General features: G+C 42.7%; 3 protein-coding genes, 1 long non-coding RNA gene and 1 pseudogene across 4 annotated transcripts in view; 4 read left to right on the forward strand and 1 right to left on the reverse strand.

Annotated features, from left to right (window-relative positions):
- Nucleotides 1-2,922, forward strand: part of LOC139561508 (uncharacterized) — a 5,059-nt gene extending 2,137 nt beyond the window's left edge. The window contains exons 4-5 of the mRNA XM_071378687.1: nucleotides 1,276-1,494; nucleotides 1,681-2,922. Coding sequence (XP_071234788.1) covers nucleotides 1,276-1,494; nucleotides 1,681-1,768 — 307 coding nt within the window. The 3' untranslated portion in view covers nucleotides 1,769-2,922. The remainder of the gene's footprint in view (nucleotides 1-1,275; nucleotides 1,495-1,680) is intronic.
- A 12,815-nt stretch (nucleotides 2,923-15,737) lies between these two features.
- Nucleotides 15,738-74,286, forward strand: LOC139561650 (histone H2AX-like). Its single transcript, XM_071378894.1, has 3 exons — nucleotides 15,738-16,120; nucleotides 16,856-16,866; nucleotides 73,892-74,286. Exons 1-3 carry the CDS (start codon nucleotides 15,738-15,740, stop codon nucleotides 74,284-74,286), a joined length of 789 nt encoding a protein of 262 aa, XP_071234995.1.
- Nucleotides 16,482-42,142, forward strand: LOC139560993 (cytosolic phospholipase A2 gamma-like). The gene is made up of 15 exons (XM_071377785.1): nucleotides 16,482-16,595; nucleotides 17,035-17,090; nucleotides 19,085-19,192; nucleotides 19,455-19,597; nucleotides 19,711-19,906; nucleotides 20,147-20,246; nucleotides 20,924-21,064; nucleotides 21,157-21,234; nucleotides 24,654-24,689; nucleotides 28,393-28,770; nucleotides 30,010-30,090; nucleotides 30,990-31,073; nucleotides 31,392-31,546; nucleotides 32,835-33,009; nucleotides 41,499-42,142. Exons 2-15 carry the CDS (start codon nucleotides 17,064-17,066, stop codon nucleotides 41,681-41,683), a joined length of 1,887 nt encoding a protein of 628 aa, XP_071233886.1. The 5' UTR covers nucleotides 16,482-16,595; nucleotides 17,035-17,063; the 3' UTR covers nucleotides 41,684-42,142.
- Nucleotides 74,287-75,241: 955 nt separating the features above from the next.
- Nucleotides 75,242-101,357, forward strand: LOC139561048 (cytosolic phospholipase A2 gamma-like; annotated as a pseudogene).
- On the reverse strand, nucleotides 86,738-88,506 carry LOC139561278 (uncharacterized). The gene is made up of 2 exons (XR_011672098.1): nucleotides 87,988-88,506; nucleotides 86,738-87,591 (listed from the first exon to the last, which is right to left on the reverse strand). It is a non-coding gene; the product is annotated as an uncharacterized lncRNA (long non-coding RNA).
- Nucleotides 101,358-109,673: the final 8,316 nt, after the last annotated feature.

Below are 109,673 nucleotides of genomic sequence, written 5' to 3' on the forward strand. Positions count from 1 at the left end.
GCTCAACAGAAGTTGGGTGAGGCAACAGGACAATGACCCAAAACACAGAAGTAAATCAACAACAGAATGGCTTCAACAGAAGAAAATACACCTTCTGGAGTGGCCCAGTCAGAGTCCTGACCTCAACCCGATTGAGATGCTGTGGCATGACCTCAAGAGAGCAGTTCACACCAGACATCCCAAAAAATATTGCTGAACTGAAACAGTTTTGTAAAGAGCATTGGTCCAAAATTCCTCCTGACCGTTGTGCAGGTCTGGTCTGCAACTACAGAAAAAGTTTAGTTGAGGTTATTGCTGCCAAAGGAGGGTCAACCAGCTATTAAATCCAAGGGTTCACATACTTTTTCCACCCTGTACTGTGAATGTTTACACAGTGTGTTCAATAAAGACATGAAAACATATAATTGTTTGTGTGTTATTAGTGTAAGCAGACTGTGTTTAGATGAAGACCAGATCAAATTTAAGACCAATTTATGCAGAAATCCAAGTATTTCCAAAGGGTTCCTATACTTTTTCTTGCCAATGTATATACTGTAGTACTCTTAGCAGTACTCTTGATGTGGCAAAAGGGGTTTAATCTCAAAGAACATCAGATTAAACCAACATGAGCAAGGATAACAGTTTTGAATTTAGTGGTGACCTTCTCTGTGGAAGTGTGCTTCGAAATATAATTAACCTGTTTGATTCAAACCAATTCGCTGTTTATGGAAATAAAATCATGAATGACAACATCCAATTCTATGAGGTATCATGTTAGCAGATTATTCATCTCAGAAATTAAAATCACATTTTTCTATTGAGATTCTGAGGCGCAAGAAGTAAACCCTGGGGACGGTAAGTCTCCACCCCCCCTAAAGTTTTTGCCGCAATGCCCCTCCCATTCCGCCCAACCCTATGTTTACAACCCGATTTACAGGCAATGAAAACAGAGTTAGCGGAATATGTTTTTGATGCCATCATTCCCGAAGTTGAGCAGTGTGCATTAAATTCCCTATTTGAAAAGAAAATCTAGTTGAGATCCATGCCTCTATTTATAGCACCCTACTCAACTCCTCTCTATTCGTCGATAGAATCTGTGGCTCTGGTCAAATCTGTCTATTTTAATTAAGAGTCTGATTTATTGAGACTAGCAGATTATTAATTACCTCCAACATTTTACATTATAATTAGCACTGATCTTAGCATTAGCCCTGATGTACTGTACATGTAAGTAATTTTTTGTTGTTGTTGAATACATGTAAGTAATTCACATTTCCTTTCTATCTCTGATGACAGTTACTACCTGATGCCCATTGGCTCCAACCCCAATCCTATGGGGCCAATCAGCATGCAGTATTGGCCACAGCTGACTCCAGGACAGACTGGTAGTCCTTGGGGATATTACCACGCCCAGCAACAGAATGGCAGTCCTTGGGGATACCACCAGGCACAGCAACCGTCCCAAGTACCCGCTCAGGGACAGAATGTACCACCTCCCCCTATGGCTTTCCCCGGGTCAGTGTAACTCTGTCATAGTAATGATAGTCATAATACTAGTTTAGATTATTTATTTGACTAGATTACATTTATACAGCGCGTTTCCAGGTGCTGGAAGTGTTTGTTGTGTGAAGGTGTGTGTGTATGGATTGGGGGACAACTCACCACTGACAACTTTTGACACTAGATCTTCTCCTCCCACAGGTATTTCCTGCTTCCCATGGCCTGTGCTGCCTCCCCTCTCCCACAACACAACACCCCCTATGTACTACCCCAGACCCCGACATACTAGTGGTGTGCGGGTCAGCTGTTTGTTCACCCGCTCCACAGCTGCTAATAACCATCTGCAACCGCCCAACTATATGTGATAAAGTTGAAATCTGATGCCCGCACCTGACCGTAACCCGCAAATACAGAAAATGTCTTTTATAGTCAGTCAGAGATGGCTGAAGGATTTTTTGACAGGCCTTTTAAGATAGGCTTATGTTTCTGCTTATAATTTCCAACATTTTGGTAGGCTATTTGTTAGTGAACTTGTCTGCAGCTTCTCTTCTGTTGACATCTGTAAAGTTTGTTTTCTCTTATTCTTTCATCTCTGCCTCTCTCATGCAGCAAAGACGTTTAGGGACCGGGAGAAAATGCAGTAACTAAAAATAAAAAAATAAAAAGGGAAAGATTTTATGTGCAAAATTTCCAAATTACATCAGTTTGACCGATTTTAAGGACATTAAAAGTTGTTAAAACGACCCAACATGCTTTTGATAAAATATCAGTTTGGCTTGGATGTATAGGCTATTTATGTGGTTGAAATACTATCAGCTTTTATGATGCTGATAAAGAGAACACCTTTACAGAAGGTCCCTAACCACGCATTCATTCTCTCAAGATGCTGAAAGAAATATATAATATTTCCACACTCCTGTTCCCAAGTCAAAATGTACATTTGTGTATAGTTTTACTGCAAGAAAAACATAATTCTGCAGGAGTTAAATTATAACAGGCTATGTGAGAGGTTATAGACCTACAGTCAATGTCCAGATTTCAGATACACTTCAAAAAATATATAAATAATGAAAGAAAAACCTCAATGTAGCCTATAGATATGAATTGCACAATAATTAAACATTTATGGATTTTGTATGCATTGCTTTCTCTTTATTCACCCCCTTTCATGTCAGCTCAGGGATTTGAATCAGCGACCTTTCAGTTTATACGGGCAAAACGCTCTTAACCTCCTAGGCTACATGCCGCCTTACTAGTTTTAATTTGGATGAACTTATTCTGCTACTCTCCTGTTCAGCAGTGACAGCTGAGGCTCTATTGTCTGTGTTGGTTACTGTAAACGTGAATACATTTTGTACTCAGAAAAAACCTGACGAAGCAAATGCGAAACGCGTTGTTCATTCCAAATGTGTACACTGCAATGAAATTAAAAACTACATTTTATATCCATGGTCGGTCGTTGTCATTCAAGTGTGTGATTTCTCCTTGTATTTAGGGATACTGAGTTGTTCCTGCTAGAATTAGCACGGACGGAACGCTTCTTTCAACAGCAGCAAAAGTAATTCAGCCACCTCTGTAGCTTGCTAGACAAAATAGACGAACCAATAAAGCTCTTTAGACGCTTTAGTGTATATTAGCCACTGTAATTTAAACCCACTTCTGTCGTCTAGTTAGTTATCCCTTTTAATTTCATAATTTTTATATTTACGGTATTGTTTTCATTCATCTAGCGGGCTGGTTAAGTTAGCATTAGCCTAGCAAGCTAACATCTCCAACCATGAGGTCACTAAGCTACTCTCTTGTTAATGAAGAGGAGGACTGCTGGACGGAGAAAGAAGCTCTGGTGAAAGAGGAGGAGGAAGAGGAGGTAATCACAGTAAAACAAGAATTAGAGGGTGAGGCTGTTACAGTTAAACAAGAATATAAAGACGTTTCAGTGAAAGAAGAGGAAGACGCGTTCAAAGAGGAGGATTTTACAGTAAAAGAAGAGGAGGATGCAGCTTTTGGGGTGAAAGAGGAGGAGGGGGAGATGACTGTCAGATCGAAAAAGGAGGAGGAGGAAACTGGATATCTGGGCCCGGTTTCCCAAACGCATCTTAAGGCATCCAATGGTTCTAAGGATGAACTTAGCCATAAGATGGTTTTGAGAGACCGTTCCCTGATTAACACAAGTAAGTACTGTCTTAAAAACAGAGACACAAACTCTGCAGTTGTTGAACTGATGTTTATTTTTTATTTTTTTCACCTTTATTTAACCAGGTGGCTATGATGTCATAATGATAGTTTAACCAGGTGGCCATGATGTCATAATGATAGTTTAACCAGGTGGCCATGATGTCATAATGATAGTTTAACCAGGTAGGCCATGATGTCATAATGATAGTTTAACCAGGTAGGCCAGTTGAGAACACGTTCTCATTTACAACTGCGACCTGGCCAAGATAAAGCAAAGCAGTGTGACACAGACAACAACACAGAGTTACACATGGAATAACATACAATAAACAAGCCAATAACACAATAAGCAAGTCAATGACAGTAGAAAAAAAGAAAGTCTATATATAGTGTGTGCAAAAGGCATGAGGAGGTAGGCAATAAATGGCCATAGTAGCAAAGAATTACAATTTAGCAGATTAACACTGGAGTGATAAATGAGCAGATGATGATGTGCAAGTAGAGATACTGGTGTGCAAGAGAGCAGAAAAGTAAATAAAAACAGTTTGGGGATGAGGTAGGTAGACGCAGGGTGGCGCAGTGGTCTAGGGCACTGCATCGCGGTGCTAGCTGCGCCACCAGAGTCTCTGGGTTCGTGCCCAGGCTCTGTCGCAGCCGGCCGCAACCGGGAGATCCGTGGGGCGACACACAATTGGCATAGTGTCGCCCGGGTTAGGGAGGGTTTGGCCGGTAGGGATATCCTTGTCTCAGTATGTAAAAAAATGTAATAAAATGTATGCACTCTACTGTAAGTCGCTCTGGATAAGAGCGTCTGCTAAATGACTAAAATGTAAATGTAAAAAATGTAGCACCTTGAAGTTGCACGGCTGTGCATAAAGCTTTGACCTTATTATTTGTATTTTCTATATGTTGCTTTCCTCTGTATTGTAGATGTTCTCGCTAAATTCCCAAATTGGCCTGCATACTACATTCTTAGAAAAAAAGGGTTCTTCATTTGTCCCTGTAGGGGCACTCTGAAGAACCCTTTTGGGATCCATGTCAAACCATTTTGGGTTCCATTTAGAAACCTCTGTGGAAATGGTTCAACATGAAACCCAAAAAGTTCTTCAAAGGGTGCTCCTACCACTGACACCTAGAGCAGCCTGGTCTTATAGACTAGACGTAACAATAAAATAAAATTGTATTAGTCACATACACATGGTTAGCAGATGTTAATCATGACAACTCACCTCTGTCATCATGAAGTGCTTTGAGACACTAGTCAAGGATCATATCACACCTCCACCCTAGACCCACTCCAATTTGCTTACCGCTCCAATAGGTCCACAGATGACGCAATCACACTGCACACTGCCCTAACCCATCTGGACAAGAGGAATACCTATGTAAGAATGCTGTTCATTGATTACAGCTCAGCATTTAACACCATAGTACCCTCCAAACCCTGGGTCTCGACCTCGCCCAGTGCAACTGGGTCCTGGACTTGCTGACTGGCCGCCCCCAGGTGGTGAGGGTAGGAAACAACATCTCCACCCCGCTGATCCTCAACACTGGGGCCCCACAAGGGTGCGTTCACAGCCTTCTCCTGTACTCCATGCTCCCCCATGACTGCGTGGCCATGCACGCCTCCAACTCAATCATCAAGTTTGCAGATGACTCTACAGTGGTAGGCTTGATTACCATCAACGACGAGACGGCCTACAGGGAGGAGGTGAGGGCCCTCGGAGTGTGGTGTCAGGAAAATAACCTCCCACTCAACGTCAACAAAACAAAGGAGATGATTGTGGACTTCAGGAAACAGCAGAGGGAGCACCCCCCTATCCACATCGGTGGGTAGTAGTAGTGGAGAAGGTGGAAAGTTCCTCGGCGTACACATCACAGACAAACTGAAATGGTCCACCCACACAGACAGCGCCTCTTCAACCTCAGGATGCTGGAGACATTTGGCTTGTCACCAAAAACACTCACAAACTTTTACAGATGCACAATCGAGAGCATCCTGTCGGGTCGTATCACCGCCTGGTACAGCAACTGCTCCGCCCACAACCGTAAGGCTATCCAGAGGGTAGTGAGGTCTGCACAACGCATTACTGGGGGCAAACTACCTGCCCTCCAGGACACCTACACCACCTGATGTCACAGGGAGGCCAAAAAGGTCATCAAGGACAACAACCAGAAAGCGAGGTCAGTACAGGTGCATCAAAGCTGGGACCGAGAGACTGAAAAACAGCTTCTATCTCAAGGCCATCAGAATGTTAAACAGCCATCACTAACATTGAGTGGCTGCTGCCTACATACTGACTCAAATCTCTAGCCACTTTAATAATTAAAAATTAGATGTAACAAATGTTTCACTAGTCACTTTAAACTATGCCACTTTATATGTTTACATACCCTACATTATTCATCTCATATGTATATACTGTACTCTATACCATCTACTGCATCTTGCCTATGCCGTTCGGCCATCGCTCATCCATATATTTATATGTACATATTCTTATTAATTCCTTTACGCTTGTGTGTATAAGGTAGTTGTTGTGAAATTGTTAGATTACTTGTTAGATTTTACTGCACAGTCGGAACTAGAAGCACAAGCATTTCGCTACACTCGCATTAACATTTGCTAACCATGTGTATGTGACCAATAAAATTTGATTTGATTTAATGTGACTCGCAAAATACTTGTGCTTCTAGTTCCGACAGTGCAGTAATATCTAACAATTTCCCAACAACTACCTAATACACACAAATCTAAAGGGGTGAATGAGAATATGTACATATAAATGCAATTCCGGGACACTGAAATTAGTATGAAATGTTACGTTTGGTATAGTTACATAAGATGGGTGTTTGGTCGGCGTGGACGGGTGGGCGTATAATGCGAATGTCTAGCAACCCAAAAGGTTGTACGTTTTAGTGTTATCATGGATAACTTTAGCATTGTAGTTAATTAGCAACGTTTTGAAAATGTAGTTCCAGACGTTTCTAGAACTATGCAGCATTTCTAATTGTTTATATCCATCTCATTATTATTATTATTTTTAATGTCTATTAAGGCAGAAATCTACATTTAAAGAGTTTCTTTATTCATTTTACAATCACGTCAACGCCATTACATTTTTATCTAAATAAGCATGCATGGACATAGGTTTCACTCACCAACACACACACAGTCACACACACACACCTTTATCTTGAATTGTATATAATTTCACTGCCATCAGGAAACCCGGAAACAAGGTGTTTCAGAACTATATAGTAGACTGGCGTTTGTACCATGAGGAGGCACAGAGATGGCTTCTGCAAGGGAGGGATACAACACTGGAGTTCATTTTTTAATGTTGTGGCTAGGAAGACAACAGGCCAACTGTTGCTAAAGAGTGTTGAAAACTTAGTAGAATTGCACAAAATGTGCCTACAGAAAGCCACATCTCCTTAGGAGAAGACTCCAGGCAAAGAGAATAGGAGTCAGCTGGACATGAGGGGGGACACATTTTGCATGCCCCCCATGCAAATCGAATTTCTAGTGACTTTTGAGAGAAGGATACAGACAAATCTTAACAAAAAATGTCCTAAAAAGCAGATACCACTTTACATTTCAGCTCGGTAAAAACACGAGTAATAACTTTGTATTTACTAGGTAATTAGCTAGTAATACTATTACCATTAGCAGTTACCATGTTGTTTAGCCCCCAATCCTTTCCTGACATCAATTCAATTCACAGGACCACCCATACTGTAAGTAAAATGTTTGAATGCACGACTGACTGTAAGTTGCCATTCGACATGGTTGGATCTTTTTGTGTCTGTAAAATTAATAATGCAAGAAACGGTGGTGGACACACCTTTATACGCAAATATTGATATAATAAGCATCATATCGAAGTAAACTTGGAGTCAAATCAAAACGAATCAATGTTATTTGTCACATGCGTGGAATAGGTGTAGACCTTACCGTGAATGACTTACTTACAAGCCCTTAACCAACAATGCAGTTCAATAAATATTTACTAAATAAACTAAAGTAAAAAACAAAAACAATAACGAGGCTATATACAAGGGGTACCGGTACCAAGTCAATGTGTGGGGGTACAGGTTAGTCGAGGTAATGTGTACATGTAGGTAGAAGTAAAGTGACTATGCATAGATAATAAACAGCAAGTAGCAGCAGTGTAAAAACAAAGGGGGGTCAATGTAATAGTCTGGGTAGCCATTTGATTAATTGGTCAGCAGTCTTATGGCTTGGGGGTAGAAGCTGTTGAGAAGCCAATTGAACCTAGACTAGGCGCTCCGGTACCGCTTGCCGTGCGGTAGCAGAGAGAACAGTCAATGACTTGGGTGACTGGAGTCTTTGACCATTTTTTGGGCCTTCCTCTGACAACGCCTAGTATATAGGTCCTGGATAGCAGGAAGCTTGTTCCCAGTGATGTACTGGGCCGTACGCAGTACACTCTGTAGCGCCTTATGGTCAGATGCCTAGCAGTTGCCATACCAAGCGGTGATGCAACCGGTCAGGATGATCTCAATGGTGCAGCTGTGAACTTTTTTGAGGATCTGGGGAACCATGCCAAATATTTTCGGTGTCCTGGGGGGGAAAAGGTGTTGTCGTGCCCTGTCTTGGTGTGTTTGTTGGTGATAGTTTGTTGGTGATGTGGGCACCAAGGAACTTAACTCTCGACCCGCTCCACTACAGCCCTGTCGATGTTAATGGGGGCCTGTTCGGCACTCCTTTTCCTATGGTCCATAGTTTCTTGGGTACAGGAACAATGGTGGACATCTTGAAGCAAGTGGGGACAGCACACTGGGATAGGGAGAGATTTAATATATCCGTAAACACTCCAGCCAGCTGGTCTGCGCATGCTTTGAGGACAGGCAAAGGTTTATGGTTGAAGGTGTTTCACAAATGCAGTGAGGTTTCAGACCTCTCCAGCTACTTTAACTATTCAAAGCGTACAGCGACACATTTAACTACTTTTTAAAGCTGCCCCATTAACTTTTGGTTGATTTAGCGAATTCCCTGTTTGAGTGTGTGTGCCCTCTCTCCGAGGCTCCGGGTGGAGGACCATTTTTGATACAGGTGGGAAACTGTTGAGTGTGAAAAACCCGCCAGCATTGTAGTTCTTGACACAAACCGGTGTGCATGGCACCTACTATCATACCCCCGTTCAAAGGCACTTAAATCTTTTGTCTTTCCCATTCACCCTCTGAATGGCACACATACGCAATCCGTGTCTCAATTGTCTCAAAAATTCCTTCTTTAACTTGTCTCCTCCCCTTCATCTACACTGATTGAAGTGGATTTAACAAGTGACATCAATAAGGGATCATAACTTTCACCTGGTTTCACATGGTCAGATTATGTCATGGAAAGAGCAGGTTTCCTTAATGCTTTGAACACTCAGTGTATGTCGCCTTTTGAACATGATCCATCGACCTGCCCAATTGTTGCCCAAGTCCCGCATTTGGGCTTTTTAGATGTGGTCATCCTAGTTGTAAATCCAGCACATATTGAATGTTGAGATTGCTGAAAGATACTGCATGGTTGATTTCTGTACGACGTTTAGGCCTACCAGTGCTGTAGTCAAGTGGAGCTGTTTTGTTAAAAGCTCATTTTGTCCTATGCCTAATCGTCATGATGAAGGAGTGTAGAACACCTCTCATTGAGCTGCTACAGAACTAATGAAATATGGGATCTGATGAGAAGTATTGATTTTGATGTATGTATAAATGCCAAGAATGTCTTTCATGGTGTCTTCCATACAGACATGGATGACAATACTAAAGATCTATGGTGGGCAATAATGTGCAATGTGAACAATAAGAGTTGGAAGACAAGATGTTTGACTATAAAACAACTTTTTGAAGAAAGCTGGACTCCAAAAAACAGTAGTCCTACAAAAACCTCCATGGACACTATTAAATATGAAACCATGTTATGTAGCCTGATAATGAACCCTTTTATTGATGTGAAAGCTGATTTGTATTTATATATGATCTAACCTATTATTATTTTATGCAAGGGGTGGAATGTTAGCTAAAGAGACTGGTACTTAGACTGGAAGGCAGTCGGGAGTAGTCAAGACCAGGTGGGACCAATCTAGTCGATGAGAGGGCCACAGGCACAATGTCACTGAATGTCACTTGTCATATCCATCATTAGTCATATCTTGTGGATATATTTTTTGTCAATAAAGAACTGAACTGGGCTTTGCTTGTCATGTCATATCAATTTAGTGTCACCTACAAGGACGTATGTTACTGTTAGTTATGGGGAAGGGAGGGATATAACGGTATAACAAAAGAGAAACAGGTAATGATGCATTTTCCAGCACTGATTCAGTATTAATACATAGAAACTACCATCTCCGTTTCCAGGTAACACACCATGGGATGTTAGGGATATCAGGAAAGGATTGGGGGTTAACAACATGGTAACTACTGATGGTAACTAGTGGTCATTACTAGCTAATTACCTGATAAATACATAGTTATTACCATCTTATATTACCCGGTTATCACTGAACTGGAAACATAAAAAGTCTAAGCTTTTTGGGTAAAACACTGGGATAAATCCTGTATGGAAATGCCTCCCACAAGAGTAGTAGTGCTGATCTAGGGTCAGGTCCCACCAGTCAATATAATTGTATTCCTCATGATCTAAAAACTGAACCTAGATCAGTTTGATTTGACAAATTGACTGTAGCCCCCCGGCACAGGTCCCACTATTGCAGAATAATTTGCTGGGGACTGAGACATGGGGGTTGGGAGACACTGTGGCCTCGTCCAATGTCACCCCTGGACAGGACCAGCCAGGAAGGAGCTTACCCAACCACTCTAAGGCAGTGGTTGTGTGGCAGGCAAAGGCAGAGGTGTGCTGAGTGGCACAACATTATTTTAATGAGAATTCAGTCCACTTGACAATTTAACAAAAATAAATATTCTTCATGCTGATGATTTGTACAACTTGAGACAGATAGCAATACAATAGAAATTCATTAAAAACATAAGATGGAACGTAACAGAGATACAGACAGTGGTGGGAAAAAGAACCCAATTGTCATACTTGACTAAAAGTAAAGATACCTTCATAGAAAATTACTCAAGTAAAAGTGAAAGTCACCCAGAAAAATACTACTTGAGTAAAAGTCTAAAAGTATTTGGTTTTAAATATAGTTAAGTATCAAAAGTAAATGTAATTGCAAAAAATGTACTTATGTATCAAAAGTAAAAGTATAAATAATAAAAAAAAATTGCTTATAATAAGAGGATCAGACAGCACAATTTTCTTGCTTTTTTATTTATGGACAGCCAGGGGCACACTACAACACGCGGACATAATTTACAAATGAAGCATAGTGAGTCCTCTAGATCAGAGGCAGTAGGGACGACCAGGGATGTTCTCATGATAAGTGTGTGAATTGGACCTCTTTCCTGTCTTGCTAAGCATAAAATATGTAACAAGTACTTTCACGTGTCAGGAAAAATAAATTGAGTATAAAGTACATAATTTTCTTCAGGAAGGTAGTGAAGTAAAAGTAGTCAAAATATAAATACTAAAGTAAAGTACAGATGCCTAAAAAAACGACTTAAGTATTACTTAAAAAAATGTTTGCTTAAACAGCTATATCTCCTGATTGGTAGAATATATCTCTATTCTGATTGCTGACTTGTAGAGAAGAGAAGTAGACTAAGATGTCATACGCTCCAAGTATTAGTCCAAGTTGTTGGGAAAGTGGTCAAAACAGCGGTTGTTTCTAAAAGAGGGTAAGAAACCATGGTCTACTTGTCTACCATTCAAATCTGAAATCAGAACAGAAATATCTACTGTCATTCAAGAGGTATCACTGTTTCAGTAACTGCATCAGCTACTTTCATTAAGCTAATTTCCCACTGTTGAATTAAATGGCATTAAACATTCAGAAATGTCAAATTATAGCACTTCCAGGGGTGAAAGTAAGGCGGTCCGGTCCGGTCTGGCATCCCGACAAAATAAATAGTTGTGGTACACCATACTGGTAAAACATGAGCCTATCACAATAATGAAAACAAAACGTCAACACAACTGTAGGCTGTTACACCATTATAATTGCCGCCAGTCAGACAATTGAGCGAATGGACTTGAAAACCAGTGGTATAGCCTACGCTCCAACATGTGATGTTGTTCTACAAGAACATTTTTCAAGGCAGAGATGAATGGCTGAGATGTGCGTGGACTGCAGTGGACGCATAAATTCTGGCCTAATGACAATCGCCAAATGTCATTAACTTTTTGGTGTTTTGTGTAACAGATATATCTTCCCATTCACCACTGTTTGGAGGCTGGAAATACATGTACTGTATGTTGGTAGTGGATGAACGTGTGTAGGTAGCCTAGTAAAAGAGCCCTTTGAAGTGATTGTTTGACTAGTGCGTGCACACATAGGAGGTCCCATACCGGGAAGTAATTAATTCTACTTTCACCCCTGATCACTTCATAATTAAATGAGACAATTAGTAAACAATGAGACTTTTGACACATGTAAATCAAGTCTTATTTGCATGTGCTCCAATGTCAACATTGTTGTTGGTTGCCCAGTCATTGAGGGTATTCACAAATCACAAAGTAGCATGACAACATGACAAAAAACAGACACAGTATCAAATCAAATCACATTTTATTTGTCACATACACATGGTTAGCAGATGTTAATAATGCGAGTGTAGCGAAATGCTTGTGCTTCTAGTTCCGACAATGCAGTAATAACCAACGAGTAATCTAACCTAACAATTCCACAACTACTACCTTATACACACAAGTGTAAATAAATAATATGTACATAAAGATATATGAATGAGTGATGGTACAGAACGGCATAGGCAAGATGCAGTAAATGGTATAGAGTATAGTATATACATCTGAGATGAGTAATGTAGGGTATATAAACATAAAGTGGCATAGTTTAAAGTGGCTAGTGATACATGTATTACATAAAGATGGCAAGATGCAGTAGATGATACAGAGTACAGTATATACATATACATTATATTAAGTGGCATTGTTTAAAGTGGCTAGTGATACATTTTTTATCAATTTCCATCAATTCCATTATTAAAGTGAGCTGGAGTTGAGTCAGTATGTTGGCAGCAGCCACTCGATGTTAGTGGTGGCTGTTTAACAGTCCGATGGCCTTGAGATAGAAGCTGTTTTTCAGTCTCTCGGTCCCTGCTTTGATGCACCTGTACTGACCTCGCCTTCTGGATGATAGCGGGGTGAACAAGCAGTGGCTCGGGTGGTTGTTGTCCTTGATGATCTTTATGGCCTTCCTGTGACATCGGGTGGTGTAGGTGTCCTGGAGGGCAGGTAGTTTGCCCCCGGTGATGCGTTGTGCAGACCTCACTACCCTCTGGAGAGCCTTACGGTTGTGGGCGGAGCAGTTGCCATACCAGGCGGTGATACAGCCCGACAGGATGCTCTTGATTGTGCATCTGTAGAAGTTTGTGAGTGCTTTTGGTGACAAGCCAAATTTCTTCAGCCTCCTGAGGTTGAAGAGGCGCTGCTGCGCCTTCTTCACAACGCTGTCTGTGTGGGTGGACCAATTCAGTTTGTCCGTGATGTGTAGCCGAGGAACTTAAAACTTACTACCCTCTCCACTACTGTCCCGTCGATGTGGATAGGGGGGTGCTCCCTCTGCTGTTTCCTGAAGTCCACAATCATCTCCTTTGTTTTGTTGACGTTGAGTGTGAGGTTATTTTCCTGACACCACACTCCGAGGGCCCTCACCTCCTGCCTGTAGGCCGTCTCATCGTTGTTGGTAATCAAGCCTACCACTGTAGTGTCGTCCGCAAACTTGATGATTGAGTTGGAGGCATGCATGGCCACGCAGTCGTGGGTGAACAGGGAGTACAGGACAGGGCTGTGAAGTACCCTTGTGGGGCCCCAGTGTTGAGGATCAGCGGGGTGGAGATGTTGTTACCTACCCTCACCACCTGGGGACGGCCCGTCATGAAGTCCAGGACCCAGTTGCACAGGGCGGGGTCGAGACCCAGGGTCTCGAGCTTGATGACGAGTTTGGAGGGTACTATGGTGTTAAATGCTGAGCTGTAATCGATGAACAGCATTCTCACATAGGTATTCCTCTTGTCCAGATGGGTTAGGGCAGTGTGCAGTGTGGTTGTGATTGCGTCGTCTGTGGATCTATTGGGGCGGTAAGCAAATTGGAGTGGGTCTAGGGTGTCAGGTAGGGTGGAGGTGATATGGTCCTTGACTAGTCTCTCAAAGCACTTCATGATGACGGAAGTGAGTGCTACGGGGCGGTAGTCGTTTAGCTCAGTTACCTTAGCTTTCTTAGGAACAGGAACAATGGTGGCCCTCTTGAAGCATGTGGGAACAGCAGACTGGGATAAGGGTTGATTGAATATGTCCGTAAACACACCAGCCAGCTGGTCTGCGCATGCTCTGAGGATGCGGCTGGGGATGCCGTCCGGGCCTGCAGCCTTGCGAGGGTTAACACATTTAAATGTTTTACTCACGTCGGCTGCAGTGAAGGAGAGTCCGCACTGTATTGTCCTCAAAGCGAGCAAATTTAGTCTGTCTGGGAGCAAGACATCCTGGTCCGCAATGGGGCTGGTTTTCTTTTTGTAATCCGTGATTGACTGTAGACCCTGCCATATACCTCTTGTGTCTGAGCCGTTGAATTGCAACTCTACTTTGTCTCTATACTGACGCTTAGCTTGTTTGATTGCCTTGCGGAGGGAATAGCTACACTGTTTTGTATTCGGTCATGTTTCCGGTCACCTTGCCCTGGTTAAAAGCAGTGGTTCGCGCTTTCAGTTTCGCGCGAATGCTGCCATCAATCCACAGTTTCTGGTTTGGGAATGTTTTAATAGTTGTTGTGGGTACGACCTCGCCAATGCACTTTCTAATGAACTCGCTCACCGAATCAGCGTATTCGTCAATGTTGTTGTTGTTGAACATATCCCAATCCACGTGATCGAAGCAGTCTTGAAGCGTGGAATCAGATTGGTCGGACCAGCGTTGAACAGACCTGAGCGAGGGAGCTTCTTGTTTTAGTTTCTGTCTGTAGGCGGGAAGCAACAAAATGGAGTCGTGGTCAGCTTTTCCGAAAGGAGAGCGGGGGAGGGCCTTATATGCGTCGTGGAAGTTAGAATAACAATGATCCAGGGTTTTACCAGCCCTGGTTGAGCAATCGATATGCTGATAGAATTTAGGGAGTCTTGTTTTCAGATAAGCCTTGTTAAAATCCCAAGCTACAATGAATGCAGCCTCAGGATATGTGGTTTCCAGTTTACATAGAGTCAAATGAAATTCGTTCAGGGCCATCGATATGTCTGCTTGAGGGGGAATATATACGGCTGTTATTATAATCGAAGAGAATTCCCTTGGTAGATAATGCGGTCAACATTTGATTGTGAGGAATTCTAAGTTAGGTGAGCAGAAGGACTTGAGTTCCTGTATGTTGTTATGATCACACCACGTCTCGTTAATCATAAGGCATACCCCCCCGCCCCTCTTCTTACCAGAAAGATGTTTTTGTCGGCGCGATGCGTAAAGAAACCAGCTGGCTGCACCGACTCCGATAGCGTCTCTCGAGTGAGCCATGTTTCCGTGAAACAAAGAACGTTACAGTCTCTGATGTCTCTCTGGAAGGCAACCCTTGCTCGGATTTCATCAACCTTGTTGTCAAGAGACTGGACATCGGCGAGTAGTATGCTAGGGAGTGGTGCGCAATGTGCACGTCTCCGGAGCCTGACCAGAAGACCGCTTCGTTTTCCCCTTTTACGGCGACGTTGTTTAGGTTCGCCGGCTGGGATCAGATCCATTGTCCTGGGTCAAAACACTGGATCCGCTTCGGGAAAGTCATATTCCTGGTCGTAATGATGGTGAGTTGACGTTGCTCTTATATTCAGTAGTTCCTCCTGACTGTATGTGATAAAACCTAAGATTACCTGGGGTACCAATGTAAGAAATAACACGTAAAAAAACAAAATACTGCATAGTTTCCTAGGAACGCGAAGCGAGGCGGCCATCTCTGTTGGCGCCGGAAGTAGAATACTTTCTGTGACATACTGAAGCTACCAATATGAGCGGAAGAGGCAAAACCAGAGGCAAGGCCAGGGCGAAGGCAAAGACACGTTCTTCCCGTGCCGGACTCCAGTTCCCCGTGGGCCGTGTGCACAGGCTGCTGCGCAAAGGCAACTACGGCGAGCGTGTGGGCGCTGGCGCACCAGTGTACCTGGCCGCAGTGCTCGAGTACCTGACTGCTGAGATCCTGGAGTTGGCCGGCAACGCTGCCCGTGACAACAAGAAGACTCGTATCATCCCCCGTCACCTGCAGCTGGCCGTCCGTGACGACGAGGAGCTGAACAAACTGCTTGGCGGCGTGACCATCGCTCAGAGTGGTGTGCTGCCCAACATCCAGGCAGTGCTGCTCCCCAAGAAGACTGAGAAGGCCGTCAAAGCCAAGTAAAATCGCTACTGCGGCTGCAACTTGACTACACAGTATTTACATAGCAGTCAGGGCAAATACTGTATATACTGTAGCAGCATCTAAGGTACATCAGGAATGCTGAGTGACACTGAGGATTGAGTGACATTAAAAAGAAATTGAGGCAAGTGACATGTCATGTTGGTACTAGCGAACGTGAAATGGGCATAGGTGTAGGTCTACTGGTATTGTTCAGTATAAGCAAATACGCCCCAAACAATCCTACCACTCCTGTTCCCCAAGGATTTGTCACTAATTATGTGTTACTGAGCAACAGTTAAGTGTCTCCTGCGTATTATCCCAGTATCTGTCACTCCCAGTGTGTGTGTGTGTGTGGGTGTGTAACTGGGCCTATATAAGAGGACGGGACTAGAGTGTGGAGATCAAGAGGAGATCAACTGGAGGTGAAGATTAAGACTGGACTAGTCTGCTGTACTACACTATACATCTCTGGTAAGACTTCTCTGTCTATACACTGCATGTAGCGTTTGTGTGTAGTTTTAGTATTTTATTGATTATATATATATATGATATTGTTATAAAACCCTTTGTGACAATCTGTCTTTGTAAAAAGTGCTATATAAATAAATGGGATTGATTGTTGTGTAATAGAATGATGCAGGTGACTTTTATTCAAATCAGTCTAGTCTTTGGCTTCTAGTTTTGAAGTCACATTGATAGATGTGTTTAGGACATGAAAACAATTATATTAGAATGTCTTTGGGTTTCAACTGAGTACTATAAGTCCTTAGACCCAAATGTGATAATTTAGGGTAATTGACAATCACAGTAATATTATTATTAATGTATTTTTACTACGAATAAGATCTTATCAAGAGTTTTCTGACCCTATGACATGGATACAAACAAAGGGATTGGTTTGTGTTTAAAGGATCTGCTTAAGTGGACTCAGTGAGAACAATGTCACAACCAAGAGATACTCCTAAGGTAAGAAACTCATCACAATATAGATTATGACATTTGTCTGAAAGAAACCACACAATATTATAAAATACCTTCTTATTGAAATGCTATGCTACTGCATTGCGGGTATCGCTAAAATATATATTGAATAAAGCCCTTTTTCTGTTGCTGTCAATATGAAGATCTCCAAATTGTATCATAATGAAAGGAAACTTATTTCATTATATTTATGTCCAGTACCAGTCAAAAGTTTGCACACATCTACTCATTCCAGGGTTTTTCTTTATTTTTACTATTTTCTACATTGTAGAATAATAGAGAAGACATCAGAACTATGAAATAACACATATTACATCATGTGGTAACCAAAAAAGTCTTAAACATCAAGCTTCTTCAAAGTAGCCACCCTTTGCCTTGATGACAGCTTTGCACACTCTTGGCATTCTCTCAACCAGCTCCATGAGGTAGTCACCTGGAATGCATTTACATTTCATTTACATTTCTTTCCTTCTTAATTTGTTTGTTTGAGCCAATCAGTTGTGTTGTGACAAAGTAGGGGTGGTATACAGAAGATAGCCCTATTTGGTAAAAGACCAAGTCCATATAATTGCAAGTACAGCTCAAATAAGCAAAGAGAAACGACAGTCCATCATTACTTTAAGACATGAAGGTCAGTCAATCTGGAAAATGTCAAGAACTTTTAACATTTCTTCAAGTGCAGTCGCAAAAACCATCAAGCGCTATGATGAAACTGGCTTTCATGAGGACGGCTACAGGAAAGAAAGACCCAGAGTTACCTCTGCTGTAGACGATAAGTTCATTAGAGTTAACTGCACCTCAGATTGCCCAAATAAATGCTTCACGGAGTTCAAGTAAGAGACACATCTCAACATCAACTGTTCAGAGAAGACTGCGTGATTCTGGGCTTCATGGTCGAATTTCTGCAAAGAAACCATTACTAAAGGACACCAACAAGAAGAAGAGACTTTCTTGGGCCAAGAAACACGAGCAATGGACATTAGACCGGTGGAAATCTGTCCTTTGGTCTGATGAGATTTTTGGTTCCAACCTCCGTGTCTTTGTGAGACGCAGAGTAGGTGAACGGATCCCCGGATGTGTGATTCCCAAAGTAAAGCATGGAGGAGGAGTTGTGATGGTGCTTTCCCGGTGACACTGTCTGTGATGTATTTAGAATTCAAGGCACACTTAACCTTAACCCGCATGGCTACCACAGCATTCTGCAGCGATACTCCATCACATCTGGTTTCCGCTGAGTGGGACTATCATTTGTTTTTCAACAGGACAATGACTCAACACACCTCCAGGCTGTGTAAGGGCTATTTGACCAAGAAGGAGAGTGATGGAGGGCTGCATCAGATGACCTGGCCTCCACAATCAGCCGACCTTAACCCAATTGAGATGGTTTGGGATGAGTTGGATCACAGAGTGAAGAAAAAGCAGCCGATAAGTGCTCAGCATATGTGGGAACTCCTTCAAGACTGCTGGAAAAGCATTCCTGGTGAAGCTGTTTGAGAGAATGCCAAGATTGTGCAAAGCTGTCATCAAACCAAAGGGTGGCTAATTTGAAGAATCTAAAATATCATTTGATTTGTTTAACTATTTTTTGGTTACTACATGATTCCATATGTGTTATTTCATAGCTTTGATGTCTTCACTATTATTCCACAATGTAGAAAATAGTACAAATTAAGAAAAACCCTTGAATGAGTAGGTGTGTCCAAACTTTTGACTGGTACTGTATAGTGTACACACTCATAAGACATTCATCAGATTAAGAGGATGACATTTGTCTGTAACATACCACACCGTACTGTAATACATAGCTATGAATACGCATCCAGAATTAAGGAATAAAATATACTTTCCTGACAGAGTGAGAGTATAAGCTGTCAGAATCAACTAACCTTTCATTGAAATACTATGTTACTTTAGAAGTGTTATGGCTCAGTTAAACCAAATTGCATCATCTTTTTTCTGTCTCTCGTTCATTCTGTCAGACTGTGCGTCTGTCTCACTCCATCAATGATGAGGAGAGAAAATACGTGACGTTGAGGAAGACTCTGATTAAGAAGTGGCTGAAAGGTCAGGGTTTCGACTGTGAACTGGTGGGTAGTCCTGTCTTCTCTATCTTTCAATCACTCTCTCGCACATGTGCTCTTTCTCTAACTCCTCCCTGTCTCCACAGCCAACTACATATGGAGCCCACTCCCATGTCTCCAGCTGCCTGTTGTTAGCCCCCCCCCATCCTAATATAACACACTGTATGATGGGATACTGATGTGAAATCCTTTAGATTTGATCTCTCTCGGTCTCTCTGTCTTTCGTTCTCTCTATATCTCTCTCTTTCTGTCTCTCCCCATCTCTCAGGCAGATGTTCCTAACATAGCGTTGCTGGGGTCAGGTGGAGGAAAGAGGGCAGCAGTGGGCATGCTGGGATCTCTGCATCAGCTGGCACAGGACGACCTGCTGGGCAGCCTCCTCTACATGTGTGGGGGGTCAGGCACCACCTGGTATACACACACACACACACTTACTATTGTTCTTAGCAGGAAAGTTCATTTTGAATATGCTAGTTATCTTGCTCTCTCCTTCTCCCCCCCCCCCCCCCCCCACACACACACAGGTGCATGTCATCCCTGTACAGCGCTCCAGCCTTGTCGTTGAGTGAGTGTTGTGATAAATTGATAAAGAAGCTGAGGGGTCCTAGAGGGGACTTGAGCAAAGCTGTGGACTGGCTGAAATTGAGGAAAGAACTAAACCAGGACTTCAACCTCACCGACTTCTGGGGTGCCATCACTGCATCCTATTTCATGAAAGAGGTCAGTGTATGGTTGTGTGTGTGTTTGCGTGTCTATCTGTCTGTTTGCCAGTGTGTGTGTGTGTATTTGTCTGTCTGCCAGTGTGTGTATTTGTCTCTGTTGGGCTAATTATCCCCCCCATCATCTCTTCACCACCGTTGTTCTCTCTTCCCTCCCCCCATCTTTCCCTGTCTCTCCACACCCCTCCCCCATCTCTCCACTCCCCATCTCTTCCCCCTTGTTCTCTCTCTCCTGTATCAGATGCACACTCGCTGTCTCTCTGAAGATGCTCACATCAACAAACCCTACCCCATCTACAGCGCCATAGAACTGGACTGCTGCAGACAGGATGACACTAAAGGTGACTTATGCAGGGTTCATGCAAACTCGGAAATTCAGAACTTTCTGAGTTTCCTAGTTCCGAGTGCATAGTGAACGCAGCATCAATCAATCAAATGTAATTGCATTGTCACTACTTCCGCCGAAGTCGGCCCTTCTCCTTGTTCGGGTGGTGTTCGGCGGTCGACGTCACCGGCTTTCTAGTCACCATCGATCCATTTTTCAGTTTCGTTTTGTTTTGTCTCTATTAATCACACCTGGTTCCAATTCCCCTATTATGTTCCCTATTTAACCCTCTGGCTTTCATTTCTGTTTTGTCCGTGATTGTTTGTGCGTTAGTGGTTGTGGTTTATACGTTGTGTTTGTGATTATTTCCATTTGTGGAATTTTTGCAATTAATTGTTTCGCTCAACACCTGTGTCCTGCGCTTGACTCCGATAATTCTCCGCACACAACCCTGACATGCATTTCATTTTTTACAAAGACAATTGTCTCACAGTGCAAGAACAATATAAATAATATAAACAACTCATGCAATATGAACTAACACTCATCTGTAGACACCCAAAAAGCAAGCCAAGCATTAGTCTGAGTCCCAGTCAGGCTCTGTTTAGAAGTAGTGCACTATATAGGGAATACAGTGTCATTTCAGACAAAGCCAATGAATGTAAATTTCTGTAATTTACCAATTTTCTGTAGGGGTATGGTTTGAGATGACCCCCCACGAGAGCGGCTTCTCCGGATTGGGCGCTTTCGTCCCCACTTCCTGTCTTGGGAGCAAGTTTGAAGGTGGTACTCTGAGAGAGAAGAGGAAGGAAATGGACATGGTTCTGCTGCAAGGTGGGGAACCCACAGACATACACATGTACAAGCAAACGTGCACACACACCCACACATCAATTTATTGTTGTTTGTTTGTTGTTGCTGGGCAGGTATCTGTGGGAGTGCCTTTGCAGACAAGCAGAAGAACATTGATGAGGTAGTAAAAATGATCTGGATCTTATTTGGAGGTAAGCTATAGTACAGCATGCCAGTTAGCCTGCAACCCAGGAACAGACCCAGTACAGACACACAAAGAAACAACAACAACGAAGAGAATCACCTTCAATCAAAAAGAGACACAAAAAATGTAAAACAAACTCCAAAACAATACTAGACCATAAACTACAGGACAATACTAGACCATAAACTACAGGACACTAATAAACTACAGGACACTACTAGACCATAAAATACAAGACAATACTAGACCATAAACTACAGGACACTAATAAACTACAGGACACTACTAGACCATAAACTACAGGACAATACTAGACCATAAACTACAGGACACTACTAGACCATAAACTACAAGACAATACTAGACCATAAACTACAGGACACTAATAAACTACAGGACACTACTAGACCATAAACTACAAGACAATACCAGACAATAAACTACAGGACACTAATAGACCATAAACTACAGGGTTCTAATAAACTACAGGACACTACTAGACCATAAACTACAGTACAATACTAGACAATAAACTACAAGACATTACTAGACCATAAACTACAGGACACTACTAGACCACAAACTACAGGGTTCTAATAAACTACAGGACACTACTAGACCACAAACTACAGGGTTCTAATAAACTACAGGACACTACTAGACCATAAACTACAGTACAATACTAGACAATAAACTACAGGACACTACTAGACCATAAACTACAGGAAACTACTAGACCATAAACTACAGGACACTACTAGACCATAAACTACAGGACACTACTAGACCATAAACTACAGTACAATACTAGACCATAAACTACAGGACACCACTAGACCATAAACTACGGGACACTACTAGACCATAAACTACAGGACACTACTAGACCATAAACTACAGTACAATACTAGACAATGAACTACAAGACAATACTAGACAATAAACTACAGGACACTACTAGACCAAAAACTACAGGGTTCTAATAAACTACAGGACACTACTAGACCATAAACTACAGGACACTACTAGAACATAAACTACAGGGTTCTAATAAACTACAGGACACTACTAGACCATAAACTACAGTACACTACTAGAAAATAAACTACAGGACACCACTAGACCATAAACTACAGTACAATACTAGACCATAAACTACAGGACACTACTAGACCATAAACTAAAGGGTTCTAATAAACTACAGGACACTACTAGACCATAAACTACAGGGTTCTAATAAACTACAGGAAACTACTAGACCATAAACTACAGGACACTACTAGACCATAAACTACAGGACAATACTAGACCATAAACTACAGGAAAATACTAGATCATAAACTACAGGACACTACTAGACCATAAACTACAGGACACTACTAGACCATAAACTACAGTACAATACTAGACCATAAACTACAGGACACTACTAGACCATAAACTACAGTACAATACTAGACCATAAACTACAGGACACTACTAGACAATAAACTACAGGACACTACTAGACCATAAACTACAGGACACTACTAGACCATAAACTACAGTACAATACTAGACCATAAACTACAGGACACTACTAAACAATAAACTACAGGACACTACTAGACCATAAACTACAGGACACTACTAGACCATAAACTACAGGACACTACTAGACCATAAACTACAGGACACTACTAGACCATAAACTACAGGACACTACTAGACCATAAACTACAGGACACTACTAGACCATAAACTACAGGACACTACTAGACCATAAACTACAGGACACAACTAGACGATAAACTACAGTACAATACTAGACCATAAACTACAGGACACTACTAGACCATAAACTACAGGACACTACTAGACCATAAACTACAGGACACTACTAGACCATAAACTACAGGACACTACTAGACCATAAACTACAGGACACTACTAGACCATAAACTACAGGGTTCTAATAAACTACAGGACAATACTAGACCATAAATTACATGGTTCTAATAAACTACAGGACACTACTAGACCATAAACTACAGGACACTGCTAGACCATAAACTACAGGACACTACTAGACCATAAACTACAGGACACTACTAGACCATAAACTACAGTACAATACCAGACCATAAACTATAGGGTTCTAATAAACTACAGGACAATACTAGACCATAAATTACATGGTTCTAATAAACTACAGGACACTACTAGACCATAAACTACAGGGCACTAATAAACTACAGGACACTACTTGACCATAAACTACAGGACACTACTAGACCATAAACTACAGGACAATACATGAAACAAACTACAGGATAATAGTAGACAATAAACTACAGGCCAAAAGTTAAGTGATAAAGTGAAGCCGGTGTTTGGAGGATATTTTGGCACGGGAGTTGTTAGGCTCGAGACAAAGCCGAGGGTCGGCAAACTGTGCCACTATATCCTCCAAACACCGGCTTTTCAAGGGCTTAATCACTTTTATACAATGGGTTAGCTACATATTCAAATAATGATTGACATATTTTTAATTAAAAATAATAAAAAAAAAAAAAATCATGAATTTATTAATACTATTTCATCCTTCCACAAGATATAGTCGCAACACAAATCTAGGGCTGCTACCCAAGCCGGCTGGTCGGTTAAGTTGTTAGAGACGTGACCCAGTCGTTCAGTCCTTTTGTTCTGTATCTATGGGCGTGACCCAGTCGTTTGTTCTAAATGTTCCTTTGCCATACTGGCTGTGATCAGCTTTAATATTGCAGATAGATTACAGCTTCCATCAATATAATTGTCTTCATCGCTTCCAATCCCCCATATATATTTTAGAAAATATATATACACACATACATATATACAGTACCTTTATAAAATATATACATTTCCTTTATTACCCTACCACCCCTCCCCCAATTGGAGCAAACTAGTGAACATCAACGCTTAGGCCTCTACTTCCAGCTTATACATACTATATACATTTTATGGACACAGTCTATTTTACAATAGTTATATATATATATTCTTTTGTTTTTACTCCTGTCCCTCTACTCTCAACCTCTCCCATCTATTTCTGATGTCCATCCGGTTTGATTTCTAATTGCCATATCTTTCAAACTGTACTTTTTCAAAACAGTTCTTAACCTGTATACGTTTTACGGGCACAGTATGTTTTACATTAGTTATCTTGTTAGTTAGTTAGTTGTTAGTTGTTATTAGTCCCAACCTTCAGCTCCATTTAACCCCTTCCATCTATCTCTTAACACCATCCATATTGGATTTCTATTTGCCATATATTTCTCTACTGTGCTGTGATCTTTCACAAATGTTCTGAACCTTTCTATTCCCATAGTTTTTACAGATTGTAAATTGAAAATAAACAGTTTTGTTAAAAGTATTATTATATTATTGATCAATTGACTGACTTTTCAGATCGCCCAGTAGTGCCATCTGCAGGGGCAGGGGCAGGTAAATATTGCAATTCTTCAACCATTCCTGGACCTGTGACCATATGGACAGTACCAAAACAAATGATCCAATGAATCCTCCTCTTCACAGCAATATCTGCAGTGCTGGGAAGGTTGTATCCCCCATATAAATAATATTCTATTCGTTGCAAGAATTAGTATAATAATTTAAATTGAAAAGTTTTGAATCTGGCGTCATTTTGCGTATCAGTTCAAAAACCATGGGCCATGGTATCGGTACGTCAGAAATCTCTTCCCAACTTTTTCGCAATCTATATGGCACGGCTGTCAATTTTTTGGTCCTTAAATGAAACTGATACTTTTTTATTTATCACAATTTTCTTTAACCAATGATGGGTTCCTGAGTGGCGCAGTGGTCCAAGGCACTGCATCTCAGTGCTAGAGGTGACACATGCTGTATCATAGGGAGGCGCCCAGCGTCGTCCGGGTTTGGACGTCATTGTGAATAAGAATTTGTTCTTAATAAATCCTCTCTGGGATAGCGGGACGCTTGCGTCCCAACAGCCTGTTAAAATGTAGAGCGCCAGATTCAAAAAAAAATCTATAAAATCAAACTTTATTAAATTACACATATAAGATACCAAATTAAAGCTACACTCGTTGTGAATCCAGCCAACATGTCAGATTTCTAAAGGCTTTTCGGCGAAAGCATAAGATGCTATTATCTGATGATAGTACAAAGGCTACACTCTCTTTGTTGACTATTTCAACCATGCCGGCGCTACTCAAAACGCAGAAATAAAATATAAAACATGCATTACCTTTGACGAGATTCTTTTGTTGGCACTCCAATATGTCCCATAAACATCACAAATGGTCCTTTAGTTCGATTAATTCCATCCATATATATCCAAATTGTCCATTTATTTGGCGCCGTTGTACCAGGAAAAACAGCGTTCAATTTGCGCAAAATCACGACAAAATATCTAAAAAATTACCTCTAAACTTTGCCAAAACATTTCAAAGTACTTTTGTAATACAACTTAAGGTATTTGTAAACGTTAATAATCGATCAAATTGAAGACGGGTCAATCTTTTCAATACAGGATATCAACAAACTCACGGTACTTTTCAAGTCTTGCTCAACTCTCAAACATAAACACAAGACGTCACTCCACTTCCGGGTCAATATCTTTCTCAATTTTCTAATGAAAAACCTTAACCTTTTTCCATACAATGGCGACATCCAGTGGAAGCAGTAGGAACTACGTGGATAGTGATTAGAATTCTGGTTTGCCCATAATAACCCATTGAACATACAGGAACTTAAAAATGAAAAAGTTAGTCCTCAGGGTTTTGACTGCTATATAAGTTATGTTATACTTACAGATATGATTCAATCAGTTTTAGAAACTTCAGAGTGTTTTCTATCCAAATCTACTAATAATATGCATATCTTATATTCTGGGGATGAGTAGCACGAAGTTGAAATTGGGCACGCTATTTTTCCCTAAGTGAAAACTCTGCACCCTATCCTCAAGAAACCAACTTGCCTAGTTAAGTACAGTTTTTTTTTAAAGTTCCTTACATTTTCGTGGTAATGCTGCAATTAGTTAGTTGTAATTTTGGGTAGAGTAGACATTTCCATGTTTTTGTTAGCTGCATGTGTGACATAACTCCACCACTCGTATTTATGATATCATCTACCAAGATGATACTTATTTATTTTTAAACAAATGTTTTTTTTATCAATTAGTATATTTGAGTTTAACCACAATATTTGGTGTATTATTTGTTCTGTCTTTTCTGGTGGATTACATTTAAATTGCAAACAACCAAGATTATTGTTTTAATCTCTACCTGGCACAGCCCGAAGGGGACTGGCCACACCTCAGAGCTTGGTTTCTCTCTAGGTTTCTTCCTAGGTTTTTGCCTTTCTAGGGAGTTTTTCCCAGTCACCGTGGATCTACATCTGCATTGCTTGCTGTTTGCGGTTTTAGGCTGGGTTTCTGTATAGCACTCTGTGACATCAGCTGATGTAAAAAGGGCTTTATTAATACATTTGATTGATTGATTGCAAAATAGCAATATTTTCGAATAACTGAAAGTGAGAGGTTAATCTGAATAAAGGGAAAAGGTATTTTTTTGAATATAGGGTGAGACATTCTTACTCATTTGCTAGAGAACCAGTTCGGATTTAAGTATAACTTTTGTATGACTGAAGCCTTTAGTGCGAGGTCTAATGCTTTAATATTTAATAATTTCTGCCCTCCAAATTCCTATTCATTATATAAATAGACCTGTTTAATTTTGTCTGGCTTGCGGTTCCAAATAAAATTCTATATTTTTGTCTCATATAATTTAAAACCTGTTGGCTAGATGTAGGCAAGACCATGAGCAAATAGGTAAACTGGGAAATGACTAAAAAGTTAATCAGGGTAATTTTTCCACAAATAGAAAGGTATTTACCTTTTCATGGTAGCAAGATTTTATCTATTTTTGCTAACTTTCTATTAAAATGATTGGAATGAGATCATTTCTTTCTTTCTGGATATTTATACAGAGTATATCCACATCACCGTCGGACCATTTTATTGGTAAACTACATGGTCATGTAAAAGTAGTATTCTTTAGTGATCCAATACGTAATATTTATCACACACAGTTATCACAATTTGTCTGTAATCCAGAGAGGTTAGAAAAATTATCTAGATCCTCTATGAGACTGTGGAGGGATCCAAGTTTTGGACGTTCTTATCCCTTGCTTGCTAACTAGCCAATTACGGCTAATTACAGTCACGGCAAAAAGCCAGAATAACAGCAATGTACCCGCATTTGCATTTGTTTAATTAAGCTGTTTTCTAGTGACATTATTTGGGTACATCCATAACAGTGGGCTAATGAGGCGCGATTTCGCATGGCATAGACATTTGCTCACGTGTCAAGGCCACTGTTGTTCAGAGGATCTATCCAACAAGACAGCTAACAAAATCACTTCATACTGAAGCTGAAAAGACTGCAAACTAGTTGCACTTTGTTTTGTTTGACCTGTTTTCAATTGATATTTCTTTGTATACTCGTTCATTACTATGGGGCAGCTGGAGATCGAATTGGTATATTGAAACAGATAGACAGCAAGGTTTATACAAACAGATAGACAGCAAGGTTTATACAAATCTCTGCTGTTGAAAACTAAATGTTAGTCTAAATGTGAGATTATGTCTAGATGCTTTTTATAGTAGAGATCAAGTTTATAAATTGCCTGGCTGGGCTGATGAGACAGTGGATTACGTAGTCAGATGGAACAGAGTAAATAGCTATTTTAATGTCATAGATTTAGCCGTGGAATCGACACCGGCTGGAAACTGGTTTTAACCAATCAGCATTCAGGATTAGACCCACCCGTTGTATAATAGACAATAAACTACGGGACAATAGCAGACAAACTACAAGACAATACTAGACATTAAACAACGGGTGGGTCTAATCCTGAATGCTGATTGGTTAAAACCGCATTCCAGCTGGTGTGGGGAGGTATATTGACCAGCGCCGGCTGGTGGGAGAAGCTATAGGAGGTCAGGCTCATTGTAATAGCAGGAATGGAATTGGCCAAGAGGACATCCTCAAGGTCCGAGGGCGGGACTTGAGATTTACATGTCTCAGACAGGGTTACCTCATCATGAGAGGAGGTTGTGTTTCCAAATCACCTCTGCTACACCTGACCAACCTGCTTTGTTCTGCAGGGCACGAGAGCATTATGAGGGAGGAAGAGGAGGTGTGTGAGTGTGTGCCCTCCCGAGTGGTGAGGTGTGTGTCTGAGCTGATCAAGTATGCTGAGGACCCAGATCCACTGAAGACAAGGGAAGTCATCACCACACAAAAATACACACAAAAAGACACACAAAAATACCCCATTATCATGAACTGTGTGATAATGTGCATAATGACTCTAGGTATTGTGAGCAGTAAGGGCGAGATGCTGTGGAACATGGACTCTGAGAGGTGGAAGAGAACCAGCCTGGTGGAGAGAAAGAAGTTCATAGAGACAGTCAGTCTGGAGCTCATCCTCACCTCAGACAGCTGGACAAAAGACTGGAAGGACAAACGCTGCACCTGCAACGGTAACAAAGGCATACTATTACTCCAACACCAGGTTAGCCCATTGAACTACAGCCTGCACTCTCAGAAAAAAAAGAGTTCCTAAAGTATTCTTTGGCTGTCCGTGTGGGAGAACACTAACCTTTATGGGTTCCATGTACTGTCGAACCCCATTAGGTTCCATTTATAACCTTCTGTGGAATAGGCTCTACATGGAACGAAAAAGGGTTCCACATGAAACCCAAACAGGTTATTAAAGGGTTCTCCCACAGAGACAACTGAAGAACCCTTTATAGGTAGGTAGCACTATGTAGTACTTTTATTCTTAGAGGCATTAGACCCTGCACAGGTAACACTAACTTCCACCCTGCCACTTCTTTTACCTGACTGGCTTGATGACTCAATACCATGTTAGTTCACTGAGCTGATGCCTTGGAGCTGAGTTTTTTACAGAAGGTTTGGGGTAAAATGCAGTATGGTTATGTGGTAATATGTTCTTAGTGTAAGAGTATATGGTACTAGGTAGTTATAAACAGTGGACATCTGTATCTAGTAGAGCTCCAATAGGGGAGGCTGGTGGAGGGAGAAATCTGAGGACGGCTTATTGTAATGCTTGGGAATGGCGTGAGGAACGGTATCAAACACATGTCAAACACGTGTGTGGTACGATTTCTCATTCAGTTCCATCCATTACAGTGAACCCATGTTCCGATTGCTCCCACCACCAGCCCCCTGTGGTTCAGCATCATGTCCAGCCACCCAGTCACTTATAGGATACGTGTTCCTGCATGCAACCTGAACGTCAGGAGTTCAAATCAGCGTCGGATCAATTTTGACAAAAGTCCTTTAAGTGTTTTTGCTTTCTAATTCTTGTTGATAATGCACATTTTTGACAGTACTTCCCATTGACAACTTACCCTTATCCAAGCCACTCCAAGTGAATGCCTAATCCTAACCAGTCAATGTTAATGCCTAATCCTAATCCTAAACACTCAAAGTTAACGCCTAATCCTAATCACTCAATGTTAATGCCTAATCCTAATCCTAATCACTCCAAGTTAATGCCTAACCTTAACTAGTGATGTTAGGTTTGATACTGGAGCTCTGAGGCATGTGTCCAAGTCTCTAAGCAGCCGATGCGTGTATTACTTTATCAAAAGTATAACATCAATGACGTCTGAAGCTTCATTTTTATCATGTGCTTTTTCAAACCGTGTGATACATGCCAGACCATGAGGCAATCTTTGTCTTAATCTCTGCAGATTCCAGGATGGACATGGAGTCGATGAGAACATCGGAAAAGCCAGACAAAGTGTCAATAATAAACTCCTGGATCTCCGATGGTAATGTTTTTTTTCATTAAATCAAATCAAACTTTATTTGCCACATGCGCCGAATACAACAAGTGTAGACTTTACCGTGAAATGCTTACTTAAAAGTCCTTAACCAACAATGCAGTTCAAGAAAAAACGTACCTTTACCTTTCTATCCAGTATGTACTTACCTTTCTATTTACTTTCTATCCAGTATGTACTTACCTTTCTATTTACTTTCTATCCAGTATGTACTTACCTTTCTATTTACTTTCTATGCAGTATATACTTAACTTTCTATTTACTTTCTATCCAGTATGTACTTACCTTTCTATTTACTTTCTATCCAGTATGTACTTACCTTTCTATTTACTTTCTATCCAGTATGTACTTACCTTTCTATTTACTTTCTATCCAGTATGTACTTACCTTTCTATTTACTTTCTATCCAGTATGTACTTACCTTTCTATTTACTTTCTATCCAGTATGTACTTACCTTTCTATTTACTTTCTATCCAGTATGTACTTACCTTTCTATTTACTTTCTATCCAGTATGTACTTACCTTTCTATTTACTTTCTATCCAGTATGTACTTACCTTTCTATTTACTTTCTATCCAGTATGTACTTACCTTTCTATTTACTTTCTATCCAGTATGTACTTACCTTTCTATTTACTTTCTATCCAGTATGTACTTACCTTTCTATTTACTTTCTATCCAGTATGTACTTACCTTTCTATTTACTTTCCATTCAGTATGTACTTACCATTCTATTTACTTTCCATTCAGTATGATTACAACGGAAGGTGTGTGTATATTCCAGTAAAGGAAGGATACAGAACAGACTGTATACTCTCTCCATCACTGAGATTATTTTTGACCAATTGATATGAATTATTTGAAATTGGTGCGTGTGTCTCCCCCAGGGTTGTGGATTGTACAGAACATTTTCCCGCTGGTCCAAAAATGGGAATGGGGAACCACGTCCAACTTCCTCTTCAAGATCCAAGGTACAGTAACATCAGACCTCTTCCTAACATGATAGCATAACTAGTATCAGTCATCAGGATCTTATGTTTCCCTCCAAAATAGCAGCTTTCTTGGTTGGTTCTCTCTTTCTCTCTCTACTCTCTCTCCTCTCTCTTCTCGCTCCCCCTATCTCTCTAACCCCCCTCTCTCTCTGTACCCCCCATTTATCTCTCTCCCCCCTCTCTGTACCCCCCCCCCTTTCACTCTACCCCGCCCTCTCACTCTCTCTCTCTACTCTCACTCTCTCTCTCTACCCCCCCTCTCTCTCTCTCCCTCTCCCCCCCTCTCTATCTCCCCAGATACTAACGTCCCGAGCAGCATGGCATCCAAAGAGAAGATTCATCTGGTAGACGCTGGGTTAAAGATCAACTCTCCCTACCCCCCCATCCTGCGCACATCCAGGGAGGTTGACCTCATCATCTCCTTGGACTTCAGCGAGGGAGACCCCTTTGAGGCAAGCACACACACACACACACACACACACACACACACACACACACACACACACACACACACACAATGTTTATTCCTATTCAAGCCTTTCAGAAGAACATGACGTGCCTAGATAGTAGTGACCCTCAATTCAATTCAAGGGGCTTTATTGGCATGGGAAACACACGTTAACATTGCCAAAGCAAGTGAAGTAGATAATATACAAAAGTGAAATAAACAAAAATGAACAGTAAACATTCCACTCACAGAAATTCTAAAAGAATAAAGACATTGCAAATGTCATTATGTCTATATACAGTGTTGTAACAACGTGTAAATGGTTAAAGTACAAAAGGGAAAATAAATAAACATAAATATGGGTTGTATTTACAATGGTGTTTGTTCCTCACTGGTTGCCCTTTTCCTGTGGCAACAGGTCACAAATCTTGCTGCTGTGATGGCACACCGTGGTATTTCACCCAGTAGATATGAGTTTATCATAATCGGGTTTGTTTCAAATTATTTGTGAATCTGTGTAATCTGAGGGAAATATGTGTCTCTAATATGGTCATACGGCAGGAGGTAAGGAAGGTAAGGAAGGAGGTAAGGAAGTGCTGCTCAGTTTCCACCTCATTTTGCGGGCAGTGTGCACATAGCCTGTCTTCTCTTGAGAGCCAGGTCTGCCTACAGCGGCCTTTCTCAATAGCAAGGCTATGCTAATTGAATCTGTACATAGTCAAAGCTTTCCTTAAGTTTGGGTCTGCCACTGTATACTCTCTGTTTAGGGCCAAATAGCATTCTAGTTTGCTCAGATTTTTTGTTAATTCTGTCCAATGTGTCAAGTAATTATATTTTAGTTTTCTCATGATTTGGTTAGGTCTAATTGTGTTTCTGTCTTCTCTCTCCCCTCTCTTGCTCTCTCTCTAGGGTGTAGGGGCTAGGGAGTAGTGACTAGGACGTAGGGCCTAGGGCACGTGTCAAACTCATTCCACGGAGGGCTGAGTGTCTGTGGGTTTTCGCTCCATCATTGTACTTGATTGATAAATTAAGGTACTAATTAGTAAGGAACTCCCCTCACCTGGTTGTGGAGGTTTTAATTGAAAGGAAAAAACTAAAACCTGCAGCCACTCAGCCAGCCATGGAATGAGAGACACCCCTGACCTAGGGACCAGGTGCCGGGTAATAGTGACTAGGAAGTAGGTAATAGTGACTTGGAAATAGGGACTAGGGATTAGTGTCTAGGGAGTAGGGACTAGGGGCTGGTTAGAAGGACATCGACATAACCATACTACTGATCCCGCTCCTCACAGACGGTGTTTAGTGCCAAAAAGTATGCTCTTCAGCAGAAGCTCCCCTTTCCCCCAGTGAAGGAGAGTGTGAGGGTGGAGAAAGACCATCCGCAGGGCTGCTACGTTTTTGAGGGGCGACACCCTGAAGAGCCCACCATCATGCACCTGCCCCTGTTCAACCTGCAGAACTGCCAAGGTCAGTTGTAGACACTGACTACTATGATGACTATCTGCGTCTGACTTTTATCCTTGTCTCTACGACTAAGCACTATTCTGACATCTCTTTTTTTCCCTGTCTCTTTTTTATCTCTGTGTCATGTCTTTTTCTTGTTTATCTGCACCAACTGTCTGCTTTTTATGATGGCATTAGTATTTTTATTTTACCTTCATTTAACTAGGAAAGTCAGTTAAAAACAAATTCTTGTTTACAATGACGGCCTAGGAACAGTGGGTTAACTGCCTGTTCAGGGGCAGAACAACATATGCTTACCTTGTTCAGGGATTCAAACTTGCAACCTTTCGGTTACTAGTCCAACACTCTAACCACTAGGCTACCTCCCGTAATGCACTTTAAGGTGCATTACCACTACCGGACTGGAGTGTAGACCTCAGTTCATCTTTCAATCACCCACGTGGGTATATTCTCCTAAACACCAATGAGGAGATGGGAGAGGCGGAACTTGCAGCGGGCGAGCATTGTGGGTGCAATGATTGGATACTGCACTCGACACGAGCGGTCAGCATGTTAGTCTCTGTCTCAGTCTCTAAGTTGTTCTAAGTGTTGTATCTGTATTAATTCTCTGGACTCTATTTTTAACACCCTCACGCCATGGTAAATCTAAACGTTGGTGGTAGCACTATAGCAGCCATACTCAAGCCCGATCCGGGGTCAATACGGACCGCGGGTCCGGAGTGTAAAAAATTATATATGATTATTGTAATTTTTAACACTCATGTCACGAACCGGCTCGTAGCCCGTAACAAAAAGGGAGACGATGCAGAGATCAAGGAATAACAAAAATATATTTATTAACTAAAGAAAACTATATACAATTAACAATACTGTGTGTAGTCAGTAATCAGTAATGTAAGTGAGTGGTTGCGTACGTAGATGTGATAATGAGGGGTGTCCCTGGCTATGCCCCCCCACCTCCCCCATAAAACCGGGGACCACCAAGGACCCCGGAACATCACACTAACCAAACGTAAACAAACAAAAAACTGCCCTGGTAAACGCTATCACCCTGCCCCAGCCAACCTCATCCTCCCCAGACCTCAGCAACCTTTGCGCACAGGAAGCAACCTTTAAGAGAAAATAAGAAAATGAGGACAGCAGGGAACAGATGACAGGAGCGACAGTACAATGCAAAATAAACTAAATAAACAGTGGCCAGTCACGTGGACGATACGCATACCCTCGGGGACCACGCGTATGAGAACGTGTCCACCGATCAATAGGACCAGACGTGTTCAGGAACAGCGCGCACGAGAGAGCATGTCAGCAACGACATTATCAGTACCCCTGATGTGCCGCACATCGAGATGGAATGATCATGGAACGAGTCACCGCCCATGCAGAGAACACCTCTGGGAAACACTGCGCTCTCATCGGGAATCCCTACAAACGATGGCTTAGCAGAAACCACCAGAGATGAAGACACGACAGGCCATACACGCTCACCAGCGTTATTCCCAAGGATAACGTTGATACCCTCAATAGGCAACGAAGGACGCACCCCTACCACAAACTTGCCTTTCACCAGTTCAGAATCCAACATCAGTTTATTCAATGGAACTGACAGTGTTCAACCCGATTCCCCTAATTAGAACACTATTCCCTGAATCAGTCTCAGCAGAGAAGAGTAACACAGACTAACAAATGACTCAGAGGCACCTGTGTCCCTCAGGATCGTCCCTGTCACTGGGTCGTTACTTCCTAACAGAGAAACAAAACCCTCTGTAATGAAAGTTAAATAATCTGGGTCAAGTGGAGCTTTCACATGCCCCTGGACATGAGATGGACTGAAAAGAGTGAACTGATGGACAGGTACTGCTAATGCCTTAGGCTAAGGTTTAACGTTAGCACGACTACTGCATTTACCCTTAGCCCTGAGAACAGGACATTCGTTTTTCCAATGACCTGTTCCCTGACAGTAGTGACACTTGACTAAAGTCAGCTTTACCATGGGAGCCAGGGTCAACCCTAGACGAATGAAACTCTGACCGTAAACCAAAGTGTCTCAGTGGGCGAGAACCAAATCTCTCCGAATGCCCCCACTCACTCCAAATTACGGGGCTCTGCAAAGCCACTTTGAGTCAAAACATACTCACCTGCCAAAACCGCAGCTTCAGAGACAACCTTCACTTTTGTTTGGTAATGCACGCAGCTACACGATCAGGGATTGTGTCCTTCAATTGCCCTAGCATAATCAGATCACACAGCCCCTGGAAAGTTGTAACCGCAGAGACGGAACACCAGCAATTAAACTGTGAAGATAACTCTCACGCAAACTCAACATGAGTCTGTTTATCAGCCTTTTTTAAAATTCTAAATCTTTGGCGGTAAGCCTCAGGAATCAATTCGTTTTAACCTGACACTGTCGACTACACCAAGAGCTGAATATGCTTCCTGCGCTTTACCAGTCAACACACACTGTAACATTAAAGTGTGATCAGAATCAGGCCAGCGCCTAGTGTCAACAACACGCTCAAACAACAACAAAAAATGTCTCAGGGTCCTTCTCATTATATTTTGGCAACAGCCGTACGTTTTCAACAGTATCAAATGTGTCCGGGGCACGACCGAGAGAGGAACAACCCCAAGGTAAATCAGGGTCACTTTCCCAAAGCAAACTCTCCCCCGGAAGCTTTCCTTCCCTAACTAATTCTAGCCTCTCTTGTTGCAGCTTGATTTTAGCACGCACCAAATCCTGTTTAATTCCAATTCCTTGTCATACTTAACACGATCATGCTCCAGTTTAGCTTGTTCATGCTCTAGCTGTAACAGAAGCAGTTCTTTCTGCTGTTCAAAAGGAAGACTACTAAGGCTAACAGACGGAGAGGCCATTGTAACAAAACAGGGAGACTGCTGGGGAGGTGGTGAGTCCTTGTCAGAGGCTGCCACAGTGGTAATGTTGAGTATACCACTTTCCATCAGATTGGCCTTCAATATCAATTTCAACCTGGTAGTGATTAGTGATCTTCATCAGCTGTTCTTTAGTACATCATTCTAACAGTTCCTCTGATGGAATGTGAATGAACTCGTCTACATTAGATGCCATAGTCACAAGTAACTACAAAAAATAATATTGCTCTTCCCCTCTGCTGAGCACACCAGACCACAACAAGAGAAATGCAAATCACACTGGGCACCACAGGAGAGAGATGAGATGCATAAGGAGCTTCCCCAAATCCTACAATAATTCAATCTTTGTCTTCATGTGGATTTGCGGTGTGTATTTATGCACTGTAGCCCGCTGGCATGGAGAAAAAAACTGCACGGATGTGCCCCGAGACAACTGCTCCGTACACAGACACCACACAAAAATAACAAACAAAATAACCGTGCCCAACGTATTTCAAAGTGGAACATGTCACTAAGCCTAACAAGGGAAAAGAAAGGCTATAGCTCCGGGTAGCAAGTGGCACTAGCCTACCCAAATCTCTCATTGGAGGTACACAGCAGATTGAACTCTACTCGAACCATTATCCCAACAGTGAGAAGAGCAAGAATTCCTAGCCTGTGCAGGGGCCTGGAAACTAAATGTTAGTCTCTCCAACGCAGCACACAACCAATTATCCACCCCAGCGGCAAGTTTAACAAACAAAGGCAACCAACACTGGGCTTACCAAACAGCGCAACTCAAAACAGCTGTACCAAAAGCTGAAAACAAAGCACCTACAGAGTTTATCAAACAAGCAGCTACAGAGTTTATCAAACACTAACTCCACATTTTCTCCCAAACAAAATATACTTACCAGTTAAGTTAACGAGACTAGAATTAGGCCTACTGGCATACTTTTCCATGCAACGCACCATTTGATGACGTCACAGGACGACCAAAATCACTGATACTTCTCTAAGGCACTATACCAAACACTTATAAGACTATGCAGTGAATACCAACCAAAGTGCATCCCAATTAGCATTAATCCCTTATAATGCAACAAAATATTATATGCAGAAATGTCTAGGAACCAACCATATAATCCCAGATTATCCCACCACTTGTCACGAACCGGCTCGTAGCCTGTAACAAAAAGGGAAACAACGCAGAGATCATGGAATAACAAAAATATATTTATTAACTGAGGTAAACTATATACAGTTAACAATGGGGTGTGGTCTTATGTAAGTGAGTGGTTGCGTACATAGATGGTGATAATGAGGGCTGTTGAAAGGTGCCAAAACAAACAACCCACAAAATGCCACAACCAAAAATAACAGTGTGTCTGCGTGGAGTGAGTCTACTCAATGAACGGGGGAAAGGTGAATTTATCCTCGGGACACACCCAAGCCCAGGTGTGTCCCATTTCCCTGACAACCCTCCCGGCTCCACCCACCGACATCCTATTAAGGAAAACAAGAGCAAAGAAAAATAATTCGGCAGACAGAGTGGGAGGTTGTCACACTCGGACCCGCGGTCCGTATAGAACCTGTTATGGGTCTGGATCCGGACCGCATTTGAGTATGGCTGCTATAGTGCTACCGCCAACGCTTAGATTTACCATGGCACTAGGTTTGTTAAAAATAGAGCCAAGAGACTTAGAACACAGATACTTACAAAACTTGTTTTACTCAGTCGGGCTTTGATCCCAGGTATCATAAACACACATAAGACATGGACAAATGTGTAGAAATTAAATTTAAAACTTCAAAATGTTCTCTCTGCCAACAACAGGTGGGGAAACAGTTTGGGGTCGATTTGGTTGCGAGGCGGGGGTTTATTACTGCGCAGATAATTGACGATAACCATCCAGTTATCACCTACAGCAAGGTCAAACAAGTCAATGTTTTGACAGTTTACTAAACTACTTATTTAGAACCATAGAGTTACAGCAAGTCATCACAAAGACAACAGGAGCAGGGTCTATTTTTCTCCACTTCCTGTCTGACTGACGTGCCCAAAGTAAACTGCCTGTTACTCAGGCCCAGAAGCGAGGATATGCATATAATTGGTACCATTGGATAGCAAACACCTTGAAGTTTGTAGAAATGTTAAAATATTGTATGAGACTATAACACAATTGATATGGTAGAAGAAGATCCAAAGAAAAACCAACTGGAATATATTGGAATTGCTCTTCCAATGGAACGTATTGGGTCATATCCAAATCCAGCTCCCAGATTGCAATTCCTATGGCTTCCACTAGATTTGTTCCACTAGATTCTAGGATTCAGGCTTGTTTCTTCCCAAACGAGGAAGAATTCTGAGTTTTAGTGAGTTGGAAATCAGTCTGTGCGCACGCAACGAAGAGGGCACGGACCTGCTAATTTTGCTTTCCTATTGAACATACTTCTTTCCGTATTAAATATTATAGGTTAATTACATTTTAGGGTACCTGAGGATTAAATAGAAACATATTTTGACTTGTTTTAACAAAGTTTAGCGGTAGCTTTTTGGATTCCTTTCTCTGCACGTTGAACGAGTGGATTACTCAAATCGATGGCGCCAACTAAACTGACTTTTGGGATATTGTCACGAGAATTATGTTCTCAATGTTCATAAACCCAATTCAATTAACTACTCAGCCTGAAACCCAGAATTTGTAAGAAATTGGTTGAAATGAATCAGATGGAGGCCCAGCTACGATAGTCAGAAAGTTTATTTACGAGAGCGCACTCCTCTGTTGTACAAGACAATTCATTTTACACTGGCTTCTCGTGCACACACATTCACACAAACATACGCACACACATTCACACTAACATTAGCACACAATGTCCTGCTACCCAGCTGACAAAGATTAGGGGACCCCGTGAGACTTACTCCCCATCCTCCCTCAAGATAGGGAGACCCTGGGAAGTACTCTCAGTGGCCCCCAGCCAAGGTCAGCACCAAATCTTGCTCAGACAGTCTGTTATTCAGATACTATTATAGACATATTGTACAGACTATGGTTATACATAATTCTAATCAATTTCATACGATTATACGGCTTCAGGGTGGAATATTCTAGTCATTCATATAAATTCCATCAACAGATATAAAGAAGTAATTTATCTAACAAAACGACCATGCATGTTGTAGCTGGGACCCTTTGGATTGCAAATCAGAGGAAGATTTTCAAAATAAGTGAATATTTAATCGCTATTTGTGATTTTATGAAGCCTGTGCTTGTTGAAAAATATTTTGATGTGGGGCACCATCCTCAAACAATATCATGGCATGCTTTCGCTGTAAAGCCTATTGTAAATCGGACAATGCAGTTAGACGAACAAGACTTTAAGCTTTTAACCGATATAAGACACTTGTATGTACCAAAATGTTTAATATCCATAATTCTTATGATTATTTATTTGAATTGCCGCCCTCCAATTTCACTGGAAGTTGTCGACAGGTCTCCCGCTGGAGAGACGCCTAGCTCTAAGAAGTTTTAAAGCACCATTTCAACTTAAACATTTAAAGATCATCAAGGCTATATATGCTTAGTTTAATACACTGTAAACAAACTTAAAAATACCCAAAAAATAATTGGCCCTTTTTTTTTATCACCCTACTTGTAGACTAGTTCAACGCCAATGCCATCCTCCTCTCTTTCATTTTGGGAAAACGTATGTGACGACCATGGGTTTATAATCACGGAAATCGACTCTGCCGCTTGAGCATGTTTTTGCGGCACAGTCAATAGCGCACCGGACCTCGGGCTAGGAGGTCGAGGGTTCGATACCTGCTACCTGCTGTTTCATTACAGGTATATGGATCTGACATACAGTACACTTTTATTTTTTGTTGTCATAGGCTAGGAAGTAGTTTCGCTAAGTAGCCTAACTTCATCACATGGGCAACAATGAACCAGCTAAGTTTGCTAGCTAGTTAACGTGAGCTACATATAGGCTACTACATGGGCTACACATTCTGAGACAGTGGGGCAGTGTTTCCCCTGCTCGGATGATTTCTCCAGTGAGACTCAGCCACTTGCAAATATACTTAAACATCATAAAAACACAGAGAGAGATGAAACATAAATTATTTTATAAATATAAAATATAAATGTTTTATTGGTCAAATAGTTGCATCCATGACTACACGCCACTGCTAGGAAATTGTATGACCGGACCTTCTCAAATAGTACTTGAGTACCCCTGCGTTTTAGGTTCGGGGTTGTTTTAGAAATATTTGAGCTATTTTCACAACTAAAAAGTATCAGCGCACTGCTGGTGCAAAAGGACTGGGTTTTCAGAACGTGCTCCACGGCAAAATGTGGTTGCTTCAAATGGTGTATTTAAGGTATTTTATGTCTTGCCCTGAAGTCAACTCCAATTCCAATAAATGGCTTATATAAACAAAATATAAAATATAACCTATCTTTGTTTAACTTATGTCCGTCCCCTCGCCCAGACCCGGGCGCGAACCAGGGACCTTCTGCACACATCAACAACTGACACCCACGAAGCGTCGTTAACCATCGCTCCACAAAAGCCACGGCCCTTGCAGAGCAAGGGGAACCACTACTTCAAGGTCTCAAAGCGAGTGACGTAACCAATTGAAACGCTATTAGCGTGCACCACCGCTAACTAGCTAGCCATTTCACATCCGTTACTTTTGCTAAATAAATTAACTTGAACCCATTTGCAGTCCACATTGTTCAAAGTAATTACATGGTTGGCTTCAATAGCATTCACACTGATATTGGGGCTAGGCTTACTGTAAATTACATTATGGCTGAGCATGGATATGCCAAACATTGTCAATAAGCTAAATGAATTATTGATAAGGCCTAAAAAGAGAACGAATAATTATTATGTTAAATAGGCTATGTCACACTTACAGGTACCATCATTTCTCCCAGTGGGCACATAATATTAAAACAACGCAGACTATGGAGAGTTTTACGCACATCCAAACTTTTCACAGTAGCAGGACAAATATCCAATATAAAGGGAGAATGTCCACTCACCATTATACTGCTCCCAAATAGGTACAGTATGTTTTATGAACAGAATCGGAACCATTTTACAGATCAGATCGCATTCACACATCTCCAGAAGTTGTATTGCATGCGCGGCACAGACGTTGTAACCATAAAACCAGGAAGGTGAATCATTCTAATAAGATTTTGTTTTTCGTTTAATTTTATTACAACCAATCTTTTTATTTTTTAAATACATGTAAAATGTAATCGGCAGGATAAAAAAAAGACACTCATTGCTGTTGAACCATCATTCGTTATAGTAGGTCTAAGGGAGGGCTTGTGTTTTGAACATATGAAACGGAAAACATGCAGGTGTTACAGGTTATAGATAACTTCTAAATATGATTGCAAGGAGCTGATATAAAACAGGTAAATTGCTTAACCTGGTGTTAGGGCAGGAAAATGACAGTGGGTCAGTTTTTACATGACGAAATTGCAAACGTACGTGTATTTGACACTAGCATCACCTTAACACCCCAGCTGTAAATAGAACCCTCTGTGTTCAATATGTTCAAAGTTGTGTTGTAAGGTTCTCTGTTCTCTTCCTAGGCGAGGAGGAGATTAAGAAGGAGAGGGAGAAGTACAAAACGTTACAGCTGCACTACGGTGCGCCTGAGATCGAATACCTCCTGAAGAAGGCCAAGGACAACTTGAAGAACAACAAATACAGGATCCTGGTACAGATCATTATGGCTGTCCAACGCAGAAAGAATCGCACGTCAGTGGCTCAATAGTCTGTATCTGTGGTGTAAAGTACTACAATATTTTTTGGGAGTATCTTTACTTTATTTATATTTGACAACTTTTACTTCACTACATTCCTAAAGAAAAAAACATTTTTTTTTTACCCCATACACTTACCCTGACACTTACCCAGGACAGAAAATGTATAATTCAAGCACTTATCAAGAGAACATCCCTACCTGTGAGTCTCTGCTGCCTCTGATCTGGTTGAGTGATTAGAAGCACCTGCTGCTCGTCTGTGTTCCCAACAAATGCTGTCTTGAATTAAAAAGATGTGTACCTACACACTGTCTGTGTATGCTATCCCTAATGCATTAAACTTGATTTTCTTTGAGTGCAGACACATCACACCCTTCCTCTGAATTTGCCGTTTTTACGCACAATCCAAGCTTCTGGGAAAGCTCGATTGTCCCTGTGATTAGGACTCAATAAACACAAATTCTTCTTTACATGTCTGAGTGTTGGAGTGTGCCCCTGGCTGTCTGTGAAAAAGAAAATGGTGCTGTCTTGATTGCTAATATATGTCATGTGAAATGATTTATACTTAAGTATATTTAAAACCAAATACTTTTACTGGGTGATTTTAAACTTGAGTCATTTTATAAACATTTTATAAACATTTTATAAACTTTTATAAACTTCATAAGCAAAAAAATAAATGTCCTCACTGCCAACTGCATTTATTTTCAGCAAACTTAACATGTGCCAATATTTGTATAAACATAAGATTCAATAACAGACAAACTGAACAAGTTCCACAGACATGTGACTACCATAAATTGATTGTGTTCCTGAACAAAGGGGGGGGTCAAAATCAAAAGTAAAAGTCAGCATCTGGTGTGGCCACCAGCTGCATTAAGTACTGCAGTGCATCTCCTCATGGTCTGCACCAGATTTGCCAGTTCTTGCTGTGAGATGGTACCCCACTCTTCCACCAAGGCACCTGCAAGTTCCCGGACATTTCTGGGGGGAATGGCCTTAGCCCTCACCCTCCGATCCAACAGGTCTCAGACGTGCTCAATGGAATTAAGATCCGGGCCCTTCGCTGGTCAGAACACTGACATTCATGTCTTGCAGGAAATCATGCACAGAACAAGCAGTATGGCTGGTGGCATTGTCATGCTGGAGGGTCATGTCAGGATGAGCCTGCAGGAAGGGTACCACATAAGGGAGGAGGACGTCTTCCCTGTAACGCAGCGTTGAGATTGCCTGCAATGACAAGCTCAGTCCGATGATGCTGTGACACACCGCCTCAGACCATGACGGACCCTCCACCTCCAAATCGATTCTGCTCCAAAGTACAGGCCTCGGTGTACCGCTCATTCATTCGACGATAAACACGAATCCGACCATCACCCCTGGTGAGACAAAACCGCGACTCGTCCATGAAGAGCACTTTTGCCAGTTCTGTCTGGTCCAGCGACGGTGGTTTTGTGCCCATAGGCGACGTTGTTGCCGGTGATGTCTGGTGAGGACCTGCCTTACAACAGGCCTGCAAGCCCCCAGTCCAGCCTCTCTCAGCCTATTGCGGACAGTCTGAGCACTGATGGAGGGATTGTGCATTCCTGGTGAAACTCGAGCAGTTGTTGCCATCCTGTACCTGTCCCGCAGGTGTGATGTTCGGCTGTACTGATCCTGTGCAGGTGTTACACGTGGTCTGCCACTGCGAGGACAATCAGCTGTCCGTCCTGTCTCCCTGTAGTGCTGTCTTAGGCGTCTCACAGTACGGACATTGCGCTATTGCGCCTTCACCACACTGTCTGTGTGAGCGGACCATTTCAGTCTGTCTGTGACGTGTACACCGAGGAACTTAACTTTCCACCTTCTCCACTGCTGTCCCTTCGATGTGGACAGGGGGTTGCTCCCTCTGCTGTTTCCGGAAGTCCACAATCATCTCCATTGTCATAACAAATATTCATTCAAGGAAACTGAGATTTACAACACAAGCCTGTTTGTTATCTAACAGCTATGAACTTTTCTTCTTTAAGGTTAAAAAATTAAGCAATCGGGTAACAAAATCATAAACTATGTGTGTGGTCAAAATCTGTTTGCTTTCCATGCCAATACCTAGGGCTTTCCATGCCAATATTGCCATAGGGAAATGGTATCCAGGGAAAAAAGGGTGTGTGCCTAGGTGAGCCACCACATTGCCAGTTCCACACACAAACATAATACATAAATTAATGTTCTTAATTCCTTATTTTCATAGTAAATTCATAATCAAATTATCATAGGCAATATTTAATATTTTTGTAAATGGAGCAAAACAAATATAGCATAAATAAAAAAAATGGGAATTTGGCTCCAACACCAGTGTTGATGGAAACTAAATCATGAATGACATCCATTTCTATGAGGTATCGTTTTAGCAGAGTATTAATCTTGGAACCTAGAAGCTAGTTTTTAAAGTTTTTAAAATTGAAATTCTGGGGGAGCAGGAAATAAACACTGAGGACAAGTTTCCACCCCGCTAGTGTAACGGATGTGAAATGGCTAGCTAGTTAGCGGGTACGCGCTAATAGCGTTTCAATCAGTTACGTCACTTGCTCTGAAACCTAGAAGTAGTGTTTCCCCTTGCTCTGCAAGGGCCGCGGCTTTTGTGGAGCGATGGGTAACGTCGCTTCGTGGGTGACTGTTGTTGATGTGTGCAGAGGGTCCCTGGTTCGCGCCCGAGGTCGGGGCGAGGGGACGTACTAAAGTTATATTGTTACACTAACATTTTTGCCACAATGCCCATTCCATTCCACCCAGCCCTACGTTTACAATCCGACCTGTAAGCGTTCCGCGAAACATGGAGTTAGCTGAACATGTTGGATGCCATCATTTTGCAGGTGAGCAGTGTGCATTCAATTCCGTTTGTAAAAAATCTGATTTCACTTGTAGCACCCTACTCTCTATTTGTCGATAGAATCTGTGGCTTTGGTAAAATCTATTGGAGAATGAGGAATAATGGTGGGCTAATGCTAACTTTAGTGACCCTTCCTGCAGGCTCATCCTGACATGTAACAGGAAATGAATCTGCTACTCTCAATAAATCAGACTATTTAAATAGATTTTACCAAAGCCACAGATTCTATTTAAATAGATTTTACCAAAGCCACACATTCTATTTAAATAGTCTGATTTATTGAGAGTAGCAGATTCATTTCCTGTTGAAGCATTTTGGGTTCCGTTTAGAAACCTCAGTAGAAATGGTTCAACATGGAACCCAACAGGATTCTTCAAAGGATGCTCTGACCATTGGCTCCTACAGGGAAAAATTAAGAACCCTACTTTGATACTAATGATTACTTTTTGTGTGTACCATTGTCACCTGATCATCCCCTACATTCATCCGCTCTTCTGTCCAGTGTACTCTTCCCCAGGGCTCCACTGCAACTCAGTAAAGTGTAATGGTCTTCCTCTTGGATATTAGTAGTCGGTTCTGGACCACTTCCGACCTATATTTTTATGTAGAGCTTTGTGAACGTCACGTGCTTTATTCCACCGCCATTCTCCAGTGCAGAGCATACTTGAAGTGTCAGGTTTCACATCCCTCATTTGCATAGGGAGTGATGTCACATTTTCTGGCAAAGGATTGATTTCCTCTGGCTCAGTATGTCGCAGTCCCTCATGGGTTGTTTTCTGGTAGGGGAGAGTAGTGCGCATTTGTTAACGTTATCTCACGAGGCAAGTCAGTTAAGAACAAATTCTTATTTTCAATGACGGCCTAGGAACAGTGTTCAGGGGCAGAACGACAGATTTGTACCTTGTCAGCTCGGGGATTTGAACTTGCAACCTTCCGGTTACAAGTCCAACGCTCTAACCACTAGGCTACCCTGCCACCCCATTTGAACTTGCTGTGGTCTTCTCAGACGGATTAAGCTCTCAAAATGAATTTTCCCCATAAAATGTATATATGACTACTACTTTCTCACAGAGGGACGAAATCACTTAAATCTGAAGTTGTAAGGAGTCTGAAGACATTTGAATGGCAGCTGTGTGATGCAGACAACTTTCTGACAGTAATGTAAAATGGTGGCAATTTGTCACTTAATATAAGTTTTCACCTTCACCTAAATGTTATTAAGTAATTTTTTATTTGATTGTTACTATATTAAGAAAGGCCTTTTGCTGAATAATTTTTTTTTCTTCATATTTTCCATAATATTTGTACTACGTACTTGAACCTGTGACCTCAAAAGTTAGTACACGTCAGCCATTTATAACCATTGTTTCACAGAAAGGTGACAGACCTTTCTAGAACTATTCAGCATGGCCAACACATGAAAAAATTAACTTTTGGCTATGTCTATTTAGGTGGAAATCTACATTTATATAGCTATATTCATAAAAATCAGGTACATTTATATAGCTATATTCATAAAAATCAGGTACATTTATATAGCTATATTCATAAAAATCAGGTACATTTATATAGCTATATTCATAAAAATCAGGTACATTTATATAGCTATATTCATAAAAATCAGGTACATTTATATAGCTATATTCGTAAAAATCAGGTACATTTATATAGCTATATTCATAAAAATCAGGTACATTTATATAGCTATATTCATAAATTTAATTGTGCAGAAAGTTTTTTTAAATGTTACAATAATTTCAGCACCATTACATTATTGAAATAAGCATGCATGGACATACTTATCTTCGATTGTATATAATTTCACTGCCACCAGGAAAGCACAAAAGGGTGTTTCAGAACTATGTTGAAACTGGTGGTCAGGCTTCATGTCTGTGGTCTGCTTTTCTATCCCACCAGGTAAGATTAGTTTAAAAAATTGTTTTTGGGGGGGTGAAATGCATTTTTTACTCCATACACTTTCCCTGACACCCAATAGTAGCCTAACTGTTTTTTGGTTACATTTTGAATGCTTAGCAGGACATAAAAAATGTCTAAATCACACACTTATCAAGAGAACATCCCCTACCTGTTCATCCCTACTGCCTTTGATCTGGCGGAATGATCAGAAGCACATGCTGCTCATTGGTTGCTCGTCTGTGTTCCCAACAAATGCTGTCTTGAATTAAAAGGATTTGTACCTCCACACTGGAGAAAGCAGAAACGTCTGTGTACGCCATCCCTAATTCGGTACAAATAAAAATCAAGTAAGCTTTATGTGAACACCTCACACACTGTGTTTGTTTGAATTTGGGGGTTTTATGGACCAGCCAAGTTTCCGGGAGATCGAGATGATCCCCTTTTTGATTACGCTTCGTTTGACGTCTCAGACTGTTGACGTGTGCCCCTTGCAAAACGTTAAAAATAAAATGTGCCATCTGGATTGCTTAACAAGGAATTTGAAATGATTTGTTATTTTACTTTTGAAACTGAAGTATATTTAAAACCAAAGACTTAGACTTTACCTCACGTAGTATTTTACTGGGTGACTTACACTTGAGTCACTTTTTATTAAAAGACGTCTTTTCCAGACATTGAAGTTCGGTTCAATATAGGTTCTGAATGAACGGTGAGGTATTTTCTGTATGTTTAAAATACATATTTTCCAGGACATTGAATTTAGAAATTTAGATTTAGAAATATATGTATTTTCCGAATGTTGAAATCAGGTTAATTTTCGGGGCTTAATGAAAGTTGAAAATAAGTGATTTATAGATGTCTACGTTTGGGCCAAATCATGGCTGGTCCAGACTGAACAAAATCTGAACCAAACATAGAAGTCTATGATTGGTTCAGATTTGGTCCTGACTGGATCAAAAGTGGAGGTTTATATCAAGTCTGCTCCCGAACTGCACCCAAAAGACGTCCAAAAGGCGTCAGCGTTGGTCCGTCCTTACAGAGGTGTAGCCTACAGTGTTGCCTGAAATTTGATTTTATGAATGCCCATCTTTATGATAAGCCTACTGACGTCCGGACAAGACCAAAAAAGACGTCCAAAAGATGTCGGGCTTGTGCTTGCTGGGGTGTAGCCTACCATGTCAGCCCCCAGTGGAATTTTCTGAATGACCATCCATGTGGTTGGCCCACCATTTGTAAAGTTGGCTTTATTAGTCTTGATTCCTGTGACTAATCAATTTGTCTATTTAAGCTCTGAACACCAGCTACCTAACTTTATCAGGAGTTACCACAAGCCTATTTGCAATGTGTTTACACAGCAGGAAATGCAGAAGTATTTTATTTTTCGCTATGATAAGCTTTTCAAATTCAGAAATACAAACATGAAATCACTGATCATGACAATGGGGTGAAACTCCTGGAGAACAGTTGTGATTGTCCATTCCATATTGTCCATTTTACTTTGACCTGTCCTGTTATAGGATATGTTGTTAACATGACAGCTCATTATAACTGATTTAGTGTCATTTAGGTTATTAGCATATTTGATCGGAAAACCTGCATGATGTAAAAGTGTCCTACATCTTCATACATTTTATCTCCAGGCTGCAGGATACAGAAAAGGCCACATACTCTTTCTACCATATCCTCTATCTGCTACATGATTTATGTTAGATCATGTTGTTTAATGAACGTTGGTGGAACGCTGCAGAGATGCATCTCTCCAACAGCACCCTGGAGAGGCGCTGGGAATGGACAAGCAAAATATTTTTCACCCCTGCCTTCGACAAAGTGGGCAATGCTTATCAAAGGGCGATATCAGCGCTCACCTAAAAAGCCCATATGTCACTGGTTGAGAGGTGTAACCTACAGAGAGGCTGTAGGCTCCACAATGCATCATTTATCAATTTGTTTATTGGCTCTTTTAATCCACACATACTCTACAGTGACTATGCCTGAAACATAATACTCAAGTCACACCATTGTTGTATGGTGTTCCATGTATTATTCAGTGCTGCTGTTCACTTATTTATTGAGCCTCAAATGTTATTCATTTTGACAACAGCACAGTCTCAAAATAGAATTGACTGTGCTTTCCTCCCAAATGGCACCCCGTTTCACTACACCAGGATTTCCCAAACTCTGTCCTGGGGCCCTCCTGGTGCACATGTATTGTTGTTGTCCTAGCACGACACAAGCTCTTCTCTGTCCTGACATCCTAATGGTGGAACCAGCTTCCCCCTAGAAGATACGGCAGCAGAGTCCCTGCCCATCTTCTGAAAACATCTGAAACCCAACCTCTTCAAACAGTATCTTAAATCTTGAACCCTCCCCCTTCTGCTCTGACTCTATTGATAGCTACGTTATTGAGGAAAATGTACTTTCTATGCCTGTAATATGTAGATGTCTCAGCTAGTTATCTTAAGATGCATAGACGAACTGTAAGTCGCTTTGGAAAATAACATCAGCTAAATAAATCAGCTAAATCAGCTATCAGCTAAATGACAAAAATGTACATGTAAAATGTAAATAACTAAGTCATCATTTAAATGTGATTATTTGAATCAGCTGTGTAGTGCTAGGGCAAGAAACTAAACATGCACCCATGGGAGGGTCCCAGGACCTAGTTTGGGAAACCCTGCCCTACATAATGCACTAGCCTACTTTAGACCAGAGCCCTATATGGATAGGCTACTATATAGGGAAAAGGGTGTCATTTGGGACAGCCTGTGTGATATGGACAGGTGGTGATTGTGTTGACCTCACACAGTAGTGCGCCATGGTTATTTATCCAAACAAATACGCATGGGAGATCATTTGGCTACTACAGTATGTCTCGGTCATTGATTCTATTGTCTATATCAGGGCTCTCCAACCCTGTTCCTGGAGAGCTACCCTCCTGTAGGTTTTCACTCCAACCCTATTCCTGGAGAGCTACCCTTCTGTAGGTTTTCACTCCAACCCTGTTCCTGGAGAGCTACCCTCCTGTAGGTTATCACTCCAACCCTGTTCCTGGAGAGCTACCATCCTGTAGGTTTTCACTTCAACCCTGTTCCTGGAGAGCTACCATCCTGTAGGTTTTAACTCCAACCCTGTTCCTGGAGAGCTACCATCCTGTAGGTTTTAACTCCAACCCTGTTCCTGGAGATCTACCATCCTGTAGGTTTTCACTTCAACCCTGTTCCTGGAGAGCTACCATCCTGTAGGTTTTCACAACAACCCTGTTCCTGGAGAGCTACCATCCTGTAGGTTTTCACTTCAACCCTGTTCCTGGAGAGCTACCATCCTGTAGGTTTTCACTTCAACCCTGTTCCTAGAGAGCTACCATCCTGTAGGTTTTCACTTCAACCCTGTTCCTGGAGAGCTACCATCCTGTAGGTTTTAACTCCAACCCTGTTCCTGGAGAGCTACCATCCTGTAGGTTTTCACTTCAACCCTGTTCCTGGAGAGCTACCATCCTGTAGGTTTTGGGCACTAGGGTCAGTCACTAGAGGGGATACGGTGGTTAGTGGTACCCCCTGGAGGAGAGACAGGGCACTAGGGTCAGTCACTGGAGGGGACACGGTGGTTAGTGGTACATCCTGGAGGAGAGACAGGGCACTAGGACCAGTCACTAGAGGGGACACGGTGGTTAGTGGTACATCCTGGAGGAGAGACAGGGCACTAGGGTCAGCCACTAGAGGGGACACGGTGGTTAGTGGTACATCCTGGAGGAGAGACAGGGCACTAGGGTCAGCCACTAGAGGGGACACGGTGGTTAGTGGTACCCCCTGGAGGAGAGACAGGGCACTAGGGTCAGCCACTAGAGGGGACACGGTGGTTAGTGGTACCCCCTGGAGGAGAAACAGGGCACTAGGGTCAGTCACTAGAGGGACACGGTGGTTAGTGGTACCCCCTGGAGGAGAGACAGGGCACTAGGGTCAGCCACTAGAGGGGACACGGTGGTTAGTGGTACATCCTGGAGGAGAGACAGGGCACTAGGGTCAGTCACTAGAGGGGACACGGTGGTTAGTGGTACATCCTGGAGGAGAGACAGGGCACTAGGGTCAGTCACTAGAGGAGACACGGTGGTTAGTAGTACACCCTGGAGGAGAGACAGGGAACTAGGGTCAGTCACTAGAGGGGACACAGTGGTTAGTGGTACATCCTGGAGGAGAGACAGGGCACTAGGGCCAGTCACTAGAGGGGACATGGTGGTTAGGGGTACATCCTGGAGGAGAGACAGGGCACTAGGGCCAGTCACTAGAGGGGACACGGTGGTTAGTGGTACACCCTGGAGGAGAGACAGGGCAATAGGGTCAGTCACTAGCGGGGACACGGTGGTTAGTGGTACATCCTGGAGGAGAGACAGGGCACTAGGGTCAGTCACTAGAGGAGACATGGTGGTTAGTGGTACCCCCTGGAGGAGAGACAGGGCACTAGGACCAGTCACTAGAGGGGACACGGTGGTTAGTGGTACATCCTGGAGGAGAGTCAGGGCACTAGGGTCAGCCACTAGAGGGGACACGGTGGTTAGTGGTACATCCTGGAGGAGAGACAGGGCAGTAGGGTCAGCCACTAGAGGGGACACGGTGGTTAGTGGTACCCCCTGGAGGAGAGACAGGGCACTAGGGTCAGCCACTAGAGGGGACACGGTGGTTAGTGGTACATCCTGGAGGAGAGACAGGGCACTAGGGTCAGTCACTAGAGGGGACACGGTGGTTAGTGGTACACCCTGGAGGAGAGACAGGGCACTAGGGCCAGTCACTAGAGGGTACACAGTGGTTAGTGGTACCCCCTGGAGGAGAGACAGGGCACTAGGGTCAGTCACAAGAGGGGACATGGTGGTTAGGGGTACCCCCTGGAGGAGAGACAGGGCACTAGGGTCAGCCACTAGAGGGGACACGGTGGTTAGTGGTACATCCTGGAGGAGAGACAAGGCACTAGGGTCAGCCACTAGAGGGGACACGGTGGTTAGTAGTACACCCTGGAAGAGAGACAGGGCACTAGGGTCAGTCACTAGAGGGGACACGGTGGTTAGTGGTACACCCTGGAAGAGAGACAGGGTACTAGGACCAGTCACTAGAGGGGACACGGTGGTTAGTGGTACCCCCTGGAGGAGAGACAGGGCACTAGGGTCAGTCACTAGAGGGGACACGGTGGTTAGTAGTACATCCTGGAGGAGAGACAGGGCACTAGGGTCAGTCACAAGAGGGGACACGGTGGTTAGTGGTGCACCCTGGAAGAGAGACAGGGCACTAGGGTCAGTCACTAGAGGGGACACGGTGGTTAGTGGTACATCCTGGAGGAGAGACAGGGCACTAGGGTCAGTCACTAGAGGGGATACGGTGGTTAGTGGTACCCCCTGGAGGAGAGACAGGGCACTAGGGTCAGTCACTGGAGGGGACACGGTGGTTAGTGGTACATCCTGGAGGAGAGACAGGGCACTAGGACCAGTCACTAGAGGGGACACGGTGGTTAGTGGTACATCCTGGAGGAGAGTCAGGGCACTAGGGTCAGCCACTAGAGGGGACACGGTGGTTAGTGGTACATCCTGGAGGAGAGACAGGGCACTAGGGTCAGCCACTAGAGGGGACACGGTGGTTAGTGGTACCCCCTGGAGGAGAGACAGGGCACTAGGGTCAGCCACTAGAGGGGACACGGTGGTTAGTGGTACATCCTGGAGGAGAGACAGGGCACTAGGGTCAGTCACTAGAGGGGACACGGTGGTTAGTGGTACACCCTGGAGGAGAGACAGGGCACTAGGGCCAGTCACTAGAGGGTACACAGTGGTTAGTGGTACCCCCTGGAGGAGAGACAGGGCACTAGGGTCAGTCACAAGAGGGGACATGGTGGTTAGGGGTACCCCCTGGAGGAGAGACAGGGCACTAGGGTCAGCCACTAGAGGGGACACGGTGGTTAGTGGTACATCCTGGAGGAGAGACAAGGCACTAGGGTCAGCCACTAGAGGGGACACGGTGGTTAGTAGTACACCCTGGAAGAGAGACAGGGCACTAGGGTCAGTCACTAGAGGGGACACGGTGGTTAGTGGTACACCCTGGAAGAGAGACAGGGTACTAGGACCAGTCACTAGAGGGGACACGGTGGTTAGTGGTACCCCCTGGAGGAGAGACAGGGCACTAGGGTCAGTCACTAGAGGGGACACGGTGGTTAGTAGTACATCCTGGAGGAGAGACAGGGCACTAGGGTCAGTCACAAGAGGGGACACGGTGGTTAGTGGTGCACCCTGGAAGAGAGACAGGGCACTAGGGTCAGTCACTAGAGGGGACACGGTGGTTAGTAGTACACCCTGGAAGAGAGACAGGGCACTAGGGTCAGTCACTAGAGGGGACACGGTGGTTAGTAGTACACCCTGGAAGAGAGACAGGGCACTAGGGTCAGTCACTGGAGGGGACACAGTGGTTAGTGGTACACCCTGGAGGAGAGACAGGGCACTAAGGGCCAGTCACTAGATGGGACACGGTGGTTAGTGGTACCCCCAGGAGGAGAGACAGGGCACTAGGGTCAGCCACTAGAGGGGACACGGTGGTTAGTGGTACATCCTGGAGGAGAGACAGGGCACTAGGGTCAGTCATTAGAGGGGACACGGTGGTTAGTGGTACCCCCTGGAGGAGAGACAGGGTACTAGGGCCAGTCACTAGAGGGTACACAGTGGTTAGTGGTACCCCCTGGAGGAGAGACAGGGCACTAGGGTCAGTCACAAGAGGGGACATGGTGGTTAGGGGTACCCCCTGGAGGAGAGACAGGGCACTAGGGTCAGACATTATGGAACAATAAATTGTCAGGAAAGCAGATCATAATGAAGTATGTGTGCTCTCATCCTATCACCAAATGGGAATAGAAGATAACGACAAAAATGTCTAAATTACTGTGAACATTTTGCAGAAAGTATAGGGTCGTATTACTGTAATAAGGCATTCTATTTAGTGGGGTATATTTAGAAATGGACATGTGTTTGATATTGAAGTACAATGAAAAGACTCCTCAATATAATGAGATGGGATGAGTTGCCTTGACTTCCATCCATTATAGTCTAAATGGCTTAAAGATAAAAAGATAAATCAATAGAATGGGCCCCTTGAGGCTTATTGTGTGTGTACGTGCGCTTGTGTGCATGCGTGTGTGTGCATGTGTCGGGGGGTGTATGTGAGTGTGTGTGTGCGTGCAAGCGAGCGAGCGAGAGACCAATATCATATTACCATGTCAGCCAAGACGTATGAAACACACATGAAACATGACACTGTGGTAGAGCCCAACTGCACTCTGTGGATCTCAACGTTTGTAATGAGACAACTACAGTGTTCTATTCACAGAATTATAATGAGTAGAACAGGCATCCCCTTCTACAGCTTCTATTTCTATTGTCTATCCTGGATGTGGGCTGTTGATAATCAGGGACAGTGGGTCGTAGAGACTGGAGAGACACAAACACAGTCAATTAGCAGTTTTAAGACCTCCCACCCACTGCTCTCACTCTTTCCTGTCTCCACATGCCCCCAAATGTTACTTCTCTACCTATCCTACAACAGAGTGTGGGTGTATGGGTCTCAATTTACAGGAGAGGTAGAGACCCACTCTCTCCTCAGGTTTCTATGATTGTGTATGTCTGAATTAAATCCTATTTATTATATAAATATTGGGTAGATCGTTTGCTCCATAAATCCTCATAAGCCTGTGTGTGTGTGTGTGTGGGGGGGGGCTTGTTGGGATGCTAAATTGTTGCATTTCCAATAAATTAAACAGGTCTAAAAATTGATTTGGTTATTGTTGATGTTGAATTTCATTTGTATTTAAAGGCTATGTATCACTTTGTCGGCTGTTGATGAAGGAGATGCTAAACTACAGGGCTGTTTCGCTAGCACAGACTGGAATATGTTCCGGGATTCCTCCGATGGCATTGAGGAATACACCACATCTGTCATTGGCTTCATCAATAAGTGCATTGATGACATCGTCCCCACAGTGACCGTACGTACATACCCCAACCAGAAGACATGGTTTACAGGCAATAGCAGACAATAGCACCATAATAGCTAGCCAGTTTAATATCCAAGCAGTAACCCAACCAGAAGCCATGGATTACAGGCAACATTCACACTGAGCTAAAGGCTAGAGCTGCCGCTTTCAAGGAGCGGGACTCTAACCCGGTAGCTTTTATAAGAAATCCCGCTATGCCCTCCGACGAACCATCAAACAGGCAAAGCATCAATACAGGACTAAGATCGAATCATACTACACCCACTCTGACGCTCGTCAGATGTGGCAGGGCTTGCAAACCATTACAGACAACAAAGGGAAGCACAGCCGAGAGCTGCCCAGTGACACGAGACTACCAGACGAGCTAAACTACCAGACGAGCTAGACGAGCTAAACTTCTATGCTCGCTTTGAGGCAAATGGCACCGAAACAATGCATGAAAGCACCAGCTGTTCCGGAAGACTGTGTGATCACGCTCTCCGCAGCCGATGTGAGTAAGACCTTTAAACAGGTTAACATTCACAAGGCCGCAGGGCCAGACGGGTTACCAGGATGTGTACTGCAAGCATGCGCTGACCAACTGGCAAGTGTCTTCACTGACATTTTCAACCTCTCCCTGGCCGAGTCTGTAATACCAACATGTTTTAAGCAGATCACCATAGTCCCTGTGCCCAAGAACACTAAGGTAACCTGCCTAAATGACTACCGACCCGTAGCACTCACGTCTGTGGTCGTGAAGTGCTTTCAAAGGCTGGTCATGGCTCACATCAACACCATTATCCCAGAAACCCTAGACCCACTCCAATTTTGCATACCGTCCCAACAGATCCACAGATGATGCAATCTCTATTGTACTCCACACTGCCCTTTCCCACCTGGACAAAAGGAACACCTATGTGAGAATGCTATTCATTGACTACAGCTCAGCGTTCAACACCATAGTGCCCTCAAAGCTCATCAATAAGCTAAGGACCCTGGGACTAAACACCTCCCTCTGCAACTGGATCCTGGACTTCATGATGGGCCGCCCCGAGGTGGTAAGGGTAGGTAACAACACATCCGCCACGCTGATCCTCAACACAGGGGCCCCTCATGGGTGCGTGTTCAGCCCCCTCCTGTACTCACTGTTCACTCATGACTGCACGGCCAGGCACAACTCCAACACCATCATAAGTTTGCCGATGACACAACAGTGGTAGGCCTGATCACCGACAACGACGAGACAGCCTATAGGGAGGAGGTCAGAGACCTGGCTGTGTGGTGCCAGGACAACAACCTCTCCCTCAACATGATCAAGACAAAGGAGATGATTGTGGACTACAGGAAAAAGAGGCCGTCTCATCGACGGGGCTGCAGTGGAGCAGGTTTAGAGCTTCAAGTTCCTTGGCGTCCACATCACCAACAAACTAACATGGTCCAAGCACACCAAGATAGTCATGAAGCGGGCACAACAAAACCTATTCCCACTCAGGAGACTTAATGAGATTTGTCATGGGTCCTCAGATCCTCAAAAGGTTCTACAGCTGCACCATCGAGAGCATCCTGACTGGTTGCATCACTGCCTGGTATGGCAACTGCTCGGCCTCCGAAAGCAAAGCACTACAGAGGGTAATGCGAACAGCCCAGTACATCACTGGGGCCAAGCTCCCTGCCATCCAGGACCTCTATACCAGGCGGTGTCAGAGGAAGGCTCATTTCTTGAATCATTTCTGGAACATTTTTGGGGTAGGCCTGAGATCAAACTGGCCTATCCGTGGCTACGCCGTTGGTTCACCTCAATCCAGCACCAGCGGGTGGAAAGCACCACTCACTGTGATGCTTCCTCATGTTTTAGGGGTCTCTCTCTCTCTCTCTGCCTCTATCCCCTCTTCATCAATCCCCATTGTGGTGGATTTCAAGTGATCTGGAATGGTGCTCGCAATAGTTTTCTATTTTCTATTTGTTTACAATTCTAAACGTGTCGAAAAGGGAATGGGAACTATATCAAATAAGGATCATGGCTTTCTCTCGCCCTCGTCTCGCAGGCCTGCTCCTGCCCATGTCAAACACGTATGTGTGGGCCCACTAGCCCTAACATGTTCATGTATGTCAATAATGCAACAGAAAATAGTTTTTTATTGCAACACAAATTCTTTCAGTTTTACCATCTCACCAACAGGGGGTGCTGGAGCACCTTCAGCACCCATACTTCCCGCAGCTGTGTATAATTTTTTATTTATTTTATTTCACCTTTATTTAACCAGGTAGGCTAGTTGAGAACAAGTTCTCATTTGCAACTGTGACCTGGCCAAGATAAAGCATAGCAGTTCGACACATACAACACAGAGTAAACAAACACACAGTCAATAATACAGTAGAAAACAAAACAAAAAGTATACAGTGAGTGCAAATCAGGTAAAATAAGGGAGTTAAGGCAATAAATAGGCCATGGTGGTGAAGTAATTACAATATAGCAATTTAAACACTGGAATGGTAGATGTGCAGAAGATGAATGTGCAAGTAGAGATACTGGGGTGCAAAAGAGCAAAACATTTAATATAAACAATATGGGGATGGGGTAGGTAGTTGGATGGGCTATTTACAGATGGGCTATGTACAGCTGCAGCAATCGGTAAGCTGCTCAGATAACGGATGCTTAAAGTTAGTGAGGGAGATATAAGTCTCCAACTTCAGTGATTTTTGCAATTCGTTCCAGTCATTAGCAGCAGAGAACTGGAAGGAAAGGCGGCCAAAGTAGGTGTTGACTTTGGGAATCACCAGTGACATATACCTGCTGGAGCGCGTGCTATGGGTGGGTGTTGCTATGGTGACCAGTGAGCTGAGATAAGGCTGGGCTTTACCTAGCAAAGACTTATAGATGGACCTGGAGCCAGTGAGTTTGGCAACGAATATGTAGTGAGGGCCAGCCAAGGAGAGCATACAGGTCGCAGTGGTGGGTGGTATATGGGGCTTTGGTGACAAAACGGATGGCACTGTGATAGACTGCATCCAGTTTGCTGAGTAGAGTGTTGGAGGCTATTTTGTAAATGACATTGCCGAAGTCGAGGATCGGTAGGATGGTCAGTTTTATGAAGGTATGTTTGGCATCGTGAGTGAAGGTGGCTTTGTTCCGAAATAGGAAGCCGATTCTAGATTTAATTTTGGATTGGAGATGCTTAATATGAGTCTGGAAGGAGAGTTTACAGTCTAGCCAGACACCTAGGTATTTGTAGTTGTCCACATATTTTAAGTCAGAACAGTCCAGAGTAGTGATGCTAGTTGGGCGGGCGGGTGCGTGCAGCGATCGGTTGAAGAGCATGCATTTAGTTTTACTAGCTGTTTAAAATCACATTAAAACATGCATACCGGATCAATTAGATAATAAAATTTAAAAAAATAAAAATAATAATCCAGTAAATAATTAGAAATCCACCTCTGAAAATGAAGGGATCAAATGCCATGCTAAAATGTATAATATAACTTAAGTGTCACGTTCTGACCATAGTTCTTTTGGTTTTGTCTTTGTTTTAGTGTGGTCAGGGCGTGAGTTGGGTGGGTTATCTATATGTTGTGTTTCTATTTTGGGTTTGTTGTTTGGCCTAATATGGTTCTCAATCAGAGGCAGGTGTTTATCATTGTCTCTGATTGGGAACCATATTTAGGTAGCTTGTTTTGTGTTGGGGTTGTGGGTGGTTGTCTTCTGTCTTTGTGTTCATTGCACCAGATAGGACTGTTTCGGTTGATTCACTTTTGTTATTTTGTATTGTGTCTGGTTCAGTTGTTTATTATTAAAACATGGACACTAACTACGCTGCGTCTTGGTCCGATCCCTGCTACACCTCCTCTTCAGACGAAGAGGAGGAAATCTGCCGTTACATTAAGGATCATTATCACACTTCCAATGTCATCATGCAGTGTGGAGAGACTTTTCTCAACAACAACTAGGATTTTTTTTAATCGTCTTCGCACATCAATGACAAGTGGCCGGCTGAACCACTTCAGTTTGCCTTCTTTTGATCGTGAACTGACAGATACATTGGATTAAGTATGAAATCATCACCATATTCAACTGAAAGCCTCCCCGTCTGCGCCTTGTGATGTACTGTATGTGAACCCTTTGGAATTACATGGATTTCTGCATAAATTGGTCATCAAATTTGATCTGATCTTCATATAAATCACAACGGTAGACAAACATATTGTGCTTAAACTAATAACACACAAATTATTGCATTTGTCTTGTCTATATTGAATACATCATTTTAACGTTCACAGTGTAGATTGGAAAAAGTATGTGAACCCCTAGGCTAATGACTTCTCCAAAAGCTAATTGGAGTCAGGAGTCAGCTAACCTGGAGCCCAATCAATGAGACGAGATTGGAGACGTTGGTTAGAGCTGCCTTGCCCTGTAAAAAACACTCACAAAATTTGAGTGTGCTATTCAAAAGAAGCATTGCCTGATGGGAACCATGCCTCAAGCAAAAGAGATCTCAGAAGACCTAAGATTAAGAATTGTTGACTTGCATAAAGCTGGAAAGCATTACAAAGTATCTCTAAAAGCCTTGATGTTCATCAGTCCACGGTAAGACAAATTGTCTGTAAATGGAAAAAGTTCAGCACTGTTGCTACTCTCCTTAGGAGTGGCCATCCTGCAAAGATGACTGCAAGAGCACAGCGCAGAATGCTCAATGAGTTTAAGAAGAATCTTAGAGTGTTAGCTAAAGACTTAAAGAAATCTCTGGAACATGCTAACATCTCTGTTGACGAGTCTACGATATGTAAAACACTAAACAAGAATGGTGTTCATGGGAGGACACCACGGAAGAAGCCACTGCTGTTCACAAAAAAACATTGCTGCACGTATGAAGTTTGCAAAAGTGCACCTGGATGTTCCAGGACTACTGCCAGCACTACTGGCAAAATATTGTGTGGACAGATGAATCTACAGATGAGTTGTTTGGAAGGAACACACAACACTATGTGTGGAGAAAAAAAGCCACAGCATGCCAACATCAAAACTTCATCCCAACTGTAAAGTATGGTGGAGGGAGCATCATGGTTTGGGGCTGCTATGCTGCCTCATGGCCTGGACAGCTTGCTATCATCGACGGAAAAATTAATTCCCAAGTTTATCAAGAAATTTAGCAGGAGAATGTTAGGCTCTGTCCACCAATTGAAGCTCAACAGTAGTTGGGTGAGGCAACAGGACAATGACCCAAAACACAGAAGTAAATCAACAACAGAATGGCTTCAACAGAAGAAAAAACACCTTCTTGAGTGGCCCAGTCAGTCCTGACCTCAACCCGATTGAGATGCTGTGGCATGACCTCAAGAGAGAAGTTCACACCAGACATCGCAAAAATATTGCTGAACTGAAACAGTTTCGTAAAGAGGAATGGTTCAAAATTTCTCCTGACTGTTGTGCAGGTCTGATCCGCAACTACAGAAAACGTTTGGTTGAGGTTATTGCTGCCAAAGGAGGGTCAACCAGTTATTAAATCCAAGGGTTCACATACTTTTTCCACCCTGGACTGTGATTGTTTACACGGTGTGTTCAATAAAGACATGAAAATGTATAATTGTTTGTGTTATTAGTTTAAGCAGACTGTGTTTGTCTATTGTTGTGACCTAGATGAAGATCAGATCAAATTGTATGACCAATTTATGCAGAAATCCAGGTATTTCCAAAGGGTTCACATACTTTTTCTTGCCAATGTATATACTGTAGTAGTCTTAGCAGTACTCTTGATGTGGCGAGAGTACTGTTAATCTCAACAGCAACATCAGCAAGGATATCAGATTTGAATTTAGTGGTGACATTAGCTATACCTTCTCTGTGGAAGTTGCTTCGAAATATAATTAACCTGTTTGATTCAAACCAATTCGCTGTTTATGGAAATAAAATCATGAATGACAACATCCAATTCTATGAGGTATCATGTTAGCAGATTATTCATCTCAGAAATTAAAATCACATTTTTCTATTGAGATTCTGGGGCGCAAGAAGTAAACCCTGGGGACGGTAAGTCTCCACCCCCCCTAAAGTTTTTGCCGCAATGCCCCTCCCATTCCGCCCAACCCTATGTTTACAACCCGATTTACAGGCAATGAAAACAGAGTTAGCGGAATATGTTTTTGATGCCATCATTCCCGAAGTTGAGCAGTGTGCATTAAATTCCCTATTTGAAAAGAAAATCTAGTTGAGATCCATGCCTCTATTTATAGCACCCTACTCAACTCCTCTCTATTCGTCGATAGAATCTGTGGCTCTGGTCAAATCTGTCTATTTTAATTAAGAGTCTGATTTATTGAGACTAGCAGATTATTAATTACTTCCAACATTTTACATTATAATTAGCACTGATCTTAGCATTAGCCCTGATGTACTGTACATGTAAGTAATTTGTTGTTGTTGTTGAATACATGTAAGTAATTCACATTTCCTTTCTATCTCTGATGACAGTTACTACCTGATGCCCATTGGCTCCAACCCCAATCCTATGGGGCCAATCAGCATGCAGTATTGGCCACAGCTGACTCCAGGACAGACTGGTAGTCCTTGGGGATATTACCACGCCCAGCAACAGAATGGCAGTCCTTGGGGATACCACCAGGCACAGCAACCGTCCCAAGTACCCGCCCAGGGACAGAATGTACCACCTCCCCCTATGGCTTTCCCCGGGTCAGTGTAACTCTGTCATAGTAATGATAGTCATAATACTAGTTTAGATTATTTATTTGACTAGATTACATTTATACAGCGCTTTTCCAGGTGCTGGAAGTGTTTGTTGTGTGAAGGTGTGTGTGTATGGATTGGGGGACAACTCACCACTGACACAACTTTTGACACTAGATCTTCTCCTCCCACAGGTATTTCCTGCTTCCCATGGCCTGTGCTGCCTCCCCTCTCCCACAACACAACGCCCCCTATGTACTACCCCAGACCCCGACATACTAGTGGTGTGCGGGTCAGCTGTTTGTTCACCCGCTCCACAGCTGCTAATAACCATCTGCAACCGCCCAACTATATGTGATAAAGTTGAAATCTGATGCCCGCACCTGACCGTAACCCGCAAATACAGAAAATGTCTTTTATAGTCAGTCAGAGATGGCTGAAGGATTTTTTTTGACAGGCCTTTTAAAATAGGCTTATGTTTCTGCTTATAATTTCCAACATTTTGGTAGGTTATTTGTTAGTGAACTTGTCTGCAGCTTCTCTTCTGTTGACATCTGTAAAGTTTGTTTTCTCTTATTCTTTCATCTCTGCCTCTCTCATGCAGCAAAGACATTTAGGGACCGGGAGAAAATGCAGTAACTAAAAAAAAATAAAAAAAACGGGAAAGATTTTATGTGCAAAATTTCCAAATTACATCAGTTTGACCGATTTTAAGGACATTAAAAGTTGTTAAAACGACCCAACATGCTTTTGATAAAATATCAGTTTGGCTTGGATGTATAGGCTATTTATGTGGTTGAAATACTATCAGCTTTTATGATGCTGATAAAGAGAACACCTTTACAGAAGGTCCCTAACCACGCATTCATTCTCTCAAGATGCTGAAAGAAATATATAATATTTCCACACTCCTGTTCCCAAGTCAAAATGTACATTTAGTGTATAGTTTTACTGCAAGAAAAACATAATTCTGCAGGAGTTAAATTATAACAGGCTATGTGAGAGGTTATAGACCTACAGTCAATGTCCAGATTTCAGATACACTTCAAAAAATATATAAATAATGAAAGAAAAACCTCAATGTAGCCTATAGATATGAATTGCACAATAATTAAACATTTATGCATTGCTTTCTCTTTATTCACCCCCTTTCATGTCAGCTCAGGGATTTGAATCAGCGACCTTTCAGTTTATACGGGCAAAACGCTCTTAACCTCCTAGGCTACATGCCGCCTTACTAGTTTTAATTTGGATGAACTTATTCTGCTACTCTCCTGTTCAGCAGTGACAGCTGAGGCTCTATTGTCTGTGTTGGTTACTGTAAACGTGAATACATTTTGTACTCAGAAAAAACCTGACGAAGCAGATGCGAAACGCGTTGTTCATTCCAAATGTGTACACTGCAATGAAATTAAAAACTACATTTTATATCCATGGTCGGTCGTTGTCATTCAAGTGTGTGATTTCTCCTTGTATTTAGGGATACTGAGTTGTTCCTGCTAGAATTAGCACCTTGAAGTTGCACGGCTGTGCATAAAGCTTTGACCTTATTATTTGTATTTTCTATATGTTGCTTTCCTCTGTATTGTAGATGTTCTCGCTAAATTCCCAAATTGGCCTGCATACTACATTCTTAGAAAAAAAGGGTTCTTCATTTGTCCCTGTAGGGGCACTCTGAAGAACCCTTTTGGGATCCATGTCAAACCATTTTGGGTTCCATTTAGAAACCTCTGTGGAAATGGTTCAACATGAAACCCAAAAAGTTCTTCAAAGGGTGCTCCTACCACTGACACCTAGAGCAGCCTGGTCTTATAGACTAGACGTAACAATAAAATAAAATTGTATTAGTCACATACACATGGTTAGCAGATGTTAATCATGACAACTCACCTCTGTCATCATGAAGTGCTTTGAGACACTAGTCAAGGATCATATCACACCTCCACCCTAGACCCACTCCAATTTGCTTACCGCTCCAATAGGTCCACAGATGACGCAATCACACTGCACACTGCCCTAACCCATCTGGACAAGAGGAATACCTATGTAAGAATGCTGTTCATTGATTACAGCTCAGCATTTAACACCATAGTACCCTCCAAACCCTGGGTCTCGACCTCGCCCAGTGCAACTGGGTCCTGGACTTGCTGACTGGCCGCCCCCAGGTGGTGAGGGTAGGAAACAACATCTCCACCCCGCTGATCCTCAACACTGGGGCCCCACAAGGGTGCGTTCACAGCCTTCTCCTGTACTCCATGCTCCCCCATGACTGCGTGGCCATGCACGCCTCCAACTCAATCATCAAGTTTGCAGATGACTCTACAGTGGTAGGCTTGATTACCATCAACGACGAGACGGCCTACAGGGAGGAGGTGAGGGCCCTCGGAGTGTGGTGTCAGGAAAATAACCTCCCACTCAACGTCAACAAAACAAAAGAAATGATTGTGGACTTCAGGAAACAGCAGAGGGAGCACCCCCCTATCCACATCGGTGGGTAGTAGTAGTGGAGAAGGTGGAAAGTTCCTCGGCGTACACATCACAGACAAACTGAAATGGTCCACCCACACAGACAGCGCCTCTTCAACCTCAGGATGCTGGAGACATTTGGCTTGTCACCAAAAACACTCACAAACTTTTACAGATGCACAATCGAGAGCATCCTGTCGGGTCGTATCACCGCCTGGTACAGCAACTGCTCCGCCCACAACCGTAAGGCTATCCAGAGGGTAGTGAGGTCTGCACAACGCATTACTGGGGGCAAACTACCTGCCCTCCAGGACACCTACACCACCTGATGTCACAGGGAGGCCAAAAAGGTCATCAAGGACAACAACCAGAAAGCGAGGTCAGTACAGGTGCATCAAAGCTGGGACCGAGAGACTGAAAAACAGCTTCTATCTCAAGGCCATCAGAATGTTAAACAGCCATCACTAACATTGAGTGGCTGCTGCCTACATACTGACTCAAATCTCTAGCCACTTTAATAATTAAAAATTAGATGTAACAAATGTTTCACTAGTCACTTTAAACTATGCCACTTTATATGTTTACATACCCTACATTATTCATCTCATATGTATATACTGTACTCTATACCATCTACTGCATCTTGCCTATGCCGTTCGGCCATCGCTCATCCATATATTTATATGTACATATTCTTATTAATTCCTTTACGCTTGTGTGTATAAGGTAGTTGTTGTGAAATTGTTAGATTACTTGTTAGATTTTACTGCACAGTCGGAACTAGAAGCACAAGCATTTCGCTACACTCGCATTAACATTTGCTAACCATGTGTATGTGACCAATAAAATTTGATTTGATTTAATGTGACTCGCAAAATACTTGTGCTTCTAGTTCCGACAGTGCAGTAATATCTAACAATTTCCCAACAACTACCTAATACACACAAATCTAAAGGGGTGAATGAGAATATGTACATATAAATGCAATTCCGGGACACTGAAATTAGTATGAAATGTTACGTTTGGTATAGTTACATAAGATGGGTGTTTGGTCGGCGTGGACGGGTGGGCGTATAATGCGAATGTCTAGCAACCCAAAAGGTTGTACGTTTTAGTGTTATCATGGATAACTTTAGCATTGTAGTTAATTAGCAACGTTTTGAAAATGTAGTTCCAGACGTTTCTAGAACTATGCAGCATTTCTAATTGTTTATATCCATCTCATTATTATTATTATTTTTAATGTCTATTAAGGCAGAAATCTACATTTAAAGAGTTTCTTTATTCATTTTACAATCACGTCAACGCCATTACATTTTTATCTAAATAAGCATGCATGGACATAGGTTTCACTCACCAACACACACACAGTCACACACACACACCTTTATCTTGAATTGTATATAATTTCACTGCCATCAGGAAACCCGGAAACAAGGTGTTTCAGAACTATATAGTAGACTGGCGTTTGTACCATGAGGAGGCACAGAGATGGCTTCTGCAAGGGAGGGATACAACACTGGAGTTCATTTTTTAATGTTGTGGCTAGGAAGACAACAGGCCAACTGTTGCTAAAGAGTGTTGAAAACTTAGTAGAATTGCACAAAATGTGCCTACAGAAAGCCACATCTCCTTAGGAGAAGACTCCAGGCAAAGAGAATAGGAGTCAGCTGGACATGAGGGGGGACACATTTTGCATGCCCCCCATGCAAATCGAATTTCTAGTGACTTTTGAGAGAAGGATACAGACAAATCTTAACAAAAAATGTCCTAAAAAGCAGATACCACTTTACATTTCAGCTCGGTAAAAACACGAGTAATAACTTTGTATTTACTAGGTAATTAGCTAGTAATACTATTACCATTAGCAGTTACCATGTTGTTTAGCCCCCAATCCTTTCCTGACATCAATTCAATTCACAGGACCACCCATACTGTAAGTAAAATGTTTGAATGCACGACTGACTGTAAGTTGCCATTCGACATGGTTGGATCTTTTTGTGTCTGTAAAATTAATAATGCAAGAAACGGTGGTGGACACACCTTTATACGCAAATATTGATATAATAAGCATCATATCGAAGTAAACTTGGAGTCAAATCAAAACGAATCAATGTTATTTGTCACATGCGTGGAATAGGTGTAGACCTTACCGTGAATGACTTACTTACAAGCCCTTAACCAACAATGCAGTTCAAGAAATATAGTTAACAAAATATTTACTAAATAAACTAAAGTAAAAAATGTAATAACAATAACGAGGCTATATACAAGGGGTACCGGTACCAAGTCAATGTGTGGGGGTACAGGTTAGTCGAGGTAATGTGTACATGTAGGTAGAAGTAAAGTGACTATGCATAGATAATAAACAGCAAGTAGCAGCAGTGTAAAAACAAAGGGGGGTCAATGTAATAGTCTGGGTAGCCATTTGATTAATTGGTCAGCAGTCTTATGGCTTGGGGGTAGAAGCTGTTGAGAAGCCAATTGAACCTAGACTAGGCGCTCCGGTACCGCTTGCCGTGCGGTAGCAGAGAGAACAGTCAATGACTTGGGTGACTGGAGTCTTTGACCATTTTTTGGGCCTTCCTCTGACAACGCCTAGTATATAGGTCCTGGATAGCAGGAAGCTTGTTCCCAGTGATGTACTGGGCCGTACGCAGTACACTCTGTAGCGCCTTATGGTCAGATGCCTAGCAGTTGCCATACCAAGCGGTGATGCAACCGGTCAGGATGATCTCAATGGTGCAGCTGTGAACTTTTTTGAGGATCTGGGGAACCATGCCAAATATTTTCGGTGTCCTGGGGGGGAAAAGGTGTTGTCGTGCCCTGTCTTGGTGTGTTTGTTGGTGATAGTTTGTTGGTGATGTGGGCACCAAGGAACTTAACTCTCGACCCGCTCCACTACAGCCCTGTCGATGTTAATGGGGGCCTGTTCGGCACTCCTTTTCCTATGGTCCATAGTTTCTTGGGTACAGGAACAATGGTGGACATCTTGAAGCAAGTGGGGACAGCACACTGGGATAGGGAGAGATTTAATATATCCGTAAACACTCCAGCCAGCTGGTCTGCGCATGCTTTGAGGACAGGCAAAGGTTTATGGTTGAAGGTGTTTCACAAATGCAGTGAGGTTTCAGACCTCTCCAGCTACTTTAACTATTCAAAGCGTACAGCGACACATTTAACTACTTTTTAAAGCTGCCCCATTAACTTTTGGTTGATTTAGCGAATTCCCTGTTTGAGTGTGTGTGCCCTCTCTCCGAGGCTCCGGGTGGAGGACCATTTTTGATACAGGTGGGAAACTGTTGAGTGTGAAAAACCCGCCAGCATTGTAGTTCTTGACACAAACCGGTGTGCATGGCACCTACTATCATACCCCCGTTCAAAGGCACTTAAATCTTTTGTCTTTCCCATTCACCCTCTGAATGGCACACATACGCAATCCGTGTCTCAATTGTCTCAAAAATTCCTTCTTTAACTTGTCTCCTCCCCTTCATCTACACTGATTGAAGTGGATTTAACAAGTGACATCAATAAGGGATCATAACTTTCACCTGGTTTCACATGGTCAGATTATGTCATGGAAAGAGCAGGTTTCCTTAATGCTTTGAACACTCAGTGTATGTCGCCTTTTGAACATGATCCATCGACCTGCCCAATTGTTGCCCAAGTCCCGCATTTGGGCTTTTTAGATGTGGTCATCCTAGTTGTAAATCCAGCACATATTGAATGTTGAGATTGCTGAAAGATACTGCATGGTTGATTTCTGTACGACGTTTAGGCCTACCAGTGCTGTAGTCAAGTGGAGCTGTTTTGTTAAAAGCTCATTTTGTCCTATGCCTAATCGTCATGATGAAGGAGTGTAGAACACCTCTCATTGAGCTGCTACAGAACTAATGAAATATGGGATCTGATGAGAAGTATTGATTTTGATGTATGTATAAATGCCAAGAATGTCTTTCATGGTGTCTTCCATACAGACATGGATGACAATACTAAAGATCTATGGTGGGCAATAATGTGCAATGTGAACAATAAGAGTTGGAAGACAAGATGTTTGACTATAAAACAACTTTTTGAAGAAAGCTGGACTCCAAAAAACAGTAGTCCTACAAAAACCTCCATGGACACTATTAAATATGAAACCATGTTATGTAGCCTGATAATGAACCCTTTTATTGATGTGAAAGCTGATTTGTATTTATATATGATCTAACCTATTATTATTTTATGCAAGGGGTGGAATGTTAGCTAAAGAGACTGGTACTTAGACTGGAAGGCAGTCGGGAGTAGTCAAGACCAGGTGGGACCAATCTAGTCGATGAGAGGGCCACAGGCACAATGTCACTGAATGTCACTTGTCATATCCATCATTAGTCATATCTTGTGGATATATTTTTTGTCAATAAAGAACTGAACTGGGCTTTGCTTGTCATGTCATATCAATTTAGTGTCACCTACAAGGACGTATGTTACTGTTAGTTATGGGGAAGGGAGGGATATAACGGTATAACAAAAGAGAAACAGGTAATGATGCATTTTCCAGCACTGATTCAGTATTAATACACAGAAACTACCATCTCCGTTTCCAGGTAACACACCATGGGATGTTAGGGATATCAGGAAAGGATTGGGGGTTAACAACATGGTAACTACTGATGGTAACTAGTGGTCATTACTAGCTAATTACCTGATAAATACATAGTTATTACCATCTTATTACCCGGTTATCACTGAACTGGAAACATAAAAAGTCTAAGCTTTTTGGGTAAAACACTGGGATAAATCCTGTATGGAAATGCCTCCCACAAGAGTAGTAGTGCTGATCTAGGGTCAGGTCCCACCAGTCAATATAATTGTATTCCTCATGATCTAAAAACTGAACCTAGATCAGTTTGATTTGACAAATTGACTGTAGCCCCCCGGCACAGGTCCCACTATTGCAGAATAATTTGCTGGGGACTGAGACATGGGGGTTGGGAGACACTGTGGCCTCGTCCAATGTCACCCCTGGACAGGACCAGCCAGGAAGGAGCTTACCCAACCACTCTAAGGCAGTGGTTGTGTGGCAGGCAAAGGCAGAGGTGTGCTGAGTGGCACAACATTATTTTAATGAGAATTCAGTCCACTTGACAATTTAACAAAAATAAATATTCTTCATGCTGATGATTTGTACAACTTGAGACAGATAGCAATACAATAGAAATTCATTAAAAACATAAGATGGAACGTAACAGAGATACAGACAGTGGTGGGAAAAAGAACCCAATTGTCATACTTGACTAAAAGTAAAGATACCTTCATAGAAAATTACTCAAGTAAAAGTGAAAGTCACCCAGAAAAATACTACTTGAGTAAAAGTCTAAAAGTATTTGGTTTTAAATATAGTTAAGTATCAAAAGTAAATGTAATTGCAAAAAATGTACTTATGTATCAAAAGTAAAAGTATAAATAATAAAAAAAAATTGCTTATAATAAGAGGATCAGACAGCACAATTTTCTTGCTTTTTTATTTATGGACAGCCAGGGGCACACTACAACACGCGGACATAATTTACAAATGAAGCATAGTGAGTCCTCTAGATCAGAGGCAGTAGGGACGACCAGGGATGTTCTCATGATAAGTGTGTGAATTGGACCTCTTTCCTGTCTTGCTAAGCATAAAATATGTAACAAGTACTTTCACGTGTCAGGAAAAATAAATGGAGTATAAAGTACATCATTTTCTTCAGGAAGGTAGTGAAGTAAAAGTAAAAGTAGTCAAAATATAAATACTAAAGTAAAGTACAGATGCCTAAAAAAACGACTTAAGTATTACTTAAAAAAATGTTTGCTTAAACAGCTATATCTCCTGATTGGTAGAATATATCTCTATTCTGATTGCTGACTTGTAGAGAAGAGAAGTAGACTAAGATGTCATACGCTCCAAGTATTAGTCCAAGTTGTTGGGAAAGTGGTCAAAACAGCGGTTGTTTCTAAAAGAGGGTAAGAAACCATGGTCTACTTGTCTACCATTCAAATCTGAAATCAGAACAGAAATATCTACTGTCATTCAAGAGGTATCACTGTTTCAGTAACTGCATCAGCTACTTTCATTAAGCTAATTTCCCACTGTTGAATTAAATGGCATTAAACATTCAGAAATGTCAAATTATAGCACTTCCAGGGGTGAAAGTAAGGCGGTCCGGTCCGGTCTGGCATCCCGACAAAATAAATAGTTGTGGTACACCATACTGGTAAAACATGAGCCTATCACAATAATGAAAACAAAACGTCAACACAACTGTAGGCTGTTACACCATTATAATTGCCGCCAGTCAGACAATTGAGCGAATGGACTTGAAAACCAGTGGTATAGCCTACGCTCCAACATGTGATGTTGTTCTACAAGAACATTTTTCAAGGCAGAGATGAATGGCTGAGATGTGCGTGGACTGCAGTGGACGCATAAATTCTGGCCTAATGACAATCGCCAAATGTCATTAACTTTTTGGTGTTTTGTGTAACAGATATATCTTCCCATTCACCACTGTTTGGAGGCTGGAAATACATGTACTGTATGTTGGTAGTGGATGAACGTGTGTAGGTAGCCTAGTAAAGGAGCTCTTTGAAGTGATTGTTTGACTAGTGCGTGCACACATAGGAGGTCCCATACCGGGAAGTAATTAATTCTACTTTCACCCCTGATCACTTCATAATTAAATGAGACAATTAGTAAACAATGAGACTTTTGACACATGTAAATCAAGTCTTATTTGCATGTGCTCCAATGTCAACATTGTTGTTGGTTGCCCAGTCATTGAGGGTATTCACAAATCACAAAGTAGCATGACAACATGACAAAAAACAGACACAGTATCAAATCAAATCAAATTCTATTTGTCACATACACATGGTTAGCAGATGTTAATAATGCGAGTGTAGCGAAATGCTTGTGCTTCTAGTTCCGACAATGCAGTAATAACCAACGAGTAATCTAACCTAACAATTCCACAACTACTACCTTATACACACAAGTGTAAATAAATAATATGTACATAAAGATATATGAATGAGTGATGGTACAGAACGGCATAGGCAAGATGCAGTAAATGGTATAGAGTATAGTATATACATCTGAGATGAGTAATGTAGGGTATATAAACATAAAGTGGCATAGTTTAAAGTGGCTAGTGATACATGTATTACATAAAGATGGCAAGATGCAGTAGATGATACAGAGTACAGTATATACATATACATTATATTAAGTGGCATTGTTTAAAGTGGCTAGTGATACATTTTTTATCAATTTCCATCAATTCCATTATTAAAGTGAGCTGGAGTTGAGTCAGTATGTTGGCAGCAGCCACTCGATGTTAGTGGTGGCTGTTTAACAGTCCGATGGCCTTGAGATAGAAGCTGTTTTTCAGTCTCTCGGTCCCTGCTTTGATGCACCTGTACTGACCTCGCCTTCTGGATGATAGCGGGGTGAACAAGCAGTGGCTCGGGTGGTTGTTGTCCTTGATGATCTTTATGGCCTTCCTGTGACATCGGGTGGTGTAGGTGTCCTGGAGGGCAGGTAGTTTGCCCCCGGTGATGCGTTGTGCAGACCTCACTACCCTCTGGAGAGCCTTACGGTTGTGGGCGGAGCAGTTGCCATACCAGGCGGTGATACAGCCCGACAGGATGCTCTTGATTGTGCATCTGTAGAAGTTTGTGAGTGCTTTTGGTGACAAGCCGAATTTCTTCAGCCTCCTGAGGTTGAAGAGGCGCTGCTGCGCCTTCTTCACAACGCTGTCTGTGTGGGTGGACCAATTCAGTTTGTCCGTGATGTGTAGCCGAGGAACTTAAAACTTACTACCCTCTCCACTACTGTCCCGTCGATGTGGATAGGGGGGTGCTCCCTCTGCTGTTTCCTGAAGTCCACAATCATCTCCTTTGTTTTGTTGACGTTGAGTGTGAGGTTATTTTCCTGACACCACACTCCGAGGGCCCTCACCTCCTGCCTGTAGGCCGTCTCATCGTTGTTGGTAATCAAGCCTACCACTGTAGTGTCGTCCGCAAACTTGATGATTGAGTTGGAGGCATGCATGGCCACGCAGTCGTGGGTGAACAGGGAGTACAGGACAGGGCTGTGAAGTACCCTTGTGGGGCCCCAGTGTTGAGGATCAGCGGGGTGGAGATGTTGTTACCTACCCTCACCACCTGGGGACGGCCCGTCATGAAGTCCAGGACCCAGTTGCACAGGGCGGGGTCGAGACCCAGGGTCTCGAGCTTGATGACGAGTTTGGAGGGTACTATGGTGTTAAATGCTGAGCTGTAGTCGATGAACAGCATTCTCACATAGGTATTCCTATTGTCCAGATGGGTTAGGGCAGTGTGCAGTGTGGTTGTGATTGCGTCGTCTGTGGATCTATTGGGGCGGTAAGCAAATTGGAGTGGGTCTAGGGTGTCAGGTAGGGTGGAGGTGATATGGTCCTTGACTAGTCTCTCAAAGCACTTCATGATGACGGAAGTGAGTGCTACGGGGCGGTAGTCGTTTAGCTCAGTTACCTTAGCTTTCTTAGGAACAGGAACAATGGTGGCCCTCTTGAAGCATGTGGGAACAGCAGACTGGGATAAGGGTTGATTGAATATGTCCGTAAACACACCAGCCAGCTGGTCTGCGCATGCTCTGAGGATGCGGCTGGGGATGCCGTCTGGGCCTGCAGCCTTGCGAGGGTTAACACATTTAAATGTTTTACTCACGTCGGCTGCAATGAAGGAGAGTCCGCACTGTATTGTCCTCAAAGCGAGCAAATTTAGTCTGTCTGGGAGCAAGACATCCTGGTCCGCAATGGGGCTGGTTTTCTTTTTGTAATCCGTGATTGACTGTAGACCCTGCCATATACCTCTTGTGTCTGAGCCGTTGAATTGCAACTCTACTTTGTCTCTATACTGACGCTTAGCTTGTTTGATTGCCTTGCGGAGGGAATAGCTACACTGTTTTGTATTCGGTCATGTTTCCGGTCACCTTGCCCTGGTTAAAAGCAGTGGTTCGCGCTTTCAGTTTCGCGCGAATGCTGCCATCAATCCACAGTTTCTGGTTTGGGAATGTTTTAATAGTTGTTGTGGGTACGACCTCGCCAATGCACTTTCTAATGAACTCGCTCACCGAATCAGCGTATTCGTCAATGTTGTTGTTGGACGCAATGCGGAACATATCCCAATCCACGTGATCGAAGCAGTCTTGAAGCGTGGAATCAGATTGGTCGGACCAGCGTTGAACAGACCTGAGCGAGGGAGCTTCTTGTTTTAGTTTCTGTCTGTAGGCGGGAAGCAACAAAATGGAGTCGTGGTCAGCTTTTCCGAAAGGAGAGCGGGGGAGGGCCTTATATGCGTCGTGGAAGTTAGAATAACAATGATCCAGGGTTTTACCAGCCCTGGTTGAGCAATCGATATGCTGATAGAATTTAGGGAGTCTTGTTTTCAGATAAGCCTTGTTAAAATCCCAAGCTACAATGAATGCAGCCTCAGGATATGTGGTTTCCAGTTTACATAGAGTCAAATGAAATTCGTTCAGGGCCATCGATGTGTCTGCTTGAGGGGGAATATATACGGCTGTTATTATAATCGAAGAGAATTCCCTTGGTAGATAATGCGGTCAACATTTGATTGTGAGGAATTCTAAGTTAGGTGAGCAGAAGGACTTGAGTTCCTGTATGTTGTTATGATCACACCACGTCTCGTTAATCATAAGGCATACCCCCCCGCCCCTCTTCTTACCAGAAAGATGTTTCTGTCGGCGCGATGCGTGAAGAAACCAGCTGGCTGCACCGACTCCGATAGCGTCTCTCGAGTGAGCCATGTTTCCGTGAAACAAAGAACGTTACAGTCTCTGATGTCTCTCTGGAAGGCAACCCTTGCTCGGATTTCATCAACCTTGTTGTCAAGAGACTGGACATCGGCGAGTAGTATGCTAGGGAGTGGTGCGCAATGTGCACGTCTCCGGAGCCTGACCAGAAGACCGCTTCGTTTTCCCCTTTTACGGCGACGTTGTTTAGGTTCGCCGGCTGGGATCAGATCCATTGTCCTGGGTCAAAACACTGGATCCGCTTCGGGAAAGTCATATTCCTGGTCGTAATGATGGTGAGTTGACGTTGCTCTTATATTCAGTAGTTCCTCCTGACTGTATGTGATAAAACCTAAGATTACCTGGGGTACCAATGTAAGAAATAACACGTACAAAAACAAAATACTGCATAGTTTCCTAGGAACGCGAAGCGAGGCGGCCATCTCTGTTGGCGCCGGAAGTAGAATACTTTCTGTGACATACTGAAGCTACCAATATGAGCGGAAGAGGCAAAACCAGAGGCAAGGCCAGGGCGAAGGCAAAGACACGTTCATCCCGTGCCGGACTCCAGTTCCCCGTGGGCCGTGTGCACAGGCTGCTGCGCAAAGGCAACTACGGCGAGCGTGTGGGCGCTGGCGCACCAGTGTACCTGGCAGCAGTGCTCGAGTACCTGACTGCTGAGATCCTGGAGTTGGCCGGCAACGCTGCCCGTGACAACAAGAAGACTCGTATCATCCCCCGTCACCTGCAGCTGGCCGTCCGTGACGACGAGGAGCTGAACAAACTGCTTGGCGGCGTGACCATCGCTCAGAGTGGTGTGCTGCCCAACATCCAGGCAGTGCTGCTCCCCAAGAAGACTGAGAAGGCCGTCAAAGCCAAGTAAAATCGCTACTGCGGCTGCAACTTGACTACACAGTATTTACATAGCAGTCAGGGCAAATACTGTATATACTGTAGCAGCATCTAAGGTACATCAGGAATGCTGAGTGACACTGAGGATTGAGTGACATTAAAAAAAATGATGAGGCAAGTGACATTTCATGTTGGTACTAGCGAACGTGAAATGGGCATAGGTGTAGGTCTACTGGTCTTGTTCAGTATAAGCAAATACACCCCAAAAAATCCTACCACTCCTGTTCCCCAAGGAGGTGTCACTAATTAAGTGTCTCCTGCATATTATCCCAGTATCTGTTACTCCCAGTGTGTGTGTGTGTGTGTGTGTGTGTGTGTGTGTGTGTGTGTGTGTGTGTGTGTGTGTGTGTGTGTGTGTGTGTGTGTGTGTGTGTGTGTGTGTGTGTGTGTGTGTGTGTGTGTGTGTGTGTGTGTGTGTGTGTGTGTGTGTGTGTGTGTGTGTGTGTGTGTAACTGGGCCTATATAAGATGACAGAGGACGGGACTAGAGTGTGGAGATCAAGAGGAGATCAACTGGAGGTGAAGATTAAGACTGGACTAGTCTGCCGTACTACACTATACATCTCTGGTAAGACTTCTCTGTCTATACACTGCATGTAGATAAATGTGATTGATTGTTGTGTAATAGAATAATGCAGGTGACCTTTATTCAAATCAGTCTAGAGTCTTTGGCTTCTAGTTTTGCAGTCACATTGTTCATGTGTTTAGGACATGAAAAAACTTGTACTAGAATGCCTTTGGGTTTCAACTGAGTACTATAAGTCCTTGGAACCAAATGTGATAATTTAGAGTAATTGACAATCACAGTAATGATATTATTATTTATTTATTTTCTCAAGAGATTTCTGACCCTATGACCCTATGACATAAAAACAAAGGGATTGGTTTGTGTTGAAAGGATCTGTTTTAGTGGACTCAGAGAGAACAATGTTGAAACAAACAGGTATTCCTAAGGTAAGAAACTCATCTTCACAATATAGAACAGGACATTTGTCTGAAAGAAGCCACACAATATTATAAAAGACCTTCTTATTGAAATTAGTTTTCTGTTGCCTTCAATACTAAGTTCACCAAATTGTATCATAATGAAAGTAAACTTACTTAACTATGTTTATGTATAGTGTAAACACTCATAAGGCAAGAAAGTCATCAGAATATGAGGATGACATTAGTCTGTAACATACCACACCGTACTGTAATACATAACTATAAATACGCATCCAGAATTAAGGAATAAAATATACTTTCCTGACAAAGTGAGAGTATAATATGTCAGAATTATGTTTTATTTATCTTAAATAACTTTTAATTGAAATGCCTGGTTACTTTAGAAGTGTTATGGCTCAATTAAAGACATTGAATAAAACATTTTTCCTTAGCTATCAACACTTCAGTTCACCAAATGATATCATTATGAAATAATATCCTGTACACATATTTTTTTCTGTCTCTTGTTCATTCTGTCAGACTGTGCGTCTGTCTCACTCCAACAATGATGAGAGAAAATATGTGACGGCGAGGAAGACTCTGATTAAGAAGTGGCTGAAAGGTCAGGGTATCGACTGTGAACTGGTGGGTAGTCCTGTCTTCTCTATCTTTCAATCACTCTCTCTCGCACATGTGCTCTTTCTCTAACTACATATGGATCCCCCCTCCCCACTCGCATGTCTCCAGCTCCCCCCTTCTCTCTTATATAAAACAGTGTATGATGGGACACTGATGTGAAATTCTCTAGATTTGATATCTCTCTCTTTCTGTCTTTCGTCCTCTCTATATCTCTCTCTCTCATTCTCTCTCCCCATCTCTCAGGAGGATGTTCCTAACATAGCGTTGCTGGGGTCAGGTGGAGGAGAGAGGGCAGCAGTGGGCATGTTGGGATCTCTGCATCAGCTGGCACAGGACAACCTGCTGGGCAGCCTCCTCCACATGTGTCAGGCACCACCTGGTACACACACACACACACACTGGGAGTGACAGATACTGCGATAATACGCAGGAGACACTTAATTAGTGACACCTCCTTGGGGAACAGGAGTGGTAGGATTTTTTGGGGCGTATTTGCTTATACTGAACAATACCAGTAGACCTACACCTATGCCCATTTCACGTTCGCTTGTACCAACATGAAATGTCACTTGCCTTATAATTTTTTTAATGTCACTCAATCCTCAGTGTCACTCAGCATTCCTGATGTACCTTAGATGCTGCTACAGTATATACAGTATTTGCCCTGACTGCTATGTAAATATTGTGTCTCTGTTTTTTGTCATGTTGTCATGCTACTTTGTGATTTGTGAATACCCTCAATGACTGGGCCACCAACAACAATGTTAACATTGGAGCACATGCAAATAAGACTTGCTTTACGTGTGTCAAAAGTCACACGCACGCACACACACACACACTTATTTACTATTATTCTTAGCAGGAAATTAGGTTCTCTCTCTCTCCCTCCCTCACACACACACAGGTGCATGTCATCCCTGTACAGCGCTCCAGCCTTGTCGTTGAGTGAGCGTTGTGATGAAATGATAAAGAAGCTGAGGGGTCCTACAGGGGACTTGAGCAAAGCTGTGGAGTGGCTGAAATTGAGGAAAGAACAAAACCAGGACTTCAACCTCACTGACTTCTGGGGCGCCTTCACTGCATCCTATTTTATGAAAGAGGTCACTATATGATCGTGTGTGTCTGTCTGTCAGGTTTGCTAGTGTGTGTTTGTGTCTATTTGTCTGTCTGTCAGTCTGTGCATGTGTGTGTCTGCCTCTGTTGGGCTGAAATTCTCTCCCCCCGTCTCTCCCCCCTTTCTTCCCATGTCTCTCCCCCTTTCTTCCCCATTGTTCTCTCTCTTTCCTGTATCAGATGCACACTCGCTGTCTCTCTGAAGATGCTCACAGGACAATCATCAAACCCTACCCCATCTACAGCGCCATAGAACTGGACTGCTACAGACAGGATGACACTAAAGGTGACTCTTATGCAGGGTTCATGCAAACTCGGAAATTCAGAACATTTCCTAGTTTCCTAGAGTTTCCTAGTTTTGAGTGCACAGTGAAAGCAGCATCAGTCAATGAATCAATCAATCAAATGTATTTGTACAGTGTTTTTTACAAAGACAATTGTCTCAAAGTATTTTAGAATCAGAACAATACAAACAATATAAACAACTAATTAAATATGAACAAACACTCTAGGGTAGATGCCCAAAAAGCAAGCCAAGCATTAGTCTGAGTCCCAGTCGGGCTCTGTTTAGAAGTAGTGCACTATATTGTGAATAGGGTGTCATTTCAGATAATTTCCCCCCACTGTTTTCTGTAGGGGAGTGGTTTGAGATGACCCCCCACGAGAGTGGCTTCTCTGGATTGGGCGCTTTCATCCCCACTTCCTGTCTTGGGAGCCAGTTTGAAGGTGGGACTCTGAGAGAGAAGAGGAAGGAAATGGACATGGTTCTGCTGCAAGGTGGGGAATGCACAGACACACAAATGCGCACACACACTCACACATCAATTTATTGTTTGTTTGTTGTTGTTGTGCAGGTATCTGTGGGAGTACCATTGCAAACAGGCAGATTAGCAATGCTGAGGTAGTAAAAAAGATCTGGGTCTTATTTGGAGGTAAGCTACGGTACATGCTAGATAGCCTGCAAGGCTAGTGTATAGGATTGTACGTTTTGTATTTTGAATCATTGAAACAATGTTCCCTTTGAGTTCATTTGTAACAAATAATGTTATTTGATTTTCTTTACATATCTTTAGGTGACAAGAAAGGTTCAAAATCAGGTAAGAGTTAACTTCTAACGAGTCACCATCCCGGATCCGGGAGCACCCCCCACAGTAAAAAAGCTGACTAGCATAGCCTAGCATAGCGTCACAAGTAAATACAAGCATCTAAATATCATTAAATCACAAGTCCAAGACACCAGATGAAAGATACAGATCTTGTGAATTCAGGCATAATTTCTGATTTTTAAAATGTTTTACAGGGAAGACACAATATGTAAATCTATTAGCTAACCACGATAGCAAAAGACACATCTTTTTTTTCTCCACCATTTTTTCCTGCATCAGTATGCTATCACTAATTCGACTAAATAAAGAAATATATAGCCACTAACCAAGAAACAACTTCATAAGATGACAGTCTGATAACATATTCATGGTATAGGATAGTTTTTTTTTGAAAAATGTGCATATTTCAGGTATAAATCACATTTCTACATTGCAGCTGCAATCTGAAATAGCGTTGGAAGCAGCCGGAATAATTACAGAGACCGACGTCAATTACCAAAAGAATCATCCTAAAACACTTCAGAAAAATACACAGCCTACAGCAATCAAAGACACAGGTCTTGTGAATCCAGACAATATTTCAGATTTTCTAAGTGTTTTACAGCGAAAACACAATATATCGTTATATTAGCATACCACATGAGCTAACATCACCCAGCATTGAATCCAGCCAAAAGGTTCGATAACGTTATCGCCACCAAAATATATTAATTTTTTCACTAACCTTCTCAGAATTCTTCAGATGACAGTCCTGTAACATCATATTACACAATGCATATAGCTTTTGTTCGAAAATGTGCATATTTAGCAGCATAAATCGTGGTTATACAATGTAATCTGTAAAAACATTGCATGCATTCTGGCCGGCGCCATCTTAGAGAAGCGCCTACTTTAATAAAAAAACGATTCATAAACTTGACTAAAAAATACAGCGTGGACAGCATTTGAAAGACAAATTAGTTCTTAATGCAATCGCTGAATTACATTTTAAAAATTAACCTTACTGCGCAATACAAGTTGCGCCAAAGCGAAGCTACCCCAAAGAAAATGGCATTTTATGCGTTTAACATTTTTCAACAGAACAACGATTTATCAGCATAAATAGTTCTTACTGTTAGCTGAGCTTCCATCAGATTCTTGGGCAATGTGTCCTTTCTCCGGTCTAATCGTCTTTTGGTCGAAAGATGTCCTCTTGTCCTGTCGAAAAGGCCACTAACGTTCGGCATGTACCGGAAAAGTGCCCAACTCTTGAAAGTGAGTCACAAAGAAATGCCAGAAAATCGCAATAAACTGATATAATTTGCTATAAGTCGGTTTAAATTAACTACCTTATGATGTCTTTAACACCTATAACGACTAAAAACATGACCGGGGATATAGAAGTGGCTAAACCAAAGCTTGGAAGGAGGCCAGTCCGATGTCCATCTTGCGTCAGGCGCACGGTCGGAAAGAAAGCTACTTCCGCCTTGTGGTGTTTTATACAGTCCCAGATTGCGCAATCGACTCCATTCAAATTGTCACCACTTACTGACATCTAGAGGAAGGCGTAGGCAGTGTTTGTATCCCCATAGCATTCACAGGGACCTTAAAACTGACCTGGGAACAGGGGCCAAGATTTCTGAAATCTCACTCCCTATCAGGAAAAGTACTGTAGAATGAGTTCTGTTCCACTCAGAGACATAATTCCAACGGTTATAGAAACTAGACTGTTTTCTATCCAATAATAATAATAATATGCATATTGTACGAGCAAGAATTGAGTACGAGGCAGTTTAATTTGGAGAAGCAAAAAAAGAAGAAGTTTTAACAGCGCCCCCTATTGACTTCTTGCACTAAGGTAGTCTTTCACCCCTCCCCTTTCCCCCACCCATCCAGATGATAAAACACCCATCAAAGACAACGTCAGAGAGACTAAATACAAAAGATAAGTCAATAAGAAAGAATACAACAATACAACCCAGGAACAGACCCGGCACAGAAACACAAAGAAACAACAACAACGAAGAGAATCACCTTCAAACAAAAACGTAAAACAATACTCCAAAACAATAGTAGACAAACTACCGGACAATACTAGACAATAAACTACATGACAATACTAGACAATAATCTACAGGACAATACTAGACAATAATCTACCAGACAAAACTAGACAATAAACTACGGGACAATACTAGACAAACTACAGGACAATAACAACATCCATAGACCGGCTTCTCGGTAGTCTCGAGACAAAGTCGAGGGCATTATCACTTTTATACAACGGGTTACCAACATATTCAAATAATGATTGACATATTTTCATTCATCCTTCCAAAATGATATAGTCCCAACACAAATCTAGGGTTTCTACCCAAGCCGGTTGGTCGTTCGTTCAATAGGTTCGGTTGCTAGAGACGCGACCCAGTCGTTCAGTCTTTTTGTTCTGTATCTATGGACGCGACCCAGTAGTTTGTTCTAAATGTTCCATTGCCATCCTGGCTGGGAACTTTCTTATCTCTTGCTAGCTAGCCAACTAGCTAGCCAACTACGGCTAACTTAGTCAAATCAAAAAGTACAGCCAGAGTAACAGAAAAGTAGCTGCATTTGCATTTGTTAAAGCTGTTTTCTAGTGACATTTATTTTGATCAAATCAAATTTTATTTGTCACATACACATGGTTAGCAAATGTTAATGCGAGTGTAGCGAAGTCCTTGTGCTTCTAGTTCTGACAGTGCAGTAATATCTAACAAGTAATCTAACAAAATCACAACGACTACCTTATATACACAAATGTGAAGGGATGGAATAAGAATATGTACATATAAATATATGGATGAGCGATGGCCGTGTGGCATAGGCAAGATGCAATAGATGGTATAAAATACAGTATATACATATGAGTAATGTAGGATATGTAAATATTATTAAAGTGGCATTATTTAAAGTGACTATTGATACCTTTATTAAATCCATTTATTAAAGTGGCCAGTGATTTGAGGCAGTATGTCGGCAGCAGCCTCTTTATTTTAGTGATGGCTGTTTAGTCTCTCGGCCCCAGCTTTGATGCACCTGTACTGACCTTGCCTTCTGGATGATAACGGGTTGAACAGGCAGTGGCTCGGGTGGTTGTGGTCCTTGATGATCTTTTTGGCCTTCCTGTGACATCGGGTTCTGTAGGTGTCCTGGAGGGCAGGTAGTATGCCCCCGGTGAAGCGTTGTGCAGATTGCACTACCCTCTGGAGAGCCTTGCGGTTCAGGGCGGTGCAGTTGCTGTACCAGGCGGTGATACAGCCCGACAGGATGCTCTCGATTGTGCATCTGTAAAAGTTTGTGAGGATTTTAGGTGACAAGCCAAATGTCTTCAGCCTCCACGGCTGTGACTATTATCGAAGATAATTATATTGGGATATATCCCACAGCTAACACAATCACTTCAAACTGAAGCTTGAAAGACTGCAAACTAGCTGCATTTCGTTTCGTTTGACCTGTATTCAATTCACATTTCTTTGTATATATCCATAATAATAATACTGGTTCATGATTTAGACTGGCGGGGAAACACTGCCTGCCTGTCTGTCTCGTCCCGACACGTTCATTACTATGGGACAGCTGGAGATTGAATATTGAAACAATGTTGAAAATGTCGAAGAGATAGACAGCAAGGTTTATACAAATCTCTGCTGTTGAAAACAAAACTTTTATAGTGGAGATCAAGTTTATAAAGTGCCTGGCTGGGCTGATGAGACAGTGGAATGTGCAGTCAGATGGAACAGAGTAAATAGGCATTTTAATGTCATAGATTTAGCCGGTGGTAACTTGTGGAATAGACACTGGCTGTAATGTGGTTTTAGCCAATCAGCATTCATGATTAGACCCACCCGTTGTATAAGACAAACTACATGAAAATAGTAGACAAACTACATGACAATAGTAGACATTTTACAACGGGTGGGTCTAATCCTGAATGCTGATTGGGTAAAACCGCATTCTAGCCGGTGATGGGAGATACATGGACCAGAGGAGGCTGGTGGGAGGAGCTATAGGAGGTCAGGCTCATTGTAATGGCTGGAATGGAATAGGCCAAGAGGACATCCTCAAGAACCAAGGACGACAGTTGAGATTTACATGTCTCAGACAGGGTTACCTCATCATGAGAGGAGGGTGTGTTTCCAAATCACCTCCACTACACCTGACCAACCTGTTTTGTTCTGCAGTGCAGGACAGCATGATGTCGAAAGGGAGCAAGAGTATGGTTGGAGGTTGCAGGAAGGTAAAGGTGTGTGAGTGTGTGCCCTCCCGAGTGGTGAAGTGTGTGTCTGAGCTGATGGTGAATGATGAGGACCCAGATCCACTGAAGACATCACCACACTGAGACAGCTACTGGAAGGTCACACACACGGTCACACACACGGTCACACACACGGTCACACACACACACAATATTATCATGACCTATGTGCATAATGACTCTAGGTCATGTGAGCAGTAAGGGCGAGATGCTGTGGAACATGGACTCAGAGGTGGAAGAGAACCAGCCTGGTGGAGAGAAAGGAGTTCATAGAGACAGTCAGTCTGGAGCTCATCCTCACCTCAGACAGCTGGACAAAAGACTGGAAGGACCAGCGCTGCACCTGCAACGGTAACAAAGGCATAATATTACTCCAACACCAGGTTAGCCCATTGAACTACAGCGGTTCCAAAAATATTTTTGGTCTGGCTGGCTGGGAGAACACTTTGAAGAACCTTTATGGGTTCCATGTGCTGTTGAACCCCATTAGGTTCCATTTATAACCTTCTCTGGAAAAGGCTCTACATGAAACCCAAACGGGTTATCAAAGGGTTCTCCTACAGAGACAACTGAAGAACCCTTTTTGCTGAGAGAGGAGGTTGATGGTTGAGGGGTATAGCATGTTGGTCGTGAGTATGTACTATGTTAGTTGTTGTTGGTAGCAGCTTTGGTATGTTCTGTGTTTGTGCTTTGTCAGAGCTTCTTTAGTGGCCTGAGTTAGTTCTCAGTTTTGTTGTGAAGTGGATTGTTTAATATTCTGTTTCATTTGTTCCCAGGGGGGAAGGGGAAGGCACCTAGGGAGTGCTTAGGCAAGAGGCCCGCGGGCATACATATACCCGTAGTATATTCACTGTCTAGGCACACTAGGTAAGACCTGGGCGGACCACCCCCTGTATTTTGGTTAGGGCACCAGGTGGTGCTAAGTTAGGTAAGAAGTGGGTAGGCAGGTTAGATAGGAGAGGGGGAGCTTTGATATTTACTTTCTTTGCTTTGATTCCGTCCAGCCCCTTTTCCCTATATTACCGTGTAAAGGAAATAAATCCTAGTAAACGGTCAATTCTGCCTTTTTGTCATCCTTTCTCACACTTAGTCCATACCTCTTTCGCTTCACGGAGAGTTGAGTTGTAGCAGGGTGTTGCGTTCCCTCTTCTCAGAGGCGTGTGAAACGGGGAGTGAGAAGCGAGAGAGAACCAACCAAGAAAGCTGCTATTTTGGAGGGAAACATACGATCCTGATGACTTATACTAGTTATGCTATCATGTTAGGAAGAGGTCTGATGTTACAGTACCTTGGATCTTGAAGAGGAAGTTGGACACTGTTCCCCATTCCCATGTTTGGACCAGAGGGAAAACGTTCTGTACAATCCACCAGTCTGGAGGAGACACACACCAATTTCAAATTATTCATATCAACATGTCAAAAATAATCTCAATGATGGAGAGAGTATGTAGTCTGTTCTGTATCCTTCCTTTACTGGAATATACGCACGCACACACACACACCTTCCATCATACTGGACAGAAAGGTAATGGAAAAAAAACATTACCATCAGGGATCCAGGACTTTGTTATTGACACCTTATCCATCTTTCCTGTTGTCGCCATATACTTTGATCCATCTGCAGAGGCTAAAACAAGAAAGATTGCCTCATGGTCTGGCATGTATCACACGGTTTGAAAAAGCACGTGATAAAAATGAAGCTTCAGACGTCATTGATGTCATACTTTTGATAAAGTAATACACGCATCGGCACACTGCTTCAAAGTTAGCTGCTTAGAGACTTGGACACATGCCTCAGAGCTCCAGTATCAAACCTAACATCACTAGTAAAGGTTAGGCATTAACTTGGAGTGTTTAGGATTAGGCATTAACTTTGAGTGATTAGGATTAGGCGTTAACTTTGACTGGTTAGGGTTAGGCATTCACTTGGAGTGTTTAGGATTAGGCATTCACTTGGAGTGGCTTGGATAAGGGTAAGTTGTCAATGGAAAGTACTGTCAAAAATGTGCATTATCAACAAGAATTAGAAAGCAAAAACACTTAAAGGACTTTTGTCAAAATTGACTCAACGCTGATTTGAACTCCTGACGTTCAGGTTGCATGTCATTGTTGTACGCCCAATCACAAACCCCAATCTAACACCTGGTAGGCCAATCTTCCATTTGTATCCCTCTGCATGGTTGTTATTGTCTGATACGTGCGTGCACACACACTTAGCCAGTAACCACTATCCCCTACAGCAGGAACACGTATCCTATAAGTGACTGGGTGGCTGGACATGCTGAACCACAGGGGGCTGGTGTCGGGAGAAATCGGATCATGGGTTCACTGTAATGGATGGAACTGAATGAGAAATCGTACCAAACACGTGTTTGATACCGTTCATGATGCCATTCCCAAGCATTACAATAAGCCGTCCTCAGATTTCTCCCTCCACCAGCCTCCCCTATTGGAGCTGTACTAGATACAGATGTCCACTGTTTATAACAACCTAGTACCATATACCCTCTTACACTAAGACCATATTACCACCAGGGGCGAAAATCTGATATCAACCTTGGAGGGGACAATTACATTACATTTTCTCAAGAGCAATTCCTGAGGGGGACACCAAAAGTAGTGCTGTAACACATAATATACATTTAGCATATTACAACGTAGGCTGAGGAACCATAATTCCTACAACTGAATAATTGATAGGTACAGTAGTTAACTGAAGGGTTTAACCAACTTGTTCAAATGTTTAAATCATTATAATACTACTACTAATAATAGTTATAGCAGTGCTCCTTACCAGTCCAGTATGTATGCAGGTATTCGTACTTACAACCAGCAATATCAAGAAAGGCCAGTAGGTAGCAATGGTACTGTACACTGTATGGGTGCAGTTTTCATAAATACAATGAACATGGTGTGATCTCATCTAAAATAATCTCCATTGAGAACCATCACAAAGTTAGTCTCCGTATTGAATTGACCTTTTAATTTGACTTTTTCTGATACATTTATATAGTCATTAAATGTGCCACTGGCCTGAGTCTACTACAATATCTTTACAAGAACAAAAAGCTTAAAATAAGTACAGTTCTAAAAGCAAAATAACTACTTCAATGAAAAACCCAAATAAATCAAACAAAATATCCTTCAGTCAGTGTCTCAACTCTTCAAACAGCAGCTATGGACAAGTATGTCGCACAAAGTATGCAATTTTAAATAAAATAACATGAAATAAATAATTTGTAAGTGTACTGTCGTGTACTGTCATGTACTAAAAACTACTCTCCTCTAGGCTGCTTAGTACCCGCTCATACTGCCCTAGCACAGCTCTAATAGCAGTATTCCGCACAGTCCACCTTGTTGGACATAGGGGTTTCCGGGTGGGCAGGGTTAGGGTTAGGGTTAGGGTTTCTTTGGATGTGGCAATTGATTCAAACATGCTCTTAACCCTTTCACACGTACCATCACACGGGTGTGATCGTTCTACAGTGGTCCCTGAAGCGTACGATCACACCCGTGTGATTAGAACACTCATTTAGAACGCTCGTTTAAAACGGCCAGTTTCGAATGACGCAACAATCAGCGTTTGAGCTGGCCACACTTTTTTCAGAAACTATTTACACAAACACAGTCCTTACAAAGTTATGTCCAGAATGTGAGCAGTTTATTTTTGGATTCAATGTTCAGATATTCACAGAATAATATATAGCATAACACAATCATCCTAACCGGAAAAATGTAGGCTACATTTGTCCTAGCGCTGAGGAAAGATTGACCCAACACAAGCAGTCATATTTTCTAACTCTCGGCTGACATAAACTACAATATGAATTAGCTAATAGCAATTACTATGTATAATTAAGCACATCACGGGTGAGCACACCATTGATCGAAATAATTAGGTAAAGCACTTTTTAGAAATCGAAAGTAATCCGACGATTAGTTTCAGCGCGCAGCCATGCATTTTTTTTCCTCACAGAAACCGAAGATAATAAGAGAAGACGAGATGAGTTTGGTCTGTTTATAGTATGCATGTTGAAGGGGTGTGTCGTCTACCGTCGTTCACATCCCACCATTCATTTCCGGAAGTCCTCAAAAAACGAGTGAACTCTTACTCACCTCATTTTGTTATAACATCTTTGGTCAAAGAGACGATTACGTGAACCCAGAATGCATTGAACGTCAACAAACATGACCACACAGCTGGAATTAGCTTAGCTCATCATAATCAGTACAACCTTCAAAAAAGTATTTTACACACATAATATGTGCCCATTACAATCTGTGCAAGAATCGGAATGCATGATTTGTCACCTAGATTTGAAAACATGTGAATAAAACCGTAAATACACAAATAATTGCCACACAAAACATTTTCTGATAGTGATTTATTGATACAAGTGGCGCGTGCCGGCAGTCAACCACGTACCCTCTCACTCTAAACCATTCAGTGTTGTTGTTTATGTATGTATCTAGTGAGATGAGCTGAAGCATTAGCAATGACTTTCAAAAGGAGACAACAAACAAATGTGGAAATTCTGGAGATTTTTTAAAATTCTGACAATGAGTCTGAAAGTCAGGAATCAGATTCTGACAGTGACAGTGAGGAGCTGCCCCCCAACCTTGTAGCTATTGAGAACCCTGAATCTGAATTTCCCTTGTCCACTGACAAAGTCCCAGTTCCCTTTGAAGATGCTGGTGGTGATGGAGGCATACCAACAGTGGATGAAGTACAGGAGTTCTGTGGTAGCTGGAAGGCCACCAGTCATTTCACCCCTCCTGGCCCTGCTGTTTCACCCCTCCTGGCCCTGCTGTTTCACCCCTCCTGGCCCTGGTGTTTGCTTTGATGAGTCCCAGTCTGGAGTGTAACGCCCCTTGCCATTTCCAACTGAGGCAGAGTGCTTCAAGTTGTTTCTGACAGAGGAGCTGGTGGGAGACATAGTAGAGACCAATCGCTATGCCTTGGAGCTACAGGATAAGAGAGAGCCAGGAGTGGGGGACAACCACAATTAGTGAAATGTATACATTCCTGGTGACAGTAAAGACTGCTTTCTAGTTCTGCTGCTATGACTGCATTTCATCAACGCTACTACCATCCTAAATGACCCGTTATACAAAATAAGAAATGTTAACAGCTGGCAGTAAAGTGGCATGACAAACGAGACGTCCATGTCCTCTCCACTGTCCATACAGCAACCATGTCGGCCACAGGGAAGGTGGACCACCTGACGGGAGAGAGAAACAAACCAGACAGAGAAACATGAAACCAGACTGCGTGCTTGACTATTACTTCAAAATTGGGGCAGTGGATGATAAACAGCTTTGTGGAATGCACTCAGAAAACGACCAAGTGGTATAAGATATTTTTCAATTTTTCCAGGGTAGCGTCAAAATACAACATGCCAATACTTCTGACGCATTTAGCATTGTTTTACAGAACTAATAGAATAATGTAACTAGCTACATAAGCACGATTGAATATAACACCATAAAAGGTGAGTAACGTTACCTCGCGTGTCCGCGGTTATAAGGAATATATACAAATATATTATGCTCCATTCACACAGTGAGCTATAGTAGAAACGGTATAACACGACACAATAACGTAATTAGGCACTTACTTTGATAGAAACGCAGTCTTGATTTGAAGATGGGTGTCTGGAGTGACGCCTCTAGCACTGAGACGCTGTGCCACTTGGGAGTCATAAGGCCAGGGTAGCTTCAAAATACAACACATGCTAATACTTCCCTGACGCAATTAGCATTGTTTTCCAGAGCTAATAGGAGAATGTAGCTAGCTACCTAAGCATTGAGTATAACACCATAAATGTTATGAAATGAGTAACGTTACATCGCGTGTCCGCGGTTATAAGGAATATACACAAAAACATGATGCTACAGTAGAAACGACACAACACGACATGCAGAAACTATTATAACGTAATAAGGCACTTTGATAGAAACGCACACATTTCCAAAGGTATTATTGGTAACGAAAACAACTTTGATTTCGATGCAGGCGACAGGTGGAATAATATGAACACGTGTATGCAGGACGGCAGATGAGTAAATGTCCTGCACAAACAATTGAGAAGTGTTTGGGGAATTTTGTCCGGGTCAGAAATGTCAAAAAAGTTAATTGGTCCGCAAAAGTAAAAATGACTACTTTTATGTGAATGAATGAGGCGGAACACACCTCATTTCAAACTGTTATTAGAAAATAAAAAACTTGTTCGAAATAATTTAAAATTGACAAATAAAAACAGGCTGCGTGCTTTTGTTTGAGGGCAGCGCGGATGAAATGTACTGTTACATAACAAACACATTCTGGAATGGAGAGAACGTTCTAATATCACGTGCATAAAAAAACTCACGCTGGGGCGACCGTTAGAGATATTTGGAACTCACGCATGAAAGGGTTAAACTTTCCTGACTGGCCATAGAGGACACCTAACTGATGGACCCAAGAAAGGGAATCCCGGATCAGTGGGGAGGCTGAGCAGCCAGCCTGTGTAATCAGATTTACACAGTGTGCTCCACAATGGACATAGAGGGCTAATGGCTGCTGCCTTCTCACAATTGCCTGTGCACCTGTGTATTTTCCTGCCATGTTTGAGGCACCATCGTAACTCTGCCCACGTAAGCCAGACATGGGCAAATTGAGCCTCAACAACACTTCAGTTGCCACTTTCGCAATGCCCTCGCCTGTTGTCTCCGACACCCTGTATAGCCCAATAAACTCCTCGTGAGGGACAAGGTCATGGTCAACATAATGCAAAAAGACACTCTCCTGTTCAGCACCAGAGACATCTTGAGTACCATCAACAATTAATGAAAATTGTACAATCGGAAGAGATCTAATCTCAGCTGCAATGCCTCGAATGATTGTATTGGCCATGATGTTCAGAATTTCATTCTGTGCTTTGGGGCCTCTTGAAACGTCAACACTCTGTTGGCAAGAGTTTGCGGTTCAAAAATTGTGGGTGTGGCTGATATGGTTTTGTGCCATCACTGAGGTAACTGGACAATGCTGTGCCACTGTCCCCTATACTGGTGCTGCTGGCAACAAGGGTGACACCTGGTCCTGCCATGGCTGTGACATTGTTCTCTGAAGTCTCTCTCCCTGGCTCTTTCCCTTTCACCACCCTCACAGACTCAGTCTGTCTCCTAGAAAAGAAATAAGGTGTTTGCCGTACTCCTAACTACCGGTACCCAAAACTACACAATTAATCACAACAGCAATACCATTGCCATAAACAAATCTTAGTTTAGTCATCAGTTTAAGTTGAGAGCGGGGGTATCCATGGCATTTTCCAATTATGTCCCTATTTTACAAGTAAAAAATTTTTAGAACCTTTCATAATGTTGCCAAACAAAGACTCAACAAACTTACCTGAGACTCCCTGTCTCTGCCAGTCTGTCCCTGCCTATCTGTCCCCAGCTCTGCTGTCTGTGTGCCATCTGTTGCCTGCTCTGCCTAATGACATCATTGTGAAACATCCATTAGCATTTCACTTCTTTCTTATGAACATTTTATCAACTCGTCTTTGAGATATTAGGCTACTAGAGTTCTTACTTTGCGTTTTGGTGTACTGAAAAATACTCTGATGTCCGTCTTTTTACTTTTTTCTGCCATTTTTCTACCTGGCTGGCTGGTCGGTCTAGCTGCACACACACACATTTACACAACATATGCTACAACCTTTTCTAATTTTAATATAGTTTGTTTCATATTGGCTGGCTTCCAACAATAGCTGAATTTGTAAAGCTAGCGAGCACCAACTCCGTTTCTGTGGTGTTTGCTATAATCTTAAAAAAAAAAAGGTGAAATAAAATAAATGTAAAAAAGTTCACTAGCGACAATTTAGCTTTTGCAACGAGACCATTAAATATATTTAAGACAATGGTATAAGAGAGTGTAGTTCTGTTCAGTTTGGACTTTGCTTTAGTTTGCGCGCTAGCTCTGCAAATTCAGCTAGTGTGTGAACCCTGCCAACATAAAAATGTAAACATTGCTATGGCGCGATTGACTGGATTAACCTCACGTCAGTTACGTACATGTGCCTTTCAGACAGTAGATACGAACCCTCTATTACCTTGCCAGCTAAAGAACTGGCAGTGGATCAAACCATTGTGAGGCAAAGGGCGGGGTGGTCGCAATCTTTTGAAACTTAAAAAGGCGCTATTAAGTGTCTATAATCAGCACAACTGCTTTCATTGCGTATTATTAATATTATTGAAATTACATAGTTATGTTTACAGTGATAGATTGGGGGGGACAAATCATATTTTCCCCAGGATGGGGGGGTCGTGTCCCCCCCGTCCCCCCTGGGATTTCCGCCTATGATTACCACATAACCATACTGCATTTTACATCCAGGTCCCCAAACCGTCTGTAAAAATCTCAACTCCAAGGCATCAGCTCAGTGAACTAACATGGTCTTGAGTCATCAAGCCAGTCAGGTAATAGGAGTGGCACGGTGGAAGTTAGTGTTACCTGTGCAGGTGCAGGGTCTAATGCCTCTAAGAATAAAAGTACTACATAGTGCTACCTAGCAATGATCTATATCACATGCAATCTCAGCCAGCAATGATCTCTGCCTGCCCTTGATCTCTCTCTCTGAACAGAACACTGGCTTTTATAGCTTCAGGTGGCAATGGTAATTAGAGACAGCTGTATCTTGACGAGGGGGCGGGGTTAGCTCTCCAATCATCAATTGGTGCCGACCAATCAGCTGCTTGGGGAGAAATTCCAGGAAGCCATCTCCTGAAACACACACACTCAAATAGAAACTACAACACAGAAACTGGGGAACGTAACACGCCCACCACAAATTGCAAACCTACAGTTTGTAATAACAAAAACCAACGCTTCCCCAGTTAGTAAACCCGTGATAGAGCGTCGGCAACCACATTCGCCGAGCCCTTCACATAGGCTATCTGTACATTATATCCTTGTACAATCAGAGCCCACCGCATAAGGCGGCGGTTCTGATTGTATATTTGTTTCAAGAACACCAATGGATTATGGTCCGTGAAGACCATAACAGGCAAGGTACTGGATCCCACATATACCTCAAAGAACTGTAGGGCAAGCAATAAAGCCAGCGTCTCTTGTTCAATAGTGGAGTACCTTGACTGACACGAGTTTAACTTACGGGAGAAGAAACTGACGGGCCGATCCACTCCATCTTCATGTAAGAGAACCGCACCCACCCCCACTATACTAGCGTCTACCTCCAACTTAAAAGGTTTGTCAAAGTTGGGGTCGGCAAGCACTGGGGCACTACAAAGTAGCGCTTTAGCGGACTCAAAAGCATAGTTACAGTCCTTGGACCACCTAAATGGTACCTTGGGACTAAGCAGAGATGAAAGGGGAGCTACTACCGTTGAGAAATTCTTACAGAATGTACGATAGTACCCTACCATCCCTAGGAATCTGCGCAACTGGCGTCGAGTCGTGGGAGCAGGAAAAGCAACAATTGCCTCCACCTTGCCAGATACTGGGCGCACTTGACCTCGTCCCACTTGTTTCCCTAAGTAAGTCACCGTAGCCTTCCCAAATTCACACTTGGCCAAATTGAGGGTTAAAGCAGCATTCTCCAACCGCTGAAACACACTTTCAAAGTGGAGAGATGATCAGACCAAGTAGACGAATGAATCACCACATCGTCAAGGTAAGCAGTACAATTTGGCACATCTACAAACACAATGTTAACTAGACGCTGAAAAGTAGCAGGTGCATTACACATGCCAAAGGGCATCACAGTGTATTGTACAAAGTTATCAGGCGTAACAAAAGCCGATATGTCAGAAGCTCGAGAGGTCAGAGGCACCTGCCAATAACCATTTAACTTCTTGAGGGCAGGGGGCAGCATTTTCACTTTCGGGAAAAATAGCATGCCAAAATTCAACTGCTTGCTACTCATCCCCAGAATATAAGATATGCATATTATTAGTAGATTTGGATAGAAAACACTCTGAAGTTTCTAAAACTGTTTGAATCATGTCTGTGAGAATAACAGAACTTATGTAGCAGGCAAAACCCTGAGGACAAACCATTCAGAATGTATTTTCTTTGATGTCACTGTCTTTTCAATGATTGTTTTTAGAGACACCAGATTTCTAATGGACTTGCTTGCAGTTCCTACCGCTTCCACTGGATGTCACCAGTCCTTGGAAATCGGTTGAGGTTATTCCTTTGTGCAGTGAATAAGTAGGGCTACCGTTAATGAGGGTCACATTAAGTAAATTTTTTGAGAGAGTCACGTTACGAAAAACGTTGCGTCATTTTGTTTTCTTTTTGTATTGAACACAGATCATCCCGTCTTCAAATTGATCGATTATTAACGTTTAAAAATACCTAACGTTGTATTACCAAAGTAGTTTGAAATGTTTTGGTAAAGTTTACATGTAACTTTTGATATATTTTGTAGTGACTTGGCGAAAGTTGGAAGCTGTGTTTTTCTGGATGAAACGGTCCAAATAAATTTACATTTGGATATATATCGACGGAATTAATCGAACAAAAGGACCATTTGTGATGTTTATGGGACATATTGGAGTGCCAACAAAAGAATCTCGTCAAAGGTAAGGCATGATTTATATTTTATTTCTGCGTTTTGTGTCGTGCTTGCAGTGTTGAATTATGCTACTCTTTGTTTACAATGGTGCTATCATCAGATAATAGCATCTTATGCTTTCGCCGAAAAGCTTTTTTGAAATCTGACATGTTGGCTGGATTCACAACGAGTGTAGCTTACATGGTATCTTGGTATCTTACATGTGTGATTTAATGAAAGTTAGATTTTTATATCATGTTATTTGAATATGGCATGCTGTATTTTCCCTGGCTATTGGCACGTTTGCGTCCCACCTGCCCCAGAGAAGTTAACAAATCTAACTTACTAACGTAAGCAGCAGATCTAATTCTATCAACGCATTCATCTAATCGAGGTAGAGGAAAAGAATCAGACTTTGTAACTGCATTTACACGACGATAGTCCGTGCATAAGCGGGACGTACCGTCAGGCTTAGGAACAAGAATACATGGGGAACTCCAGGAGCTGTTACTAGGTTTTGCTATGTCATTCTGTAATAAATAAGCTCCCTCACTTTTCATTACCTCCCTTTTCTTTGCATTAACCCGGTACGGATGCTGACGTATAGGGGCAGCGTTCCCTACATCCACGTCATGTTCCAAGATGGAAGTGCGACTTGGAACATCCTGAAACACATTGAGAAAACGGTTTATCAATAGGATAAGGTCCTTAGTTTGATCGTTATCCAAATGTTCCATTTGAGAGGGTAACTTCTTCAGCATCTCCGAATTACATAGGCGTTCACACTGCTGTAACGTATGGCGTAACTCCAACCCGTCCTCCTTATCCTCCTCTAGGTCCCAGCCAGGCTTCAGCACCACCGCAGCCACACTGGAGACGGCGGGCTGGACCGGCTTACTTGAGGAGCTGTCTGGAGAGTCACGTAATAATATGCTTTTAGCATGTTAACATGACACACACGGGAAGAACGCCTTCGATCTGGGGTCTTTATCACATAATTGGTGTCACTGAGTTTCTTTTCCACCAGATATGGTCCAGAAAAACGTGCTGACAGAGATGAGCCAGGAATTGGCAACAAAACTAAAACTTGATCCCCTGGTGCAAAAGAACGGCCAACAGCTTTCTTGTCATAATGCAACTTCATGAGTTTTTGCGAAGAGGAGAGAGACTTTTGGGCCAACGCACATGCGGCGTGCAGTCTCTCCCGCATCTTACTGACATAATCCAACACATTTTTAGGGGCGCTACGTAGGAGATAAAATATGCTCCTTCAAAACGTTCAGCGGACCCCGTGGGGTGTGTCCAAACACAAGGTCAGCAGGGCTGAACCCTAAGGACTCTTGTATCGTTTCCCTTATAGCAAATAGGACAAAGGGCACCCCCTCATCCCAATCGGTACTGGTATCCATACAATACTTGCGTTGCATTGCCTTCAGTGTCTGATGCCAGCGTTCAAGAGCCCCTTGACTCTCTGGATGATACGGACTGGAGACCTGATAAAAAAATACACAATGTCTTTAACACATTAGAGAACAGCTTTGACATAAAGTTGGATCCCTGATCAGTTTGGATTACTTTAGGGAGTCCAAACGTAGAGAAGAACTTCACTAGTGCCCTCACCACAGTCTTAGCCGTTATAGTACGGAGAGGAATAGCCTCTGGGTATCGAGTAGCACTGCACATTATTGTTAGTAAGAACTGGTTACCTGACCTGGTTTTCAGCAATGGACCTACACAATCGATTATCACTCTTTCAAACAGTTCCCCCACCACAGGAATCGGGCAGAGCGGTGCTTGAGGAACTATTTGATTCGCTTTCCCAGTGAGTTGACATACATGACATCTTTTACAAAATTGGACCACGTCAGACTTCAAACCTGGCCAGAAAAAATGTCGAAGGACTCGGTTATAAGTCTTTGTGATCCCCAAATGTCCAGACCACGCCTGGTCATGGGCGAGTGACAGCACCTGCTGTCGGAACGGTGTAGGAACAACCACTTGACGCACTTCACTCCAGTCATTAACGGTGTCATGAGCTGCCCATTTACGCATCAAAACTCCTGCTTCCATAAAGTAGGCGGTCTCCTTAGTTTTAGCTTCCTCAATGGAAATTACCGAAGCAAAATACTTGCGAAGACTGGTGTCTCCTTTTTGACATTCAATCACCTTCTCGGGGGGTGACAGACAAAAGAATGTCATGTAATTGGGGCGCGATTTCGTAGTCCCCTGCCCTAGTTTTTACACCTGTAAAAACTGTCGGCCTTGCAGAAGGAATACTCGGTGCATTGTCTTCTACTTCAACATTCTCAAAAATGGAACTAGCCAAATCCACCACATCTCCAAGCTTGCGAGATTGTGCCCTCGTTAACACACAAGCAGGAAAAACATGGGGAAATGCTTGAACCAATTTCTCATCTGTAGTTCTGATTTCTGGGTTGTCTACTACCTCTAACACAGGAGTGACGTTACCACCAGCAATATCATTCCCTAGTAGCAATGTGACTCCTTTTACTGGCAGGGTAGACACTACACCAACACGGAAACGTCCTGATACCAAGTCTGACACTAAGTGGACCCAGTGTAATGGTACAGGTACTGTTTTTGTCTCTATCCCCTGTAATACGACATGTGAGCCACAATACGTTTCAGGAGACCAGGGTAAAGCATCAGTAATGATTACTGACTGCGCCGCCCCGGTGTCTCGTAAGATTTTAATGGGCTTTTGATCAGCTTGTTCTCCAGTTAAGGAAACACAACCGGCAGAGATAAGCGGAGCATAGACAGGATCCGGTTTCTCAAATGCTGAATCAAGAACTCGATCCAATAGACGAGCCAAAGACTTGACTAAACCCAAACTTTTCCTTTTTGGGGACGGTGACTGGGACTGTTTCGGTTTATTTTTCAAAACTGGGCAGTCCGCAATCACGTGACCCTTTTGGTGACAGTAAAAACATTCACGGATTTCATGAAAAGGCTTAGAGTTGTCAGAGGAAAAGCGACCTGAACGAGGCACTAATGACGTAATCAGTCTACCTTCAAAACGAGGTGCACCAAAGACAGTCTTGTGTGTCAAAGTGTACTCATCTGCCAACACTGCTGCCTGGGCCAATGTCACCACTTTCTGTTCATTTAAATGAACTACAATTCCATCAGGGAGGTTGCTTTTAAAATCCTCCAACAGCATCAACTCCCGAATATCAGCAAAGGTGTGAGCTTTGCTAGCTGAACACCATCGATTAAACAGAGACTCTTTGTCCCTTGCAAACTCAACAAAAGTACGGTGAGAGGGTTTCTTGTGGTTCCTGAAGCGCTGTCTGTAAGCTTCAGGCACCAACTCATAAGCCCGCAACACGGTAGTTTTAACTGTATCGTAATGTAAACTGTCTTCCAGCGAGAGAGCAGCTACTACTTCCTGGGCTTTCCCAGACAATTTACATTGCAACAAGAGCGGCCAAACCTCGAGTGGCCAATGCAGCGCAGCGGCCACACGCTCAAACGCAGAGAAATAGGAATCAACTTCCGACTCTCACATCGAAGTGGGTTTGATGATGAGCAGCTTTTGGAGTCGTACTGGAGCCAGCGTCTAGCTCCAGTTGTCGGATCCTCACCTCCTTGTCGGCTTCTATTTTCCTAATTTCAAGATCAAAATTCATCTGTTTCTCTTTATCTTTTTGCTGCATTTCTAACCGGGCCAGCCTCACCTTCAGCCTAGCGGCCCCGTCTGAACGACCTGAAGCAGAAGATAAAGGATCGAGGCAATGTAAAGGGGGTACGAGCAACCCCTTCCTCCGACTTGTCCTCCGACTTGGCATCGGAAGGTCTACCCGTCTCCTCTCCTTGCAATGAGAGAATTCGTTCTCACTAATCCCTCCCCGACTAGCACCAAAAGCTCAGCCTTCAGTGCTTTCTCAGGGATAATGAATCCATAATGGTCAGCTATAGCTAAAAGGTCTACTTTACGAAACCTCAACAAACAATTAATAGAGGGCGCTTCAAAAACTTGGATGGCTGAGGCAGCCATCTTGTACACAACAATCTACTGAACACACAAACTAAACAAGTCATCCAAACTCACCATCACACCTCAATCACTAACCACAGAGAGTTCAGAGCAGCAGGGTCCGGTTGGTTTAATGGAATCCCGGATGAGCCCCCATTATGTTACACACGCCTCTGAGAAGAGGGAACGCAACACCCTGCTACAACTCAACTCTCCGTGAAGCGAAAGAGGTATGGACTGTAAGTGTGAGAAAGGATGACAAAAAGGCAGAATTGACCGTTTACACGGTAATATGGGAAAAGGGGGCTGGACGGAACCAAAGCAAAGAAAGTAAATATCAAAGCTCCCCATCTCCTATCTAACCTGCCTACCCACTTCTTACCTAACTCAGCACCACCTGGTGCCCTAACCAAAATACAGGGGGTGGTCCGCCCAGGTCTTACCTAGTGTGCCTAGACAGTGAATATACTACGGGTATATGTATGCCCGCAGGCCTCTTGCCTAAGCACTCCCTAGGTGCCTTCCCCTTCCCCCCTGGGAACAAATGAAACAGAATATTAAACAATCCACTTCACAACAAAACTGAGAAAACTAACTCAGGCCACTAAAGAAGCTCTGACAAAGCACAAACACAGAACATACCAAAGCTGCTACCAACAACAACTAACATAGTACATACTCACGACCAACATGCTATACCCCTCAACCATCAACCTCCTCTCTCAGCAATGATCTATATCACATGCAATCTCAGCCAGCAATGATCTCTGCCTGCCCTTGATATATATATATATATATAGAGATATATATATATATATATCTCTCTCTCTCTCTCTCTCTCTCTCTCTCTCTCTCTCTCTCTCTCTCTCTCTCATAGCTTCAGGTGGCAATGGTAATTAGAGACAGCTGTATCTTGACGAGGGGGCGGGGTCAGCTCTCAAATCATCAATTGGGGCCGACCAATCAGCTGCTTGGGGAGAAATTCCAGGAAGCCATCTACTGAAACACACACTCAAATAGAAACTACAACACAGAAACTGGGGAACGTAACACTCCCCCTATCTCTCTAACTCCCCCTCTCGCTCTACACGCCCCCCTCTCGCTATCCCCCCCCTCTCTCTCTACCCCCTCACTCTACCCCCCCTTTCTCTCTATCTCCCCAGATACTAACGTTCCGAGCAGCATGGCATCCAAAGAGAAGATTCACCTGGTAGACGCTGGGTTAAAGATCAACTCTCCCTACCCCCCCATCCTGCGCACATCCAGGGAGGTCGACCTCATCATCTCCTTGGACTTCAGCGCGGGAGACCCCTTTGAGGCAAGCACACACACACACACACACACACACACACACACACACACACACACACACACACACACACACACACACACACACACACACACACACACACACACACACACACACACACACACACGGCTTATTCCTGTTTCATTACCTTTCTATGCAGTATGATTCAAATGGAAGGTGTGTGTGTGTGTGTGTGTGTGTGTGTGTGTGTGTGTGTGTGTGTGTGTGTGTGTGTGTGTGTGTGTGTGTGTGTGTGTGTGTGTGTATATATATATATATATATATATATTCCAGTAAAGCCTTTGAGAAGAACATGAACCCTCTCTCTCTCTCCCGTCTCCTGCTCTCTCTCTAGGGAGTAGTGACTAGGAAATAGGGCACGTGTCAAACTCATTCCACGGAGGGCTGAGTGTCTGTGGGTTTTCGCTCCATCATTGTATTTGATTGATAAATGAAGGTACTAATTAGTAAGGAACTACCCTCACCTGGTTGTGGAGGTCTTAATTGAAAGGAAAAACTAAAACCCGCAGCCACTCAGCTCTCCATGGAATGAGAGACACCCCTGACATAGGGAGTAGGAAGTAGGGCCTAGGGAGTAGGGGCTAGGGAATAGTGATTAGGACGTAGGGGCTAGGAAATAGGGTCTAGGGTGTAGTGTCTAGGGAGTAGGGACTAGGGGCTGGTTTGTAGAAGGACATTGACATAACCATACTACTGATCCTGCTCCTCACAGACGGTGTTTAGTGCTAAACAGTACGCGGATGAGCTGAAGCTCCCCTTTCCCCCAGTGAAGGAGAGTGTGAGGGTGGAGAAAGACCATCCTCAGGACTGCTACGTTTTCCAGGGGCGACACCCTGAAGAGCCCACCGTCATGCACATGCCCCTGTTCAACCTGCAGAACTGCCATGGTGTGTGGTAGACATCATAATAGTCAGTGTCTCTCTGTCTTTTATCCTTGTCTCTCTGACTACGCCCTATTCTGACCTCTCTCTTATTTTCTGTCTCTTAGTTCTTCTCTGTGTCATGTCTTTTTCTTGTTGATCGTCACCAACCTTTTATGAATGTATTAGTATTTAGTATTTTTTATCAGGAACCCCATTAGCTACAGCCAAAGCTGCAGATACTCTTCCTGGGGTCCACATACAACATACAATACGGCATACAAAACATTAAAAGACAATTGCAGCTGACAGAACTACATAGAATGACATACATAACATTAATAGACAGGTACAGAACTACATAAATTAAAATAACACACTTTCATATTCTTATGTCTTACCAATCCATGCAACCTACACTCATAATAAAGGCTACACTGCAGTCCTCCATTTTGTTACAGTTGCTTACTGATCCTGATCTCTCAGAACCAGTTGTTCTGTGAACTGTAGCGAGAATCTCTCAACATTACCACCCGTGTCCTTGGTATTCCCGTTTGACATCAATACTATTCATAAATCATGTGATGAATTGATGCTACACAACGAAAATGACAATGGAAATGCAACAATTCTATTCAGCTCCTAAATGAACCAAACAATAAGCTACAGATGTGTTCCTCCCCACTAAGGCTTCAATGTAATCATTCACCTCAGCAACCGTGTTGGAATTTCCTCCAGCTAAGTTACAATTTACTAGAAGTATTTGCATTAACCATTTTCTCCTCCCTTTGTCATGGTCTTTACTTACATGCTGACCAGACCTCACGCATGTTGATTTTGTCCCCCCACACCAGACGGGATCAGGACACGCAGGTTGAAATATCAAAACAAACTCTGAACCAATTATAATATATTGGGGACCTATCGAAAAGCATTAAACATTTATGGCAATTTAGCTGGCTAGCTTGCTGTTGCTAGCTAATTTGTCCTGGGATATTAACATTGGGTTGTTATTTTACCTGAAATGGACAAGGTCCTCTACTCCGACAATTAATCCAGAGATAAAACGGTCAACCGAATAATTTCTAGTCACCTCACCCTTCCTTCAGGCTTCTTCTTCTTCTTATTTGGACTTTATATGGCGGTTGGCAACTGAATAGAGTGTAGACCTCAGTTCATCTTTCAATCACCCACATGGGTATATGTTCCTAAAAACCAATCAGGAAATGGGAGAAGCGGGACTTGCAGCGTGTTGAGCATCACAAATAGAACCAAGTTTTATTTTAGCGCCTGGCCACGCAGATGCTTGATGACCACACGAGCAGTGTGGGTGTAGTGATTGAATAACATGTATGTGTACATTTATTGCACGGAGCTGATATAAAACAGGTAAATTGCCGAACCTGGCGTTAGGGCAGGAAAATGCCAGTGGGTCAGTTTTTACATGACGAAATTGCAAACGTACGTGTATTTGACACTAGCGTCGCCTTAACACCCCAGCTGTAAATAGAACCCTCTGTGTTCTATATGTTCAAAGTTGTGTTGTAAGGTTCTGTGTTCTCTTCCCAGGCGAGGAGGAGATTAAGAAGGAGAGGGAGAAGTACACAACGTTACAGCAGCACTACGGTGTGCCTGAGATCGACCACCTCCTGAAGAAGGCCAAGGACAACTTGAAGAACAACAGAGACAGGATCCTGGAGCAGATCTTGTTGGCTGTCAAACGTAGAAAGAATCGCAAGTCTGTGGCTCAATAGTCTGTGGTGTAAAATTACTTTATCTGTGGTGTAAAGTAATACTTAAGTACTTTTTGGGAGTATCTTTACTTTACTACTTATGTATGACAACTTTTGCTTCACTACATTCCTAAAGAAAATGATAAATCTTTTACTCCATACACTTTCCCTGACACCCAATAGTAGCCTAACTGTTTTTTGGTTACATTTTGAATGCTTAGCAGGACATAAATGTCTAAATCACACACTTATCAAGAGAACATCCCCTACCTGTTCATCCCTACTGCCTTTGATCTGGCGGGGTCGCTCGTCTGTGTTCCCAACAAATGCTGTCTTGAATTAAAAAGATTTGTACCTACACACTGGAGAAAGCAGAAACGTCTGTGTACACCATCCCTAATGCAGTACAAATAAAAATCAAGTCAGCTTTATGTGAACACCTCACACACTGTGTTTGTTTGAATTTGGGGGTTTTATGCACCAGCCAAGTTTCCGGGAGATCGAGATGATCCCCCGTTTTGATTACGCTTCGTTTGATGTCTCAGACTGTTGGAGTGTGCCCCTTGCAAAACGTGACAAATAAAATGGTGCCATCTGGATTGCTTAACATAAGGAATTTGAAAGTATTTATTATTTTACTTTTGATACTGAAGTATATTTAAAACCAAAGACCTCCAGGGTCTTTTTACTCAAGTAGTATTTTACTGGGTGACTTACACTTGAGTCACTTTTTATTAAAATATGTATTTTCCAGACATTGAAGTTAGGTTCAATATAGGTTCTGAATGAACGGTGAGGTATTTTCTGTATGTTTAAAATACATATATTCCAGGACATTGAATTTAGAAATTTAGATTTAGAAATATATGTATTTTCCAAATGTTGAAATCAGGTTAATTTTCGGCTCTGAATGAAAGTTGAAAATAAGTGTCACGTTTCTGACCTTATTTCCTTTGTTTAGTCTTTATTTAGTTGGTCAGGACGTGAGTTGGGTGTGTATTATCTATGTTGTCTGTTTCTATGTGGGGTTTTCTCGTTTGGCCTGATATGGTTCTCAGAGGCAGCTGTCATTCATTGTCTCTGATTGGGAACCATATTTAGGTAGCCTGTTTTCTGTTGGGGATTTTGGGTGATTGTCTATGTGTAGTGTTTGTGTCAGCACTATTGTTATTTAGCTTCACGGTTGTCACTTTGTTGTTTTTTGTAGTGTTCAGTTTCTTTCATTAAATAATGACGAACACTTACCTCGCTGCGTATTGGTCCTCCGATCCTTCTCGCCTCTCCTCGTCAGATGAGGAGGACGAAGACATCCGTGACAATAAGTGATTTATAGATGTCTACGTTTGGGCTAAATCATGGCTGGTCCAGACCGAACAAAATCTGAACCAAACATAGCCGTCTATGATTGGTTCAGATTTGGTCCTGACTGGACCAAAAGTGGAGGTAGAAATCAAGTCCGCTCCCGAACTGCACCCAAAAGACGTCCAAAAGGCGTCAGCGTTGGTCCGTCCTTACAGAGGTGTAGCCTACAGTGTTGCCTGAAATTTAATTGTATGAATGCCCATCTTTATGATAAGCCTACCGACGTCCGGACAAGACCAAAAAAGATGTCCAAAAGATGTCGGCTCGTGCTTGCTGGGGTGTAGCCTACCATGTCAGCCCCCAGTGGAATTTTCTGAATGACCATCCATGTGGTTGGCCCACCATTTGTAAAGTTGGCTTTATTAGTCTTGATTCCTGTGACTAATCAATTTGACTATTTAAGCTCTGAACACCAGCTACCTAACTTTATCAGGAGTTACCACAAGCCTATTTGCAATGTGTTTACACAGCAGGAAATGCAGAAGTATTATATTTTTCGCTATGATAAGCTTTTCAAATTCAGAAATACAAACATGAAATCACTGATCATGACAATGGGGTGAAACTCCTGGACAACAGTTGTGATTGTCAATTCCATATTGTCCATTTTACTTTGACCTGTCCTGTTATAGGATATGTTGTTAACATGACAGCTCATTATAACTGATTTAGTGCCATTTAGGTTATTAGCATATTTGATCGGAAAACCTGCATGATGTAAAAGTGTCCTCTATCTTCATACATTTTATCTCCAGGCTGCAGGATACAGAAAAGGCCACATATTCTTTCTACCATATCCTCTATCTGCTACATGATTTATGTTAGATCATGTTGTTCAATGAACGTTGGTGGAGCGCTGCAGAGGTGCATCTCTCCAACAGCACCCTGGAGAGGCGCTGGGAATGGACAAGCAAAATATTTTTCACCCCTGCCTTTGACAAAGTGGGCAATGCTTATCAAAGGGCGACATCAGCGCTCACCTAAAAAGCCCATATGTCACTGGTTGAGAGGTGTAACCTACAGAGAGGCTGTAGGCTCCACAATGCATCATTTATCAATTTGTTTATTGGCCCTTTTAATCCACACATACTCTACAGTGACTATGCCTGAAACATAATACTCAAGTCACAGATAATGTAGATAATGACATGTTCCATGTATTATTCAGTGCTGCTGTTCACTTATTTATTGAGCCTCAAATGTTATTCATTTTGACAACAGGACAGTCTCAGAATAGAATTGACTGCGCTTTCCTCCCAAATAGCACCCCGTTTCCCACATCAGGATTTCCCAAACTCTGTCCTGGACATGTACCCAGGCGACGGCTCAGGACCTAGTTTGGGAAACCCTGCCCTACATAATGCACTAGCCTACTTTAGACCAGAGCCCTATAGGGACAGGCTACTACATAGGGAAAAGTGTGTCATTTGTGACATAGCCTGTGTGATATGGACAGGCGGTGATTGTGTTGACCTCACACAGTAGTGCGCCATTGTTTTTTATCCAAACAAATACGCATGGGAGATCATTTGGCTACTACAGTATGTCTCGGTCATTGATTCTATTGTCTATATCAGGGCTCTCCAACCCTGTTCCTGGAGAGCTACCCTCCTGTAGGTTTTCACTCCAACCCTATTCCTGGAGAGCTACCCTTCTGTAGGTTTTCACTCCAACCCTGTTCCTGGAGAGCTACCCTCCTGTAGGTTATTAGCTCCAACCCTGTTCTTGGAGAGCTACCGTCCTGTAGGTTTTCACTCCAACCCTGTTCTTAGAGAGCTACCCTCCTGTAAGTTTTTGCTCCAACCCTGTTCCAGGAGAGCTGCCGTCCTGTAGGTTTTCACTCCGAACCCTGGTGTAGTATAGCTGGTACCCACAACTGGCTAGGAGAGACAGTGAGTCACTATGGGTACAGCTACAGCTAGAGTGGGAACCTACAGTGGTTAGTGGTAGCATCCTCAGGAACAGGATCTGAGAGCCCAGGTCTACTGTATATGCTCCTGACACAGACTATTCTTGACACGGTGGTTTGTGGTACATCCTGGAGGAGAAACAGGGCACTAGGGTCAGTCACTAGAGGGGACACGGTGGTTAGTAGTACACCCTGGAAGAGAGACAGGGCACTAGGGTCTGTCACTAGAGGGGACACGGTGGTTAGTGGTACACCCTGGAGGAGAGACAGGGCACTAGGGTCAGCCACTAGAGGGGACACGGTGGTTAGTGGTACCCCCTGGAGGAGAGACAGGGTACTAGGGCCAGTCACTAGAGGGGACACAGTGGTTAGTGGTACACCCTGGAGGAGAGACAGGGCACTAGGGTCAGTCATTATGGTACAATAAAGTGTCAGGAAAGCAGATCATAATGAAGTATGTGTGTTCTCATCCTCTCACCAAATGGAAATAGAAGATCATGATAAAAATAGCTAAATTACTGTGAACATTATGCAGAAAGTATAGGGTCGTATTACTGTAATAATACCTTATAAGGCCGTCTACTCAGTGGGGTATATTTAGAAATGGACATGTGTTTGATATTGAAGTACAATGAAAAGACTCCTCAATATAATGATATGGGATGAGTTGCCCTGGCTTCCATCCATTATAGTCTAAATGGCTTAAAGATACAAAGATAAATCAATAGAATGGGCCCCTTGAGGCTTATTGTGTGTGTACGTGCGCTTGTGTGCATGCGTGTGTGTGCATGTGTCGGGGGGTGTATGTGAGTGTGTGTGTGCGTGCAAGCGAGCGAGCGAGAGACCATATTATCATGATTACTCATGTCAGCCAAGACGTATGAAACACACATGAAACATGACACTGTGGTAGAGCCCAACTGCACTCTGTGGATCTCAACGTTTGTAATGAGACAACTACAGTGTTCTATTCACAGAATTAGAATGAGTAGAACAGGCATCCCCTTCTACAGCTTCTATTTCTATTGTCTATCCTGGATGTGGGCTGTTGATAATCAGGGACAGTGGGTCGTAGAGACTGGAGAGACACAAACACAGTCAATTAGCAGTTTTAAGACCTCCCACCCACTGCTCTCACTCTTTCCTGTCTCTACATGCCCCCAAATGTTACTTCTCTACCTACCCTACAACAGAGAGTGTGGGTGTATGGGTCTCAATTTACAGGAGAGGTAGAGACCCACTCTCTCCTCAGGTTTCTATGATTGTGTATGTCTGAATTAAATCCTATTGATTATATAAATATTGGGTAGATCATTTGCTCCATAAATCCTTGTTGGGATGCTAAATTGTTGCATTTCCAATAAATTAAACAGGTCTAAAAATTGATTTGGTTATTGTTGATGTTGAATTTCATTTGTATTTAAAGGCTATGTATCACTTTGTCGGCTGTTGATGAAGGAGATGCTAAACTACAGGGCTGTTTCGCTAGCACAGACTGGAATACGTTCCGGGATTCCTCCGATGGCATTGTGGAATACACCACATCTGTCATTGGCTTCATCAATAAGTGCATTGATGACATCGTCCCCACAGTGACCGTACGTACATACCCCAACCAGAAGACATGGATTATAGGCAATAGCAGACAATAGCACCATAATAGCTAGCCAGTTTAATATCCAAGCAGTAACCCAACCAGAAGCCATGGATTACAGGCAACATTCACACTGAGCTAAAGGCTAGAGCTGCCGCTTTCAAGGAGCGGGACTCTAACCCGGTAGCTTTTATAAGAAATCCCGCTATGCCCTCCGACGAACCATCAAACAGGCAAAGCATCAATACAGTACTAAGATTGAATCGTACTACACCCACTCTGACGCTCGTCAGATGTGGCAGGGCTTGCAAACCATTACAGACAACAAAGGGAAGCACAGCCGAGAGCTGCCCAGTGACACGAGACTACCAGACGAGCTAAACTACCAGACGAGCTAGACGAGCTAAACTTCTATGCTCGCTTTGAGGCAAATGGCACCGAAACAATGCATGAAAGCACCAGCTGTTCCGGAAGACTGTGTGATCACGCTCTCCGCAGCCGATGTGAGTAAGACCTTTAAACAGGTCAACATTCACAAGGCCGCAGGGCCAGACGGGTTACCAGGATGTGTACTGCAAGCATGCGCTGACCAACTGGCAAGTGTCTTCACTGACATTTTCAACCTCTCCCTGTCCGAGTCTGTAATACCAACATGTTTTAAGCAGATCACCATAGTCCCTGTGCCCAAGAACACTAAGGTAACCTGCCTAAATGACTACCGACCCGTAGCACTCACGTCTGTGGTCGTGAAGTGCTTTCAAAGGCTGGTCATGGCTCACATCAACACCATTATCCCAGAAACCCTAGACCCACTCCAATTTTGCATACCGTCCCAACAGATCCACAGATGATGCAATCTCTATTGTACTCCACACTGCCCTTTCCCACCTGGACAAAAGGAACACCTATGTGCTTAAAGTTAGTGAGGGAGATATAAGTCTCCAACTTCAGTGATTTTTGCAATTCGTTCCAGTCATTAGCAGCAGAGAACTGGAAGGAAAGGCGGCCAAAGTAGGTGTTGACTTTGGGAATCACCAGTGACATATACCTGCTGGAGCGCGTGCTATGGGTGGGTGTTGCTATGGTGACCAGTGAGCTGAGATAAGGCTGGGCTTTACCTAGTAAAGACTTATAGATGGACCTGGAGCCAGTGAATTTGGCAACAAATATGTAGTGAGGGCCAGCCAAGGTGAGCATACAGGTCGCAGTGGTGGGTGGTATATGGGGCTTTGGTGACAAAACGGACGGCACTGTGATAGACTGCATCCAGTTTGCTGAGTAGAGTGTTGGAGGCTATTTTGTAAATGACATTGCCGAAGTCGAGGATCGGTAGGATGGTCAGTTTTATGAAGGTATGTTTGGCATCGTGAGTGAAGGTGGCTTTGTTCCGAAATAGGAAGCCGATTCTAGATTTGATTTTGGATTGGAGATGCTTTATATGAGTCTGGAAGGAGAGTTTACAGTCTAGCCAGACACCTAGGTATTTGTAGTTGTCCACATATTTTAAGTCAGAACAGTCCAGAGTAGTGATGCTAGTTGGGCGGGCGGGTGCGTGCAGCGATCGGTTGAAGAGCATGCATTTAGTTTTACTAGCTGTTTAAAATCACATTAAAACATGCATACCGGATCAATTAGATAATAAATTTTTTTTTAAAATATAATAATAATCCAGTAAATAATTAGAAATCCACCTCTGAAAATGAAGGGATCAAATGCCATGCTAAAATGTATAATATAACTTAAGTGTCACGTTCTGACCATAGTTCTTTTGGTTTTGTCTTTGTTTTAGTGTGGTCAGGGCGTGAGTTGGGTGGGTTATCTATATGTTGTGTTTCTATTTTGGGTTTGTTGTTTAGCCTAATATGGTTCTCAATCAGAGGCAGGTGTTTGTCATTGTCTCTGATTGGGAACCATATTTAGGTAGCTTGTTTTGTGTTGGGGTTGTGGGTGGTTGTCTTCTGTCTTTGTGTTCATTGCACCAGATAGGACTGTTTCGGTTGATTCACTTTTGTTATTTTGTATTGTGTCTGGTTCAGTTGTTTATTATTAAAACATGGACACTAACTACGCTGCGTCTTGGTCCGATCCCTGCTACACCTTCTCTTCAGACGAAGAGGAGGAAATCTGCCGTTACATTAAGGATCATTATCACACTTCCAATGTCATCATGCAGTGTGGAGAGACTTTTCTCAACAACAACTAGGATTTTTTTAAATCGCCTTCGCACATCAATGACAAGTGGCCGGCTGAACCACTTCAGTTTGCCTTCTTTTGATCGTGAACTGACAGATACATTGGATTACGTATGAAATCATCACCATATTCAACTGAAAGCCTCCCCGTCTGCGCCTTGTGATGTACTGTATGTGAACCCTTTGGAATTACATGGTTTTCTACATAAATTGGTCATCAAATTTGATCTGATCTTCATATAAATCACAACGGTAGACAAACATATTGTGCTTAAACTAATAACACACAAATTATTGCATTTGTCTTGTCTAGATTGAATACATCATTTTAACATTCACAGTGTAGATTGGAAAAAGTATGTGAACCCCTAGGCTAATGACTTCTCCAAAAGCTAATTGGAGTCAGGAGTCAGCTAACCTGGAGCCCAATCAATGAGACGAGATTGGAGACATTGGTTAGAGCTGCCTTGCCCTGTAAAAAACACTCACAAAATTTGAGTGTGCTATTCAAAAGAAGCATTGCCTGATGGGAACCATGCCTCAAGCAAAAGAGATCTCAGAAGACCTAAGATTAAGAATTGTTGACTTGCATAAAGCTGGAAAGCGTTACAAAGTATCTCTCAAAGCCTAGATGTTCATCAGTCCACGGGAAGACAAATTGTCTAAATGGAAAAAGTTCAGCACTGTTGCTACTCTCCCTAGGAGTGGCCGTCCTGCAAAGATGACTGCAAGAGCACAGCGCAGAATGCTCAATGAGTTTAAGAAGAATCTTAGAGTGTTAGCTAAAGACTTAAAGAAATGTCTGGAACATGCTAACATCTCTGTTGACGAGTCTACGATATGTAAAACACTAAACAAGAATGGTGTTCATTGGAAGACACCACGGAAGAAGCCACTGCTGTCCAAAAAAACATTGCTGCACGTATGAAGTTTGCAAAAGTGCACCTGGATGTTCCAGGACTACTGCCAGCACTACTGGCAAAATATTGTGTGGACAGATGAATCTACAGATGAGTTGTTTGGAAGGAACACACAACACTATGTGTGGAGAAAAAAAGCCACAGCATGCCAACATCAAAACTTCATCCCAACTGTAAAGTATGGTGGAGGGAGCATCATGGTTTGGGGCTGCTATGCTGCCTCATGGCCTGGACAGCTTGCTATCATCGACGGAAAAATTAATTCCCAAGTTTATCAAGACATTTAGCAGGAGAATGTTAGGCTCTGTCCACCAATTGAAGCTCAACAGTAGTTGGGTGAGGCAACAGGACAATGACCCAAAACACAGAAGTAAATCAACAACAGGATGGCTTCAACAGAAGAAAAAACACCTTCTTGAGTGGCCCAGTCAGTCCTGACCTCAACCCGATTGAGATGCTGTGGCATGACCTCAAGAGAGAAGTTCACACCAGACATCGCAAAAATATTGCTGAACTGAAACAGTTTCGTAAAGAGGAATGGTTCAAAATATCTCCTGACTGTTGTGCAGGTCTGATCCGCAACTACAGAAAACGTTTGGTTGAGGTTATTGCTGCCAAATGAGGGTCAACCAGTTATTAAATCCAAGGGTTCACATACTTTTTCCACCCTGGACTGTGAATGTTTACACGGTGTGTTCAATAAAGACATGAAAATGTATAATTGTTTGTGTTATTAGTTTAAGCAGACTGTGTTTGTCTATTGTTATGACCTAGATGAAGATCAGATCAAATTGTATGACCAATTTATGCAGAAATCCAGGTATTTCCAAAGGGTTCACATACTT

Source organism: Salvelinus alpinus, chromosome 31 (genome assembly GCF_045679555.1).
Source record: "Salvelinus alpinus chromosome 31, SLU_Salpinus.1, whole genome shotgun sequence".
NCBI classification, from domain to species: domain Eukaryota; kingdom Metazoa; phylum Chordata; class Actinopteri; order Salmoniformes; family Salmonidae; genus Salvelinus; species Salvelinus alpinus.

Coding starts and splice junctions, on each gene's coding strand:
- LOC139561650 (XM_071378894.1), top strand. CDS start 15,738: ATGAGCGGAAGAGGCAAAACCAGAGGCAAGGCCAGGGCGAAGGCAAAG.
- LOC139560993 (XM_071377785.1), top strand. CDS start 17,064: ATGTCACAACCAAGAGATACTCCTAAG. Junction 17,091..19,084: donor AACCAAGAGATACTCCTAAG/GTAAGAAACTCA, acceptor TCATTCTGTCAG/ACTGTGCGTCTGTCTCACTC. Junction 31,547..32,834: donor GCGAGGGAGACCCCTTTGAG/GCAAGCACACAC, acceptor CGCTCCTCACAG/ACGGTGTTTAGTGCCAAAAA.